At 39.5% G+C, this 144,179-nt stretch overlaps 1 protein-coding gene across 3 annotated transcripts; it reads right to left on the reverse strand.

Moving 5' to 3' along the window:
* Window positions 1-23,561: 23,561 nt before the first annotated feature.
* On the reverse strand, window positions 23,562-50,558 carry LHX8 (LIM homeobox 8). 3 transcript variants are annotated; one of them, XM_041749600.1, is made up of 10 exons: window positions 49,721-49,844; window positions 49,449-49,523; window positions 47,947-48,033; window positions 46,809-46,970; window positions 42,928-43,049; window positions 40,697-40,917; window positions 40,087-40,190; window positions 35,459-35,554; window positions 28,519-28,702; window positions 23,562-24,220 (listed from the first exon to the last, which is right to left on the reverse strand). In XM_041749600.1, the coding sequence occupies exons 3-10, from the start codon at window positions 48,019-48,021 to the stop codon at window positions 24,144-24,146; spliced, it is 1,041 nt and encodes a 346-aa protein (XP_041605534.1). In that variant the 5' UTR covers window positions 48,022-48,033; window positions 49,449-49,523; window positions 49,721-49,844; the 3' UTR covers window positions 23,562-24,143. The 3 variants fall into 3 exon arrangements, with proteins under 3 accessions (XP_041605534.1, XP_041605533.1, XP_041605535.1); XM_041749599.1 differs by lacking the exon at window positions 49,449-49,523 and having other exon boundaries at window positions 49,721-50,558; XM_041749601.1 differs by lacking the exon at window positions 49,721-49,844 and having other exon boundaries at window positions 49,449-49,547.
* Window positions 50,559-144,179: the final 93,621 nt, after the last annotated feature.

The following is a 144,179-nucleotide window of genomic DNA, read 5'->3' on the forward strand; positions in this document are numbered from 1 at the left end:
GACCTGGGATCGAGTCCCATGTCAGGCTCCCTGCATGAAGCCTGCTTGTCCCTCTGCCTGTGTCTCTGCCTCTGTGTGTGTGTGTGTGTGTCTCATGAATAAATAAATAAATCTTTAAAAGAAGAAAAAGAAATGATCTCAGCATTGATGTTGTCAGCATCAGTGGATAAATGAGGGCCTTCAAACAGGCCATTCAGTGGAGAAAGTAGGCCATTCAGGGAGTGTGGGAGTTAGTAAAGTAGGTAGGAGGAAAAAAACAAAACAAAACAGGATTTAGCCACCAGAGAGCGTTTGCTTTGTATTTTTGTTATGTACTGGAATTTGGCACTAAATTAAACTTATGCAAGTGCAATTGAAAAAATAAAACTACCTCAACCTAATACCATTTACTCTACACATTCTGGTAAAACCTGAAAATCCCTGGAAGATTTAGATACGACAGGCTTAATGTTGAAAACTTGCCTTTGAGACACATTACATTTTACCCACAGCTGCATGTGCTGCATGTAGTAACACCAATAGAATGGGATGCTAATGCCTTTCTCTTCATAAGGTTTGAGTTATATTTATAATGATATTTTTATAAACTAATGCTTGTCTGATCTAGTAACTTGCATTCAAGTCAGCCAGATGCTGATGGCAAACTCTCCTTTTAGAAAATGGTTTGATGAAATACAAGAAAGCAAGGGGAAAGAAAGCATCTTTTCTGTTTACTCACTGGTGTTTTGTTTTTCTCTATCCCAAGAAAGAGGCAGCCTGCTTATGTTTTGATAATGCCATTTACCTGTCAGATGGTGCAGGCAAGGGGCAGCTATTTACCATAAAGACATCTGGGGAAATGACAATGGTACTGTCTATAATGGCAGATGCTAGGTGATACCATTTCTAGGGAGTAGTCCTTACTGAAGTGTAGTAGGAGGGTTTTCTAAAGGACAGACCAAGACATCAGGAATATATGTGCTGATGCCAAAGTCAATGAAAATAAGTAGTGAGGAACATAAAAAACCTCTTTGAAGGATGGAGGAAAGGTTCAGAAGATGGGCTAAAAGCAGGCAATGCCCACAATGTCTGTTGAGAGGAGGCCTGGTAAAATTATCTGAAAGTGGAAAAGCTGTGGCCACAGTCACTGGTGCTACATTGTAGCAGATGTTTTCATAATAGAGGTTAGGTAACTGAGTTTGATGATGGAGGGAAGAGAAAGCAAAGCTCAGAAGTCTTTACATGATTGGAACCAGGTTATTTTACCTGGGTTGAGCTTCCACTGAAGATCATTAAGAATTCTCCTCACAGTCACCAAAGAAGAATCAAGCTTCCACATATGCAGTACTGGACCCAGGCCTGGGCTCCACTTGGATGACAGGCAAGACAAATGGCAGCAGTTCCAGAAAAGGAAGCCCCAGGAAAAGGGAACTATGAAACTAAGGTCCATGAGAAATGGAACAGGGAGATAAGGGGTTGAGGAGAAACAGGACAAGCTTCCATCAAATGTTTTAAGAGCTGTCATATAATGTCTTGGTCTGTGAGTTCCTGGAAGCTAGGCTAGAAGCCATACAAAGAAGTCACAAAGTGTATAATTCATCAGAACATAAGTTAAGCCAGTATGTTAGATAAGCAAAGTGTGGAGGTATAAGCACAAATGAAAGTTGACTTTAACCTCATATTATCTCTTTAAATCTCTTTGACGGTAGCCACTCCCTACTCTGGATGAAAACTTGAGCAATCCAATGACTTTTCTGTCTCTTTTTAGGTAAATGGAAGTTCTATAGGTACTTAAAGAAAAAAAAAAAAAACATAGCCTCAAACCAGTAATTAGAAATGATGGGGTCCAGGTAAGATGATGGAGTGGGAGGACCCTAAGCTCACCTTGTCCCATGTATACAACTAGATAACACCCACATCAGTATAAATAACCCAGAAAACTACCTAAAGTTTGGCAGAACAAACTCTCCACAGATAAACATAGAGAAGAGGCCACATCAAAATGGGTAGGAAGGACAGAGATTGGTGTTCTGAGCTAAGCGGACCCATGGGACTGTCCACAGGAAAGAGGGATGCTGAGGGCATGGAATTGTGGAAAGAAGAAGACTCTGACACCAGGGTACCCACTCAAGAAAGACAAATGCCCATAACATTTGGCTTTGAAAACCAGAGAGGCCAAGTTTCATGAGTTTCTATAATCAGTGGGGCTGATTAAAAATTAGTAGGCTCATGGGAGAGCCAGGAGGGTGAAAGGAAACAAAGAACTATTAAAAAGATAGTACAACAAACAGTCTTATGGAGATACAGCATAGAAGAAGTAGTTTGAAAAACACCTGAAATATATGGAAGGGAGCTTTGTTTACTAATCTCATAGCCTGTGCTGGAGGGGCAGGATCTTTGGAGACTTCTCCAGGAACAAAGGAGTTGATGGGCACCATTTCCCTCCTCTGCCCCCTAGCATAAACATACAGACACCTGTGTGGCACCAACACTTACTACCTAACTTGCTAATAGTGCACCATGCCCTTGCATTCTCCTGCAGACAAGCTCCCTTCAGCCAGGCCTCAGCTCCAGGCCCCCTCCCACAGCAGATCTGTGCAAACTGCTAACACCATGCATCCTGTCCCTGCACACTTCTTCAGACCCACCACCTCCAAACAGGCCTACCTTGTCCTGACAGCTTCAGGGGCCCCCAGCTACTACAGACTTTGCAAGCAATATGCTTGATAGAGAATTTAAAACAATAGTCATAAAGATACTCACTGGACTTGAGAAAGAGTTTGAGGACCCCAATAAGACCTTTAACAAAAAGATTTAAAAAAAAACATAGAAAAGAACCAATCAGAGATGAAGAACTCAATAACTGAAATTAAAAATATAATAGATGGATTAAATAGTAAATTAGAGGAGCAGAGGAATGAATCAGTGATCTAGAGGATAGAGTAATGGAAAGCAATCAAGCTGAACAGGAGAGAGGAAAAAAATAATAAATGAAAATAAGCTTAGGGACCTCAGTGACACTATCAAGCATAATAACATTTATACCATAGGGATCCCAGGAGGAAAATAGAGAAAAAAGAGCAGAAAATTTGAGGAAATAATAGCTGAAAACTTCCCAAAATTGGGGAGGGAAAGAGAAACCCAGATCTAGAAAGCACAGAGAAAACCCCCCCCCCAATAAAATCAACCCAAGGAAGTCTACACCAATACACATGGTAATTAAAATGACAAAAAATAGTGATAAAGAAGGAATTTTAAAGGTTGCAAGAGAAAAGAAGACATTTATAGACAAGGGGAACCCCAGAAGACTATCAGCTGATTTTTCAGCAAAAGCTTTGCAGGCCAGAAGGGTGTACCATGATATATTCAAAGGGTTGAAAGAAAGAAAAAAACAAACCCTGCAATCAAGAATACAGTATGCAGCAAGGCTATCACTCAGAACAGAAGGAGAGAGAAAGAGAATCCCAGACAAAGTTTAACAAATTCATGATCACTAAATACAAGAAATGTCAAATGGGACTCCTTGAGTGGAAAGGAAAGACCATGAGGAGAAATAAGAAAATTAGGAAGCATAAAAGCAGTAAAATTAGGTATATTTATAAAAATCAGTCAAGGGACTCACAAAACGAAAGGGTGTCAAGTATGACACTATATACCTAAAACATGGGGGGAGGGGAGCAGGGGAGAAATATGAAGAATGAATTCAAACTTAAATGACCACCAACTTAGTATAAACTGCTATGCATATAAGATATTATATACAAACCTAATGGTAACCAGAACTCAAAATCCAGTAATAGATATGCAAAAAATAAAGAGAAAAGAATCCAAGTATATCACTAAAGAAAGCTAGCAAACCATTAAAGAAGAGAGCAAGAAGAGAAAGGAACAGAGAAGAACCACAAAAACAATCATAGAACAAGTAACAAAATGGCAACATACTTATCAATAATTATGTTGAATATAAATGGACTAAGAACTCCAATCAAAAGACATAGTGTAATGGAAAGGAAATAAAGTAAGACACATCTATACTCTGCCTTTAAAAGACTCGTTTCAGACCTAAAAACATATGCAGATGGAAAGGGAAGGAATGGAAAAGCAGTTATCTTGCAAATGGAAGTGAAGAAAAAGCTAGGGTAGCAATACTTTATCAGAAAAAATAAATAAATAAATAAATAAATATTTTTTTAAAAACCAAACACAAAGTATGTAATTGATAGTAATACAATAGTAGTAGGGGGCTTTAACACCCCACTTACATCAATAGATAGATAATCCAAACAGAAAATCAACACGGAAACAGTGGCTTTGAGTGACACAACAGACCAGATGGATCTAACATATATTCAGAACACTGCATCCTAAACAGCATAATACACATTCTTCTCAAGTGCATGTGGAACATTCTCCAGAAGAGATCACATATTAGGCCACAAAACAAGTCTCAACAAATTCAAAATGATAGAAGTGATGCTATCCATCTTTTCTGACTACAATACATGAAACTAGAAATCAACCACAAGAAAATATATGAAAGGAACATAAACACAAGAAAGTTAAATAAAATGCTACTAAATAATGAATGTATCAACCAAACAATAAAAGAGGAAATCAAAAAATATATGAAGACAGGGCAGCCTGGGCGGCTCGCAGTTTAGTGACGCCTTCAGCCCAGGGAGTGATCCTGGAGACCCGGGATCGAGTCCCAGGTCGGGCTCCCTGCATGGAGCCTGCTTCTCCCTCTGCCTGTGTCTCTGCCTCTCTCTTTCTCTCTCTGTGTCTCTCATGAATAAATAATAAAAATCTTTTAAAAATAAATAAAAGTTTAGAGGGAATACACCTCAACATAATAAAGGCCATATATGAAAAACCCACAGCTAACATCATACTCAGTTTTGAAAAACTGAGAGCTTTTCCCCAAAGTCAGGAAAAAGACAAAGCTGTCCACTCTCACAACTTTTATTCAACATTGTACTGGAAATCTTAGCCAAAGTAGGCAATAGAAAGAAATAAAAAGCATCCGAATTGGTAAGGAAAAGTCACTACTTGCAGATGACATGAAACTATACATAGAAAACCCTAAAAACTCCACCAAATATTAGACTATTAGAACTGATACTAAATTTGCAGAATACAAAAATCAATATACAGGAATCCATTGCATTTATATATACAAATAATTAAGTAGCAGGAAGAGAAATTAAGAAAACAATCCCATTTGCAATTGCACCAAAAAAAAAAAAAATACTGAGGGACAAACTTAACCAAGGAGGTGAGAGACCTGTACTATAAATACTATAAAACACTGATGAAAGAAGTTGAAAATGACACAAACAAGTGGAAATATCTTCCATGCTTATGGATTGGAACAACAAATACTGTCAAAATGCCCATATGTCCCAAAGCAACTTACAGATTTAATACAATCCCTATACAAAGTACCAACAGCATTTTTCACAGAACTAGAATATTTCTAAAATTTGCATGGAACCACAAAATACAAAGCAATCTTCAAAAAGAAGAACAAAACTGGAAGAACCACAATCCCAGATTTCAAGATATACTACAAAGTGGTAGTAACCAAAACAGCATGGTGGTGCCACAAAATAGACCAACAGATCAATAAAATAGAATAGTGTGCCCGGAGGGACACCTGGGTGGCTCGGTGGTTGAGTGTCTGCCTTTGGCTTGGGTCGTGATCCTGGAGACCTGGGATCGAGTCACATGTTGGGCTCCCTGCATGGAGCCTGCATCTCCCTCTGCCTGTGTCTCTGCCTCTCTCTGCATCTCTCATGAATAAATAAATAAAATCTTAAAAAAAAGATAATATCATGCCCAGAAATAAACCCATGATTACATGGTCCATTAATCTTCAACAAAGAGGCAAAAATATGCAATGGGCACAAGTTTCTTCAACAAATGGTGTTGGGAAAACTGGACAGCTACACGCAAAAGAATGAAACTGGACCACTGGCTTACATCATATATAAAATAAGCTCAAAATGGTTAAGTTCCTAAAGGTGATACCTGAAACCATAAAAATCCTAGATGAGAGCACAGGCAGTAATATTTTTAACACTGGTCATGGCAACATTTTTCTAGACGTGTCTTCAAAAGCAAGGAAAACGAGCAAAAATAATCTATTGGGCCTACATCAAAACAAAAAGCTTTTGCACAGTAAAGGAAACAACCAACAAAATTAAAGAACAACCTACTGTATGAGAAAAGATATTTCCAAACAACATGTCTGATGAAGGATTAGTCTCCAAATTATGTAAAGAACTTATGCAACTCGTTACCAATAAAAAAAATAGTCCAGATAAAAAATGGGCTGAATCCATGAATAGACATTTTTCCAAAGAGGACGTTCAATGGCTAACAAACACATGAAAAGAGCCTCAACGTCACTGATCATCAGGGAGTTACAAATCAAAACCACAATGAGGTATCACCTCTCAGCTGTCAGAAGAGCTAAAATTGAAAACACAGGAAAAAACATGTGTTGTCAAGGATGTGGAAAAACAGGAACCCTTGTGTCCTATTGGTGGGAGTGCAAACTGCAGTAGCCACCGTGGAAAACAGTATGGAGGTTCCTCAAAAAATTAAAAAGAGAATTATCATATTACCCAGTAATTCCAGTACTGGGTATTTACCCAACGACTACAAAAACACTGATTTGAAAAGCTATATGCACCCCTATGTTTACGGCAGCATTGCCTACAGCAGTCAAGATATAGAAACAGCCTAAGTCCATCAACACATGAATGAATAAAGAAGTAGTGGTGTGTGTGTGTTATACACATACCATTACACACACACACATGCACACACACACTAGAATATTACTCAGCCATAAAAAAAAAAACAAAATCTTGCCATTTGCAACAACATGGATAATGGCAACAATAGATGTCTGCTCCGTGAAATATGTCCATCAGAGAAAGACAAATACCATATGATTTCATTCATATGCAGAATTTAAGAAACGAAACGAAGGAGAAAAGAGACCAAAAAAACCAGACTAAGTATAGAGAACACACTGCTGGTTACCAGAGAGGAGGTGGGGGGGTTGGGGGCGGTGAGATAAGTGAAGGGGATTAAGAGCTCGCTGGTTCTGAGGAGCACTGAGGAATGTATAGAACCACTGAGCCGCCGTATTGTCCGCCTGAAACGTATGTAACACTGCATGTTTATTATATTAAAATTAAAACAATGAAAATAAAAAAATAAAAAAAATAAAATGAAAATAAAACAATGAAAATAAAACAGAAGAGCTAAGTTCTGTTAACAACAACCACAACAAAATGACTGGGATGCTGAGGTGAGTGGCCCTTCTCTGTGTGCCTGCCTCTTGCTGTCTGTCCTCCCTCGGCCTGCTCACTGTGCTTTCTGACCCTTCCATTCCAGGTAGAAGCAAAGGAAGGAAGGAGAGATGAAGGGGGCAAGAGATCCGATACCTCTGCTACGTGGCCTCATGTCTGCAGTGCCCGTAACCTGGGTGCATCCAATCTAGTCTGACAGTTGCTCGTCTGCCCTCTGCCCTTATAACAATCTTCCTTCAGCTTCCCTTCTGCTGAGGTTGTAGTGCCCCTTGGGTGGCCATTAAACAAAGCCCCCACCGTGGCTTGTTTTATACACACACACACAGTGTGCAGGCTCTTCCCAATGCACCAGCATTTCTCCTCTGTTCCAGCCGGTCAGGTCTTTCTCTCTTCCTCCTCCCTTGGTCCCTGCTCCTGTCAGGTGGAAGAGGTAAGTGGACCTTGAACGGAGATGATGGTAAAGAGGAGACTCTCTAAACTTTCTCCCACAAGATCCTTTCCAATTTCTAAGAATTTAACTCTTTTACACCCTGAATGTTGCACACAAGTCCTCCAGCAATTTCTCTGCCTTCATACCCAAGAGAGGACTTTTTTAGGTAGGTAGTACACTGTTGTGATGAGTTGAGGGCTAGAGTCAGTTGGCCTTGTTTTGTAATTTTAGGGCTGTGCTTCAAGGGCTGTAGGTGAAGAAAAGAGGAATGTCTCAAATGGTGCTCTGGCATCAACTGGACCATCGCCACTATTAAATTTTCTGATATATTGAGGTTTTATGTAAGATTTCATTGGAAAAGGGTTATGCTGCCAAATAAAAAGTGGCTTACCCACTGAAAACATCTTGACTGATGACTCATTCATTATTTGCCTACTCTAAGGAAGATAGTGGTCTAGACAAGTTTACTGTGATCGTAAGCTAGCACAGCTAATCAGCTGTTCTCAATTCTAGTTATGATGAAAAAAGAGCTCTTTTTAGGTAGGCCATTTACTCGCTGGGGGAACTTGGGTGAGTTACTGGAATTCTGTGAATCTCAACTTTCTCATCTGTTACATACCTACTGGGTAGTATGTTTTGATTCCTGTATGTTGAACGCCTAACATGATGTCATAATCATTGCTGGCACTCAGGAAATCACAGCCATCTGGCCTTTCAAAGCTGCCTAGGAAGTCAATGAGCAATGTTCCCAGACATCATCCTCTACTATGTTATCAGTTTGAAGGACTTTGCCCTGGTGATGCCTGTGCCAAGGGGACACCAGGTCCTCTCAAACCATTTCTTTCTCCTATTCCCTAAATGAGAGTTTAACACTTCTCAGAGAGTTTCTTTGGAAACTTTTGTCATGGGTACAGGCACCAAGAGCCCACTTGGACAGCTCTTCCTAAAGAGAAACCAGAGTAAGCCTCATTACTTGTAGCCCAGAAATGTCCTACCCTACTTGAATGCAGGCCAGTTCCAAGGCATTGATTGGAAGAAACCCTTTCTGATGATAAAAGCATTAACAACTGTTACGGATTCCACTTGGAAATTGCAGTCACCTCAAGTCTGCTCATTGCCAACATCTCTTAGTGCACCCAAAGAGTAATTCCCAATATTATAATTTCCAGATGAAGAATGGATCCTGTGATGGTTAATTTTACATGTCAACCTGGCTAAAGGTTCTAGTGGCCAGTTGTTTAGCTTAGAGGTTGCTGTGAAAGTATTTTTGCATGTGGGAAATATTTAATCGGGAGACCTTGAGTAAACGAGGATGGGCCCCGTCCAATCATTTGAAAAGCTTTAAGAGCAAAAACTGAAGTTTCCTGGAGAGGAAGAAATTTGGTTTCAAAACCTCAACATAGAAATCCTGGCCTGAGTTTCCAGCCTGCCTGACCCATCCTGCAGATTTCAGACTCAAAGACTACAACATCATCTCTTACGTTCATTTCCAGCCTTCCGGCCTCCTGTACATATTTCAGACTTGTCTGCCCCAACCATCGCATGTGCCAATTCCTTAAAGTAAAGTTCTCTTTCTGTACCTTATGTATCTGACTGGCCTTTCCTCTGGAGGACCCTGACTGACAGAGAGCCCATCCTGTGCTTCTTGCAGTACCTAGCACAGTGCTGAACTGACTTTTCTTGGGAGGAGTTCACTATTCCTTGAACATGAACTCTAATGGCCACATAAGTGGCCATAAGTCTATAATCTATCTGGAAAAGTGCTGCTCTGGGGTTGACTCTGCCCTGCCACTCACTACCTGGATCAGACTCACCTTTACGCTCAACTCTGCACCGTTTTGGCAACTCAGCCACACACAGCCTAGGCCATTCCCTAATGTGGTCTCTGCCCACGTTAAGCCCTTTATAGCAGAAGTCACAATGACCCAAGCACCAAGGCCCAACTGAAATGACTCATGGAGACTCTGTCTCCCCAGGGAGGTTGCCAAGAGGGAACAGGTGACACAAACTGCAAGTGCAGGAAAATTAACATCACCTGAGATAGATATTGATTAAAAAGACCGGAGACAGGAAGGAGCAAACAGAGAACTGTTACTTTCCCTCTCCGAGATGTGTTGTTCTGAGATACAACGGCTCCACATGGATGTTTAGGCTCCTTAGAAAAGCCCATGTGGGGGGATCCCTGGGTGGCACAGCGGTTTGGCACCTGCCTTTGGCCCAGGGCGCGATCCTGGAGACCCGGGATCGAATCCCACATCGGGCTCCTGGTGCATGGAGCCTGCTTCTCCCTCTGCCTGTCTCTCTCTCTCTCTCTCTCTCTCTCTCTCTCTCTCTCTGTGACTATCATAAATAAATAAAAATTAAAAAAAAAAAGAAAAGAAAAGCCCATGTGACCCAGCAGACAACTATAGAGAAAAGCTCACAGTAAAGCACCACTTGGAATTTGCTATCCCTTCTTCTGCCTCACTTTTCCTTTTCCTTCATTGGTGATCCTCTGGAATTGCACACGGATCCCCCAAACCAAAGTGTTGGCACTTAAGTTTTGTCTAATTTTTGTTTTCAAAAGATCTGGGACAAGACACTAGCCATATGACCTTAGCAAATCATTTGACCAATCTAAGCTCCAATTTCCTCATCTTTAACAGGCAGCCCTTAAGAGTATTTTCTTTGTAGGAATGTTTTGAGGACTGGATGGGATAATGCACAGCTCTTGGGGATGTTTTAATGAATGGCAACTATAGCTGTTGCTACTCCCTGCAGAAAGTGCATGGGGCAGCCCCACATAGAGCAGGGGCTAAAGCTTTCCAAGTCTGCCAGGGACCCAATGGCTCAATCTGTGTAATTCTGAGGCCAAGCCTGTTGCTTTTGTGCACATAAACCAAGTGTTGTAATATCAGCAGAGCAGAATGCCTGTTCCCTAAGGGCAGCTAGCCCCCAAGTGAGAGAGGAATGAGGGGCATTCCCCGCATTCCTCCTAACCTCACTCATCTAGTATCTCTGTTTCAGAAGGGAGGTGTAAAGGGTGTAAAGGGTAGGTCAATCAGCCAACAGCATTTAGAGAAACACTTGATTGTGTCCTACCTTGAATAAAAAGTTGTTGGGGGTGGGATTGAGGGGATTTTTCTAGAGGAAATATTATGGGGAAGTAGGAAACGGGATGGATTTTGAGGCTGGAGTTTAGGGCTAGAATACAGAATTAGAGGAAGGAGTTGGTCCAGGCTCTAAGCCTTGCAGATCTTGGGGAAAATGGCTACAGAATGTGTGTGTGTGTATATGTATAAAATAGAGAAGCTACAGAATCAAGCATATAAAATGAGAACTTGAGGGTGGGTAGGGAGATTCTATAAGTGAGTGTACCCAGGGTGGGGGATCAGAATAGAGGCATCCTTTTCTCTGTACCTGGAGAATACCCAGCTACACCAGGGACAGAACAGGCCTGCTATCTTTGCCCTTCTTCAGTGGACAGGGGTTTTACCAGGCTCCAGAATTGCCAAGCTGGTGGGTGGGGGTTCATGACCAAATCACTAGACTACCAGTGTTTCAGTGATATGACATGAAGAATCAGGGTCTTCACCAGAACAAAAAGTGTTCTCTCTTCAGGACTGTAGTAATACACAGACCTTCTTAGAAAGAGGAACTATAGTTGGGAGTCTAGAAGCTACTACAATAGGAAGGAAGAAAGACACACTTGATGATATTAGAAGGTCTTAGGGTTATTTCGTGAGACTATTTGAAAGATCAGGTCCTTTTGTTAATTCCCTGAGTTGGTAACTTAGGATGGTTTCTTGTTTACATCTTAGATTTTTGGAGACAGGATAGCATAAGGATTAAGATAAGGATATATATATATATATCCTGGGGGCACCTGGGTGGCTCAGTTCGTTAAGCAATCAACTTGTGATTTTGGCTCAGGTCATGATCTCAGGGTTGTGAGATAAAGCCACATGTTGGGCTTCTTGTTGGGCACGGAACGGAGCCTGCTTAAGATTCTCTCTCCCTCTGCCCCTCCCCACCAACTCACATTCATGCACTCTCTCTCTCTCCAAAAAAAAGGAAAAAGAAAATATTCATTCAGGAGGTAAACTGCCTGAATTTAAATCCTGGCTCAACTGTGGAAGGAGCCTCAGTGTCCATCGAAAGATGAATGGATAAAGAAGATGTGGTTTATGCATACAATGGAATATTCCTCAGCCATTAGAAATGACAAATACCCACCATTTGCTTCAATGTGGATGGAACTGGAGGGTATTATGCTGAGTGAAATAAGTCAATTGGAGAAGGACAAACATTATATGGTCTCATTCATTTGGGGAATATAAATAATAGTGAAAGGGAATAGAGGGGAAGGGAGAAGAAATGGGTGGGAAGTATCAGAAAGGGAGACAGAGCATGGAAGACTCCTAACTCTGGGAAACGAACTAGGGGTGGTGGAAGGGGAGGAGGGCGGGGGGTGGGGGTGAATGGGTGATGGGCACTGAGGGGGGCACTTGGCAGGATGAGCACTGGGTGTTATTCTGTATGTTGGCAAATTGAACACCAATATAAAAAAGAAGTTGAGAGCTTCAAAAAAATAAAATAAAATAAAATAAATCCTGGCTCTGCCAGTTACAAACTTTGTGACCTTTGCTTCGGTCTCCTCAAATGTGAAATAGGGATCTTCATAACTAACTCATGGGATATAGGAGTGATAAAAGAAAGTTAACACATGTAAGCATTTGGCACAGTGCCTGGCACATAATAAATGTTCGCTAAGTGTCAGGTAGTAATATAGTCTTGTTTTTTTTTTTTTTTCCTAGAGATTTTCCTTTCCCTCGTGGAAATGGAGGCTCCCAAAAGCTTCCCAGAGTAGGCTTAACATGCTCACAATCAACTCTTAATGATGAAGCCTTTCTTCAAAAGAAAGAGATGAGCTGAAGAATCAGAATGACCAAATTCAGATTTTGACATTAGGGTTTCTGGCTAAGTTATTTTAAGGTACACAAGCAGGTAATGCTGTGAAGACGTGGGAGCAGCTCAGTGATCCCACAGAGGCACCACTGGCAAACAAATCATTTAGCAGAGCCCAGGGTGTTCCTTGGAGATTCAGGCAGGGGGCCTGAACTGGATTATTTTTGTTTCCATTTCCAGAGAAGCTGGAAGGGAGGGGCATTTGGATTCAGAGAGTAAAATGGGGGTATTGGATGAGATGATCTCTAAAGACTGTTCCAGCATTCTGCAAGGCACTGAGTCTCTGAGCATGACTAAAAGAAAGGGGATTAAAAAATATTCAAGGCAGGAGAATTCAGGCAGATGCTCAGGAAAATATGTCCCAACCAAATTCCTGCTGAGCCTCGGAATACCCTGGTAAGGGAAATGATGTGAGTCTCATACCCAGAATTATGGAAAATCAAATGAAGCACAAAAGGTTGGGGGGAAAGTCGTACATTGGCAGAGAGGAGGGCCTATTTCCAGCCAGTCTCATTTCACCATGGCTAGGAGTTAAGTTTTGTCGAAGAAAGCTTTAAAAGGATTTGCATGGACAAGTTCAACAGTGGCTACATACAAATTATCTCTATTCTCTTTAAAAATCTCCTGCTTAAGCAGTGGTTATCAGACTCAGACTTACAAGGGTAAAATAATTTGCAAATTATATTCAAGTGTGACTGTCTGAAGATCTCAGGACTAATGTAATGGTCCCACATGTCTCTAAGAAGCAGTCCAAATAGTTGTGATATGCAGTATAGTTTGTGTGCTATACGGCCATGAAATTAGACTGTAAAACCCCATTTGATGGATAAGGATATTAAAATGGAATTAAAGTATTGTTGCACGAGAGGAATTTTTGTGCTTCAAGAGATGAAAGATGGGGGAAGCTTTGGCAAGTCCAGGGATGAGACAAGCAGCTGCTGTACAAATCTCTATGCTATTATTTTACCAGAGCATCCCTGAAGTTTCCAGTCTATGCTCCCTTGACCTACACAACCACCAATCATTCTGCCAAGATGTTGACTCCACATTCAGCGTAGGAGCTGCAGCCACTCTATTCAGTTGCTCAGCAAAGCCTCAGACTCACCATGCTCCTTCTCTCTCAGCCATCCAGTCCCTAGTATGGCCTTTGTCACCCTGCTTACCATTCTTTCTTTGGAGGAAAGAAGAAGGGAAGGGAAGCGAAATGTTATACGGCATCAACTGAAACCTGAGATGAGACAGCAGTCTTCCCCTAGTGCTATCTTCGGGCTCACTCCAAGTTTCACCGTCTTAAAAGCATAGCATAATTGTAGAAAGCAAAGCAAACCATTAATGTTATGATTCCAGCTTGGGCAAGCTTTTCTTGAGACCCAGAGGACACGCCTATTAACGCTGATTCCCTTTATCTCCAGCTGTCAGCCTCTTTGGGAAAGGGATTCTCACATGAGAATGAGCTCCAGCAACACCAAGCATATTGGGACCTTACCATCTTTGGAAGAAGTGGCTATATTCATGCTCATCGGGTACAGAAAATGTGCCAAAAAAAAAAAAATGGCCCCATTTCTTGGTCACTCAGTGACTCAGATTTCCTACCTGAAAATTAGGAAACTAGTCTCAAGCCAGTGTCTCTGTGACTAGCCAAGTTGTCTGAATGTTTGAAAATATGTGGATGTGGGGTACCAAGTGCACTCATCCAGAGGACTGACTCGCATTTTGGCAACCGTGTAATGCCAAATAGCATCTCGGTCAAAGGTTTCGTGGAATTAAAAAAAAAAAAAATCAGCAAAAGGGATATTTGTCATAAACAAAATAAGACTCATGTTTGTTATAATTTTCTGAACCCCCAGAGTTGATTTAGCTGTGAGTGTGTGTCTTGTTTGGTTTGTTCTCAGGCCACCTGTCTCATTTTTCTCGATCTTGATTGTGACATACGCAGGGCTACCCTGAACCTCAGCTGTATCATCTGTAAAGTGCGAATGAGAATAACTTACTTTGTGACATTGTTGGGACAGAAGGTACTTTAAGCTCCCAGTTTACAGCAGACTCAGGGTAAGTAAATAGCAGATTAATAGGGGCCAACTGTGAATGAGCACCTGCCCACGGCCAAATCATTAAGAAACTGTTTAAATTCTCTCCAAATAAATAAATAAATAAATAAATTCTCTCCAACTGCCTCAGGGTTTCGCAAAAGTGTCATCTTTGACCGTTTGCTGCAGGATCCCTCAGGGTGCTTGTAAAACACAAGAGATTTCTGAGCCCCATCCTAGAGATGGTAATTCAGGATCTGTGGGTATCACCGTTTCTAACATCCTCTCCATCTCCAGATGACACTTGAGTACCTTAAAATTTGAGGACAACTGAATTAGAGCCCTAGCTAAAACATATTATCCTTTATAGTCATTGGTTTGTAAAGACGTAGATAGGTCATATGTTTCAGTGATTTAAAAGTGCGGAGTCCTGAGGTTCACAGGTCCTCTGAAAGATTAGATAATATGGTCAATTTGGGGAAGTTTAAAAAGTCAGTCAGGGTTGTTTGTAGGAAAACTGTCTTTTTATTTTGCCTTGATTTGCTGGCCAACTGAGTAATTCTGTGCTATTATTTAGGCCCAATGGACAGCACTTACCCAATTCCCTGGGCTATTAAACACAATTTTATATTATTTTCTCATTTAGCTTAATAAAACTCCAACTGCTATAGAAGACACTTGGTCTCAAATCCACTTACTCTTAGACTCAACAATCCAAAAGAAACCCTTGACCCAGGAGCACTGAAGTCTTGAATTTATAGCTCAACAGAGAAAATTATTCAGCAAGCAGGAGACACTGGGCTAGGGTGGACACAAGCTGGCACAAAGGTAAGAGTCTGAATGGCCAAGGCTGGCCATGCCTTTGGCAATGGAGAAGTGTGGCCCTAGGGTGTCTGCTGAAAAAAGCAAAAATGAAGTTGGCAGAGGTATCAGATTACCAGGGTTCATGTAGCAGCAGTGAAACTAAGGAAGCACCGTAAAGCCTGAAATATGAGCCAATTGCACTGGCAAAGACTGGGAGCTCCCCCTCGGCATTAGTGAAGCCCATGTTGAATGGGACCCAGAGCTGGAGAGCGATATGGAGAGCTTGGAGAGGAGCCATGAGAGGCAATCAAGATCAATCAGGCTTCAGGAGACTACATTCTTGGAGGGACTGGCTTCCTTTAGACCAGGCAGTGAGTTGTGGGCTGGGAGGGTGGCTGCACAGAGGAGATTAACAGTGCATTTAGATGGGTAACTGATAGTTAAGAGTGTAAATGTTTCTACTAACAACATCAAAAGCAGCAGCTTGGGCTGAACTTCAGCAGAAATTGGGCTTGAAATTGAAGACCTGGTTGTGAGGGAGAGGGTTATCCTATTTTTCGGGATTTAGGGAAACCTCTAGTGCTGCTTTCCGGCTTCAGAGCACCCTCTCCCCCTCTGCCTCACCTCCCTCACTTGTCCAGGAGCCATCAGTTCCTGATTTATTTTTTTTAATTTTACTTAAATTCAATGAATTAACATATAGTATATTATTAGTTTCAGAGGTAGAGGTCAGTGACTCATCAGTTACATATGACACCCAGTGCGCATTACATCACATGCCCCCCCCTTAATGTCCGTCACCTAGTCCCCCATCCCTGATTTAGAGCTGACAAAATGCCAGATCCTGGGCTAACACTTTATCTGTCCTTTCTCGTTGACTTAATCTCCACAGCAGCCCTGCCACGTCGGTAGTGGCACGCTCATTTATGGAAAACAGGCTCCAGGAGCACAAGCAACGTTTCCAGTGTCACAGAGTCAAAAAGTAGCAGACCCGATAGGTGTTCTTCTAAATGTCGAAGCACTGTTTTATCCCACTTGTCTGAAGCCCAGAAGGCCAGTGTGGCTGGAAGCAAGAGAGCAAGGGAGTGAGTAGGTGGGGACAAGGGAAAAAGACAAGGTCAAAAAGAAATGGGCTGGAACTGGGGGCAACCACCAGGTGATAAGTGCCTTTCAAGGCCATGGAGGATGTTGGATTTTCTTCTGAATAGGAAGGGAAGGCACTGGAGAATTTTAAGCAGAAAAGTATTAACCTAGGTTTTAAATGGATCTGTGTGAATGTATTTGAAGGGAGAAGAGGTGGAAACCAGGAAAATCATTATATAGCTATTTTAATAGCCCTGATGAGGGACGGTGGCTTGCACTGTTATTGGTACAGATGTAAGGCAGTAGGTGGATTCCAGAAACATTTCAAGGGTGAAACAAACAGCATGTGACGAATTGGCAAATAATATGCCCAGAGTCACATAGGTAATAAGGTTGGACTAGGCTGGGGTCAGAACAAGGCCCCCTCTGAAACCAAACCCTACGATCTGTCCCTGACTGCAGTGAGCCATGGTCACAGGTTGCTGAGAAAGGGATTTCCCAAACCTGAAGCCAAAATATAAAAAGTCGTCAGTGTGTAACACTTATGGCTGAGGTGTTGGTGTTTGTGCATGTGCACGTGTATATATCCCGTACGTCCCTGGCTCTTCTCTCCTCATAGCAAAAAACAAAGAAAAAACGAAAAAGGAGAGTTGACAGCAGGATAAAAACAATTACCAACCAAACATATCAGCCTACTTTGAAGATTAATGGAGGTCAGGGGTGCCTGGTGGGCTCAGTCAGTTAAGCATCTGCCTTCAGCTCAGGTCTTGATCCGGGGGTCCTAGGATGGGGATCTGGCCCCGCATCAGGCTTCTTGCTGAGCAGGGAATCTGCTTCTCCCTCGGCCCCTCACCCTGCTCATGCTCTCTTTCTCAAATAAATAAATAAAATCTCAATAAATAAATAAGTAGATGGGAATTAAAAGTTTGGAAAAAAAAAAAACAACAACAGAAGAAGATTAATGGAGGTCAGCTACAGCCTAGAAGAGCTATCAGGGTTGTTGTGAAAGGTAAATTTTATGTTTTAAGCCGTATTAGGTAGGGTAGGGGAGGAGCCACTCAACAAATGAAAAGACTCTGTGGCCACATTTACACAGCAAAAGCCAAGTGGAAGATTGAGCAATTACCTAGTAACTGCAGGCTGGGGAGTCAGCCAATTTGGGTAACTCAGATAAAAACATGTGCTTTGGCTGCTTCCCTTGCCTGAATTACTCGATAATGGCCCAACTGTCTGTTTTGCTTAGCTGAAGAGTACAAGAAACAGGTCCATCCGAGTTGGAGACCTTCCATGGGCCATGGAGCAGCCCAGGCTGAGGAGTCGGCAGGGGAAAGGCTGCCCCCAGGAGCCTGCCTTCAGGCTGGCAGGAGGTAGTCAACCCTGGTAAAGCCTGCTCTGTCAGGGTCCTCTGCTCGGTTCTAGAGACTCTACGATGCACAAACCTTATTCTGAGGATTCTCAAAGTCTAGTCTTGAGACAAATTTAAGATAATTATTTTTTAAAAAATGTGTGAAATATAGAGGTATCCTTTGAAGAAATGATGGGAACAAAAGCAGCAACGGACCCACACTGGGATGGGGTAGGAAGTGGGGAGCAGCCAGGGGAGGCTTCCTGGAGGAGACGATGCCTGAGGTGGGTCCCAGAAGATGAGTAGTTATTAGCCAGGAAAAGAGAGGAGGGAAAAGGAGAGTGAAAGCTAGTATGAAGGCTGGTGGCATTTTTCCCTGCTAGTGGTGAAAGTTAGATTACCAAGAATAATTAATAGGTAATATTCAGGCTTTAGTATGCCCCTGACATCTTACTAAGCATTCTCTAGACATGATATTATTGCATCTTCACAATAACCAGTTGGAAATGGGGGCAGTTGTTATTCTGTTTTATGAAAAAAAACCAAGGCACAGTTCAGTAATTTGCCAACAATCACACCAGTGGGAAGTGGCAAAACCAGGACTCCAAACTGTAGGACTTCAGAGTCTTTTCAGTTTTGATTTTGTCTGTAATGTGACTTTTGTCGACCTTGGTACCACCATGCAGTTTCCATGCATGTAGCTGACAGATCAGAATAAGTACATGCCCCCGAGGCAGCTCACCAAGACCTCGACTCTGCCCCTCTTTTGTCCGTGGCACCCCGTTCCCAGCCCTATGTGAGCCCGGTGTGCTCCTGAGAATCCATGAATTCCCTGCAGACTCTGGCTGCCTTCATCTAGTTCCACTACAGTCTTCCTCCTTCCATCCTAACAGCAGTGCAAGCCTGCCAGAGGGTGGGATTCCTGTCTTTGTTAGAATTTTCATGATCCCTCTCCCACCTTCCATGACTGACAGCCTGCAAGTGCCAGGCTCCGCTGAGGGGCCTGTGAAACTAGCTTTGCCCACCGAGACTCTTAAGACATGTTTTTACAGTTGCCCTAAAGCGCACCAGTCCATGTTCTTAAAGACAAATGAACTAGGAGAATTGCACATGGTCTCGCTTAGAGGAGATTCAACCAGAGATGAAATTTTGTGGTTCATAACCATACTGGCAAAGTAGCAGACTCATTCCAGTGCATCTGAAAGAAATGAGCTAATAACAAGCAGTGGTTCTCCAGAGACTTCACCCTGGTTCCGGGAAGTAAATATTTTGAAATTGAATTTGTAACAATAGTTTCCATTTTCAAATACAGCATCATAACTCCTTTGGGTTTAAATATATATATTATTTGCAAACATTCAAATTACCTCTGGGAGCTAAATTGTGTAGAGATTTTCGACCCCCAAATTGCACAAAGTGACACTTCTACTAGTCTGAGATAGTCTTTAAGATCAAGGAGTGAGTTTATGTGGAAAGCGAATCGATGTTTTCCATTTGTGCTGAGGTTGGGATAAGAGAAGAATGTCATATGAGAACATGGAACTCATTACCAGCATAGATACTCCACCTCTGACTTTATTTAAAGAAATGGATAGAGCACTGTCCTCCTGGGGTTGCACGGGGTAGGGCAGTGCTTGCCAGATTTCTGGTGCTCCAGCAGCCCAGCCTGGCCTTGCCTGATCTCCCGCCACTAGCCCCACCCTCCTAAATTAATAGATCATGTTTTTACTATGTGTTTCTCATTCATCATCTCACTTTGGCCTCATAAAAATCTTCCTTCTACTGTTGAGGAAAGTGGCTGCCAGTGAGGTCAGTGGATACTTTTTATTCAGTTTACTGGTGTCAGAGAAGGTGCTAAAATCCAGGTATCCCAATCTCATACTTGTACTTGGTGGCATGTAAATATACAAAATGCCACAGGTATAGAAAACTTGCTGAAAGAAGGGAAGGCTATTTTGAGAATTTAAGAAGAGCACTTTTGGAATTTGAAGTTTTCTTAGGATGTTCAAGTGTATTATTCTGATTATTATCCTTTCAACCTCATTCAATTGAGTATTTATCTACTGTTTACCATATTACACTGTGGAATGCAATGGAAAGCAAGTCCCTCTCAGTGCTCACTATCCTTTTTTTTTTTTTTTAGATTTATTTATTTATACAGGCAGAGGGAGAAGCAGGCTCCCCACCGGGAGCCTGATGCAGACTTGATCCCAGGACCCTGGGATCACGACCTGAGCACTCAACCACTGAGCCACCCAGGTGCCTTTTATTTCTTAACATCCTTTTCTCTTGCTGTATTATTCCCCCTACACACACACACACACACACACACACACACACACACACACACACGGCCCACCCCTAACCTCTGCTCTCAGCCCCCACCAGCTATAGATTCTAGATAGATCCTTGGTAAGTATTGTAAATGTTGACACAATTTAGAAAAAGAAAAGAGCATTTCCTGCAGGGGGCTTCACATCCTCTGGGCCTATGGAAATTTATCTTAAAATGGTACTTAATATACAGAAGAATATGATATCTGGTGTCACTGAGCTGCTAGATTCAAATCCTGACCTTGTTATTTCCTACCGAGATACTAGACATATTACTTTTTAATTTCCACATTTGTAAAATAAAGCCGATAACAGGACCTGTTTTGTGAGGTGGCTATGACCATTTAACAAAATACACCTAAGGCACTTAGGGCATACTAAGAAGTGCTCGTGATGTTAGATTATGTTCATTTTAATGAACAATTAGGAACAATCTACACATCTAATAAATTGTTTTATCCTAGCAATGTAGTGCTTTATATCAATTAAAATGATGCTGTAGGTAAACATTTGGCTTAGAAAGATAATTATTATATTAAAAGGAAGAAGGCTATAAAATACTATTTACTATGTGATTGAATGCAAGTAGAGATTTATTACACATTATCTAATGTACTCAACCTTGTTTTGAATTCAAGTGCATTTGTGTCTCTAATAATTTAGTTGTATTTCACAAGGGCAAAAATCAAACTGTGCTAATTTCAGTTCCTTTACCTTGTGAGGTGAGGTTCAATAAGAATTTTTCCTGGGCTAACATACTTTTGGTACTTAGTGTTTTTGCAATCCAAATGACTTCTAATAATAAAATATAAGGATTTCTTTTACTAACAGGTAAAGCTCTCCACGCCATAACAAAGCCCCAAGATACTATCTAGTGTCATAATGCTACTAGAGTAATTATATACATAATTTACCAGGTCAAGAAATACTACAGCTATCAATGTTTAAGTTCCCGTAACAATTTTTAAGGGCATGAACTATGGCTCTAATAACGTTTATTATGGGATACTCATAACAGATATAATTTATCATAATGTGGGATTTTTAAGAACGACATTTGCATTATATAAAAAGTATTGCGGGATCCCTGGGTGACGCAGCGGTTTGGCGCCTGCCTTTGGCCCAGGGCGCGATCCTGGAGACCCGGGATCGAATCCCACATCAGGCTCCCGATGCATGGAGCCTGCTTCTCCCTCCGCCTGTGTCTCTGCCTCTCTCTCTCTCTCTGTGACTATCATAAATAAATTAAAAAAAAAATAAACATTTAAAAAGTATTGCTAAATATTAATGCTACCACCTTGCCCACCTAACAAGATTCACTTAGGGATACTGATTTCGTGCGACTTCAGTTTCAGTGTTTGGTGATTCAGTTGATTTACAAAGCAAAAAATTATCTTTACTCTCTCACAGATGAGGACTCTCTGAATTTCTAAGAGATAACCACTTGTTGTTACCCAGGTCTTTGCTGATCCAATGATGAAAAAAATATCTTCCTCCAGTCCTCACAAAAGCTGTTTGATCTGGGATCCCTGGGTGGCGCAGCGGTTTGGCGCCTGCCTTTGGCCCAGGGCGCGATCCTGGAGACCCGGGATCGAATCCCACATCAGGCTCCCGGTGCATGGAGCCTGCTTCTCCCTCTGCCTGTGTCTCTGCCTCTCTCTCTCTGTCTCTGTGACTATCATAAATAAATAAAAATTTAAAAAAAAAAAAAAAAAAAAAAAAAAAAGCTGTTTGATCACCCCCAATTTCAAGCAAATAAATACCATGCCGACACACATACTCTATTACTAATATGGAAATACTTCAATTCTTTGCTAATGTTATAAAATTAGGACCTCTGACTTCCACCCACAGAAATGAAAACATGGGCATATGTTTGTATCAGAAGGAATTTTTTTAGTACTTTCATATCTATCTCATTTCATTACTAATATTAATGACTTTATATGCAGGATGTATAAATCTCATTCATTTTATCAGCTTTGAAACTCTCCATTGGGGAAGTTTTACTTCAACTTTGGGCATTTTCTGAACTAAAAAGTATAGTGATGTGGTTTGTAAAATCTCTGAACAGTTAGAGGGTGGTGAGCACAGGAAAATGACAAGAGCGAGGAGAACTAACACTCACAATCAAGCACCTCCCAAGCTAAATGATGCCAATTATATCCAGCTGGGGCACAATATAAGCTGCTAACAGCACAGAGCTTGGCTACACTACAAGCGCTTTCCTGACATCTGGTAGAGGTAAAGCTGACCTCACCACTTCGTGCCTGAGACAGGTAGACAAAAACCCAAGGAGATTAGCATCAATCTCACAAGATCAGATAGACTGACTATTGGCTATGTCCTTTGTTTCTGCACCCTGCCACCCCCCCCCCCCACAAAAAAAAACTAACCAGAGTAGCAGGTTTAAAAAAAAAAACAAAAGCTTTTTCCCCTTTTTTTCTCCCATAGTAAAACTTAGGGTTATTGCCTCTGGTTTGAGGCAGATAGTGAGTTGCTTACACCCACGTGATTGCTTTCTGGTTGCATTTATGATTACTAGAATAGAATTACAAATACTCCACTATTACTTCCAGTCCTCAGCCAGATGTGAATCTGCTAAGTTAAACAAAGACTTAAGATTCTTAAGACTGTTTTTCCGCATTACCTTTCTCCCCCCACCCCTTTACTGGTATATGAAAAACAAAGAGTGAGTACTGATTAAGTTCTTTAAATCCAAAAATTAGTGAGGGTGGCACCACTTACTTTTGTAATTCCAAGACAAGCGTCCACTGCTACATAGGATAAAGTCCTGGGGTTTAGATTTCAGCTCTCAGAATCACAATCCCTAAAGAGTGTTCACTAGGAAGAAAAAGTAAAAAGTCTGCTCTAGAAACATTGCTCATAAACTCCAAATATTTTTAGTTCTCCTTTTTCACCCCGGAAGAATTATATTCTCATGGCCCATATCTTATTCCTGACTTGGGATACCCAAAAAGGTCGTTTTGAAAAGCACTCTGTCTTTTCTTTCACATTAATTTTGTTAGCCAGTTTAAAAGGGATAATTTACCAAATTAGATGTTTTCACGTGTTCTTTGGTTGAGGAAGTGTAATCATCTACAAATAAGTTTCCTATTAAAATGTACTCAAACACAGCTCAAAATGACTTTCTAAAATTAAGAGTTGTTATATTTGAGACTAACGTCGACTTAATACTGAAAACACACACACAAAAAGGACAAAATGGTTGAAACTTTCACAAGAATGGAAAATGTTTAATAAACTTAGAGTGGTGGGCTTATTAAACTATAGTGTTATTTACAGCCATAATTCATCAACCACAAACACAATAATGTGTTTGCATGGCATGCTACAACAGAAGCTTTATTCAATTCATTCAGAAAACATTGGCAAAATAAATTTCAGTTGCAAATTCACAGATACAGGCTTCAAAGTATAAAGTTGTATATAACAAAAAATACAGGTAATATTTAGAACAATAACTTACAGATACAAACTAATGATAAACTACAATTTCACAAAGGATTGTAAACATTTTGCACACTTGTCAGTCCTTTCTTTTAGGCAAAGTGCTCTTTTGATGACAAATAAATTAACAGATACACACTAGAGTGAACTATTTCCAGACAATACAAAAAAAAAAGTTTTGATTTGTTTTCTTCTTGTAAACATAAATTTTACAAAAAAAATGAATAATCAATAAAAGTGTCTTGCAGGCCAACTATAGATACATACCTGGGCAGCAAAGTGATGTTGAAAATGCTTTGAGTGTTAAATAAAAAATTAACATTAATATCTTTTCAATGGTATTTTATACATAAGTGACAAGATTCTATCCTTAATCATTTCTATCCCTGAAAAAAGGAATTAGGTATGACTTATTGGCAGTTGTGTCATTGAATGGGGTAACAAGGGCTGGAGTCCAAGAGTTGTTGGTGAATGAGCTATAAAATAGAAAGAAATTTGTGGATCAGTTTTGTAGCAAGGAATAAAACTGATTTAAAAACAAACAAAAACAATCCAAGGCAATGCATTTTCAATACTTATTATAGCTGAGGGCACCAAGCTATACTCATTCCACTAACCTCAGCAGAAGCATTAACTTATTCAGCATAGTGAGTACAGTATTAAATGAGAATCCAGCAATATTTTACCCCCAAAACCTTTTTTTGGGGCCACAAGCCTTTGACACTGTAATGTCCTCCATCCATACCCCATTCACTGCACTTTACCCTGCAGCTAGAAAACACAAAAGCTTTGTCTCCAGAAATGCTGCTAGTTTCCACATAAAGGTGTCTATAGGATGACCCCACCACCAGATTCTCATTTATGAATGCTTAACTGCCTCTTTCCTAAACATACATCAAAGCACACTTGACCTAGGCAACACTATAGTCATTGATGTGAACACACACAAATCTAATGCTAATAAAATAGCAACAATGGTACAGGCTCTGATTTTTTATTTAACCAAAACTTAAAATGAAGTTTCCACTCTCAGCAAGGTCTATGATGCTTCAAATCAAACCTCTCACTGACAGCAACTAGGAAAGCTGGCCAAAATTTTTAAAAAATCTGTTGGAAGGCATCTAAAAATACCAAGATAATGAGAACTTGCAAAGCAAGTCCCAGAAGAGAAGGAAAATAAAATGAGGCTACTTCCCACCCCCTACTCCCCAAATTTAGTGACAATTTTCAAAGAAAAGGAATGTCTGAGAGGTTGAGAATTTGAGTGGACTTTCAGGAGTTAGAATCTGGCTGGGAGATGCGGAACAAACATGAAAGATCAGGGACCACTGAAGAGAAGCTCTGGTTTAAAACAACAGAAACAAAACACAACAAAATGCAGGCTCTGTCTGGGATCCCACAAGGCTAAATCCAAGTAGTGACCCAGAAATGTATCAGGCTTCGTGAGGACTGATCCTGATTGGATTAAGTTGATCTTACCCTATTCTAACTTCCTGCCAGAGACAAAACCAAATCCTCTCTGGTAGAGACCATCCAGAGCTTCAAATTATTTCTAGTTTTTCATACCCAACATCTGAAGTGCAATAAAAAAATAAAAAGACAAATAAGAAGACACAATTTGACTAAAACCAAAGAGATCCAGATACTGTAGTTATGAGACATAAACTTTAGTATAACTACTATAATAATTTTATTGAGTAATAAAGTGGTAGAAATAGAAGATTTAGCATAGAAATGGAAACTATATTAAAGAATGAAATGGAATTCTAAAACTGAAGATACAATAACTAAATTAACAACTCAGTGGGTAAGTTTTATGCCATATTAGATAAAGACTTAGTGACCTGAAGATAGGTCCGAAGAAAATACCTAGACTAAAGCACGGAAGGTCAAACCTGGAAAATATGGAATTTTTTCATAAGGGGCAGAAACAACATTTCAAGAGACAAAAACTGAGACTTTTCCATAATTAAATACATCAAACTACATACTCAAGAAGCATATCATTATAATAAAATTGAAAAACAAACACAGAGAAAAGCTGGGATAAAATGACTAAAATGACATTTACTTTCAAAAGAGCAAGAATAAGACCAAAAGCTGATTTCAACAATAGGTAGCATCAGATTAACTATCCATATTCTAAACAATGGAAATAAGGGAAGCCAGAAGCCAATGTTATCTTACCTTCAAAGTCCTGGGGGGTTGGGGGGAAGCTCCCAACCTTAAATTTCCACATACACAGGAAATACCATTAACAAATGCATCAAAACAAATACTTATGAATGAACCTTAGATGTGCAAGATTACTGAACCAAAAACTCTAGAATATAAAAAAGGTAAAGATGGTCTGAATAAATAGAAAGATAAAGTTCATAGGATAGAAGGTGATACTAAGATGGCAATTTCTTACAAAGTGATTTTTTTTTTTTTTTTAATTTATGATAGTCACAGAGAGAGAGAGAGAGAGGCAGAGACACAGGCAGAGGAAGAAGCAGGCTCCATGCACCGGGAGCCCGACGTGGGATTCGATCCCGGGTCTCCAGGATCGCGCCCTGGGCCAAAGGCAGGCGCCAAACCGCTGCGCCACCCAGGGATCCCTTACAAAGTGATCTAATAGACTATATCAATTTCTATTTTTTGGTAGAAATTGACAAGCTGGTAAAATTTATGGAAATGCAAGGGTCAAGAACAGGCAACACAAACAACATAAAGTAAGACGACTTTTTTCTACTGGATATCAAGAATTGTAGGACTTGCATAATTAAAACAATTAGCAAGATGAAAAGAAATAGTCTAATAGAATACACAGAAATTGACACCTACATTATATGAACGAACAGTTGATTTATGTGAAATGTGGCAGCTGGGAAATTGGTATTTTTATCAATATAACAATAGAACTTTGCTTCCTATCTCACAGCACATACAAAATTCAATGCCAGACAGACTATAAATCTTAATGTCAAAGGTAAGATAAGTTTCTAGAAGGTAGCCTAAGAGGAATATGTTCACTATCTGAAGAGAAACAAATTCTTGAACAGGTCACAAAGAAAGCACTGCCCATGAAGGAAAAAAAAAACCTGATGAAATGAACTATATTAAGATAAGGAACTTGTACTCAACAAAACATACCCTTAAGAGAGTAGAAGAAGGCAAGTCACTGAATAGGAGGAGATATTCACCAAAACAAAAGAAAACAAGAAAAAAAACCAAACAAAAAAAAAAGAAGAAGAAAAAGAAAAAGAAAAAGAAAAAAAAAAGATACAAAAATGCCTGGTGAAAACATGCTCAATCTCTTCAGTCATGAGAGAAAAGCAAATTAAAATAATGAGCACTATCCGGCTATCAAATTAGTTAAAATTAAGAAGTCACACCATACCAAGTGTTGACAAGAGTGTGGAGCACCTTGAACTCTCACATAATGCTGGTCCAAGTGTGAACTGGTTCAACCACTAGGAGAAACTGGGAGAATCAGCTGAAGTTGGGTGTATGTGTAGCCCATGACCCTACGTTCCACTCCCAGGTACATACCAAACAGAGGTGTGAATTAATGTACACCAAAAAGCATGTACAATCAAGTCCATAGCAGCATATTCATAGAAGTCTAAACATGCTCAAATACAAATGTTTATCAACCATAAAATGGTTAAATTGTGGTATATTCCCGCAGTGGAATTCTATATAACAATAAAGCAAATCACTGATTGTTGCAACAATACAAGTGAATCTCACAAACAATGTAGTTGAAAGAAGTGAGATACACAATACAGTCCATATGGTTCAGTTTATATAAAGCTCAAAAATGGGCAAAACTACAACAGGATTTTAGAAATCAAGGCAATGTTACTCTGGAGGAAGAGGATACTAATTGGAAGGGGACATAAGAGAGGTTTCTGGGGTGTTAATTATGTTCTACTATTTCCTCTGGTCAGTATTTACATGGATAGGCTCACTTTAGTAATTCATCAAGCTGGATGCTTGTTATGTGTGCACTTTCCCATGTGTATGTTTTGCTTTAACAAAACAATGTCTTCACTAACTCCCACCTGAACTCTTGAGTGTGCCATTTGCAACGACGTGGATGGAACTAGAGGGTGTTATGCTGAGCGAAGTCAATCAAAGACAATTATCATATATGATTTCACTCATGTGGAATTTAAGAAACAAAACAGAGGATCATAGGGGAAGGGAGGGGAAAATAAAATAAGATGCAATGAGAGAGAGAGACAAACTGTAAGAGACTCCTAAGTATAGGAAACCAACTGAGGGTTGCTGGAGGGGTGGTGGGCAGGGGGGAAAGGCTAAAGGGTGACAGGCATTAAGGAGGGCACATGATGTGATGAGCACCGGGTGTTATATGCAACTGATGAATTACTGACCTCTACCTTTGAAACTAATAATATACTGTACTCTAATTGATTTAAATTAAAAAATAAATAAAACTCGGAGTGTAAATACTTTGTTCATAGGAAAATAAATTACTTAAATATCAAACAAAAAGCCCCCCCCCAGGTAAAAAAAATCAAGTGCTAACAGTCATCAATATTTGTATTTTAGCTGTGAAGTGGGTGTTAAACGTGTCCCTTAAGATGTAGCCACAGAAATAAGGACATTTGCACATTTCTGCTCCCTATTGCACACCCCCCATCCTAATATTTTTCAGCTATGACTGAGGTAATAATTTCAAAATATGAATCCTACCAATCAGCTAGCATTAGCAGTTATCAGTTATTGTACTTGGAAAACAGCTGCTAAAGGTCAGGATACCTACCATCCATGTAACTATGCAGCGCAGTTAGCATCGTCCCGTCTTGGGGCACGTAGGCAGAATAAGCCATTTCTTCTAGCATGGGTGGAGACAGCCTGGAGGGTGGGACTGCTGTGACTGGGGCAGAAGAGGAGTGATTAGGACTGACGTGCTTCTTATGGCGTGCTCTACAATTCTGAAACCACACCTGAGGAAGGAGAGAAGCAATGTAGTCAGACACATGTCAGCTTCTGCGTACATGATCTCCTCGGTCTAAAAAGAAATGAGTCCTCAATTTCTCTACCGTGTAAGCACAGGATAAATCTAAGAAGCTTTTTAAGCAGCTCTGTAGACAGAAGAGAAACATTTGCACAAATATCAACGCTCATTTTCTTTGCTCAAATAGTAGCTATCACGTGGTTTACTTAAAAGCCAATTCCATTCTACATCAGCATCCTCCAAAACAAAAAGGGAGGGAAGCAGCTCAAGAATTCCAGAAAAGTTTCTTTGGCTTTAACTACTGGCATTTGGGACAAAAAGAAATATAGCAATAAAGCCCTTTAAATCAGAACTTAACAACAACAACAACCACAAAAAACTCAACTAAATGTATTCTTAGACACCTGCTGGACTGATTTCAAATCCTTTTCCAAATGACTAAAATCCCTACTGAGAACTTAAAGCTTTCTACAAACCTCTTGATCCAGTTATTCCAATCACATCTTAACCTGCTGAGTTCAATTTCTCTTAGTGAATACATGGACTAGGTTCCCTAAGAAGTATGTTAAGGTCAGGCTTATAATAAGAAAAAATGAGTAATGCTTAAGCAGAATAAAATACAAACAAATCCACCGGTGAAACAGTTCGCAAAATGTAAAGAGCTAATCATCCTCTTGTCTACTCTATCAAAGAAATAAAGGAAGCAAACTCAAGGCAAACAGAGTTTTGAGCCAGGTCAGGGTGAGTGAAGCTAGGTTGCCCAGAATGCTCCCAGTAATGAATCTGCCTGTGTTTTAACTCCCTGTCATTAGATAGAAGTTGACTACAGAGTATTACTCTTATTAAAATATTAAAATAATATAGCACGGGGATCCCTGGGTGGCTCAGCGGTTTAGAGCCTCCTTTGGCCCAGGGCGAGATCCTGGAGACCCGGGATCGAGTCCCACGTTGGGCTCCCGGCATGGAGCCTGCTTCTCCCTCTGCCTGTGTCTCTGCCTTTCTATCATAAATAAATAAATAAATCTAAAAAAAAAAAAAATAACATAGCACCTATTCGTTATCACTCCATGCAAGTCTGTCATGAAGAGAAAGAGAGTGGAGGAATAAAAAGCTTTAAGGAAATTATAATAGGAGCATTTCAGTGTCAGGGAAGAAGGCCAGGGAGAGATCTGGGGCATGAGCCTCTGTCCAGGGCCGGCAGGTAGTTATTTGATGGCACAAGGGAATCAGGGCTGAATAATATAGAAGAGAAGGAATCTACAAAAAGTTTTACATGGGAACCTGACCTGATTTTAAAGCTACATCCTGCCCTTTGGGACTCAAAAATAGAGAGCTGGCAATGTATAAACTCTAGGAGTTAAAACTAAAGTAAGAAAAATGGATTATGTAATGGAGTATGCAGCCCCGAACAGGTAGCTGAAAGGTAGCACCCAAGGAATGTTTCGGAAACAAGACGAAGGCATATATTAAGGAAAAAGAGTGGGGAGTTACAGTCTTCTCCCCCATTTCTGGAGTATTTGACTCTCAGGTACTTACACAGGGACCAAACCCAAAGTCTCCAGTCATAGTTCTCTTCAAGGCTCCTTCAGTCACTACTGTCCCCCACCCAGGCAAGAAGATGGACTCCTATGTTCTCCAACTTGGAAAAGAGAACTACTGCCACCAGCCTTTTCCCCAACAGTCCCCAGAAGACCTGCACCCTGGTGGGCTACCTAAACCTGATGGACATGCACTATGGTTCCCGGAGTTTCTTTGGATGGAATCTATTCAGTTGTTTAAAAAGAAGTCCAGACTTTGGAAATAATATGAAAAAGGCATAACATACAAACAGCAGAAACACTACCTTAATGCTGACTCAAATAGCTCCTTGGAAAGATCATCAACGGGTAATCAGGCAAAGAGAGGTTTGTAAACACAAAATGTCATGTAACTTGCACAGAAAAAAATAGAGTTGACAATTCCAGACATCAGAGAATAACTTCTTGCAGGAGGGCTACCCAGCTCTAGAATTTAAACACAAATCCTTTTGACGCTACTGACTTAAAATTCTTTCTCTTTTGCAAATCTCCAAGAAGAGTTAAAACTTCTTTTGAACAACATACTTTATAATTTTTTGAGTTCTAAATTGTAAACTGTATAAACTAAGAGCAGGCTAGGTAGACATTCTGCAAAAGAGAAGACTAATCCATAAGATACATTCTTGAGAAAGCCTGAAGAGTCAAATGTCAGAATTTTTTGTATGAAAAAGATGGAATTGGGCAGCCCCGGTGGCTCAGTAGTTTAGCACCACCTTCAGCGCAGGGCATGATCCTGGAGACCCGGGATCGAGTCCCACATCAGGCTCCCTGCGTGGAGCCTGCTTCTCCCTCTGCCTGTGTCTCTGCCTCTCTCTCTCTCTGGGTCTCTCATGAATAAATAAATAAAATCTTTAAAATATATAAATAAATAAGTATAAAAAAAGAAAAAGACGGAATTTTAAATTATTGGGAAAGCATGGCATAATACTGATTTAGAGAAACCTCGCCAATCATTTGCAAGGAAAAGAAATGGTAAAATCCCTACCTCATTAGTAATCAAACTTCAATTCCAGACAAATTAAAGATTAGGTGTAAATAATTGGAACCAAAAACATTTAAGGAAGACAACAGTCAATATTGATAAACTCTCTAAGTGGAGAAGCATAGAAAGGGCCAATGTTATCAGAAAAAAATATTGAGAGATTTGAACACATAAAAATGTAAAAGTTCTGGGACGTCTGGGTGGATCAGTTGGTTAAGTGTCTGACTCTTGGTTTTGGCTCAGGTCATGATCTCGGGGTCCTGAGACTGGCCTCCAGGTGGAGTCCTGTGCTCGGGGAGAAGTCTGCTTGAGACCCTTTCCCCTCGCCCTCTCCTCTGCTCCTCCTCCCATTCGTGCTCACTCTCTTTACTCTCTAAATAAATCTATTTATTTCTAAAACAAATAAAGTCGGGCATCTCGGGTGGCTTAGTGGTTTAGCGCTGCCTTCAGCCCAGGGCGTGATCCTGGAGTCCTGGGATCGAGTCCCACGTCAGGCTCCCTGCATGGAGCCTGTGTCTGCCCCTCCCCCCGTCTCTCATCAATAAATAAATAAAATCTTAAAAAAATAAAAGTCTTTAAAAATATATATGTATTTCATATATATGTGTAAATGTTCTATGTGAAGAAAAAAAATAAAAAAGAAACTGATGAACTATGGAAGTTTGACATGATAAATAGAATAAAAGTCAGTAAGATGGAAAGAAAAGGGATCATTATCCGATAGGAAAGTGGACTAAAAACATATTTCTAAAATTACAAAATAAGCAAACATGTTAAAGTTCACTGATAAGGGAAGAAATATGAAATAAAAACAATGAGATTTTTCTAACAAAATTGGAAAGAATGTAAAAGAATAACTGTATTCAGGATTTGCATGGTTGGTGAAAGGAAACTTTCATCTATAGCTCCTGGCAGAATAAACTGGTATGAACTTTCTGGAAGGTGATTTTTGTACTATCAGTTAATCAGTCATGAAAGGCCCTAAACATGTTTTTTTCTTTCGACTCAACATCAATTCTAGAAATTTCTCCTTGGAAACTAAGGAAAAAATGAGCAAGGTGTACTGTATTGTATATACATATACATGTATATTGTATATACATATACATAACTAAGGTGTTATTTATTACAGCACTTTTATGATAATGAAAATATGGAAATAAAGTAAATAAATTGTGCCATGCTTAAGATGCACAGCAATAAAAATGATATAAATCTTAATATGGACACGTACTCCTGGGACACTGACTGGAAGAAGTACCAATGTTTTATTCTGTTTCTGTAAAATACACAACTCATAATTCACCTATTAGAAAGGGCATGTGAATGGTGATTGTATCTGGATGCAGCGTTAAAAGTAAAATCATCCACCTTTTTTTGTGATTTCCGTACTATGATGATCTGGTCTGTTACTAATTTCTCACTAAGCTGACTTTAGCTAGTAAAGGTGAGAGTGTCTCTATGTGTCAGACCATTATTTCTACCTAATCTTTGGGTAACAGAGTTTGCACATTAGAATCAAGGCCTAGTAATTAAAACTTTTTCATTTTTCTAAAGTGTGCTTAATGCTAGGAAGTGACTGGACAAAGAGGTTATGATTTTACTGAGATCACAGAAATTGATTCTTCAAAAATACCATAAAGGAGCTATATGCATATATACAAATAGTATGTATATTTACATTCTAGTACCCCTTCCTTTGCTACTTTATCAAAAATATTTAAATTCAATTCTCACATATTAAAAACCACCATCCAACAATATACTCTCCAAGGTCTAGTACTTGGAATCAAGATAACTTGCCCATAATACTGGTGACCTAAACACTTGGAGATTTCATGACATTGTTGGGGGTTCTTATTTCTTCAAATAGTAAGAAGAGCTTTCAGAAAACCCTTCTGTTCCCCTTGCTTCCAACTTCAAAATAATCTAAGACATAATAGTCATGAACTGCCTTAGCTAGAGTAGAGTAGTCCTTGTCGTTGAACATACAGGCTCCTAAGATGGAACCCTCAGCCCATGGAGTCTGTTACTACCTGGACAAAGGAAGCTCCATTTCCAGGTACAGGAAATTCACTACCAAAAATGGCAGCCCTTATCATTTTTGAAGACTTTCATGCTAAGAAAGTTCTTCATCATGAGTAAAATCTGCCTCTTCTTTAATTCCCTTGCGAAGACCTGATTCTACTCTCTGCAAGACAGCCTTCCACCTATATTTAAAGATACTTACACTGTTTATACCATCCCTTCCCTTACTATCTCATCTCCAGACAAATATTCCTATTGCCATTAATATTAGCACATAATTTATCTAATAACTAGATAATTTCTACTTCTTTCATGACCTTATTAGTCTGTCTCTAAGGGAAACCGTCTGTTCAGATTGGTTTCTTGTTAAGACTCCTTTTTAAAATTTGGCACACAGAGGGATCCCTGGGTGGCTCAGCGGTTTAGCGGCTGCCTTCGGACCATGGCGTGATCCTGGAGTCCTGGGATCGAGTCCCACATCGAGCTCCCTGCATGGAGCCTGCTTCTCCCTCCACCTGTGTCTCTGCCTCTCTCTCTCTCTCTCTCTCTCATGAATAAATAAATTTTTAAAAAAAAAATTTGGCACGTGGAAATAAACATAATACCATGGACATTTGAAAAGCACTGAGGTCATATGATGCACCTCCTTCAGAGAGCCTCATTATACTTACAGTCAGCCAAGTCTACTGGGAACGTAATGTTTAAAGAAGCTGCAATACCATCAGGTCTTTCCCAACAGCTTCTCTGCATAGATGACTTGTTAACTATGAGATCCCTCAGGCTTAATAAGAATAAATTGAACAACGAGCACCTATTTATCAGCCACCCAATTTTTAAGAAATAAAACATATGTACTACGTTGGATTTTATCTCTCCCCTCCCCAAACTAAATTTCATCTTGCTGGTTATGGTTACTGACATGAATTCCTTAAATTTTTTTGAACCTTGACTGTTATTTAAAATTATTTTCCATTTCCCTGATTTCTCTGTAAGATCTTGACACAGTCACCCAACTCCACCTTGAACGCATTCCTTTGGTTTCCATGATGTTTTTCTATCAAACTCATTCCTTCATCCTGGCTGTTACTATATCCCATTCTAATAGCACCTCTTGCTCTCCTCTCTCCCTAAAGTCCATTCCTTTTTTACTTCTATGATCTCATTCTAAAGGATCTTATCCAATTTCATAGCACTGGATATTTTTGAGTCTTGTTCATCTTTTAAAGATACCTGTTTATATACCCAACTGCCACCATCACTGCATGACTGGCAGAGCTAAAAGGAAATTCATTTCCTTCCCAGTTACCAAATCATCTTTCTTTGGACTCTAATATTCCTGTCAATAGCACTATTCCCATGGATACTCTGACTTCAAATTTAAGAATCATCCTTCACTTGTCTCTTTCCCCATTACAGTGTCCAGGTCCCTTTCGTGTCTCTTGCCACCAGCATGTAAGCAATAAAACGTTTCTCAATGAATTCTAAGTTACTATCTCATTTAATTATCTTTTCAAAAAAACCACTACTTTGCTGGGCATCTCAACTAATATGTGTATCTCTAATCTAGACTTTCTAATCCTAATTCTTCCCATGTACTGCCACCAGCTACCATGGCTGTCTCCTGCTCAGGACAGAACTCTACAAGTTTAGCTCTAACAATTTCATCTCGCACAATTTTCAAATACAAAACTAAAATTTCAATGAATTTGCTCTAATTCATCCTTCCCTAGCTTTGTTCACACCACTTCCTTTATTTGGAACTTTAACAAAGGCCATCTGCGCGCGCGTGCACACACACACACACACACACTTCTCACTCGCATATACAATCACAGAAAAGTGGGAAAAAATTACTAGCGTCGGTATCAGCTCTAGCTCGGAACCACAGTTGTCTTTTTTAGCTTGAGGGTCTTAGGGTTGCTGTGAGCACCAAATGAAGTAACTTGTAAACAACGTCATTTAACAATTGGTAGCCCAGCCCAAGCAGACTAATTATCAGATTTAAAAAAAAAAAAAGTTGATGTAGAGTATGAAGAGACCTAAAATGGAAAGCTAATGATTTGACATTTCTTCTCACACACAGACACACACAACACACATTCATAAAGACCTGGAACAGAACCTCTGGGATCTCTTGATTAACCTTTAAAATAATCACCTGTATCACACGTCTGCTCAAGCCTGTCCTTTCTGCCAGTTTCTGGAGGGTCTGTGCATCTGGGTTGTTGTCCTGAGCAAACTGTGCTTGCATAACCTGTTTAAAAAGAAATAATGATAGTAAACAGCTAGATTTAAGAAGCTCAATCTTTTGCATTTTGATGACTAGAGCGATAAGGCATGCACAAGAAAATAAGACGCTTGTATTTTACTACTTGAAAATCAATATGGGGGAATAGATATAAATGACAAGAAAGCATATGCTAGAAATTTACATCTTGATACATTAAGATCTTTTAAAAAATAATCCATTTCAACATAAAACTTGTTTTTCTCAGCTATGCTGTTAAAAATGAGCTCACCTTTGCTCTTCCATTCTTCTACACACAAATGAAATGAATAAATGGTAGAAGTCTATTGGCTATTCTTTTCATTTTGCTAAAAATTTCTTACATTATATAACTTTTAAAAATACAAATATTCTATCAAACGTATCTTCAGCCTCTCCTGAGCTAAATGGGCCCATACTACAATTTTTACCAATCAGCAAATAGTATATAGTGCAAAAGTTGGATTCCATTTAATTGTAATAACTCCAATATTAATTGTTTTTGAGCACTTGATCTATGCAAAACAGTATCAGGGATCTTAAAAAAAAGATATCAATCATTTCACCGAGTAAGAATTTTCTGGGATTTAAATATCTGCATATTGAAAAAGTTCCCAGGTGTTTGATATGAACCTTTGGGTTAAAAAATGTGCTAAGTGCCATGAGACAGTGATATGTGAAAAAACTGTCCTTGGTCTCAACTGTTTGAGACAACGATATGCACATGCTGATAACTACCAACACTACGAGGTAAAGGGGAAAGCATGGAGCAGGAGGGAGTACCGGAATAAAGCGTAAGCCAAGGGCTTTGGACTCCTTTGAAGAGGAATTCATGGGAATCAAGCAGGGATATTTGAATTTTACTATTTAAAAGTCAATCAACTGAGGGAAATAGTATAAAATATAAAGAAAGTATTATGAAAGATGGGAGAAGGGCGACTGTCATCCAACATGACTGTGCATGTCTATGGGTGTGGGATGGGGGTAACCAACCTACCTAAAGACCTTATGCCACCCCTGGCCTCAACACCATTTCCCATGGGCAAAATTAATCACATTCTCCACTATGCTAATACAGTCCTTCAGCCACTACATGCATCACATGGAAGCAGAGGGATTCATTATTGAGTCTCGCTCTCCAAAGCTGAAAGTAAGCGTCTTGAGGGCCAAGGGAATGCCTTATTCTTTATATCCCCAGGAGCTATACCCTTTCCCATCACATAGTAGGTTCTTAAGGGTTTGTAATAGAATGAACCCTGACAAAGTGAGGAAAATCTGAAGATTGTGGGGAGAAAGAGACTAATATTATTCCAGGAAACCTTAGGAGGTTTACAAATTGTGTAATTCTTTCAGTTAAGTTCTCTCTGGTTCATGACTTCTAGAATAAGTTATTCCTGGCTTCATGTCCAACCATATCTGTTCACACACTCACTGAAGACAGCACACGTATTTTTACTTTAAAAAATGGGCAGAATTGGCCTAAAAGTTTATAATTTCACTCAGTCCACCTCATTCTTCTCTTACTCCAAACGTGTTACTTCAGGATCATCATGTACAAATAGTTGTGTTCATATGTAGTTGAGCACGTAACATCCCAAAGAGAAAAAAGAATGAGCAAATTGTCTTTGCTTTTTTTAATTTTTCAAGAACAGAAGTTAACCAGATATTTAAGTATTTGCTTATTAGGCCATTATTGATAACTAATAAAAAAAAACAGCATGCTTTCCACAAATGCATTTCAAATTCACAAGTTTAATAATGGAACCGAGTTACATTTAATAAGGCAATTTCTCATCAAGGAATAAAGCAAAATTCAAATGAACACTGATGGTTTAGAATTGGTGTAGCCTAAAGGGAAAGTAAGACATGCTCATCAATGTTTAATCTCACACACAAAAAGCACCTTTTAATTTCTACTTAATTTCATTGTTCTCCAGTCCCTAATGATGTTGTAACCCACCCCACTTCTTTTCTGTGCTCTTTTTAACATGGCCAAGGAGTGAGCCTTTGTAGACACTCATCATTTTAAGGCCAGGAAATCCCAGAAATGAGAGGTATCTGCATAGTAGCAGCTGACCAAGTCAATCTGAGAGTAGATTAAATTAGGTGCTAACCTTGGCATGTTTAATATTAATAATCATTGAGCAAGAGTTTCTAACTACAATAAGCAAACCACAGTATTGGCAGGAACTTCTTAAATATCATTTCTACAAATGGGGCAATATTTGAAATACTCTTGCCAACACAAAATGTTATTCTCTTTTGTGAGCCTTAAATTATTTTTTCTTCCTGTAAATTTCTAAATAATTTTGGGAAATGATCTCGGTTATTCTTCCCATGTTAACTCTCCTCTGTCCAAAGCAGTAACTTCATGAATAGTCTTGACTTCTTGATCACCTATAATATTTTATCATTTTGCTGAATTGAAGCACTACTTGAATATATTCAGTTTTCTGAAAGGACATTTGACAATGAAGGTACATTGCCTGATTTATTAGAGGTTCTAGCAAAATATAATGATTTGAGTTCTTAAAAAATTTACAGCTATGTTTTTCCAGATTCCTGAGGTATAAAGAACCACTTAAGGACAAAGATTGTAAGCTCAATAGTTTCAGCCCTCACAGGCATAAGAAAAATACTAATAAATATTGAAAAAGTGATTATATGTATTGAAAGCATATCACTCGTTTTCATTTTTTTTCTACTTTCATTTTTTAAAACCTATTATTCCAATATACATCTTTTAAAACTTACAATTCAGATCACATTTTCATATAATAATGCATATGATGATGAGAATAGCTTATGCATGTTTGCAATTTAAAACTATAAAGCTATCTACAAGATTTGGAATCTCACTCTTGTTTTAGCCGCTGCTGCCATAAAGTGGAGCTTTTATTCCACTCATGGGATGGTGGCCAAGCAAAATGAAAAACAAAAACAAAAACAAAAAAGACCAGAGGACTGGGGAAGTTTCCAAATCTCTTCTCTGCCATTCCCTTGATAGTCTGCCTTGAGGGGAGTTCCTGCACCTCTTGGATGAGGCTACCTACATCAAGGAATTACTGTTAGGAATTAAAGGAGAGAATGTAGATAAATGCCTAGCATAGGACTTGACACAAAAACCTTCACAAATATTATTCCCTCTTTATTTAATTAGTACCTGTAAGTATTTTCCTATATGAAACCTAAAGTTGTTTCAAATTTTTGCTATTATAATTGAAATAATTTTAATTTCACATAAACTTTTACAGTCAGCCTTATAATCATTAAAATTATAGCCAGCCCTTCATGGAAAACATATTTACGTTAGAAATTCTATTTTAACTCAGACAGCTTTTAGCTGCTGCATATTTTGCTGCCAGGTCTCCCACATGTACTCATATCTCCTAATTTAGGGCTTTGTATGATCTAAATTCCCTTGAAATACTGGCATCACATCAAGATTTTTTTCTCCATTCCTCAAATTAAAAGTCTCTCTTGAAACCCTTTTACTGTATTCATCTTAAACACTGGCAAGTCTTAGAATACGGTATGTGACTTTTCAGATTACTTTTACCCATTCATTAATGTCGTGTAAGTGTCCTTTAAAGTTTGAGCTAACATAGATCCTATGTATAAAGCACCCAGTAGTACATGGTAGGTGCTCAATGAATGTTACTTTACCTTAACATAAAACAAATACATCATCCACATTAATCTTTTAGAAAACGTGATTTCTTTATCTGAAAAAATGCCAGAAAGAATCATCATATGTGTAGACTTAAAGATAAAGCAAGGAGTAATTATTATTTTCTTGACAATTGACATGAACTGAACTTATAACAATTATATTTAGGTCAACTAAACTGAAAATAATCCCTCCTTTTTCAGGAGACAAAAATCAACCTTTAGCATCAAACTATAGAATCACCCCTTTTAAAAACAAGAAAAGGTTTACTGGATTGAGGAGTCAATAACTAGATTCCTGTTGTTTATGGTAAGGCATATTCAATTCTTCCCTATTTGTAAAATTGTACAAACTTAGCCATTGTAATTTGTTAAAAAGGTGAACCCATTAGTGTTCCCTAGGCCCACATCCTGTATGTCTCTTTCTGTTAATAGTCTTAAAATATTTTGTCTTCTATCACTATTATATGTAGTAACGCAAATAAATTCCTGGGTCAAACTGATTTTATCAGGAAGTCAGGACAGATCAATATTTTGTTTGCATTTTGAGGTTAATACCAATAAAACCAATGGAAATAAAGCTTGAAAGATTAGTTCATGCCAGATGACGACTCTGGAAATACTAACAAATATTTTAGGGTTAAAAGTATGTTTTCATACAGTCACCAAGTTAATATTCATTACAAGCACTGGCTAACCATTTTGAAAACATGGAAATGTTTTTAGATAGCATGGGGGTATTTTGGGTGTTTTGGGGAGGTAGTGGTGGGGGGATTGGGTTTTTGTTTATGTTTTTTGCTTGTTTTGGTCAGGAGGGACCTCAAAAATCATAAATTCATTGTCATGTCTACCTGGAGCTGATCTGCTGTAAAGCTGGTCCGAGCTCTTTTTGCTGGTTTTGGATGATTAACATCTTGCTCTGTGAGGAGGGCACCTTCAACACTAATCCCATTACCTGCATTTAAAAAACAACAGTATACAGGATGATAACTCAAATGGGTCCACTGATCAAGCAATAATGTTTCCTGCATCTCTTGGTTTGGTGTGAAATTGTAGATTGCCCAAATCTGTAAGTTTAAAACACACTAGAAATAGTCTGTGGAAACAATATTCCACTTACAGGCTTGTATATTTACTCAAAAGAGTAAAAAGTTAGAAGAGCACACATCGAAGGTTCATCCTTAGGAGGCCAATACAGGAAAACAACTGGTTACAAAAAGCAAAGCAGAGCCCTAAATTGAAGGCTGCTGCCTGAGAATATGGTACAAGGCTAATACACATGCCATGGCTTTCCCTGCAAATAAACACATGGAGATCATCACTAACAGTAGAATGCTAAATGAGTTTTACCACAATTACACTGCACAAAATAATGCATTAAAATGACCTTAGGAAAAATCATTTTTATTCCCTGTATTCACTGTCCCAAAAGACTCCAAAGTATTTTAAGTATATATTTACCATTTTCCACTTCTCTTTTTAAATTATCCAGCATACAGTCATAATGCACTCTGCAGAGGACTTTCTCTTCCACCAAAGCAAACTCCTCTCCCGTGGAAAGCTGCCTTTTGCAAGAAAAGCAGGCGAAGCACGCCAAGTGATAGACATTCCCCTTGGCCCTGCGGACCCAGTCAGTAGAATGGATGTGCCTCCCACAACGAGAGCAGCGAGTTCCATACCTTCTACATAAATAGAAGAGCAGGAGGTGAAGATTTTAATGTGTGGTGAGATATTCAACAGCCTGAGCAAACTAATACATCATGTTACTCTTTGGATTAACCTAAGTATTTAAAACTTTTGAAAATGAAACAGGAATCAGTTATTTTCCTCAAAGTCAATATCAAGACTTGAGATGAGGCCATAGTTCAAACCTGTTTATAAAACAAAAACTCCTCTGTCACTTTAAAGACAGACTGGATTTTTTTCTTTCAAAATAAATGCAATAGGAGTTTCAAAGTCCCTTTTGTAACAAATATCAGAACATTTATAAATTACCTAAAGATTCAAGATACAAACACACAAATACTCCAGACTGAAACCTAAAAGGGCAGAAGCATACCAGTGAAGATATAATGACTTCTTAAAACCAAATTGAGATCATTCAAAAATGTTTTAAATATCATTTAAGTTAAAATATTTAAACACTAAAAATTGATATTATCAAAGGATGGGTAGAACAGAAACTGTTCACCCTGAGAGTAAGGAATGAAAACTTAGATTTGTTTCCACTGGTGAATAAGCTACTGCATTGCTAGCCACAGGACGTGGGAAAATATTATCTAAAGCTTTCAGAGAACTACTTGGACAAAAAATGCAGGTTAACTGTAACAAAATGCCCCAGGTAAATATTTCTTTTTTCTCCTGGTCTAATTGGACATTCTTTGCTATGTCTCCTATCATAATCAGTCATGGCCTTGCATATCCTACATCAAACTATTGATGTGTCTGTTTCTACTCATTAGTCTATCTTTAGAGGAATTGCCAGTTTTTTCTTTTTTCTTTTGAAGTTAACCTGAATAACTGAAACTTAAAATTAAATTTCGGAATTTAATATGAAGCATAAAAGAAATCCTGAGAAATTAGACTTTCAATAACTCGCTGAAACTAAACCTTTCAAAAAGCTTTAAATTATCATTAAAAAATTAAGATTTGCATATCTTAAGTCAAAGAGGAGGCAAACTGCTATGATTCTTGAGGAAACAGAGAGTAAGCCTGATGAGAAATAGAGGTGTTTGGTAATTATAAAATTCTGTCACTTTATAAAATAAAGGATCCTGGATTTTATGAAGTGCTTTTAATTAGCAATTTTATTCAAATCAATCACTAAACTCTTTGAAACCAGTTTTTGAAACTGAGTGTAAACAACATAATTAGTATTACAAACTTCATTATATAGTATTAATTTCCCAATTTCACGATGAACATTTCTCTTCATTTGGAAATGCAAATAAAAATATGATAATTTTAAAAAGTCATGCTTAGGGATAATTTCAATTTCTAGGCAGCTATCTATTAAGGATTGAATTATATCCTAGAAAAAACTATGCATTTAAACAATTTATAAAGAGATCATGGAGAAAATGTTACATTTAATATCTTAGGCAAATACAATCTCACAAAGCAAAGATCAATGAACACACAAAAAGAAACAGGATTTTTAGGTAGAATAATCCGACTCGGTATATTTCTGATATTGAAATGGTCAGTTCCTCTAAGTTATATGGTTTAACTCAGACTCCAAACTGCTGACATTTTGTAGGTATAATTAGGGATCATGCTACAGTAAACTGGTAAACACTTAACAAAACCTTGATTTTTTCCCCCCATTATCATTTCATCTTAGCATCCCCTGCAAATAACGGACTTTGTCAGAATAGGTCATCTTATGTTTTATACTTCACCTATGCTCAGCAAGAACTTTCTCTGTTTTTAATAGCCTCCACTCTCATTCCCAAAGAGGAAATAATTATTTTAAATTAGCTTTTGTATTTTTAATTCCTAAAACACATAAACACGCTTATTTTGTTTTAATATAAGTTGTACCTCAAAACTGTGAAGCATTCTCAGTTTTAAATCCATTACATAAGAAAAACTGGGTTTCAATATGTAAAGCGGGACGAGAAAGCTTGTTTACAAAATTCTCTTTGCGTAACATCTTGGAGTTTTCTACGGAAAAAGTTTCCACAGTGTACCTGAAATAATCAAGTTTGCAGAAAATGTCTTTGTCTTTAATATAACAGCTGGTATGCCTTCCTAAGGAGGTCCTGCAGACACTGCAGGAGAGACACCGAACATGCCAGCACAGGTCATTCACCTGTAAAGGAAAAAGGGGCAGGATAAGAAACTATTTTAATATCACACTAACAAAGGAACATTCACTGGTTTTGTGCATTAAGCAATTTTAAAACCTGGCTCCTTAATATTTTAACATATGCTCTGAATGTTTCTATCTAAAAGATGTCATTTACACAAATGTGTGTCTTGATATATTCTCTTTCAGACCCCAACCAGAAAAGCACAATAGCATATTTTACACTGTGTGTTAAATTGTTTCTTCCTTTGAAGAATTCAGGGTGTGTACTTTTCTCTTTCTGAAATCGAACTTCTATGGACACGGAAAATTTTGCTCACTTTAAAGTCCTACATGCAGGCTTGTTGTACTTTTTTTCTTTCACCAAATTCTTTCCACCATGAAAACTGGTGGCTAAAGAAGTCAAACCACACACTTTCTCAATCTACTTTTTGGCCAAACAATCATAAATGGTGCACTAGTTAAAATGAGAGAGAGAGAGAAAGTGAAAAAGAAGCCTTGTAAGATTCTGATCCTTTTAAAGAAGTCTGGCAATCCGTTTCCCTTACCAAATAGAAATTGTTAAAAACAGATGTAAATCTTGATATGACAGAGACTTTCTGACATTAAATAATGGAATCAAGGAGTAAGTTATTGGAAACCTAACTAATGATTTGGCTACTGGAGAAAAAATTAATCTGATTAAAAGTGGTTCTAAAAAAGGCACCCAAGTATCGTTTGCCATTTATACTCCAAGCTCTAAGCCATAAAATCGTGTCTAATAAATCACATCACTTTATATTTTCTAAATAGGCATATGAAATATTGTCAATTCAGGGAACAAATCCTAATAACCCTCACCTTAAACTGTTGCCAGAATTCTAGAAGCACCACAATTTCAGCCTTCAAGAATGAAGATGTATACTGGGTTGAACTTGCCTTTAATACAGGCTCCCAGCGTTTGCTCTTGTTAAATAGACACAGGAATTGAGTTTATGTTTAACCAATTAAGCATGATTTCATTTCATGTGAAAGAACAGCAATGATGCAAAAACACCCGTTACATCCTACAAATGGATCTAATGTCTAAAGTAGTAATTACGAAACTGTGAAAGGGGGAAATTGTGAAATAGTCTTTATTATGAAACAGTGTAGCAAAAGCCCTATCTGTCCAAAAATTCTATCAGATTAGCACGACTGTTCAAAATCTTCTTTTTCCCCAAAATGTTTTGTGTGTGTGAGATGCAAAATATAAAAGGTATTTCGAAGCTGAAGGAAAAAGTTTTACTTGCTTCTAATTGTAGTTATGGCCTCTTTCCAAAGAAAGCATTAATGAGAGTATCATTTTGATGAAACTTTAAAAATTTTAAGTTTTGGGCTTGGACTGCATGCTTGCTACATAAGAAAACTTGGAAGAAGGAAAGAAACAAACGGAGGAAATTGGGATAAAAAATACTAACAATGTTTAATACTATCCTAGAAACAAATACGTATTTTCTTTCTATTTTTTCCTAAAATGGGAATATTAAAGTTTAAAAATACAGGCTTCCTTTAGTATTTCAATGCTTAGGAACTTCTACGTTTTGATCTTACCCAGGCTCTTTTTCCCCACCCCTCTCTCCAAACAAGTGCAGATTAAGACTTCAGGGCAGAGCCAGGGCCACCCTCCAACTCTCTAAAGCCAAACCTAACACTTGGTTTGCCACCTTTCCTTCAAGTTTACTTAAAAAAGAAAAAAAAATGCTCCTCACCTTCCATCTCTTTTTCAGGGAGGAAAGCAAGTTAGACAAAATTCTAGAGAATACAGACCTTCCCTGATAGCTGCTATTTATCCAATCTGTATATGTGTATAGGACCAAGCCAGAAAAAAAACATCCAAACGACAGGGCACTGAAATATTAGATGAAGCAAAATACTCTTCTAATTCCTCTCCTACTTTTTGTTTTAGCTCCATTTCAACTTGCTTCAGGAGATGATGTTTTTCTATATCAAATAGTTTCTATGTTAAACAGTTGTACCCTCAAATACTCTATTAGGTCTACCGATTATTTTTCACCAGGTACTCAGATTGAATTTAAACTTCTTTTAGAATAAGTATTCAAAAAAAATAATAACCTCAGAGTTTTTAAATAATCATATAATGTCAAATTTTAGTTGGAGCTAAACACTAATATGTACATAAAAAAGACAGAATAAGGCTTTACATAGAGGATTTCACTAGGAGGACTACAGTCATACAACAAAAAGCTTTATATAAGTTATTTAGATAACTTAGGTACCTAAGCACATCTAATACACAAATATATTTTTAACATATAAAAGTGAACACTAGAAACTAATTCAGAGGTGTGTTAAGAGACACTACATAATACTCTTTTTTTTTTCTAAATCCTCTCTGGTATGAAGTGTTAAAGCCCTTATAGATCCATTCAGTAACGTTCTTAGAAACTATGCTAATTATCGAGAGAGCTCCTTGAAATAATAAACTAGTTTTGATCCAAAAAATGATTTGGAGATATCAAAAAAGGCTCAGGTCTAGAAACAGTGAAAAGGGATACCTCAAGAATTCAGATTCAAAGAGAAAGCCGTGTCAATTTGCCGGCTTTAAGACTCAGTCACCAATTAAAATTAATTTACTTTTCAGTTTTTCACCAAAACTTCTTTTGGTGCTTTATCTGGGTTGTATGTATGCGGTGTTATCCCCACTTTACAGATTAAACAGCTTTATACACTGAGGTAGAAATTTCAAGAAGCCCAACAACTTGCGTTTTGAACGCATACTCTCCATAATCATTCCTTTTGGAAAAAAGGGGATGGGGGAGTGATTGGTGAGGAAGGAACAGAAAGTAAACTGGTTTGCTACTAATTCAGTGTAGGAGAGATCATTATTTTAAATAGTGGTTTTAAAGAGTTGTTGAGGTTGAAAACCCATGGCAGTAGGATTAAGACACATGGGACCATGACCCTGCACTCAATGACGCGGTTAACTAGTCTGCCAAAATTTCCCCTCCAAAATTCCCGCACAATATTTTGAGAGAAGTGAAACAAATTAAGACGGTCAATTCCCAAACTATCGCTTGAAGCACTTCATCCCAGGCATCCCTCTATCTTTCTTTTTGCTCCTCTTCCTACCTGCCTTCCTTCTTTCCCTTTTTCTTTTATTTTTATGTTTTATATTTTTGGTCTAACTTTACAAATCTAGCTATTTCCATTTCTTTCACAAGCACGGGGGGGGGGGGGACATTAAAAAAAAAAAAAGCCCTGGGTGGCCTCTAAATATTAATAAGAGGAAGGAGGCACTAAAAAGTTTTTTTTTTTTTTTAAATGTAAGGGCTCCTACAAACTTTTACTTTGAAAAACCCTTACTAAACTGTTACTAAACATAAAACTATGTAAAAATTCTGTCCAGAAAAGACCCCTTGGGGCACTTCACAGCGGTCCTTACCAAAGGGGACACTGCACAAGGGGCACCGGCCAACGTTTACCCACTAGGGGCTCTCAGAAGCAGGCAGGTGGAGGGGTCCAGCGGGGGCTGCAGGGACCACAACCAGGCTCGGGAGAACCCATCAGGCAAGACCCCGTTTCCAAGGGAGCCGAGGATCAAGCGGGTTTGGCTCCCCCGCGAGCTGCGGCCGCTGCAGTACAAGCCCCCCGGGGGCCAGCGCCCAGGCCACACGCGGGGCGTCCACGGCCCCCCCTTCCTCCTGCAGGACCCGCCCGCGGCGGCCACCGGCAAGGCGGGAGGGGAGAGGCTCCCCCAGTGCCGGCCCGCGGCGCCCCTACCTTGAGAAGGTACTTGTCCACGATCTCCCGGCCGCAGCTGTTGCACACACACTTGCCTGGGGGGCACACGGAGCCCGAGGCCATGGACCGGGGCGAGGACGACGGGGACAGCGGCGCCGAGGACGAGCACGAGTCCTCGTCCCCCGCTCCCTCGGGGCTCACCTGCGGGAAGCCGGGGGCGCGGTTGCAGCGGCTCCCCCCCACCCCCCGCCCGGGCTCCCGCACCCCTCCCGCACCCCCTCCCTCCTCCCCTCCCCGCCCCAGGCCGCTCTCACTTTGTCCCCTGATGCCAGGCTCCCGCACCCCTTCCCGCACCCCTTCCTGCACCCCTTCCCCCCCCCCCCCGCCCCGGGCCGCTCTCACCGCGTCCCCTGCGGCCGGGCTCCCGCACCCCTTCCCGCACCCCTTCCCCCCCCCCCCCCCCGCCCCGGGCCGCTCTCACCGCGTCCCCTGCGGCCGGGCTCCTGCACCCTTCCCGCACCCCTTCCGCACAGCTTCCCCCTTCCCCGGGCCACTCTCACCGTCTCCGCTGGGGCTGGGCTCCCGCACCCCTTCCTGCACCCCTTCCCCTCTCCCCCCCGCCCCAAGCCACTTTCACCGTGTTCCCTACTGCCGGGCTCCCCAACTCCTTCCGCACCCCTTCCCGCACCCCTTCCTGCACCCCTTCCCCTCTCCCCCCCGCCCCAGGCCTCTCTCACCGTGTCCCCTACTGCCGGGCTCCTGAACCCCTTCCGCACCCCTTCCTGCACCCCTTCCCCTCTCCCCCCCGCCCCAGGCCACTTTCACCGTGTCCCCTACTGCCGGGCTCCCCAACTCCTTCCGCACCCCTTCCCGCACCCCTTCCTGCACCCCTTCCCCCCGCCCCTGCCGCTCTCACTTTGTCCCCTGCTGCCGGGCTCCCGCACCCCTTCCCGCACCCCTTCCCTCCCCCCGCCCCAGGTCGCTCTCACTTTGTCCCCTGCTGCCGGGCTCCCCAACCCCTTCCCGCACCCCTTCCCCCCCCCGCCCCCGCCCCGGGCCGCTCTCACCGTGTCCCCTGCGGCCGGGCAGCCCCGGGGAGCCGGCCCTCCACCCCCCACCCCCACCCCCACCCCCCGCACCCCGGGTCCCGGGTCCCGGGCCGCTCCTCCCCACTCACCAGTCCCTCTTCCCCGGCGCCTTTCCGCGTCCTCCCGGCCGCCAGGGCTGCGATCCGCGCGCACTCCTCCGACATGGGCCCCCGGCGCTGCGGGCGCGAGCAGGGGGGCGCGGGGAGCCGCGGTCAGAGCCCGCCCGCGCCTGATGAAGGCGCCGAGGGCTCGGGGCCGGGCGCCGCGGGCAGGGGTGCGGAGCGCAGGCCCGCAGCTCAGCGCCGCCGCCGGGGCTCAGCCGCCCCCCGCGCCCCCGCCCGCCGCGAGTCCGCCGCCAGCATCCCCGGCACAAAGCGCTCGCCCGCTGGACGTCAATCACGGCGGAGCGGGGACCGCGGGGCGACACGGGCGCGGGGGGCGGGGGGGCGAGAAGAAAAGAGGTCGGGGGAGGGGGTGGGGGGAACTTGATTTCCTTAATAACCTCAATTAAAAGAGCAAGACACATATATATTTTTAAAAGGGAGCTCTTTGAATTGGATAGCCCGAAAGGTGAAGAGGTTTAATAGGATACTTGAAAGCTAATTACAGCGGGATTTGAGAAGCCTGGTGTTTGTTCCGATGACAATTTGAATGAAAATGCTTCAGATTAAACCGAGCCAGCGGCTCTTTCGTAAACTTAGGGCAATTAGAGCCGCGAGTGATTTACACTCGTTTCTTTAAGGTGTAAATTGCCACTTACTGCTCAGTAAGTCAACATTCGAGCTGCTAAAGGATTATTTTTAACCGGCGCGCAAAAAAAAGAAAAAAAAGAAAAAAAGAAAAAAAAAAGCGGGACGAATAATGGAAAATATCCAGCTGAATTTAATTTGTGCCATTAGAACTCCCCCAACCCCCGGTCAAAATGTTTTAAAGCCACAGCGCGCATTGCTCAAGGCTTTCCAAGCCTTCGCTGGAGTTTTGCTCTTAAATGAAATCGCAGCCGCCGCTGGGGCTTTCTCTGCCGCGGGGTGCGGGCGCCCGGGTTGGGGCGGAGGGATGCGGGGGGCGCGCACCTGCGCCCGCGCCTCCCGCGACCCCGGCCCAGCCCCGTGCGGGGCCCCCGCGCGCTCCCCGGGCCGGAGCGTGCGCCGCCGCCCCGGGCCACCTCCGCGGTGGCACCGACGGGTCCTCCCCGCGGCGCCCGAGCGCAGCCGGGTCAGCGCGCCCGCCCCGGGCCCTCGGAGGCCTTCCCAACCCCGCGGGAGGGTCCCCGACGCGTCCCGCCCCGGGCAGCGCCGAGCGCGGCTGCGCTTTCCCGGCTACTCCACGCGAGGCGGGACTCGCGCGCCCCTGCTATGCTTTTTTTTTTTTTTTTTGCTTTTTTTTGGTATTTGAAGGGAAATGGCCCTCCTGCCCCCCCCATACCCCCACCCCGGGGTTCCCCCGAGGCCTGGATGCGCGCCCTGCGCCCGCGGGGGCCGCACGCCTGGAGCCAAGCCTCGGGTCCCACCCTGACACCCACCACCCACCCACGCACCCCGCCCCGACTCGCCCCGACCACCACGGCAGAGAGAACAAAAGCACGACTCACATGGACCCGAGAACTCGCCTTAGGCTCGAGGCTTCGTCTCCCAAATTACAGTCTCCATGCCTCAGGTTAAGTGAGCTTGTGGGGAGGGGAGGCAATGATTACCGACTAACGCTACGACGTAATCGATAAATAATTTTTTTTTTTTTTTTGGCCAGGTCTGAAGAGGAGGCCGCTACAGGTAATTTCTGAACCTCGTAAGGAGCCCGCACAGCTCGCGTCTCCGGGAAGCTGCCTGCCCCGCAGCGGGTGCGGCCCGGCGCCGGCGCGCTCACCTTCTCGGGGGGCGCCGCCAGCTCCGGCACGTCCTTGCCTTCGAGGGTGCACGCAAACATCTGATCGCTCTTCCAATACATGGCACTGCTGGGGCTGCTTGTCACATCCCAGCTCCGCAGGGTCAGCGGCCGTCCGAGCCTGCCGGGGGGGCCCCCCCTCCCACCCCGCCCCGCCCCAGGGCACCGCGGACAGGAGCAAGGCCTCGGGCTGAGTCCCCGTCCAAACAGGCCTCTGTGCCCGCGTCCGGTCCGGCGCACTGTTCTCTAGATTCTCATCCCAACTTCACTGAGGTCTGTCCCTCTAGGAAAAGGAAAAAAAAAAAAAAAAGTTTTGTTTTGCAGAGGGTGGAACCTTACATAAAGGGAGGGAAGGGGGTGTGCGCGCGCGTGTGTGAGTGTGCAGGGGGAGTCTTCTGCAGCAATAGCCTCACCTCCTCGAGGAAAACCCGCCTTCTGTACATGTTAAGATCTTTATCAGATCAAGCCAACTTACTCCAGATTTAGTATTAGAGAGAGAGAGAGGAAAAAAAAAAAAAAAAACACTGGGAATGGCCTGTTAACTTTTGACTTTAAAAAAAAAAAAATGAAACAGCTCTGCTCTCTCTGCATTTGCCGTGGCTTTTTAATTCTCGCTCCCCAACCAAAACCTAAACAAAGATTCATGTTACATCTCTTTCTGCAGCAGGCAGAAGGGGAAGCGGAGGTCTGAGTGACTTAAACTTTTTAGTCCTTCTTCTGAATCGTGCAGCTCTCCTGTCTAGCCCAGGAACTCCACCGCTCGCTGGCAGCCCCGGGCTGACTGATCTAGCGGTTCCTGCTCCCTGGGCGAAAAGTTTTCTCATTAAGATAAAGAAGGAACATCTGAGCGGCACAAAAAAAAAGCTTATGATTTGCGACTAGATTTGAAATCAAGGCTGCAAGAAAAAGACAAAAGTATGTTTGCTAAGAGGATGGCTCTTTCATCTCCTCCTAGACAACATTTAAGCCCTAGAAGAGGGGCCAGCGCCTGCCTCGACTGTTGGCTGCGGGTTTGTGGAGGGAGGAGGTGTTCTCAGGATACCGTAATTTTGATTAGGGTTGGAGGATATGTTTGCTTGAATATCAGCTTCTTTATGCTGCGAATTTTACTTCATTCTCTAGTGTGTAAAGGGGAATTTAGTGAGAGACTGTTTAACAATGTTTTATTTCCAACCTTCCTTTTCTTTTTTTTTTCTTTTTTTTAAGAAACCAAGCAAAACCTAAGAATACCTGGGAGTTTGTTTCCTAAGGCCTTTAGTAAAATCATGTGATGTTGCTTCACTCAGACTGACCTATGTATCTACATACCTACCTATATATGACCTTCTATATCCTTATCTCCTTGCCTGATTTGTCTAGAAGAGTAAGTTAGGAGGGCTCCCTGCCCGACAGGTCAACAGCAGGCGGGAGGAGGGCCAGTGGGCTGAGGTAGGCAGCCCTTCCCCTAAGGAAGTGAGCCTGTATTACAGCCTGGGGCCGAGCAACGCCTGCAAATTTAGTTTTCCCTCAAGGACATTTTCTCCCATAAACACGAGGTTCCCTAGAGCATTTTCCTATTGCCATTGTTTCCTTTTCGCGCAGCTGCGCACACCGTTAATATTAGCCATTCCCCTTCTGGTCCTTTCTGGGAGATCTCGCTTAAATTTAAGAAGTGGGGGGGTCGAGGACTTTGGGGTCTGTGTCCTCCTACAGAACTGAAGGCTCCTTCTCGAAAAGCTAACCTGTGCGTGGAGAACAGAAAGTCTTGTGTTTTGCATCAAGTGCAAAAATTAGCATGGGGTGGGGGGGAGTGGGGTGGGGTAGGACGGGGTGGGGGGAGATTCACATAATGCGTTTTCCATGAAACACCTCGGTCTCGAGACGGCTCTTCCGCGCGTCGGAACATTGGCTCTATCCGGGTGTCGGAGCGCGCAGGATGGAAAGTGGAATTCAAAATAAAGATCCAGTTCAGAGATTTAGTTACGGTTTCTACTCGTTAGGGTCTGCGGAATGAACCTGGGGTCCTGCTTGGCTAAGCCTCCGGGAGAATTAATCGCGCGGGTCCTTTGGAGCTGCCGAGGGCGCCGGGGCGGCTTGGGGGAGGCCGGGGGGTGGGGGGCGCGGGGTTGGCGCGGTCGGTCCACCCGCCCTCGTCCTCCTCAGTCGGCTCCGCTCGCAGTCAGGTTCTCCAAATACTCCTCTTGGTCTGGGAGCCCCCAGCTCTGCGGCGGCGGAGGAAAGGAGCCGCCTTTAGAGGCTTCTGGGGATGGGGAAGGAGAATGGCCATCAGCCCCAGGAGGACCTCAAAGGCTGGTCTGGCCTTGGCTTTGGGGCCCCGCCTTGGGGCCGCGGCGGGATTGTGCGCGCACAGCCTGGCTCGGGAGGCCTCCCGGCGGTGAGTGTTCCCGAGGCCCAGGCCCGCCGAGCCCCGGCCGCGGGGGTGGCGGAGCGGGGAGGCGCGGGCGCGCGGCCCGGGGGGCTGGGCCCAGGGACCTCCTGCCCCTGGGTCGGGGGTGGACACCCGGGAGAGCTGCTCCCGGCCGCGGCCCGGCTCCTACCACGCTCCTCCTCCGCTAGGGCGAAGGGAGAGTGAGCCCGCTGCTCCGCAGAGGGCGGCTCTTGGGCTAAAAATCGGGGCCTTTCCGTCTCGGGAATAAGGGGTTTTAGCCTAAGCTCCGATGGAAACCAATTTTTAGTCGAAGGAGGATGTACAAAAAAAAAAAAAACAAACCATCTTGGGGTTGTTTGTGCAGGTGGGCGAGGGCTCACCCGGCTGGGTCGGTTCCTGCCCACCAACTGGACATTCCAGGTGGCCGGGTCTCCCTGAAGGACAGCCAGGGACCGCAGGGCCACCCGGGGGGATAACCAGCCCGCCCCGGACTACAGGGGCGCAAAGGCGAGGCCCGGGGAAGAAACCCGGCGACACTCCGGAGGGCGCCCCGGAGGGTTGGGAGGCGCTGGGTGTGTCTCCCTGAAGCCGGAGCGGGTCGGGGAAGGAAGGGGTCCGGGCCGTGATTGAGGTCCGGGGGTGCAGAGCCCGCACCCCAGCCCGCCCTGACCCCCCACGGTTCCCACTCCCCGCGAGGAGCTGCCTAATTGGGCAGCGGAGCAGCTGCGAAATTTGTAATCGCCTAATAAGCCTTCCACCTCGGTAACTCTTATCAAAAGGCATAAAACTGATATTTTCGCACTCGGCTTCCTCCACAGGAGCCGTTTATAAACATCCTTCATCGGTAGGATGAAATTAAGCCCGCATTGACAAAGGTCCCTGGAACTCGATATTTAAAAGCAATAGATCCGAATTAGCAAATCGCGCCTGTTAAGTAGGGCAAGTCCCCCCCCCCCCCGCCCCCCAACTTGACTGTCGAACCCTTCGCCTCCGAGCGCCTCGCGGGGAGTAGCCGGAGGCTGGATGGAGTCTGCGCGGGGCCCCAGCAGCTCCGGAGCCTCGCCGCGCGCCCCCCGGCCTTCGCGGACGCGCTCCGGGCCGACCCGCGGGGACCCGGGCGGGGGCAGCTGCGGCCTGGGCGCAAGTGCGGGACCCCCGGGCCATGGGCGCACGGCGCAGCGGGCGGTCGGGGTGCGGCTCCGCTCCCCCGGCCCGCGACCCTCGCAGGCGGCCTCCCCAGAATACACAGGGGAGGGCAGGGGAGGCCTCCGCGCGGGGTGGGTGGATGGACGGATGGACGGATGGCTGGGTGGGGAGGGGGCGCAGCGTGGGGCGGGTTCTTGGGGCGACCTCCTCACCCAGGAAGGCGCAAACTGGGCCCAGAGCGCCCCGAAACCGCGAAGGTCACACTCGGCCCCGGGCGACGAGCCGCTCCTTTGACTTTTGCCCACCCCGTCGAACCATCCTGAACGCTCATCTGGGAAGAGCCCGCAGGGGATCGCGTCCCCCTCGGGCCGCGCAGCGCAGGACGCGCTCACCTTGGGACTTACCGGTCCCAGGCTCCTGCGCAGCGACGCGGAGGGAGGGGCGTGCTTGCTCCCGCCCGCGGAGGCGCCCAGAGGCGGCGGCCGCCTGGGGCCCCCCGGTCTCTCCTCCCCGAGCCCGCGGACGCGCGCAACGGCGGGGAGCGCACTGCGGCGCGGGCACCGCCCGGGCTGAGCCCCCCGCCCCGCGTGGGCAGCGCCGGCTGCGGTGTCCTGCGGGTCTCGGGACCCCAGCCCCGCAGAGCACGCTCTGCGCCCGCGGGGGCGTGGGTTCGGGGCGCTCGTCCCCCCTCCCCGCCCGGCACCGGGGCAGCCCGCCCGGTCCTCTGCGCAGGAGGGCGCAGAAGCGCGCCTCGCAGACAGGACCGCTGCGCGCGGGGCCAGACTTGGGGGCCCCCCCGGAGCCCGCAGGCCGTCCTGCACAGTCTGCTGAACCCCGGCGACGCTTCCGAGCCCTCTCTCTGCGCCCCAAGCACCCCTGTGGTTTAGAGCTAATTTTACGTGCATTTTATCTTTTGGAGTTGAGCATCGCGGCTGGATCGGGAGAAACCGGATTCTAACCTGTTTCTCCAGACCTCTGCCCACACAATTCTGGAAAAGCCGAACTAGGAGGTGGTGGTGGTGTGTGTGGGGGGGATTAAGACGATGCAAAGCCCAGCCGCGCCCCAGCCCCCACCTCCCCCCGCCCCGCGCTTTCCTACACAGCCCTGGACTCCAGCCGGAGCTGGAGTGGAGCTCGCTCGTCTGGAAGGCCCGGAAAGCCTCGCCCCGCACGCTTCCCCTCCTCCACCCTCCTCTTCCCCAGGGGTCCCCAGAGGCGCACTAAAACCCCACCAGGAGGCAAAAAAAAAAAAGCCAAATGGATGTGAGCATAAAAACGTGGGCCCCTGAGAGTGTGTGTCGCGCTAGCGAGGGGTGGGGGTGTCGGGGAGCTGGGGAGCCCCCCGGTCGCAGGCTTCTAGACGTTTTGATAAGGGCACACGCAGCTCCGCTTAGAGCCGGGTGAGCGCGCCCCTGGCCCACCCGGGTCCTCCCGGCACCGCGGCCACGTCCCGTCGCTGCTTTAGGCTGCATCCTGTAAAATGATGCTTAAAAGAAAGGAAAAAAAAAAGTATGCGGAATAATCTTGAAATATATTTATTTTTAAAAAGTTAAATAACTTTTCCTGTGGATTTCTGTTTCAGGACCTCGATGCTTGTAACTCCGGCCGTGTTTCCCTGCTTGCCTCCCTCTCCCTCCCTCCCTGCTTGCCTGGCTGCCGGGCTGCCTGCGTGGGACCTCAAGGTTTAGGAAGCCGGGCAACGTGCTAGTAGAGCACAGGGTTTGAGATTAGTCAAACCTGAAATGGGTTTCAGGGCGGTGTAACAACCTAACACCTCAGTTTTCTCATCTAGAAGATGAAGAGAGCAGCGCTGATGGTGTGGAGATGCGTCCACCGATGCGCAGGAGATTCCCGGTCTCAGCGCTCCTCCTGCGTCCTTTGCTGCGCCAAGACAAGTCTAGGTGCAGAGGCGTCACCAAGGCCTCGTTCCCCAGGTGCAGGGCGCAGGCCAACGCTCCTCCTCCGCTCCAACCCGGCTTCCAGCTGGCCATTTCTGGAAGTTCAACAAATCCGGTCTCGGATGCCAGACAAGACTCCCAGAGCTGCAGAGACTCCGGAGAAAGTGCTCGCAGCTGGGCGCCCCTCCACCGTGGCAGCTTGTCCCCAGGAGGCACAATGAAACGCTTTTCCTCCTCTTTTGTCACTTGTTTATTTGGGGGGTAACCTGACACATTTACACGCCTGGCACCCTGACTCCTGTCGGTTTGTGCAAACTTCTGAATATTGTAAAAGTGGCAGTAATCATAGGTGTTGCTTATTACCTGTCAAACGCCCCACTGGTGCTAAGGTGTAAAGCCCTATTTCAGTAACTCGTCTGAGGGCATTTTACCCAGGTGGGTTGGATTCAAACCCAGAGGCCAGACTCCAGGCCACCTTTTAACCATTCCCCGGTGTGGCCCTCTTTGCGGGGAGTTCAAAACAGACACCTTCAATTAATGGATTCATTTACCCAACCCAGGATGGTTCTTCACGTAGCCCAGTTGACCCCGGTTGCTGCTCCGGCACAGGTGGTGCAGCTACCGGCCTCTTGGCAGCACCCGCTTGTAGCAGAGCTTCAGGCTTCCCCCAGATGCAAGGCATCTGGTGTCCCTCGGGAAAGAGCGCCCCCTTCCCACCCTCCACTCTCGCTGTACCCAGATTAAATAGCGCAGAAGCATTTGGAGCATCACACCGGTTACAAAGGGGGAAAGGGAGCAAACTGAGCCTTTAATTGGGCGGTAAAGTCTCTTTATTCTTGGGAATTACAGAATCCGATGACTAATCATCAGCGAGTGGATCAAAGCCTGGACAGAACACGTGAACGCCTCTCTCTGTCTCCTGCGTTGCAATGGTCCACACTGTCTTCTGGAACTTTTCCTTTGGCTTGGACCAAAGTTCGGGTCATTGCACGGAGCGTGGCAGCGGCGATGGTGCTGGGCTCTGGCTGTGCGCAGGTCATCTCGCCGCACCCTCCCTGGCCACTGCAGAGAAGCCTTCCGGAATAGTTTTCCCGGACACAGATGAGTGAATACAATTGACCCCACCAGATCTTCCTGCAGGCTGGAGCGCCCCGGGGGCAGGCACCTTGTGCTGCTCCGGGTCCTGGAACCTAGTCAGTGCCTGGCCCCGGCAGGGCAGTAAAGGATGGCTTTCTGAATGACAGTGTGTGCCGCTGGCAGGTACAGAGGGCTTCAGCCTTTCTGTGTATTCTGGGTTTTAGCCTGCTGTGACCTCTTCACGTTGGCACTTTCTTGTCCCGAACTCAAATACTTTATAGTTCCTTAGCAGAATGAGGCAAGGAAGGGCATGAAAATTCTGACAATTTAAGGGAATTTCTGGGCTTCACTTTTCTTTAAGGGTGAGGGACTTGCAACATCCACTGGATCTTCTGGCACAATGGTTCACGTTGACCCTTTTGAGGGTCCTTCAGACCTTGATGTTTGCAATTAAGTTGGAAACCTTCTCTGGGTACCTAAGAGTCCATCCAGGTCTGAACCTCAGTTATAGAGGAGGAGGCTATTGGGAGTCGGAGTAGGAATGTGTTGGACCTCAGAAGTCTCCATGACACCCCGGCTCCTGTCAGTTTGTGCAAACTTCTGAATATTGTGAAAATGGCCTGGTAAGCTTCCATGGCCCCATGCTGATTGCACACATGGAAATGCTGTGTGTGTTGGCCAGACATAAGTCAGCGTAAGTTTGGGCTTGCCCCGGAACAAGAAGGGGGTCTGGGTGGACAGTCAGGATGGAAGCTGAGGTCATGCAGAGCCAGAAACTAGTGCTCTCAGACTTCTCTGGCCTGGAAAGCAGATGCACACCTGCTTTCAGTCTGCAACAAGGCAGAAGAACATGGAGGGGACGCATGGGCTATAGATGGAGTCTTAAACAGGACTGCTCTGGCCTCTGTGCTAGGTCATCCTGGGTGCCTGGGTGCCTTGGCCTACTTTCTCCCTAGACCCAGCCTCTTTCGAGCAGAATCAGGACCTGAGCAGGAACAGTAGCCCCGGGCCTCAGAGACCAGCCAGGAGTCCTGGCAAAGGGCTAGAAGAGGTCTCTAGACCTGGGATGGTTGCACCAGGACTCTTGGCTTTGAATTTACCCTGACTCTAAGGAGGACATGCTAGGGCTTTATCTTGTAGACTTGAGTCTCCTGCCAGACACACCAAGATGGTTTGCAAACTAAGTCACAGCCGCTACAAGCATACCAATATGCCAAAAGTCATTTTAAAAGAGTGTAATCCCAGCAATTTCCCTTGAGTAGCCACTTCTTCCCCTGGATGGGCTCAGAGGGTTATTTTTAAAAAGGGGTTCCCTCATGTTGCACCATCTTTCTGGAATAATGCCTTGACCTGCCTCCATGCTTTATAGTTGGCCTTTCTTATTGGGGTTCAAAGTCACTGACCAGAAACAATGGGCAGCAATTGCTTCTCCTCCTCCCCCTTTCAGAATACTTCTGCTTTGCCTCAATAATTAATTTTAGGGATATTGTGGGGAAAACCTCCAGTATTCAAATCTATCCACATCAGCCCATCCCAATGTGTCTTTTGAAGGTCAGGCTAGGGGGGGGGGAGGGGAAGCAGTAAATGAAGTCATAATATCTGATTATGTACAGTGTCCCCCATCACAGCTGAGATCTCTTTTTCCCTACAAAGAATTTGAGGTTTTAGAGATGAACACTTACCCTTTTTAAATAGTACCATTTATTGTTTCACATGGCCCAGATTTCACACATGTTGTAACGTGTATGCCTCACAGTTATCTATGAGGCATGTACTCCTATGCCCAATTCACAGATGGGGAACCCCAAGCTGGGGCAGGCAAATTAGAGACCCAGGTAGGAACGCAAACCTATTCCAAGGCCTTAACCATTGTGCTTTATACATAGGCTGTTACTGAGTCTCGGTGGGGCTGAAAGTGACGTACCCACCCCTGGCTGGTGGGATGCTGGGCTCCTGGGGTCTCCCCCCCCCCCCCCCCCCCCCCGCAGCGCCCCAGCGGCTGCAGCTCCCTGCAGGGGGGAGGGGGGACACGGCCGGCTGGGAGCCCCTGACCTCTGCTGCTTGGGGGTAGCCCCTGGCCTCTGCTGCTGGGTGGGGGGAGCCCCTGACCTCTCTTGCGGGGGGGGGGGGAGCCCCTGGCCTCTGCTGCCCTCGGGGAGCCCCTGGCCTCTGCTGCTGGGGGGGGGAGCCCCTGACCTCTGCTGCCCTGGGGAGCCCCTGGCCTCTGCTGCTGGGGGGGGGGAGCCCCTGGCCTCTGCTGCCCTCAGGGAGCCCCTGGCCTCTGCTGGCTGGGGGAGCCCCTGCCCGCGGGGACGCTGCCGGAGGGGAGCTGGGGGCAGATCGCGTGCCGGGAAAGCACTTTCTCACCGCGCGGCTCCTAAATATTGTTGCATTTCCTTGGTAACCCCCAGCCCGGGGCGGAGGCCCTGCCCCGCCCGCCCGCCGCGGCCTCCGCTCGCCGAGGGTCAGCCCCGGGTCCGCGCCCCGCAATCCGCGAGGCCCCAAAGCGCAGGGGGAGGCCGGCGGCGGGGCCGCCCCGCTGCCCCCCCCAGGCCCGCCCCTCCCCGCGGGCGACCCCAGGGCGCGGGGTGCAGACGCGCTCCGTTGGCTCCCGGCTGGGCTCCGGCTCCCAGAGGACGGTAAGGCTCCCCCGACGGTCGGGCCTGCGGGAGGCCCGAGGCCCTCAGCCGCCCCGGGAAGGGCAGGTAGGCACTCGCCCAGGGCTCCCAAAGCCCCAGTGTGCACCCCGTACCCCACGGAGAGCCCCGAGCTGGAAAGGCGGCGCCAAACACCCCAGGCAGCAGCCAAGGAGAGCGGGGGCGAGGCCTGGCGGGCCCCGAGGACGTGCGTGGGGCCGCCGGGCCAGGTGGGCAGGTGTAGGGCGCCCAGGGGATGGGGATGGGGATGGGGATGGGGATGGGGATGGAGCGGGGGCGGGGGCCGGGCTGCCCAGGCCCAGGAGAGCGGGATGCCCGGGTCCTAGGGCCTTAGGCCCGGCCTGAGCACCGGGCAGGACTAGACCTGGGCCTCGCAGGCCCCGGGGGATGCCAGTCTCTTCCGCTGGGCTTTAGTTCCTGTGCCAGGGCTAGAGCTTGGCCCTTAGTTCCTTTAATACTGTTGAGTCGTGGTGAGTGCCTTTAACTGACCAGACACTTGTACACACTCTTCCAATAGGGGTGTGTGTGTGTGAAACACAGAGGGGATTGAGTGAGATTTTTCTGGACTGATGAGAAGATTTTCAGTTTCAAATGATGGCTCGGAGCCCACAGATGTGCTAAATTTCTCTTATTTTCTTTTAATACAATTAGTTTTTTGTTTTGTAATGTGTCTAACAAAATGATGTTCTTAATTCTGGCCGCCCTGACAGAGGTAAAACATCAATGCCTAAGAGGAAGCCAAAGTGAGAAGTATGTGTGTGCCAACCTTGGTGTGGAAAAATATCAGTAGCATTTCTTATTTGACAAGGAAATGCATTGGTTCGGTGTGTTTCTTTTTCTTTTCTTTCTTTTTTTTTCCCCCCTCTCAGTTGGCAAGGGCATCGTTTTTAATATATATCCATGTTTATTGTTTCTGTTTGGTACTTTGGTCATTTGCGGCACATCTGTTTCTGATATTGTTCCTGTGTTAAGCACACACTATTGTGTTAGCAGGGTTTTACACCATCTGTTTGAGAAAATTCTTGCCAGTGCTATTTGATGCCCAGTTGAACTTTAGCCAAACTTCTTCATTTTATAATGTTCTCTCGGTCCTGAGCATATATAATACACTTTAATGAAATTATGCTTTTATACTTGCTGACAGACATCAGAAACACATTTGTGCAGGTCAACAGCAGTTTAGCTAAACGTTGGATAGGAAGAACAATATTAAAATAGTAAAGATGTTAAAAATAAAAATATTTGGAGACAAAACTATTAAATTAAAGTCAAATAATCACCCAAATAAACGAGTGCTACGCTCACACACACACACACACACACACACACACACACACAAATTTGGACAAAGTGGCTATTGAGAGTTAATGTATAGTTCTGACAATTTATGTATTTCTGAAATGTATATGTATATATATTTCCTTATATAAATTAAATTTAGGACTTTGTATTCTTGATGTTATTCCCAAGGGTGTAAACTGGTTTCAATAATAAAGTAGACTACCATTGCACTGTGACTGTATCAAGTACATATTAAGTGTAACACATAAAGAAAAGCCTAACTAAAGTATTTTTTTCTTTTTATCCTGTGACCACTCATAAAAGTATTACACTGTATTATCAAAAACTAACAGGTGACGTTACCCACTTCTGAACTCCTTAAAAGTAGAGCTATTTGTGACAATTCAAAAAATACTCAAGTATCTATATTTGGTGGCTAAGCATATATAGCTGATGATGGCATAACTAGGAGACTGGAATTGACTTGAAAAAGTGTATCCTGGCTGTATGTTTTGAAAAATCTTTATAAAATGTAATACTTCTGTTGATACGTTACCTATTTATTTGCACCAATGTGTATATCTAGGTGTAAAGCCTTAAAAATAATCTCTGATGATACTTTAGTTATAAGCCCAGAAATATATACCTTGACATAATAAACTTCTGACATTCATTATGGGAAATCAGTATTCTCCAACTGACAAAGAAGTTTCCTTTGACTGAAATCTGCCCAAAATAGATTGTCACATTCTTTTAGTTGTTACCTGGACAGACTACTTTTATTGTAGATGCTGTGATTAAAGGTATGCCCATTAGATAACTGCTTAGAGGTACACAGTGTCCTTCTAGTTGTTTCTTTAGGAAAACAAATCTTTGTTTTGGTGTACTTCATTTGTATATAGACTATATCTGTGGTGATCTAGGTAATTGGCATTATTTATGTAAGACTGTTGGAATTCAGTACTTTATTACTATGAGATAAATCTGCAGAAAAGGGAACCAGTGTCATAACATTTCTGCCTACATACACCTGAAGAAAGTTATTTATAAAGATCTCTATTATCCTTAAATTATTAAGTCAGATGTATTGAAATGTAACTTATAAATTTTATTTTTAATAACTAACGTTACAAAAAAAAGTAAACCTTATGAATCTTCACATGCCTGGTTCCAATTAATCTGCTTACACTATTTAATGGATAAAATAACAGACTTGATTTAGTCATTCTGGAGTTTTGTACCACCGATTTTCTGTGTGCTTCTTTAAGGTCTGTTGCCTTTTCCTACACATATTTAGTTCATAGTTATATAAAACCTGGGATTAGAAGAAAAATTAAGTGCATTTTCTTGAATATTTTTTGTAGTTACATACATCAGTATAAAAGGGAGATGGTCTCCAAATGAATGTCAGTAGTTATTAAAATAACACTATACACATCTTTGTGAGTTCAACTTTTTGAACATCTACAATGTACCAGTACTGGAGATATAAAGAATAAGACATGGGTGGTCCTTGCTCTCAGAAAATTTCCAATCCATTAAGGAGACTGATAAATACAACTGGCTCATCCCTGCAATTCTATAATAATCTCTATCTACTCCTTGGGCTCTGAATTGGAAAAGTATCAGATGATCTCATCACAATACTATATATATATTTTATAATTTTTAAACACTTTCATTTATGTGGAACAAAATGAACACAAGTGAAGTGTCTCCAGAAGGCAGTATGGCTTCTGAGATAACTTACATTTTCTGTACTTTTTCAGGTGTAGGAAGGGGACAGTATTTACTTCCTGTTCCTGAAACATCTGCTTATTTTGAGTCTTTATCATAGTTATTTCTTAGGTCTGTTGTAGAATCTGCTGAAAGAGTAGTGGTGGGGCACTATGTTGAGCTAGGAAAATCTTTTAATTTGTTTAGTTCTAAAATTTAAACTGGTTCTTTTTCTCTTACCACTTCACTCTCTCCTATAAAATAATTTTGTATTTTTATCACTGTAAACTTTTATAGGTGATTGGGAAAATGGAGGAGGATTCTCCAAAGACTATCATTTAAGTCAACTTGCTATTTTTTCCAACATATATTTGCTAGCTTTGAGAATTAATTCTCTTAAAACTACAAGACTGGGTTTATTTTTCCACACAAACTGGGGATTAACTGTTTAGCAGGCTTTTTAAAAAGGATTTGTTATAAAAAGGTTCAGTGGGAATTCAGAGTAAAAAAAACATGGAGATTTAAAGTTTCTTTACACTTACAAGAATTAAAGCCAGGTTAAATTTAATTACTCTCTAATACTTTTAGAGATTAATTTTTAGAGTACAATTTGAGAGTATAATTTTCTTCTTTTATATACATGATGAACAATATCAGGAGAGAAAGGAGCAATCATTTGATTGAATTAATTTTCCGTTTACCCTTGAGGAGACATTGTATTTTAATTGTCTTCTGTTTAATCATGGTTTTTGGAGTAAGTCTGTATTATGCTTTCCTTTTGGAGGATATTGCATCTCATTTTGCTTCACCATAATCACAGATCTGTTTATGTGATCAGTTGATTCCTACTGGGTATTGTCACACAATTCATTTCTGATTCTCACCATTTTCCTCAACTCCTTGCTTCCACTTCAGCTGAAGTGAAAGCTCTTGCAGTTGTAGTCTGCTGACCTCTAGTTCACTTGTAGCCCCTTTGATTTTTAGCTGTGTGATGACCTTGGGCAAATTACTTAACTTTCTGAGCCCCCGTTTCTCCAGTTTTTTGGGGGGATGGAGAGCAGGGAATAGGGTCATCAGTAACTTATCATTGAAAATCCTTTTAGTTTTCAATGGTAAATCACTGTTCACAGATTTTCAAGAGCTTTTCTCAAGATGGCTTTGAGATCTTATATAACTGTCCTCCAGGGGGAAATTTTTCTTGAGACTATACCTCTGTTTAAGAATACTATCATACCATAGTTTATTTACTGAATCTAAGCTGAGCCTAAACTCTAATCTCTAACCAGCAGCATTTCCTTCTCCAAAACTAGGCAGACTTAAGAAAAGTTAGCTGACTTCAGCCAAGAGTATGAAATCCAGGTCTAACAAAATGAAATGTTCCCAAACAGGCTTCATTCTTCCACTGGTCCTCTCTCAATTTTTTTTTTAAGATTTTATTTATTCATGAGAGACAGAGAGAGAGAGAGAGAGAGAGAGAGAGGAGAGAGGCAGAGACACAGGCAGAGGGAGAAGCAGGCTCCATGCAGGGAGCCTGACATGTGACTTGATTCCGGGACTCCAGGATCACGCTCTGGGCCAAAGGCAGATGCTCGACCGCTGAGCCACCCAGGTGTCCCATCTCTCTCAATCTTTAAATCCTACCTTAGATGATGCTTTCTCCTTGAGCATTTCCATCCAAACTCAAGGTGGTTTTTCTTTGAGCAGCCATATTCATCAAGTTGGGCAGTTGCTTGGTGGTTTAATTAGGGTCCACTACAGGCACAGCTGAGTGTGATTCTGCTAATGCTGTAGCTTTGGCATCTTATTTTTGGTGATTCAGCCTCAGAGTTTGGTATAAATAAGCCCTGCTAATGACGCCGATGATGCAACGCTAAAAATTGGCAACACGATCTGATAGGTCATTTGTTAATAAGCTCAACATATTTTTCTTTGTGTCCTTTATTTCAAGAAGACATCTCACCCATCATGAATATGACATGCATCTTTTGTTTGTTTTCTGGTAATGATAATGAATTTGGCCATCCTCTCTTCAGGCCCCCTTCCTGGATATATAGGGTGTTGGACTATAGTCAAAGATGAAGAAGCTGGAAGGGGAAGTAGAACACTGTAGGCTTGGTCTGGAACATGGTGCTATTTTACTTTCTAAAAATATACATTTAAAAAAAAAAGTTTTGCAGTATAGTTCCTGACATTAATTATGGTGGCAAAAACACTGGCATGACTAATGGTTTTTTTCTTTAAGGTGGCCGACATCTTGGTATTACTTGGGTAAAACGAGTCTCATCATCCTGGGAATGGGATTTGCAACCCATTTCACGACTGCAGGAGATTACTTCCATTCTCCTCAAGGTATAGGTTATTTCCATATTAAGTAGTTCTTTATAGGTATTTTTCAACTCCTACAGAATTGTGTATTACTTGATATCAGTAACTACTCAATATCATTGCCAAAATATTTCCAGGTCGAGAGATAAACATTGCAACTGCCTTACCAACACCGGTTCCTTACAGCATGTGTAGTAGCCATGTGATTTGGTTAGGATTGATCCTAACCTTAGTCCACAAGTGCCAAACTAAGAGAGGTAAACCAGTCCTCACTGTGATTGATTCAGGGATGGTTATAGGAACTTAAACTGTACGAAAAAAAGAGGTAATATGTTTTGCTCATTGCTATATACCCAGTATCAAGAACAGTCCCAGACATACAGTAGGTGATCAATAAATATTTGTTGAAAGAGTGAATGAAACAAGATTGTCTGATCAAAATGATCCTTGGGAATTTTGTGTGATCCTGAGAATTTTGGAGTGTCCCTGTAGGTTTTCTGTAAGTATAAACAAGGAAGCATGTAGCAAATGTATTAATTTTTTGAACATGAAGGAAATGCCTAAGGATGAAACTGACACAGGGAGGAGAGATGGGGCAAAATTCAGAAAATGAGTGAGAAACAGACCCTCTGTGTTAATCTATACCTCTGCATCACTCCCATGGTTTATCTTGAGTTAGATATTTTTGGTTCAACCAAGAGCATCCAAAATGGTATATTGAGAATGGTTCAAGGTATATATAGCAAAGAACAGTTACAGTCTTTAGCTCTTTTTCTATACATACTGATTCTTGAGGCTAAGAATTTAAAGACTCAAATACAAAACTATCACATGACGATCTTTGACTGAATTAGGGTTTTTGGTAAAAATTTCAAGACATGAAATCTAAACAGTTTCCATGTTGTGGTTGAGCCAGAGCTCTTTTAACAAATCAACACATAGTTTTAAAAACATAATTCAGTTTTTCTACATCCAGGAGCTTAGTGAGTATTAGGTAATAATACACAGAAAACTGAATATGTTCTTTTTAGGTAAATTTTGGTTATGTGGCTTTTTCCTTCCCTAAATTTGGTATAAGATCATGTGTACTCAGAACACAGTGGTATACATAGTGCTAAATAAAACATTTGAAATAGCTTTAATCTAGCAACAATATTGAATATAATTTCCTTTATTGATCAGAAATAAGGCATGTCTCTTATCTACCTATTACCAAAATTTGGTAATGATTTGAAATTAACCAGAAGCTATGTCTATAGTTTTCATTCTATATGACAGAATGTTAATAAAGACTCAGAGGGATGCCGGGGTTGCTCAGCGGTTGAGTGTCTCCCTTCGGCCCAGGGCGTGATCCTGGAGTCCCCGAGGTGGAGTCCCGTATCAGGCTCCCTGCATGGAGCCTGCTTCTCCCTCTGCCTGTGTCTCTGCCTCTCTCTGTGTGTGTCTCTCATGAATAAATAAATAAAACCTTTAAAAAAAAAAAACCTCAGGATTTACATTTTGAAAGTTGCACTCAAGTATGCCATTTGAAAACATAAGTGAGAAAGATAATGGAGACTTAAACTAGCCATACCTTGGATTACCTTCCAAGATCTGATCCCACATTCTGATTTAAATACCTGATCTTTGTGCTTGGCCAGCACTTTGTCCATTCCTCCATCTGCTACCCAGTTGTCCAGGAAGGCTTATCTGAGTCCCTCACTACTTTGAGGGCAGTGACCATATCTTATGAAACTTGAGATTCCTAGTGTTTCAAATAGTGGCTGTACTGTGAACAAATGGATGGATCAGGATCATTGAATTAATGAAGGGTTATTCTTTTTGATGGGATCTCAATGCAAATAACTTCAATGACCAGGTAGTAACATGAATGTGGGAAGGGACATAATAAAATACAATAGGGAATGGTAGGCCTGGGACATACCTTACTTATGCAAATTTGAATTACTTTTGGTTTTAAAAGCTGAGTGGAAAAATTCGAGAGGGAGACAAACCATGAGAGACTCCTACCTCTGGGAAAGAAACAAAGGCTTGCAGAAGGGGAGGTGGTTGGGATGCCTAGGTGGCTCAGTGGTTAAGCATCTGCCTTTGGCTCAGGGCATGGAGTGGGATTGAGTCCCAAATCAGGCTCCCTGCATGGAGCCTGCTTCTCCCTCTGCCTGTGTCTCTGCCTCTGTGTGTGTGTGTGTTTCTCATGAATAAATAATTAAAAATCTTTACAAAAAAAAAAAAAGAGGGAGGTGGGTGGGGAGATTGGGTAACTGGGTGACGGGCACTGAGGAGGGCACTTGATGGGATGAGCACTGGGTGTTATACTATATGTTGGTAAATTGAATTTAAATTAAAAAATAAATTAAAAACAGAAAAAAAAAATTACTAAACATAAAAAAAAAAAAAAACCTGAGTGTCAAGATACTTATGAAGATTGCTAGTTTGGGATACCGCATTAGGTCTTCCTTTAAAAAAAATCTAAACTTGGAGTTAAAAGACTCAGTTCTGCTACTTACTAGCCTTGTGACCTTTCTATGCCTGTTCTTTATTTGGAAAATGAAGATAATAACTTCTTTGACTAACTTATAGGGTCATCCTGATGATCAAATGAGATAATGTATCAGATTTCTAAAAAAAAAAATGTATAGCAATAAACAATTCTTAGGTAACCATATGAATTTCTAGAAGCATAAATTATGGAGGACATTCTGAGTGCAAACAAACAAAAAGAGCCACAGTGATAAGGGCTCATTTGCACTTAAGGAATATAACAAAGAAGTCTGGTAGTGGTTTCTATTGTAATTCATAATCTAAATTTAATTGACTTGATTGTGGTACGTAGTGTGCAACCTAGGGATTTGGAACTGCTTGGGACTTTCTAAAGAATTTATAAGGTGAAAAAAAAAAAGAATTTATAAGATGAGGTCCAAAAAGTCTTCTATTTAGAGAAAACTCATTGGAAGGTCCTGGTGGGATAGCAAATGGATTCAGACTCTGCTTGAATTAGATTACTACATTTCCTCTCCCCAAATCTGTGCTGATGGTTGGTCTTCCCTCACAGCCAGGCTCTTAGGAAGGTAAAGCCTAAAACACGTCTATGGGGAAGGAAAAAGCTATGGCACTAAGTTTCTTCCTCCCCCAAAGGGGAGAACAGATAGATAGAATTTGTTTCTTGTTTTGTATTTAAAGATTTTATTTATTTGGCAGAGAGAGACAGAGAGAGAGAGTGAGCACAGGCAGGATGAGCTGCAAGCAGAGAGAGAGAGGGAGAAGCAGGGCGTCTGATACAGGACTAGATCCCAGGACCCTGGGATCATGACCTGAGCTGAAGGCAGGTGCTTACCTGTCTGAGCCACTCCAGGCACCCCTAGAACTTATTTTTAAAAACATAGAGTATAGATAACCCAAGTGATGAGCAAGAGCAGCAGTAGACCTTGTCTTCTGGCAGCAAGAGAATGGAAAAAATGGCCTGCAGGTATTTTATCAAAATATTTACTGAGTACCTGCTGTGTGCCAAGCACTGTGGCAGACACTGTGGACACACTGATGAATAGTAGGAGGGACATAGTCCTTCCTGATCCCTTGATGCTTACAGTCAGGTTGCTGATGAAGACATTAAACAATTTACAAATAATTTTTCCCATACCTGGAAATAGATAACACCAAAATATTTATGAACCTGTTTTCCAATGTAGAGTAATACAGTCTTTCCAATCTTTTGTCTCCAAACGAATTTTGTTACATCCTTCGAAATGAATTTTATTTTATTTTTATTTTTTTAATAATAAATTTATTCTTTATTGGTGTTCAATTTGCCTCAAAATGAATTTTAAAGTACTTCTTTGTTTTTCTTCTTCAAGCTCGCTACTAAGTCTGAGTGTTTAAGGATTTAAAATTTAATTCAACCCTGGAAGTAGACATAGTCAAATTCTCCAATATCTCAAAGTAAATAAAGCAAATAATTAAAAAGCAAAAGAATAAAGAACAAAGCCAAGTTTTTTTTTTAACTTAAAAACAAAACAAAACAAAACCAGGAGAGTTTAAGTATAAACACTCTCGCAAGATTTTTAATTTAAATCTTAGTGGATTTTTTAAAGGTAAAAAGTCCATTAAATCATATTTCTTGTTAATCATTTCTTATTCTTGTTTATATCATTTGTAGTAGGTATTCAATAAATATTTATCGCATAAATGAATAAATTCATGGTCAGAGCCTGAAGGATGTGGAAATACAGTGGGAAAAAATGCAATTTTTACTTCCCTCCTACAGGCCATGACCCTTATGGAACTAATGAGTGTAGTTTAAAAAACAAACAGCAATATCAAAACCTCATAGTCTAGAGGGCAGGAAGAATTAAAAAAAAAATACAACCAAAAAAACCTCAAAGGCAAATAAACACTATTGAGAAGTTGCTGGCTTGAGAGTCAGTTGTAAATCTCAGAATGCTTCATCTTAAGTATTTGCTACTTATCTCACTTTCAGCACAAACATGCTATTTACGAAGTTGTTTTGCAAAGAAGTTTTCCACATCTCTCAATTATTTCTAGCTACTAGCTCATCTAGTAGTTCAGATCAGAGAACAATAAATAGTTTAACTGGCTTGTTTATCATGATGCATCTGAAGCTTCTATTTTTTAGGAAAGTACTTTCTAAAGTACTTTCATCCGGTCCACAATTTCACCATTTTTTACTTTACAAAATACTTTTAAGCTGTTGGGTATGCAACTCAGTCATTAATTCAATGTCTGATAAAGAATGTAGACTTTCTTTTTTGCTAGACTGTAAACTGTCTCCGAAATGCTTTTTGAGAGTTTGCTTTGGGGTATCGCCTCTTCTCTGTTGAGTTACTGTTCACTTTTTTGCTTACATTTTTCCAGATTGTGGATTTACATGGGGCAAATATTCCTCATTGGTTACTTTCTCCTAGTTTTTAAGAAATAAAAGATGTGTTAAAATAAATGTGATGTGCTCATAAATTTTGGTGTTATAAAGAGAAAAGGCATGGGCTTTTGTGTTTTAAAGTAAAGCATAGTAGTCTCTTATTTTTGTGAATGTGTCTTAACATGTACATCTGCCCTAAATAAAATCAAAAGGAAATTAAAAACTCCACTTGAGTGCTTTTGAAAATGATGAAATCCAGGGGGTAGATATATTTTATTGATATTTGCCAGCCAAAAATTTAGAATGAGTTATGTTTCAGCTCTGATGGTTGAAGCTTTCTTTTTTTTTTTTAAGATTTTATTTATTTATTCATGAGACACACACACACACAGAGGCAGAGACACAGGCAGAGGGAGAAGCAGGCTCGACGCAGGGAGCCTGACCTGGGACTCGATCCCAGGTCTCCAGGATCACGCCCTGGGCTGAAGGCGGCGCTAAACCGCTGAGCCACCAGGGCTACCCTGGTTGAAGCTTTCTAACAATTTTATATGCCATTCATTTAGACCTTTCTCACTATTTTAATTTGTGGGGGAGATGTATTTAAAAACTTTACAACAAATGTCTCTATCTTAAGGTGTTTGCCTTTTTTTTTGGCTTGAACTCTGGTTTTTAAAAATCTTTAATAGTGGGGTTAACTGGAAAAGTCTGTAGTTCTCTAGCATGAAAACTGAGTTCTAGAGCGCACAGTTAAGTTAGAGGACTATCCTGGTCTTATATGGCACTTTCCCCCCACTTCAGGTTCTTTTTTGCTACTTGCTCATCTAAGGGTTACCAATTGACAACCTTTTCATCTCTCTGATGGTCAGTGGTCATGGTGGCAATAGATAATTGACTAAAGGCCTATGTATTAGTAATTAGTAATAGACACTTTCCAGAATATGGTGGTTTTAAAGTAAGCTGTTAATGTATAGTACATGCAATTTTAAACATGTTAACTTGCTGATATTTTTAGGTTAGGGCTCTAGTATCCTTTCAGTTTTCTTCCTTGTAAATCTTTAAGTGTAAAAACATGCATCATTACAAATCTAGCATTTTATAAGTAAATATTATTTCTGATGCATTTAAAATGTTCACAAGAACTTAGTTTATATCTTTTGTGTTCAATAAAAATGTAATGAGTGAAGTGCCATTATATATCTTTTAGCCAATGCTACTGTTAGATCTACCTAGGATATTATAGTTTAATCAACATTTTGTCTTTAGAAAGGATTTCTAGGTGTCTGGGGGAGAGGTGAAATTAAGAAAAAAAACCCACTTAATACTCAAGTATAACTTATTTTGGCTGCCCTGCTATTGTATCTATTGGTAAATGTGGCTTTTTTTTTTTTTTTATGTTTTGTTTTGAAGAGAACACTAAGCCCAAAGTTTCAGCAAAATTTAAATTTCAAATAAAGCATCTCTAATTTTAGGGCTTTTTTTCTTTTTCTCTTCGCCTTGGAAAATAAGAAAATGTTTAAAATAATACTATTCAGAAAACAAATTATCAAAGAGAAATGCCAAGTAGAGATTTATGAATGACTAAAATGATAGCCAGAATAACCAAAATTTTATTTAAATTATCCAAATAAAGAGTTGATACTCTATTTGGAAAACGTTTCGAAACAGCCACATTGTAGAAAATATGATATTATAGTATTTTAAAAAGATTGGTTAGTAATATCTTGAATGTATTATCTATGAATGTATAAAATAATCAGAATTACAGTGTAAATAAGGTCGATTTTAATAGACACTTTGTTCTAAGTACATTCTTATTCTTTATTTTTGATAAAGAATTTGGCAAGTGAGCCTTAATCAAGGCTCAGTATTGAAATAGCCAGGGGCTTCAGTACTTTTTGTTGTTTTCCTAATATCTTTATTCTCTGTTAAACTGGTATTATAGTGAAGGGAAATACAATATTAAGGCCTTGAGGATTAATTTATTACTTAGCAAAGTAAAATATTTTCTGGAAAAAGTGATATTAAAACAACCATTTAAAAATAGTTATATTTTCTTTGAATATTTTGTGTAGACTATTGAAGACATTACTAAAATGAAATTGAAAAAAAACAAAAGAAAAAGAAATAAAGACCTTGTGGAAATCGTAACAGTTTATTTCCCTCCTGATAAGAAACATATTAAACAGTTAAGGAACTGATGCTCTTAAATTTAAACTTTTCTAAGTAATAATAAAAATTACATTATTACTTTATATTTAAAAAACTATTAGAATTGCAGTTTCATTCTTCATAATCAATATAGTTAAATAATTATAATTAAGTTGTATAAAATTATATAATATTTAATGTAGGTGGAATTATAAAGATAGTTAACATTTATAATCTTTTGTTAATTATATTCATATCTGGCTAACAGAATAATATAATGCATATTCATTAATGAAGATTATAGGTCATTATCAACATCTGGGCTTTAAAATTTTGGGTCACAATTTAGGCATTACTTTTACATGAATTCCTCTGTGTGACCACAAATAAGAAATGAATCTGCTCCAAAATGTTCAAAGCCAGTGTCAAAGAAAAAAACACAAACCCCAAAACCTTGACAAAGGCATTTTGAAATAATTGATGTGTTCAATCAAACTACAAAGACACTGCAATGAAGAGCCTAGGTTATTTTGTTTTCTTTTGCATTTCATAAGGTATGCCAGCAGTAGATATATTTTTACATTTTATAATTTGAAATAATGAGTTAGTTTAGACAAAGTAACAGTGTATTCAGAGTTGGAAACTAGTTTTTATTTTCTTAGCTGCATTCCATCTGTTTTGTCCAAGGCATGGCTCCAGCAGTTTCATGATATCCAAATCATTAGACACAAAGCTCTTGTATGTATGTGAATCAGGGTAGATTTGTCTTCTGTTTGACTTACTTTGGAGGAAAGAACAGCAATGATCGTGAAGTACTTAGATAATTCAAATATGCTTGAAGAGAAAGCCATACATGGATCCCTAGTTATAGTAATTGTTTAAAAAAAGTATAATTTTGAGCCAGATTGTCATTTGTGAACTATTTGATTTGATTAATTATAACAGTAGATATGATGACATCATGGCTTCATTTTTAGGACTACTAACATTTTCTCCCCTAATAGATATAAACATGTAGTGGTGTACTAAGTCTCTGAAGAGGGGACCCCTGGGTGGCTCAGCGGTTTAGTGCCTGTCTTTGGCCCAGGGTATGACCACCGGGTCCTGGGATCAAGTCCCATGTCGGGCTCCCTGCATGGAGTCTGATTCTCCCTCTGCCTGTGTCTCTGCATATCTGTGTCTCTCATGAATAGATAGATTAAAAAAAAAATCTCTGAAGAGATTTTCAGATAGATATAAACATGCAGTGCTGTACTAAGAAAACTTTGTTTTGTTTTGTTTTCATGAAGGTAAATCAGAAAAAATGTTTTGGGTTTAATTAAAAATCATTATTATTTTTCTAAATACAAATATTACACTCATTGTAAAATTAAAATATTAAACATACAAATAAAAAAAAAACCCACACAGTATCTCACATGCAGACTGGGTTGCATTTTAAATGATTAAAGATGGTTTGTTTCCTTTGTTGTATCCTATGGGTAAAGTATAGATTCTTAAAATGCATATTGTTGATTTCATTGGCAATGAGAAAAATGGCTGTGCTTTCAGTCAACAAAATGTTAATATATAAACATATTTGTGGAGAAAAAACATGGAAGTTATCCAATCCTTTGTGAAGAAATTAGACGCATATCTTGAAATTAGATTATGTACGTGGTAACCTTTTACCATTTCCCTTCCTCCAACTTATTACTGATAGAGAATATCTGAATTACCTTTAATTTTCATCATATATATTTTTTTCAGCCAGGAAAAGGATGTAAATCAATTTGGAATTGCTTTATTTCTGAATATTATCTGGATTATTTTGGGAAGGTTTTGCTTAACGTGTTCTAATATGTATGCTTGGTTAAACTTATTCTTTGTCCAACTTAGTTCCTAATAACATGAAATAAGTGTATTTTACTTACAAAATGAATGATTCACACTCCTTTCTCAAGTAGATTTTAAAATATAAGTTTTTACTCAAAATTTGCTTATACCCACCTGAAGCCTCAAAATAAGCATGAATAATAATCTAATTTGATAAGCTCTCTAGAATTTACTAAATAATTTTCATAATGTATAATATAATTAAGTAAAAGTATTCAAAAAGATTTTGTGAAGCTCGAAAAACAATCTGTTACTTGAGAATTTTGTTGAATCATGATAAATGCCTATATTGACCTAATATCTATGGTTTTGATTAAAATAACTTTCTTTGTAATCTTGAGTAAGTTAAATAGTATTTTTGTGAAATTTATTTACTACTATTAATGTTATGAAAGGAAGAGTTTTGCCAAATTTGTTTAGGTTTTTCTCCACTTAAAAAATCATTATATGAAAACTTGTTTTCTTATTTTACTCTTCCATAATTAAGGATGCTGTGGAGGACCTGAAGTTGATGCTATATGTACATTGCTTCTTGCCTTATGAAAATACTTTTATGCTCCTTCCTAGCTTCTCCTACAGACCTCAATGCCAAGAACCACAAATTGCTAATTAAATAGGTCATTTTATATCAAAAGGCCAATTATGAAGCACCTAGAATTTTTCAATTAAAAGAATATAATCTCTGGGTTCTCTTATAAACCAGAAAGTGTTAACTTCTTTTTTTCCCTATTGTGGATTTTTATTTCTTTCCCCTCAGAAATTGGTTTTATTTGATGTACACAAGTCTAAAGTTTCTCAAATTAAAAAAAGAGAGAGAGAGAGAGAGGGTAAAGGAATACCTGTAAAAGAAATCCCTGTATGGGTATTCAGATTTGGTAGTAGCTCTGTACACTCACAGACTTTCCTATGTGGAAAAACAAACATGTAAATTATCATTATTTTATAGTCATCCCTGGTTTTTAAAGTGACAAAAGATAGGTAGTTCACTTAACCTACTTTCAGAAAAGCCTTATTAATTTAAATACTGCTAATTTAGAGTTGATAATCCTGTAAATGGAAGTTAGCCTTTCTTAAGAGAGAATACTCATGAATAATTTGCACAATATTATTTTAGTAATATTTAAAATATTCCAGGGAATTTTTAGGTACTATTTATATATAAACTATGAGATGTTAAATAAAATTTGTCTTGTAGATTATTTCAACAATAAATTTTGTAGCAGGGTGAAATAAATTTTGAATAAATGTGACAAAGAATTGATGACTTTGTCCTATAAAGAGCTCCTACAACTCAGTAAGATAAATATGAAATCTCCTAAATAAATGGACAAAAAGCATGACTGTTTTAGGGGAATTACAAATGGTTAAGAAACATGAAAAGATTTTTCAACCACAATTTTTCAGTTTCTGAAAAAATACAAATAATAGAGTAATGAGATTATTCATTACTCAGATTAGTAAACTGTAAAATATACTAATCCTGGTGAGGGTGAGGGTCATCTATACTCTTGTTGGGAGTAAAAACTGGTTCGGTTTTTAACAATATGTAGCAAAAATGCTTTATAAAATGTTTATAAGGCAGCATTTCTTTTTAAATAATCTATACAAGGAAATAATGAAAAATTTTCATTAAGGTTTATACTCAAAGGTGTTTGGCACGACCTTTTTTATGACAAAGAAAAATTGTAAATAGCCTCCATTCTCAGGGACGTGATTAGGTAAATCATGCTTCACTCAAATGATGGTGCATAATGCAATCATTAATAATAATGTAAATGATCTTAATGCCATATGAAAATACTTCTGATATATTAGATGAGAAGAGCTGAATACGAAAGCATATATACAAAATAACTTTAAATATGTTAAAATGAGAGAAAAAAGACTGGAAGGAAATTTGACAGAATGTGGTTGAACAAGGAGAAAAGTTATGGCTATTTTTTCCCCTTCTGCTCTTTTATTTACAACTACGGACCAAAGAGCATTATCTTATTTTTAAATTAGGGAGGAAGGAGGTTAAAAAAAAAATGTCTGTGCCCTTTGCCTCAGCTGTCTGTCTAGAAATATATCCTGAGGAAATAATCCTTAATACTCAGATTTGTGCAAAAGGAGTGCAACATTTTTTGTTGTTTTTAAGAATATGCTATTTGGAGCAAGCAAGATATTCAAAATAGGTGAATCATTAAGATGTAGTAGATTTCTAGAATAGACTACCATTATTAAAGTTATTTTTTCTGAAGAGATTTTCAAATGAAAAATTTTGTGATATAATTAAGTTTAAAAATGTCATATATAACGCATGATCTAACCATATGCAAAATAACTTATGTAGAGAAAATAACAGTAGAACAAAATGTGTCAACTGTTGGTGATTTTTACTTTCTTCTTCAAATGTTTTTCGAAATGTATCCCCAATTACTTTTACCATCAGGAAAACAGGAATTTTTAAAGAGCAAGTTTTTAAAAGATTTCTCCTGGGTAAAATTTGTTGACCTTAAAGTAATTACTTAATAACATATATTACTTTATAGCCTAAGAAATAAAAAAAAGTAGTAACCTAAAAAATAATAACAGCTTTGAAGTTTACAGTCAGACTTTTACCAGCGGTTATAACTGTTCTTTTAACCTGAATTAGAGAGGTTAAGCATGTAATTTCATTAGTGACTAATAACTGATGGTCTGTTAGAATGTTGATACTTGGGTCACTCTGTTCTGAAACACTCAATGAAGAGCGGAAAACCAAATCAAAAAGGCTAGCGAGCAAGTGTGCCTGACAGTGTGGTTTCATGCTTCTCACTACATCACAGTTCCAGAGTATCATGGATAACTTTCAAAAATAGTTGTGACTATCAGATATATCTGAGTCTTACTGTGCAGAAAAGTGCCGTCTCCTGGGAGAAGGTGCAGAGGTGGCTCTTTCCCTGTCCTAGGATAACACATGGATGGTACCTACTGCAGTGTCAAACTGAGTGAGAAGGATTGTACACCAAAGCCTGTTTCCAAACAATGCAGGATAACGTGGGGCCCACCCTGGGGAACAGTTAGGAAGATAGACCCTCCCCACCCCCTTGACTAGCTACCTTAGGTTGTAGCTAGCTACAGAGTCTGAAAAATGTAAATGTTCTTAACAAAAAATAGTTATTTCCACCCATATAACCAGTCAGGGATGACTGGCAAGATCAACATTTCTTTCTCTCTTTTTAAATATTTTATTTATTTATTTGACACAGAGAGAGAACAAGCAGGAGGAGCCGCAGGCAGAGGGAGAAGCAGGCTTCCTGCTTGGCAGAAAGCTCCATCCCAGGGCCCTGGGATCCTGACCTGAGCCAAAGGCCGAGGCTTAACTGACTGAGCCACCCAGGCGCCCCAAGATCAACCTATCATAGTCCATTCACACTCTTATAACTATAGAATCACTACAGGTATTTTCTTGGAATGTCAAGAATATTCCGTCAATAGACACATGCATTTCGACATACATCAGTGGTCATAATAAAGAGCTAAAACACTTTTTCTTTGAAAACGGTGACTTAAAAGGGAAATGTGGATGAAAGAAGAATATAAAATGGCTTAGAACATAAGATCTTTGCCTTCTTTTAAAAATCAATTTCAAATAAAAGTATGCAGTACCATAAGACATTTACTCACATAAGACATCTTAATTTGAAAATACTAGAATTAAATACTCCTACTTATTTCTTTAGTCACTGTTTATGGATTTATACATGTTTACTATAAACATGTGTTCATATTAAATATATATTAACATAAAATAAGTTCAATCACAGTCATATCTTCCTGTTTCATCTCAGAAACACATAGTTAAGATTTAAATTACTCACTTTACCAAAATCAACTTCATTTCTTTTAAAAGTGATAACAGTCTTAGAAAGGGCACATGGTCTCTGATTGTGGGGAACCAGAGATTTAAGAGTTCATAAATATCTAATGGGGGAGCTTGTAAAAGGTAAAAGACATATTTGTTGTTACATATCACAATGATTTTTTTTTTCCTTAAATTTAATTCCATTTTCTTTCTGTCTACACAAAAGCCCTGGGTCAATTAAAAAAAAAAAAAATCTCATCCATGACTCTTTTCTGCTTCCCCACATCCCCCAAAAGCAAAAAACAAAAAAACAATTTTGTTCATATGATATTTCCCTTGAGGTCTTAATCGGTTTAGTCTGTAGGATTTCCTTTTTGGGTGACATTATCAGAAGAAATTACCCTGTACCATTACCTATGGTCAATGAGGTTTGACAGGCTTTCCCTCTCTCTCATCTGCATCTGAGTGGAGGTTGCAGGCAATTCCCTGAGACAGGAAGGTGTCGTCTAGCGTGACCCTTTGAAGTTTCTCCTACTTCCATCTTCAGCTCACTGAAATTTCATTTTGGAGGGTCATCAACCTTAAACACTCAGAGCCTGTGGACAATGCTGCTCTAGTTATTATAACCATTTCCCCTAGTACTCTATACTGGAGGAAAAGTCAGGCTGGCCTGTGAAATTTGCCTGGAATTCATTCCGTGTCAGCCTTGGGTGGCCCTTACCCAGGCAATGGCTTCAGGCCACAGAAAAGGACAGGGAGAAGCTAGGAAGAGAGCTTTGCAAATTGGGAAGGTCCAAGGGAGTTTATCTCAGTCACGCAATAGTAATTTTTTGTTTTGTTTTTCTGAGGAACAGAGCATTCATTGCAAATTTGCAGTTTAAAACTGGTAATAATCAATAATGACAGAAAAGAAGGGTGCTTAGCCAGTTTCTTAACTAACTTAAAGAGCGTGCATTGTTTTGGTTTTATTCTTTTTACATTGCCCGCATAAAGCAATATAGTTAAAGTCCCCTGATATTAGTACATCGGGCAAAGTTTCAAAACAAATTCTCACTTTAGGAAAAATGCTCATCCCCCATAAAGTACCCCCACTCCTTCCAATGGATACAGTAGATCGTGGATAAGGGGATGATATTTAGAGAAATATCTTAAGAATAATCTTTGAATATATCTAAGAAATATCTTAAGAATAATCTTTGCCTTATTTGTTGTGAGTACAACATTAAAGAAATGATGACCTTAACAAACCCAGAAACTCCTTTAGACTTTCACCTAGAAAAAAATGACAACTTTCAAGAGTTAGTCTCACCACCATACTATTTTTTGAGAGGGGTGGGCGAGCTGGGGGTAGAGTTGGAGTGGCGTTGTAATTCTAGATTTTTTCTTTTACTGATAATAGGATAAACTTCAGTGTCTCACTTTACGTGCCCATTTTGTGGCTTTAATATCAGTAACTCCCCTGCATTTGTTTCTCTGGCTGTAGGAAAAAGGTCTCTTCACTTTAAATTCACATCCGCTTTATCTGAGTTATAGTTGGAAGTGGAAATATGGAAGTGGTCAGTTTGCAGAAGTCTTTTATAAGTAGGGCTTTACACTTCTTCTGCCAAGACCTTAATTCCAATGGGGAAACTTTCTAATAAGTTAGCCAACATGGTGGGAACAGGGGCTTTAGAAAGCCCCAAGAAATGCACTTATATTTTTCAGATAGTGCTCTAGGTCTCTTAAGATCACATAACTGATTTCAGTCCCAAGATTTAGGAGGGGGGTATTTTGGATTGACTCCTATCAAAAGGGAGAGAAAATGGAAGAGAGGGTGTAGCATAAATACTGTAAGGCCAGAGAGGACAGTGCAAGTAATAATACTCCTTATCATACAAAGTATTGCATAGTTTATTTACCTTTTTAAAATATTTTATTTATTTATTCATGAGAGACACACAGAGAGAGGCAGAGACACAGGCAGAGGGAGAAGCAGGCTCCCTGCAGGGTGCCCGATGTGGGACCCAATCCCAGGACTCCAGGATCACGCCGTGGGCTGAAGGCAGGTGCCAAACCGCTGAGCCACCCAGGGATCCCCCTATTGCATAGTTTAAACAGCATTTTGGCTATCTATCATCTCGCTTCAATTTTGATCCTAAAAATAATCCTTCTTAAATAGGCTATCGTAAGTAGCCATTACCAAATTTCCATTTTCTAGGATATAGAAGCTGAGGCCCCTGCTTAATAATATTCTTAAATGTGCATAATTAATAAAAGGCAAAGAATTAGAACCTAGGCCTTCTGATTGCAGGATCTTGCCAGTAGACCAAAATTTGATTAGGATACCTCAGTACCTCAATGAAAAGGGAATTGCAGAGAAATCTGGTTTCTTGAGATTTGCCAAAGGCTAAGCCTGTTGTAAGCATCATTAGGCCTGAGAATAAATCTGTGAGGCACAAGGCAAATATGCATTGTTCTAAATACCCACAAATTGATTTCTAACTTCTTTTTTACATTCTTTTACAAAGTATTTTAGGTGTTCAGTTTTGATAGATCTTGCCTTTTTACTTGTATACATGACCGTCAATATGTTTTAAACATTCTCCCCAAATTATACCAGGTAAATTTAGGAGGTGGTTTCTAGCTATTTTTCAGAACAAGTTTTGTGGCATGTGGGATAAAGTAAGATTTTTAAGTCTAAAATTTATGGTTCGAGATGGAGAAAGGTAGATTCTTAAGATTCCTAAGAAGTGACACATTATATATGTTATAAATATCCAGAAGTTACTTTGTGACTCAAATGGGGAGGTTTTATTGTGGATTCAGTTATAGACTAAATTTTCTATTTTAGTTTATTCTTAATTCATGACATCCTAGAAAAATTATCCTTAAATACTCATCCATAAACTAAATAATAAAGTCTTAAAAAGTAAAACTTTAAAAAGTAGTATCATGAAAAAACAGATTAAAAATAAAAATCATATACTAATGCTACATTATCACAAATATTTAAAATGTATACATGTAATGTATATAGTCAAACATTTTAATGGTCAGACTGTGTGGTTTTTTTATTTTTAAGAAGTTATTTTCTACTGTTGCAGTAAAAAATTATCATGCATAATTTTTTACAGTAATTTTTTAAAACAAAAAAAACTACTTAGAAAAATATTAAAAGTAAGAATTTGTCATGATATAATTTATTTAGTGACTTTCTAGTCATCATTACAATTTTTCTTGGTCTGTTATAACTTATCTTCTATATTATGATTTTGAAAATTAATGGTAGTCTTCATTAGTGCTTTACTATCTAGCAGAACTAGAGAATTAAAAAAATAATGGATCTCACTGTGATTCTGAATCATCCAGTAATTTTATTGGGCCTCAAAGTGTTCTGAGCCTGGAGGAAACACTCTATGTAAAACTTGCAGATTCATCTGGTAGTGATTTGTCATTTACCATGTTTTGGGCTTATAGCCAGGTCAGCTGTTGCCAAGAGAAGGCAGGCAGGGGAATAAAATTATTATCAAGGAAAGACTTGGAAATATACTGAATGAAGCAAGCTGAGACAAACTCAAACAAAATCTAGGATGTAATGAACTCCCAGAAATAACTTAAAGGGGGCTACAAAAAGAAGAGGACTCAATCCCTCTAGGCTAGTTTTTTTTTTCCCTCTGCCTGCCCTTGACATATCAGGTACTAGTCTTTAAATTTATCTTATTAATTGGACAACTAGGAATAGATTTCCTCTAACATTTTGGTCAAATCAATTCTATGACCTGGAAATTTACTCTTGAATCGACTCTTTCACCACTTTTTTAGTAGTTAAAGGTAATTTCTAGCAAATTTATCTCTTGAACTCACTATTCTTCAGATTCAGTCAATAAAATATGTAAATCTATAATGTAAAGAAGTTTAAGAAAAAGAATTTAAATCTACTAAGAAAATATGGACTAAGAATTTCAAGTGGACTTGAGGGACAAATACATGTATTTAGGACTCCTATAGCTTTCGTAAAAGAGATTCTGAATAGAAAGAAAGAAAACATATAGATAAATTTCAACAATAAGCAACTCAAAAATATTTGTAACAGGCTTGAAATTAAGGTTCAAAAACCTTTAGACTTGAAAAAGCTCCCCAAGCCTCATTAGTTCTTTTGGCATTTTTAAATTAATCATAATAATCATTAATATTGGTGGAATGCTCTAAGTTGGTACTATTTATTAAAAAGCTGAAGATAGAATTTATGCATTCAGTCAATAAATTTCAGTTGATACCTTTTGTCTTACGGGAATAGTTGTAAAACAAACTATATTGACGATGGTCAAGAAATAGTAGATACAAGATACTTAGCTGACTTGTTTATTTCATAGTCTATCTGAAATGTAGAGAACTTCTCAGGATGATGAAGACAATTTACATATGCCCGAGAAACCAATAGAATAATTTAGAATGTCAGGTTGATTTATATGTCTAAAATAGTAGTTTGTATCAAATAGGCTGCTTTCTGAGTGACTTGTTTATTTAAATTAAGAAGGTATTATATAGCATAAGTGGGAAGAGCCCTGATTAAGCTGGAATCCAAGCTGTACCACAAACAACCTGGATGACTTTGAGCAAGTCATTTAAACAGTTTCCTTCATGCAAAGGGGACAAGGGTTATAGTAATATCTTCCTCATAGAATTCATAGATATGTAGTTACAGTGCCTAGACTGATAAATGATACATGCAGAAGTTCAAAAAATGGTGGCCACTGTTATATTTCTATATTGTTATATTTCTAATGATTATTCTAAGCTTTTAAATTCATAACGTTGCATAATTTTTTTAAAAAAGTATAAGCTTTATTTCTTTATCTTTACTTTTTTTTTTTTTTTTTTTTTTGAGAGGGAGAGAGAGATTGGGATGCCATGGGAAGGGGCAGAGGAAAAGGGGAGAGAGAGAATCCCAAGCAGGCTCCATGCCCAGCACAGGGCCTGATGAGGGGCTTGATTTCACAATCCCGAGATTGTGACCTGAGCCGAAGTTGAGTCAGAGACTTAACTGACTAAGCCACACAGGTACCTCTTTATGCTTCATTCTCTCTTTTTTTTTGTTTTGTTTTGTTTTGTTTTTGTTTTATTGTAGTTCAATTTGCCAACATATAGTATAACACCCAGTGCTTATCCCATCAAGTGTCCTCCTCAGTGTCCGTCACCCAGTTACCCCAACCCCCCACCCACCTCCCCTTCTGCAACCCTTTGTTCATTTCCCAGAGTTAGGGTCTCTCATGGTTTGTCCCTCTCTAATTTTTCCCCTTCATTCTGATGTGAAATTCTTCTGTGATTGTTTCTTGACCATATCTTGACTTTAGTTATTTTGAGCTAAGGCGGGACATGATTTGGGGCAAATGAAGAGACTCAATGCTGAAAGTTGGTGTGCTTAAGTTTATCAGGCTGGAATTCTGGGCCATTATTCTATTGAAGCCAAATCTATAGCTCAGGATTGCTGAAGAAGAAAGGGCAGCTAGAGAATTCCTCTGCTCAGGGACACCTGGGTGGCTCAGTCGGTTAAGCATCTGCCTAAGGCTCAGGTCATGATCCTGGGGTCCTGGGATCCACCTGTGCATTGGGCCTCCTGCTCAGTGGGGAGCCTGCTTCTCCCTCTCCCTCACCCCCCCGCTCTTGCTCTCACTCCCTCTTAAACACGCACACACACAAAAGGAATCCCTCTGCTGTTCCAAGAGTTGGTACCATTATTACAGCCACCACAACCTATGGGGCCATCATACTTTTTGTTGCAAAGGCCATCTGTCATAAGTCCATTATTCCTATTATTTAAGAAAGATAAGTTGGAAATTTTGATTGTTATATTTATTATTTTTCAATCAACAAAATACTTTGTAAAGTTATTAAGTGGCAATCTTTTAGGACTCATCAGATTTCTCTGATTATTGTTTTTTTAATGTTAATTTAAGCAAGAATTTGCCTTTTATTGCTTTGCATTCCCCATGGTGCCTAAGCGAGGGTCTTGAATGTGTAAGTTTTACCATAAAAGTTAATTGATTTAAAAATCTCTGTTTACCCTGAAGACTCTACCTTTTAATGAGAGCATTTTTTTTCTTTGAGAATTATAACAATATGGATTACTCCATATGCTGCCCTGAGACACCATATAAAGAAGCCTGAATTAGTTTATTTGAGGATGAGAGGTCTTATGGAAAGAGAGGTCCTATTGCAGAAAGATAAGAGAGATTCAGTGAGACCCTGCCCTTCCAGCCATATTAACCTAGGACCTTGACATGTGGATAAAACCATCTTGGATCTTTCAGCTCCTGTCAAACTGCAAGGTGACTGCAGGTGCATGAGTGAGCCCAGTTAATACCACATGGAACAGATATCAGCTGCCTAATGGACCCAGTCCATATTGCAGAATTGTTAGCAAATAAATGGCTGTTTTAAGTCCTGAATTGGGTGGATATTTTGTAGTGCAGCAATAATTAACTGTTATATATAAGAAAAGTATGTGTACTCCTGCCACTTTGCATAAGCAAACATTTTGGAGTAATTCATAGTGTGTAGTGTTTGTAATTTGCTTTTTTTCATTTAACATTGTATTATGAATTATTTCCTCATGCAATTAATCCGTTGAATATTTGGATTTTATAAGAACTCAAAAATAACAACAACAACAAAAAACTTAAAAAAGCACCACAAAATAGACTTTAAAAAGTGAGCAATCTATGTTCCTCTCTATCAATGTGGGCACAAATATATGTGGGATATGGACTATGCTGTGTTTTAGCTATCTATTGCCATGAAATGAATCACCCCAAAACTCAGTGGCTTAAAATAACAATAAACACTTATTATACTCATGATTTCTCTCAGACAAGAATTCAAGAGCAGCTTAGTTTGGTGGTTCTGGCTTGGGCTCTGATGAGGTTGTAGTCAGGATGTCTAAAGCTTTTACTAGGGCATATTCACTTCCCAGGTGACTTACTCAAAAAAGGCTGACAAGTTAGTCCTAGTTATTGGTGGGAGGCCTCAGTTTCTCCCCTCCTGTCCTTTTTACAAGGCTGGTCGACTGTTCTCAGGGCATGATGACTGGCTTTCCCCACAACTAGTGAGCCAAAACCTAACATGGAAGCTGTAATGCCTTTTATGACATCACATCAGAAGTTACGTACTATTACTTCTTCAATTTCATATATTAGTCACCCAGGTCAACTCTAGTTAGTGATATAAATCACCTTTGCTGAAATTCTAATAGAATAATAGAAATGATCATAAGCAATATGTTGACAATAATTGAATCTGACAGATATTGAACCAAAACTGGCTATAGAATGAAAATAGTTTTATTGAAATATGGCCTTAGGACTTGAGACCTAAGAATAAGGTAGCTTGGAAAACAAGGTTTATATTCTTTTTGGAAGTAAACTTTCTATTTAAAAAAAAAAATCATGAATGATGAAGAATAGCTTAATGATATGTGAAGGAATTAAGTTGGATTATAGTATTTTAGTGAAATAGTATGTTAAGAAAAATTCACCTTTGGGTTAAAAAAATTCTCCATTGAAGATTAACTCAGGCAGAAAACTGAGCATGAATAGGAATTCGAAGTCATTTTAAAAAGCCTTAGCAAGGGAGTTAATGCACATGGTATGAATTTGCACAAAAGTGAGGTAGAATTAAGATATTTTCTGATAGATGAAATGGGTTTATAATGTAGTCAATCTGGAATATACACATATTACAAAAAGTTATTATTTTTGAGTAACTATTTTCCTTTGTTGATTTATCCACAAAACCAAAGCGGATCCGTGGAACCCCAGCACATTAAAACTTGAAGATACTTTGGCAGTTAAGAAGTCTTCTATCTTATATAATAATTCTGTAGTTTTTTGGTAACTGTGTACCTTTTACTTGAATATTTCTGTTGTTGGGGAATCCTAGTTTTTTAATTTTCTTTTTTTTTTTATGTTGAGTCAAAATGTAGCATTTTGTGATCCACCTATTTCCTCCTTAAGGGTACCAAATAATCTATGTACTTTTGCTTCTACATGGCAGTCCTTAAATATCTACCTTCATCTCACCTTCTCTATGTCATATTTGCTGAAATCCATGCTACTCACAGGTAGTATCATTGCCACTTTCTATTTCTTTAGGACTTCATTTTGCCTTACTGTGCTATTATCATAAAAGCAGCCCCAAAATATGACCTGGAAATAGAGATATACCTCAAGCTAATAGAATTTGTTTTTGTTTTGTTTTGTTTTGTTTTATTTTGTTTTAGCTAATAGAATTTGAATTTAATACTTTACTAGACTGTAAACTTCATGAAGGCAGGGGCTATATATTTTTTCACACATTATATCCCTAACACTTGGCAAATTGCATAACACATAATAAATAATTGTTGAATGAAGAATGAATGAATGAATAAATAAATATGGCTCAATTCAGCATATATGACTTTTTTTTTTTTTGCTAGATCCTGGATTTGTTCCTTTATTAAAATTGCAAGTTTACGTTACCAGTGGAAAATAGTATATTTTATTTTATTTATTTTTAAAGATTTTATTTATTTATTTTTAGAGAGAGAGGGCTCAAGAGGAGCAGAGGGAAGAGGGGGCAGGGGGAGGGAAGACTCTCAAGCAGATTCTGCACTGAGTACAGAGCCAGACATGGGGCTTGATCCCACGACCCTGAGACCATGACCTGAACTGAAACAAAGAGTAAGTGCTTAACCGACTGAGCCACAGAGGTTACCCAATACTTTTTATTTTTTAAAGTTTATCTCATCACTTCAAAATATTTTGTGAAAGCAGATGAACATAGTAGAAGGGAAAAGAGAGAGAAGCCAACCATCAGAGACTCTTAACTATAGAGGACCAACTGAGGGTTGTTGGAGGGGAGGTGGGTGGGAAGATGGGCTAAATAGGTGATGGGGATTAAGGAGGATACTTGTTGTGTTGAGCACTGGATGTTCTACGTAACTGATGAATTACTAAATTCTACCCCTGAAACTAATATTACACTGTATGTTAACTAACTAGAATTCAAATAGAAATTTGAAAAAAAAAAATCTCATGAACAAATTAGTGAACCATCTCCATACTGTTTCACAATGTCTGTCATTCATTGAACTAACGCTACCCTAGTGCCCTTAGGCATCTTTTTAAGTAATGAAGAGGAAAAGTATGTTATGTCCAGTGGGAAGGAGAGTGGAGCAAGAACAATTCTATAAACTAAAAAAAGACCACATGACAAGGATAGTCTCTTTATTCTTATTCTTATAAAAGTCAACCATAGAATTTTATAATTCCTTTTGAAAACAAAATGAAACAATACCTCTTTCTTCCATATGGGAATCATTAGATTTAGGTCTGGTTCAGAATGAGGACTCCATACTACATCACCTGCATACTTTCTGGAATTTACTAAAACTGTTTATTGTACATGTAGATTTAGTCTCATTTTATTAAGCTTATAGTGACTGATAGAATCAATGTTAAAGATAAAAGATTAACTTTACATTGAAACTATTGATTAGGTGAGGTGATTAGTTGAGATGATTTTAGCCTTCATGTTAACCTTCAGTGGAATCTACCTACTTGTTCTGGTCATTGAAGAAGTATTGTTAAAGCCAAACACTTGCATAAGAAAGCCTCAGCTCCATTATTTGATTGCAATGCACCTAATTCAGATATAGTCAGGATTTGGAGCAAAATGAGGATTCCTCTATAACTTGAAAATAAGACTTTCTAAATGTAAGGCAAGTAAGAATTATCAAGAGATAGCGATCTGTAGAAACTGTTACTATGCATTTGAAGTCGATAGTTTGGATAAAATATCCTTCCAAATTCAATTTGCTCAGATTCGTTGCTTACAAAGCTACTTTCTGACTAGTAAGTCAGTCTTCCAGGTATTTTGATCAGCAAGATCTATTTCCCTGAATAAGAGACACACCTGTGTCCATGGTCACTGGAAAAAAACATATTCCTTATTGTAAATGAATGGGTTGCTTCATGAATTGGCCTCTGGGGTGTTTAGCTAGCCCATTGATTGATTGATTGATTGATTTAGAGCGATCATGAGTAAGGGATGGGGGGAAGGCAGAGGGAGAGAGAATCTCAAGCATACTCCCTGCTGAATGCAGAGCCCACATGGGGCTCGATTCCAGGGTCCTGAGATGATGACCTGAGCTGAAACCAAGGGTCAGATGCTTAAGTGCCTGAGCCACCTGGGTGCTCCATGATTAGCCCATTTAAAATATATGTGGACAGCTAACACCTGTCCTTTCATCCCTAATCTCTCATTAACTTTATTCTAAACATTTGAAAGCATTATACTATAGTTGTCAATATAGTGAGTAGATATTAGCATCACCATTATTATTTTCTTCCCTGACTTAAAAGTCATACTACTACTTTCAGTATTGGGTTGCAGGTGGAAAGTATACAGTTGTGCCTTTGATGACATGCCTTGTAGTCTCGTTATATGATATTTCGTTACATTAAAATGTTCTAAATTTTTTAAATACTGAAGAGTCGTATATGCTCTTGGCATTAAAAAAAAAACATTTGGCTAGATTAGCAAATGTGTCAGGATGATAAACATTAGGTTTTAATTTACCTCAATACAATTTATGTTTGTCATGATTCTTGGGATCTATGAATAAGGCACAATGGTGACGTATGATGCTCGTTTTTCTTTTCTCTTTGACTTCCCGGGTCTAGCACTGCACCTTTTAGAGACAAAGAAAGGAGCACTTATTTCGGATTCTTTGCTTGAGTTTTGCACTTACTGGCACTTCACATAGACGATTCTTTCTTTTCCCTCCCTCATTCCTTAGATGTTTATTAAGTTGCTTTTATCTGGTATGCATTATTCGAAACGCTGAAGATATGGAGTAGATGATGCAGATACAGTCTTTTCTCTAGAGTAGCGACTAGCCCATTAGTACCTTTGCAGAAATTGGTAAAAAGTGCCTCCTTTCAGCTGGTGCAGTCTAAGGGCACAGGGCTTGTCCAGCTGAATACAGATGGATTTTAGTCCCACTTCTCCTTTAGCTGGGCACTTTTATGCACAAAGTGCACAGCTACAGGCAGAAGCCCTGCTTTGTCTCAAGATTATTTTGTAGCCATAATAATGATTTTGTCAGTCCCTCTAGCACATCTCTCTACTTTGAAAAAGGGACAAAACCTTTTTCTGGATTATTGAATAGAGCAGACTCCATCTCCAAATTACATTGCATATGCCAGAGAATGGAGAAGCTGAGAAGGTGAATATTGATACTTCCTCCTAATAAGAGCCTTTCCTCATAAAGCTGGTGGATTTATCTCGACAGGTTTTCATAAACTTAATTCCATCCCACAGGTCAGAGAAATTGTTCTATTTTCTGTTTCCCAGAAGGCGAAATGCTGATGAGTAAGCCTTGTGTACACTGGGTTAAAAAAAAAAAAAAAAAGATAAAAAGAAAAAAAAAAAAAAGAAAACCCAATTACTGATATGGTTAGGAATATTTTGTGGGCTGTAGGCTGCTAAGATTTGTGGAGAGATGCTAATAGGTTATGAGAAACTATTTGGGAGGATGATATGTTGAATGAAAAAAAATATTGCAAGAACACATGTAGCCAGAGCTAGTACACAGATGTGTATGGAGAAAAAAGCCACTCTTTCCAGACTACTCAGAATTATTACGTGACAAAAACGGAGAAAGTTCTTGAATTCTCAATATACGTTGTCTTCTTTTCCGCAGCAACAAAGATACATGTGGATACATTATCCATATCTCTTCCTAAAGTGAAGATATATTTGTTTTGTTTCAAGAAATAAATTTTTATTCACCTGAAACTTGAGCAGATTGTGGGATATAGGGTGTGTGTGTGTGTGTGTGTGTGTGTGTGTGTGTGTACGTGTGCGCACATTCACATGCTCTAAAAAGATAATAGGAGAATAACGTTTCCTTTCACAGCATAGGGATCTAGGGACATAAAAATAACATCTGATAAGTGTTTTTTTTTTTTAAAGTCAGGAAAAAAACAAAACAAAACAAACCCAACCCTGAATCAGTAAGCTAGCTTGCCAAATGGAGACTGTTGTATAAGAAATATTTGTATTTTAGGAGTTGGAGTTGAGTGGGAGTGGAGGAAAGGATGTGAGGGGGGGAAAGTAACCAACAACAGGCTGCAGATAGTTAGGAGGGAGCCAAGAAGGAAAGACGGAGCCAAGATCTGGAAGATTCATTCCATTCTAAAATAAGTATCTCCACTGTTTAGTTGAGAGAAGGTTTATGTTAAAATTGCCTGTATGTGGGATAGCTCACTATAAACTTTCTCTTGAGATAGCTGAACCACTCATTCAGTTATAATTAGGTTGATCAAAGCAGATGGTTTTTTTTCCTTTGAGTTTTAACCGTACAGATCGATTGTGATTACACTGTGTTACTACAATTGTGTGAACTTTTGAGCGTGATACAGAATTACACTTACCCAGAAGGTGAGATATCTTAAAAATGGTCTTATTTTTTCACTTCCTTTTTTTCTTTTGCCTACAGGGAACAGACACATCCCTATAAAGAGTCCTTTCTCTTTTCTTCAGTTTCTGTGTTGAATCTGCAAGGCAGTGTATCTTCTCATCCTGTATCCTCACAGCGGAGATAAGAAAGGCCATAAGATTAGAGATCTCCAGTTTATACAACTATGCTGGCTCTGGTTTGGGGCTTGGAACAAAGCTGTAGAACTCAAGTGGGCACCATTCCAAGCAAAACTGGCTTTCTATAGGTTCAGACCTAGGATGATGAGTTTGCAAAGCAGACCCAGTCTGCTGCCTAGAACGGACAGGAGAGCGATCTGAAACGTTACAGGCCGAACCAAATACAGATATAGTTGACCAATGGGTTTTCACCCCGGAGACTAGCTGTTTGTGGCCGTGGTGGCCCCAGTAGTATAAATTATAAACCGTATCTTCAGTACCACAAGAAGCTGTGGCATCCCTCCTCCTCTGCTTCTCAGGAAGGCCTAGTTCCTGCGGAGTCCTTTGTTGGTCAGCCTGCATTCCCGATTCCTGAATGCTGAGTCAGTCTCCTTGCTCCCAGCCCACTCAACACCACCCTTATTAGTAGAAAGTTGCATCAGTTCACAAAAGAGGAAGTGGTAAGGCCCAGGAAAAGTGCTTTGCTGCTCTTTCTCTTCTCTTTGGAAAATTGCTAAAGCGTAGGAGACATGGGAAACTACAGGCGACAATTCCCAGATCCCAGCCTGGGAAGAGTTCAGCATCTACTGCGAGGCAGCGTAACATGGCGATTAAATGTGCTGAAATTCAATTTTCTGGATTTGTGTTCCAACTCCTGCAGGACTATAGGGCTTTGGGCAAGGTAGCCAACTGCTCTCTGTGTCTCAGTTTCTTCATGATGAAGATGGTGATAATAACAGTACCCATCTCATAGGGTTGTTGCTAGCATTAGATGAGTTAATAGATGTATAATGCTTAGAATAGCGAGCATTTTGCAGATAATAGGATAATAGGATAATATTGGATATTAGGATATTGGATAATAGGATAATAATAATATCTTTTAAGATACCATGAGTATCCCCTGCAAGAAACCGCTTAAAGAGTTGAAGAGTGATACCTCAAATTATTTCCCCTGTAGAGTTGACTAATAACGCCTTACATGACTTATTAGAAATCATTCCAGGATTCAGAGCAGAATGAAATGAAGGCAGGGGATCTGTCCGAGGTCCCAGAGCCATATGCTGGAGAAAGGGCAGTGTTAGGGTTAACAGGCTGCCATAAAGGGGAAGGGCCGTGGCCTTCCCTACCCCTCTCCTCTTTAGCTAGTTTTGTCTCTGGATAGGGTCCCTCTGCAGGGACACCAAACGGGCTCCTTAGCAGAAATGACATCGTGATGGCAATTTTGAAAGATCCAAAGAGTTGTCCGCTGGAACAAATACAGAACTCATTTATTTCTGTAAGAAAGTACCAAGATGAATGACTGGAGGTTTGACGACGGCAAACTTTTCAACCACAAAGGTGTTTAAATAGAAAGGGGTGTCTTATAGGCTAATCAACATCCTAACACTAAAAATACCCCAGCAGAAGCTAGCCCATCGCTTCTCAGAAATGTCCCTGTATACTCACATGTGAAGTGAAGATAATAATCCTTCGGCTGGATTGTTATAAGGATTAAATGAGATAATGTGGGTGTGGCAGTCAGCCTAGGGCCTGGATGATGAGTGGTAGTTGTGGATACTACCACAGCCACCCTCTCCTCCATCACTACTACTGTCATTATGGTTATTAATGGGAATTTTAAACTTAGCTAAGAAGCTGGACTTCAGGATCTCTCTAGTTTCTATGAAAATAGACTGTTGGCTTAGGCTTTTTAAGGTCTCTTTCCACTCCGGAAGTCTGAAATACATAGAAATGGGAGACATCTTACATTGTAGGATGTGGTGTTACTCCTCATGTGTTTATTATGCTAGCTCCTTTGACTATTCTATTATTTATTATTCTCGACTTTATTTAGAATGGTTTAACCTGTGTACAGTTCAGCTGTATTCTTTGTTAGTATAGTAATTATAGACTTTCTTCTGTTTATAAAAATGAAAAGGAGATGGGATAAAGGGATGAAGAAAGTTCCAAATTTAAATACCACGTCTTTTATTTCTCAGCTGGTAAACAGGTTAGATGAAGATTATTTTTTAAAAAGTGGCACCTTGTTTATTTTCTTCTGAAAGATTCATTATGTTTTAAACTTAGACTTTGAAAGTTTTAATGCTTTTTGTGTGTGTGTGACTAAGCCTTTTCCTACAAAAGAAATTGAGTTAGGAATAAAATTTAAAAATCAGCATATTTTCCTACACAGCAAATGAACAGAACTTGCAGGAACAAATTGGGAATAAAAAAAAAATCTAAACAAAGGACATGTCTAAATGAAGGGGAAAAAGTGAATGCTATGATTTCTCCCATTGCTATAAGTATATGCTCTTGGTATAAAGTATTTTATATCCCTAAAGGATATCTCTAATTGTTCTCACTGTATGCATTTATTGATGGCGAGGTAGGGCTCTACAGGACAAATGAAAGATTCCGGATTTATCAACATCTATGAGAAAATAGGGGAAAACAAAAAGGAACACAGATAGTGAGGTTGTAAAGAATTCAGAGCCCTAAATGGTTTTTGCTCTATAATCCCTGCTTGCCTAGCAGATGATAAATGGAAGCCCTGTTGGATTTTGGCTTCATTTTTATTTTTCCTCTATGTGTGCCATTTACTTAGACTGCCTCTTCCTTCGAGGATTTCCCCCCCTCGCCTGGAGGCCTGCAGAGGCAATCAAGGCTAAACGATAGGTGCCTTCTTAATTCAAGTGGGCAATTTGCATTTCTGAAGATCTCCTGACTGCATTAAACACATTTCTCAGAGGCTTCTGCAGCTCCTGGGAGTGTTCCTTCTAGAAACTTATGTTGTCTGTAGCAGGGTGGGATATTGCTCGGCTTTCACACTCCTGAGAAACAGAAGGCACCTCAGTCTGCACAAAATAATTGTGTTCATTTCCTCCGTGATCCTGTCATTCAGAACGATTGAGTCTATACTCTTTCCAAATTTTCAAACTGCTCATTTGTGTGTTTTACTTAAAAGGGAGCAGACAAGGGACACCTGAGTGGCTCAGGCAGTTAAATAACTGACTCTTGATTTTGGCTCAGGTCATGATCTCAGGGTCCTGGGATGGAACTGGCATCAGTCAGTCTGCATGGGGTTCTCAGCAGGGAATCTGCTTGGGGTTCTCTCTCTCCCTCTGCCCCTCTCCCTCAAATCAATCAATCTTTAAAAAATTAAGGAGATAAGTCCCTAAAGAGATGGAAACTAGATTTTTGAAATTCTGTCTTTGATGAGCTCTGCAATTTTAGGTCAAATACTTTGCCATCCTGAATCACAGTTTCCTCATTTGTAACATGAGGGGTTACTCCCCTTTAGAGGTCTAAGAGATGAAAATTCTATGCAAAAGGTATCACTGACTAACCCTCCTTTCCTTCCTGCAACAAGGAAAGATTGTAGACTTATCAAGTGTCAGGTACTATCAATACAAACTGGATAATGTACAGCTTTTGCCCTCAAAAGCCTTAATGTTTACTGGGAGGGACTGACATACAACATATGCAAAAATGTTGTGATAAATGTAGACAAAGAACTTTAGGAGCAGACTTTATAGATGAGGTGGCATTTCGATCTTAAAGAATGGGAAGAAATTCAATGAAGAACGGTCTGTATTGAGAGACAGGAGAGGTTGGAGCCCTGGGGGTTGTCAACATCTGGCCTGTGTAGAGGAAGCAGAGCTCATGATGGAGTCTTAATGAGATCTGAGAGGTAAGGGGGAAAACGAGAGTCCAGAGTCCTGGAAGCCAAGAAAGATAGTTTCAGTGGAGTGCTCATAAGCCATGTCAGACGTCACTAAGGACTCCAAGAGTTTTGAAGAGACCACAGAGTTAATCGAAGACTTCTCATGAAGTCAGGTGCACAAGAGATATACTGTAGTAGGTTTTAGCAGTAAATGTGCAATGGAGACCAAAAGTATAGATTCTTATTTTCACAAGCGTGGCTACTTGGTTTGGAAGAGAGGGAAAGATAAGAGGATAAGATACAGAAATGTAGGATCAAGAGCGTTTTTCTTCTTTAAGGAGGAAAGATATTGATATATATTGAGAGAACAGAGATGGTAGAGAAGGAATAGCAGATAAATGCCAAGAAAGAGATGCAAGCCGCTGCCCTGCCCAAAATTCTCCAGTCTCTTTGGGTTGACATACAGAATCTTTGGAGTTCTGACCTTTACCTCTCTAGCTTTATCTATAATCGTCCTCTACGTGCACTTGAACTATGCTGTGCAACTGAACTAATGACATTTACTTGCATGTCATCGTATATGTTGCCCAAAATGCCTTTCCATTACCATCACCACCTCCTCCCCCACTTCTTCTTCCTTCTTCCTTCTTTTTGGGCCTGGTCGATTTTTACTTACCCTTAAAGATTTGTTCAGGTCATCCCTTTCTCTGGGAAACATTTCCTGACATCCCTCCCTTTGCACACACCTCAGCCAGGGTTAGCCACTTCGAGTTGAACTCCTTTAATGTTATTTGTAGATTTCTATGTTATTAATCATATGGTATTAACATTTCCTATTTATTTGTGTGCCACCTACAAGTGGCCCTTAATTCCTTGAGTCTAGAGAACATTACTCAACAGATAAATGCCTGAAAAGTGTTTATTAAACAAGACAAGGAGGGCAACACTTGGGTATAGTGGTACCTAAATGAACATTTGCTTTGCTTCAAAGATCCTTGTTTGAATGTCTTTCTGTTCCCCAGTTGTCCCTAAAAATAACTACAGCCTTCTGGGTCATTAAGAAGAGGTGCTGGTATGAAAGACAGTACTTATATTGTCACTTGTTCCAAGACCAAGGCAGACACAATTAATCAATGATTACACTTTCTAACACAACCTGGATGCTACCTCTTTACACGGCAGCTATTATTAATGGATCAGAGTTGACACTTGGGACAAAAACTATTTGCTGTTCTTACACATTGCACAGAAGCCTCTTATTTTTCTTAAATCTTTTCTTTTAGAGCTGAAACTTTCTTCAGCTCTAAGACTGTGTTCCCTGGGTTCCCCAGGAATCTCCCTGGGTCATATGCCACCCTTAGGTGTATATGATCTTTAAGCGATGAGGTTCAGAGGGAATTTCATTTTCTTTAGTAATTTATGATATGAATTATGCCTCTGCGTATAAGCAGGGGGTAGGAATTTCATTGCTCAGATGAGGGAGCTCAAAATCATTAACATCTTTAGAAGCATTGCAGAAGGGGAATGTTGTGGAGAAGAATGATGATATTATACCTACACAGGAAAAAATGGGAAGAAGTGAGGAATCATCATGATGATTCTCTTTTTCTTAATTCCTTGTTCTCCCTTTCTCACTACAATGTAATTCAGGGTAACAAAAATTTATGGAGTTCTTACGTGTGTTAAGTACTGTATTAGGAACAGGAGATATAAAAATGCATGAGAAAAACAGCCCTCAAGGAATTAACAATCTTATTAGGGAAGGTGTTAAGAACTAAGGCAGAGGGATACATAGGATGATAGTGAAGAACATGCTAATGTAGCTTGGTCTGAATGGACCTAGATGTTGCTAGGAGAGTGCTAATAACCTTTTAACAGTCAGTGTCGCTTAGAATTTTTTTCTTTTTTTTTTTAAAAGATGTATTTACTTATTATTTTAGAGAAAGAGGGGGGGGTTGTAGGAGTGAGGGGTAAAAGGCGAGGGAGAGAGAATCTCAAGCAGACACCTTGCTGAGCACATAGCCCAATGTGGGCTCGATCTCACAACCCTGAGATCATGATCTGAGCTGAAATCAAGAGTCAGATGCTGAATTGACTGAGCCATCCAGGCGCCCCTAGAATTTTTGTTCTTAATCCTGAATCATCTTTGTATAGGCGATAATTTCCTTGACTCATGGAAGCTGGGTGTGGATACGAGCTTAGAGTTACGTAGTTTGCTTTTATGGATAAAAATATTTAAAAATATTACATTATAAACAAGATATATACGTATTTTCTGTGTCAGAGAGTCAGAAGTTAGAATTCAGTGAGACTTAAGAATTAATTTAGAAAATATTACTCATTTCTTTTAAAGACCATCCAGACTTTGTGAAGTCTGTAAAACTGGCTTGTTATAGGAGGCAAAAGACAAACTTTATTTAGAAAAACACACAAAAAAAGACATCTCCCAACTCTGTTTATCCTTGACTCAAATTGCAGCACAAGCATTAAAGAAAGCCTCGCTAGAGTCCTTGTGTTCCCCCAATGAACATTACAATTAGCACCCATGTGAATATTATAAAAATAAGGAACAACATGTTCACAACAAACCTTAGGAAGATTCTGATGCAGATAAGGGACAAATGTTTCATTTTCATTTTTTAATGTAACGCTGTTACAACTTAGCTGCAACATTATTCCCTGCATGGCGGCCCCCTAATTATTTCATCATGCAGCAGGAAATCCTGGTAGGTCATATATAAACAGCCTGAGGCAGGAACCTCTTCATCTGATAGAGTATGACATCTGACATCTGTGCAGCCTGCTGCTCGCCTGCCACAATTAACCAGGAAGCTCAGACATTAACTAATGCAAAGGCAACTGGGAGCTTGGGATAATGTGGAGTAGCAAAGGTCTTTCCTAATCCAATAAATTCCTATGAAGATGAAAAAGCAACAGCAAATAGGTGACAATTTTCTCGGGAACTGAACCTTTGTGGGCTTTTTCCTGACTGTTTTCCAAGAAGCAGCAAGCCATCTTTCTTACCTCCCCTCCCCTTCCACTTCTCATGTATGCATAATTTCCCTTGACTTTGAATGAGACTTAAGTGCACTTAGAGGCTGCTGGATTTAGCTCTTGGTATTGTTTATGCTTACCGCTGCCGTGGGGGTGGCGGCCCATTTCTGGGCTTCCCAAACTAAATGCAACCCAGAATGAAACCTCTGTAGAGAACATGTGGAGGGGTTGAGCTGGCACCTGCCTTATAGGCTAATTGTTTCTACCAGACATTTCTTGTTTATTATTCTGATTAGAGGGAAAGGCTAAGGGCAGTGGGGGCTTTGCATTGCCAGAAATTTCATTGTGCTACCTGCTAAGAAAATATAATTTTCATGTTTTATTTCAGTGTTTTTATTAAACAGATATTTACTGAGTACTTACCACGTGTGGACACTATGCGTGACCCAGGGCTGAATAAGTTCGTCTCTACTCAGGGCTCAAAAAGAGGATGGATCTCCGCCCATGAACTCGGTCTACTGAAGGAGACTCCACAGGAAGCAAATAACATGCAAATGTACTTCATGGCTTGGAACATGATACCTCCTTGATAAGGAGGAAGCGACTATCATAGGAAGAGGAGAGTCAGGAAAGATAACACAGAGGTAGTGACATCTCTTCTGCATCTTAAGGGCTATGTTTTCCACGTTTGCAAAGTTAGGAAGAGTGTCATAAAGTAATAGAGACAGAGGCGCTGGATATTGAGGAGCCCAGGATGTCTGAGGGAACTTGGGAGGATTAAGATTGTGGGCACATAGGATGTGTGGAGGACCGTGGAAGGAGATCGGGCTGGATGAGTCTGAGGGTCATGCCAAGGAGTTACTGTACAGGCAGTGATTAGCTTGATTTTCTTCAAAAATTAAAGGAAGGTTATTGCTAGAACTATACTTTTGGAAGATTATTCTGGCAGAAGCGTGTGGGATAGATTGAAGAGGGGGGAAAAAAGGTTTTGGTCAGGAAACCCGCTAGAAAGCTATTTCATTAGGGACTCTCCACATCCATTTGTTGATTCCTTCAACAGATACATGCCTAAGGTCAAAACAGATACCTTTGAATTTTGATCTCTTGGTATTTGGTATGGCTTCATGATTAATTTCTCTAAACCTCTCCTTCTCCTGACTCCCCTACCCCATTCTCCATTTTCTTTTCTCTCTTTCTGAGCCATCTGAAACCAGAAATCACTGAAATCACACCCCTTTGAGGTTAAAGCTCTTGGCCAACATTCCAATCATTTCAACACTATCCAACTTGAACTCTTTGAAGTCCATGCCTTGCTAGTAATGATATAGCAGATATTCGTCCAAAATAATCACTAGTGGGTTTATAAGAGAGAAAGAAGCCTAACAGGCAAGGATTGGGAAATACATATGGTCAATTATGAATTGACTTTTAAAAAGTAGGCTGCAAGAATCCGATAAGAAAAAGTCTGTGGGATTCAGGATAAACATACTGTATTAATTATTATTATTCATTCTATATTGCCACAAGTGTACACAATGCTATATACATGGTTGACAGTGCTGGAGAAAGAATAATATCCCAGCCCTGGAGTGCTTATAATTTATGTAAACATGTCCTTTTATTTTGTTTTTCCAAGCCATATCTCTGAATTGTGATTCTGCTTATTTTGCGCATATTCATATTTCAACTCTGGTTCTCATATAAACTAAAAAATGAGTTGTTTTAGGAATCACACATGTTTTCCAAAATGATGGTTCTCCTCCATAATACTAGCACTGTTGCGTTGGGAATTGTGAGTACAGAGCCACTCTTTGGTTGAGGTCCCCATATACATATGAAACGAGAGAAGGGAAGTATATTTACACCCCTCTGGAGATGAATGGGGCTAGAAGAGAGTAGAATTATTAGGAGTTTTTCTTAGTAGAGTATTAAAAAAATCCTTTGCCTTTAAAAGTGTTTTTGCTGCTATGAAAATACAGAGGAAGCCATGTAGAGAAGATTAGTATTGAAATTTACTATTACCCTAAATTCCTTGCTAGTTCCACCTTCTGAGTGCACTGTTAATTCATCAGGTTCATTGGTCTCCCCCAGTACACATTCATGCTATATTATTGCTTTATTTTACCTTTCCCACAAAAATCTGTAAGCTAGTTGAGTTTAGAAGCAGACTGAATAATTTATACAGCCTCTCAGGTGTTTGTTAAATGGCAATAAGTATCCCACAGGCAGGCAAATTTGATATTAATATGAATGTGATAGTGGAGAAACTTAGGTTCTATTGCAACTACACATAGTACTTGTTTTACTACCTTATATTTTCCTATTTCAAAACATTCGAAAGACACAATTTAAACCTTGACACAGCCTATATTAGTCTCTGAAAAGATTTTCCTTGAAGTCAGAAGGAAAATTTGTGAGTAAATTTAGAACCTCTAATTTGAAGGTCCTAGAAAATGTGATTGATAATAGTAACATCTATTTTTCTGATATTACACAACCACCATTTATAAGAACTAAATAGGAGGTCAAGAAAAATGAGTCTATTTTACCCTGGTATTAATTGGGCTTTTCATCATGTGAGGTATTCTACTGGGCACTATTGATACCGTGGTGAATAAAATAGACATATATCCTGAACTTACAGGTATGCATAATATAAACCGATAATCATAGTAGTTTGTAGAAGTGTTTCCATAAGAGAAGTACAGAATAAGCTGTGGGAGCTCCCTAAGGCTCTCAACTCCTACTGAATGTAGGGAGGACTTCCCAGAGAATGACATCTACGTAGTGATCTAGAAAATGAGTGAAAGTTAGATGAAAGTGAGAGTTGTGAGTTTGGAGATGATTCCAGATAGAGAGCAAGTGCAATCCTAGTAAGAGTCTAGAACTAAAACTAATCCAGTATGGCTTGAAGGAAGAGGGGAATTAAACAAAAGTCAAAATTTTCAGCATCATATAAGCCAAGATATTGTATTTGAACTGTACACTGAAACGGGGTCTATAAACTTGGGTTCCATGGCCTTGTAGGGAGTCAGGATGAGGGAATTCAGGGAATTGCTTGTGAAAATTTTGTGTATAAGCAGATTCCTGGAGGGTTCTGACAAGCCACTCTCCTTGTTAAGAATAAAAATCTCTTCTGTGATGTCCACCCCCCCACCAACAGACGTGACTATTTGTGAAATGTTCACCAGTTGGGCCATGGCAACTTCATTTTATTCATTCACACATTTATATATTCAATAAATATTTATTGAATTTTTCATAAGCAAGGGATACGGTGAAGATACATTTCTGAAAGAGGAGGACAGAAAATCAGGGACAAATGAATGAGATTTCCTAGTAATAAGCACTATGAAGAAGCTAAAATAAGGGACTCTGGTAGAAAGGCTTACACGAGGTGACATTTGACCTAAAACTTGAATTGGCAAGAAATTGAAACAGCCGGTGCAAAGACAGAATTGATTTAATGTATTTGCCGAGTAGAAGGAAGGCCAGCATGACTACAGTATAAATAGCTGGTGGGAGTAATACAAAGTAGGGTGTAATATGGGAGAAATGGGCCAGGAGTCAAGTCACGTAAGTCATGGCCATGAATTTGAATTTTATTTTCAGTGCCATGGGAAATCAATGAAGGAATTTATCAATAACACTATAGAATCCAATTTATGGTAAAAGAAAAAACCATGAAGGGGAGAGTAAAACAGAGAGACTAGTTGGAAATCTGTTGCAGTAGTTCAGGTGAGATGATTTTATCTTGAACTAGGGTAATTTGAGAAGTATTTTGGAGCAATACGTAGCTGCCTGTGTGTAGGCATGGAAAGATGTCAAACTACAATGGGCTAGAGTCTCTAAATATAAATACCTCTAAAAGGAGAATACTAAAGATATTAAGATATGTCAGCAAAATTACTTTCGAGAACTGACAGACAAAACGAAGTCAGGATATGTGAATTCACACCTTACCCTTAGTATTTGTGACTTTGGACCAACCAACCATTGATCTACCTTCTCTGGGTCAGTTTTCCCGTCTGAAACATAAAGTGAGTAAAATGTGAAAGCATCTGATACTCCTGGTACCAGCTTAATTTTGTTTAGCTTTAAAAAGAACAACAACTAGGGGCAGCCCAGGGGGGGTTCAGTGGTTTAGTGCTGCCTTCAGCCCAGGACCTGATCCTGGAGACCCGGGATTGGGATCGAGTCCCATGTCGGGCTCCCTCCATGGAGCCTGCTTCTTCCTCTGCCTGTGTCTCTGCCTCTGTGTGTGTGTGTCTGTGTGTGTGTATCTCATGAATAAATAAATTAAATATTAAAAAAACCCCAGATCTCTTAAATAAATATAAATAAATAAATAAATAAATAAATAAATAAATAAATAAAAACAATAACTTAAAAAAACCAAATGATCTTTGCGAATGAGTAGCTAAAAGGGGAGAAAAAGAGAATCCAGAAGAGAAAAATATTACTTTTGCCAAAAGCAAAATTGCTACTTTTTTAAAAAAAATCATGGCTACTTCACATTAAAAATTTGCTTTTTGGACCCTATTACATATGATCTTAACTGTTCCCTTTGTTTCTGAATTCAGAACTGCGTGCACACAAGCTAGGCAGTGAGGAGATTTCTAGTGCTGTGTAAACAATGTAGTCTGGCTCCTGAAAATTCATTCTGCATACATTATATGCATTGATATTCAAATATTCACATGAACTTCCCAACAAGCTCTTAGTGATTATGACCTCCACAATCACCTTAATTAGGCCCAGCCCCTCTCCAGGAGTGTGTCCAGGAGTCGTTGAGGATGAGCTCAGAGTTCTGTGGCTATTTACAAATTCTCTCTTCTTTTCTCTTTTCTGTTCGCTGTGAAAGCTCTGTGGTTAAAAGTAACTAGAAAGCAGGTTTGGGGTGGGAATGTAGAACAGAGTCTCAGAAAGCTTTAATTAGATACTTGCTTTGTGAAAACTAGGTACTAGCATTGTTTATATATATTCTTTAAGAATTATGATGAGGTATCTTTTGCTCTCTTAAGCAGCTAGGTGAGTGTTGAGTAAAATTGTGGCTTAGTTAGTGATGTTTATGGAAATGGGTTTCTTTGTCACGCTGCCATAGTAGTATGAATCCAAAGAAACACCACGTGGCTTTGTTATTCCCCTTGGTATAGAAACAAGATTCTTGAATTTAGCGGTGGTGGTGGGGGTGGTGGCTTGGGTGGGAAGTGTAGGCCGAGGTGGTGGCATACATAAAATTTCCCTGTTGGAGAGTCGGCTATTCACAACCTGCCCCCCAAATCCTGTGAATGGATGTTAAGCTGTGCAGCCAAAGCTGATCTGGAAGGAACTTCCTAGAAATGAGCCAAGGTTTCAAAAATGTTAAAAGAAAACAAATGCTGTTAAGACTTCAGAATTCAGAAAGAAAACATGCTTTTAGGTCGTGCCTGTGAATATTATATAACTAGTATTTGGATCAACTAGGCAATGCCCCTGTGGCCAAGAGAAAAGGTTTTGAATTTTAATTGTGATTATTCTCCAGATTTCTGCTCAGATATCTCCCCTTCATTCATGTTGTTATATTTTAAAAAAAAATGAAACAAAAAAAGGAGCCCTTGGACTTGACACCTGAGCTTTCTACACTGTTAGAATATTCCTTGGAATAGGAGGGCAAGAAATCTTCCTATAAAGTAAAATATTACAGTACGTGAAGTTTGCCCTACAGGAATGATCTCTGCTGCTCTTTTGACATACCCCTGTCAACCTTTTACTCTACAATGTCCTGAAAGATAATTAACAAAAATAAAATTATGGTTCCTATAGATATAAAAATGAACATGTATTAAAAATCTAACTCATTTAGTGAGGGAACCAGGCAGAAAGTTCTCCTCCTCTAGCACTTTCTTTTTCTCTCTTGCCCCAAAGGAAACCACTGTACTATTCTGAGGTTGGGATTTATCATTTCTATGCATACTTTTTTTTTTACTATGTATGTATATATCCAGGATATATATGCCTACGTTGCAGATATCATGCATATATATGCTAACGATACGTACCCAGAATTGCATAGTATTCTGTTCTCTATATACTTTTGAAACCTTATTCATATTATTTAAAAGATGATCTATAGTGATACACTAGATACAGTTAGCTTATTTTGATTGCTCTATAGCGTAAAAAGATAAACTGAGGCACATTAAAATTGTTATGAGTTTATTGAGGCAAAAATTGATTTTACTCAGGCGGCCCCAAGCCAGAGGCGGTCAGGAGCTCTCCACCAGCAGGTGCGAGGGGAAAGACTTACAGAGAAGAGGCAGTGGCTAAGCAAGGAAATTACTTGATTGGCTATAGCTTGAGTGGTTGCCTTACTTGGGAGGGTTGACTTGACTGTGATTGGTTGACCTTTTTAAATTTCTTAACCTTGAAGCATTTTAGGCTCAGGTTTTGATTTGCTTTTAGTAGGTTGCTAAAGCCACTTCAGCCTAATGGTCTCCTTGCTTCATTAATTTAACAATAGTATCTCGTTGTATGAATAAATACAATTTATTTTCTGTCCCTCACTGAGAGACTAATTAGATTGATCTCACTTTTTTGTTGTATAAAATATCCCAAGAAACATCCCTTTTCATGTCTTGTTGCGTTTGTGTGCAAGCTTCTTTTTTAGAAAAATGGACGTGAAATTGCTCCACTCTGTGGCCTATGTACCTTCCCACATACTACATATTATTAAATTGCAACCTCTTCAAACTGCTTCTCCTAGTATATATACTTTAACAGCAGCCTATAAGAACTATACTTTCCCTGAGTCATCACTAATACATGGTGTTTTCGGATTTACCGCATTTTGCACACGGGAGAGTATTGTTATTTAATTTTTATTTTCTGGTATATTAGTGAGGTTGGTCATCTTTACATTGTCCATCATAGATTTTCCTTTTCTGAATTGTCTATCTATTGGGTGGCTTGAGTTTTTCTTACTGATTTGAAGGAACTTTTAAAATATTCCGGATATGAATATTTTTGTCATTGAAAAGATTTAAGGTTCCTTTTACCAGGATGAGGATTGTCTTTTCATTTTGTTGATTATACCTATTGACATATGGAGCTTATGATTTTCATGCTGATCTGTCTTTTCTCACGTGATTTATGCCCTTCTTTGGTGGCCATAGGAAATTCTTTCCCAATTGTGGCTTTCCAATGCCTCAGTTCTGCTAGGCTGAACTACACTTAACAGAATTTCCTTCTGCAGGTTCCTGGCTAGGTAGGCCAAGAGAGAGATTCCCACGTGAGATTTACAGGCTGAAGTTAAGCAACAGGCATTTTGTAGCTCATACATTTTTATCATTTATCTGATAGATCACTTCATTGGCCAGAAGCAGCTGTCAGGCTACAATTGCTTTACTTTTCCCTGGATCCTTCTTTCGCTTCTCTAACACCTTGGCCGGAGGTGTGTGTGTTTTAGCTCTATGAAGAAGAGCCCTGGTTTCTTTCCAACAAGGTCAGGGGCAGCAAGAACCGAAAAAGATTTTAGCCCATCCATGTTGGTTCCAGCTCATGCTTTTGAGTTCCGGGTTGGTCTTGGTGTTCCCCATCACATTTATGTTGCCTTCCAGCTTGAAGCTCCAAGGTCACGTGGGAAGATAGCAGGCTCACCCAAACTGGCTAACCCATCTTCCACGATTACCTAAGGTCAAATTTTTGTAACAAAGATTGCTGTGTGTGTGTGTGTGTGTGTGTGTGTGTGTGTCTATCTTCTAATGCTTCTCTGATGAGACCCTGACTAATACAGTATCTTTCTGCCATGAAGAATGTCTTCTGCAGGCTTTTATAATAGTTCTATTTTTAATATATAGATATTTGTCCATCCAAAATTTACCTTATTTTGGGGCAAATTGCATACACAAAGATTTATCTTTTTTTTTTTTCACATGGATAGCTATTTGTCCATCCCTTTCTCGCTGACTCATAATGTCACCTCTATCATAAATTAATTATCCATATGTATAAAAATTGTTTTTAATTCCAATATAGTTGACATAGAGTGTTATATTTGTCTCAGGTGTATGATAGAGTGACTCAGCAATTCTGTACATTACTCAGTGCTCATCATGATAACTGTACTCTTCATCCCCTTCATCTATTTCACCCGTCCCTCTACCCTATCCACCTCCCCTCTGGCAACCATCAGTGTGTTCTCTAGAGTTAACAGTCTGGTGGTCTGGTTTTTTTTTTTTTTTTGGTATGCCTTTTTTTTTTTCCTTTGTTCATTTGTTTTGTTTCTTAAGTGCCACATATGAATGAAATCATATGGTATTTGTCTTTCTCTGATTTATTTTACTTAGCATTCAAAGTGATGATTAATATATTTGGATTGTGTTAGTATCTATCATATTCATTACTGTTCTCTATTTGTTGCTCTTGTTTTTTCCTATTTTTGTCTTCTACTCATTTTCTGCTTTTTGTGGTTTTAATTGAACATTTCATATGATTCCATTTTCTCTCCTTTCTTAGCACACTGGTTATACTTCTTTTTAAAATTCTTTTTGGAGGTTACCCTATAGTTTTTGGTACACATTTACAACAAATCTAAGTCCATTTTGTAATAACATTATACCACTTAATTGGTAGGGTATTTTATCTACAAAATAATCTTAATTCCTTCCTTCCATCATTTGTATCACTGCTGTCATTCATTTCACTTATATAGAAGCATACAAAAGCATATACACATAAACACATACCTATATAAGATATATATGTACATATATATAAACATATCTAACCAAATACATTATTACTATTATTATTTTGAACAAACTGTTATCTGTTAGACCAATTATATAAAGATAAATAAAAGTTTTTACTTTTATAAAAGTGTTTACCTTTACTTATTCCATCTTTGATGCTCTTTATGTAGATCTGAGTTTCTGATCTATATTATTTTCTTTTTCTCTGAAGAACTTTTAATATTTCTTGAAAGGCAGGGCTACTAGCAACAGAATCCTTCAATTTTTTTTAAAATTTGTTTTAAGATTTTATTAGATAGATAGATAGATAGATAGAGAGAGAGAGAGAGAGAGAAGCAGAGGGAGAAGCAGGCTCCATGCAGGAAACCCGACGTGGGACTCGATCCCGGGTCTCCAGGATCATGCCCTGGGCTGAAGGCAGGCGTTAAACCACTGACCACCCGGGGACCTTTCCTTCAATTTTTGTGTAAGAAAACCTTTATCTTTCCTTCTCTCCTTTTGAAGGATATTTTCACAGGAGACATAATTCTAGGTTGGTGGGTTTTTCTCTTTCAACACATTAAGTATTTCATGCTGTTCTTTACTTGCTTGCATGGTTTCTGAGGAGAAGTTGTATGTAATTTTTATCTTTGTTCCTCTATAGGTAAGGTATTATTTTTCCTCTGGCTCCTTTCAGGATTTTTTTATCTTCGAATTTCTGTAATTTGCAAATGACATGTCTAGGTTAGGTTTTTGTTGGCATTTATCCTGCTTGGTTTTCTCTGAGCTTTCTGGATCTATAGGCTGGTGTCAGAGATTAATTAAGGGGAAATTCTCAGTCATTATTATTTCAAATATTTCTTCTGTTAATTTCTCTCTTTCTTCTCCTGGTATTTTCCATTATGTGTATGTTACACCTTTTTTGTAGTTGTCCTTATAGTCCCTGGATATTCTATATTCTGTTTTTTTTTTTTTTTTTTTTTAGTCTTTGTTCTCTTTGAGTTTTGGTTTTGGAGGTTTCTGTGATACATCCCTCAAGGTCAGAGATTCTTTCCTCAGCTGTGTCCAGTTTACTAATAAGTCTATCAGAGGCATTCTTCATTTCTGTCATAGTATTTTTTATCTCTAGCATTTCTTTTTGGTTCTTAGGATTTCCATCTCTCTACTTATACTACCCATCTGTTTTTGCATGCTGTCTACTTTATACACGACAACTTTTAGCATATTAATCATAATTGATCAAATCCTCAACCTGATAGAGGGCCCTGAAGGAAGCTATTCACAGGGATGTGTCATATAGTTCTAGTGTCTGGTGCAGTTATGAGCCACAGTGGCTGCTCATACAGCACACTGCAGAGCCTTCCAAAAGAAGGAACTAGATACAGAAACTACGTTAATGTCTCCTGCTGACAGTTTCACACTGTGCCGGCCAGCAAAAGAGAAATATTTACAGGTTGCAGAGTAGACAGTGAAGGGTGGATTTGGAGCTGAGAGATAATAAATAAATTGGTAACTGGAACACCAACCATAACATATTTATTTCTGTTATTTCTACATTGAGGAAGTAACCTGAATGAGAAATTTTGGGGATGTCTTGCTTCACACCCATCTACTGATTACAATAAGTATTTTCATTTTAATATTATTTTTATCAATGATTTGGGGGCATATAAATCAAATTTATGTATGACTCAAAGCTGGAAGAGCTGGCTAACAGTGACACAGTGAGTATTGGCACCCAGTAGGTATTCTTGTAAATATTTGTTGGGTGAATAGTTAAGTAAATGGATAACTATACTTATCATTGAAGAAGATCTCAAAAGATTCAAGCCAACCTTGACATTTTAATAAGTCTTTAAAAAGTTAATTCCAAGTAATAGGATGAAGGATGAGTATAGGGGGGCTATAAGGCATGGCAATTCCTTATAAAGTCACAAGGGTTTTAGATGGCTGTAAGTTCAAAATGAGTCAAATGAAAGAAAAGAGGGGGAAAGTCTAGGTGGATTCCAGATCCAGATGTCAGATTAATTTCACCTTTGGAGATTCTTCTGGTAAAATGATAGTATCTGCCTAGAGCTATTATTTTGAGAATTGTGAATCTGCTTTGGAGCTAGTGGAAAATGATTTAGTAATTGATTAGCATTATATATATGAATGTGGGAAGGAGAAGTACAAAGAGATAATGACATCAACCTTGCCCACTGATAGGACACCTTCTGCAATATTGTGTTTCATGCTGGACATCACCATTTAAGGGTTACATTGTACCAACTGTTTTTAGTATTTTGAGAATTTGATGAAAGTTATGAACTTTCTCCTGAAAGAATGCACGTTGCGTATGTATGTAAAATTTTGTATGGAATTGCAAAAGATCTATGGTTCATGGAATCTAGATGAAGACTTTTTGACTTGGAGGATACGCGAAAATATGCCTTAAATAATAATAGAAAGAACCACTTTTAGTGAACTGTTCTATGGGCCCGTGCTCTACTAGACAATTTTGTATGTAGTATCTCCTTTAAGATGCAACAACACTCTTGCAAAATGGGTAGTGTTCCTTCCACTTTTCAGTAGAAGTAACGGTTAAAGACATTCTGTTATTTGTTCCAAGTCACACAGTGGCACATCTGGATTTCCAACTCACTGGGGGTGCTTCTCCCTCAAAGCTCATTGTCTCCATTTTCTATAAAGGAACATATCTTACATGTCTTAATAAATGTCTGAACAGTAAGTAAATAAAAAGCTACCACGTGGAGAATATCATATTTTGTATTGGCCTGGAAGGAATGCGTGGGTAGAACTTATACAGAGTGATGTTTATTTGCTATTTCATTCATTCATTCATTCACTCATTCATTCACTTATGGACCCACAATACTAGTCCATTGCATTTGTGTAATGATTTATCTCTTCTAGAGAACTTGTTTTAGTGTAAAATCTCACATAGATTTTTACCCTTACTTTGTGAGGCAGATAAGGCAGAGAGAATTATAACTGTTTTATAAGTAATGCCGCTCAAAGGGCTGATTGATTCACCCAAGGTTGGAGAGCAAATTATGAGCAGAGTTCCATGTCTCGTCTCAACATCTAGTCCAGGTTCTTTCAACCATGATCTTCTGCTTCTCAGAACATCTCACTGTAAAATGAGACACGACACGGTCACAGGTACAGATACATGCAGGAGTCTAAAGGACGATGCAGTCCATTTTGGCTGGCCAGATAGTCTATGAAAACATAGACTTAGAAACTCTAAATCAATCATTAATATTTTAGATTCATAGGCTCCCTACTAATATAAAGGAATTCAAAGATGTACAATTAAACATCCAGACTCTTGGAAGGGAAGAGTATGACTTTTGAATCTTGGGGGGAAACTTTTACGCCAGAGGTCAGTGGTAACAAAGAATTCCATGAGGAGCTTCCCTGCTGCCTTCTCTCTCTCTTCTATTTCTCTTTCTTTCAGAATTAGCAAACGTTCCTTCTTCTTCTTCTTCCCTTTGTTTACTAAAGCAAAGTACGGAGTTTCACAAGATACCTTAGCTACAGTCTAATTTCACGATGCATATTAATTACTTTATGTGGAATTGTACAATTTACCGAGTTCTTGCTTATACATTGGCTTTTGATTTTAAACCACCTGCTTTCATAGGCAGACCAGACCTGTGTATCTTTTTTTTTTTTTTTGGAATGAAGAAATTGAGGTCCAGAGAGGTTGAAAGACTTCCCTCAGTCACACAGCTCTGTGTGGTAGATTCAGGGTTGCAAGCCCAACAGCTTTTCTATCTTTTTCCACCAACAGAGCTGAGACAAGAGAATTTGGTAAGTACAAATTGGAAAGTGGATGCTAAGTGTACTTGTAGTTAGCGGCAGCACTTAAACCTTTCAGGACAACTTGGATCTGTTCTTAGAGTTACCTTCAATCTTGTTTTTTTTAGGACAGTCTGTTTACCTATTCTGGTATGGAACAATCTGGTTTTCTTGTGTTCAAAATGAAAAGGTAAAGGGTATAAATTGTTCTCGTGACAGTTCCAGGTTTTTGGATGGATCCAGAGATTGTTTTCTGAATCTGTTGAGTGCTCCCAATGATTGAGATTTTGGCTAGAGATGCTTTTGGCAGTTCACTCAAGTGCAACCTTCCGACTTTCCTTCCCTCGCTTGTTTTTGTCAAGTTGGGACCTGACTTACATAGGTCTGACTACTTGTCAGAGAGCGCCAAGAATGAAAACAAACAGTGGCATCTATTCACACTTCCACCAGTAAACCACACTCTATTCACTTTTTTTTTCTTTTTTTTTTTAATTTTTATTTATTTATGATAGGAACACAGTGAGAGAGAGAGGCAGAGACACAGGCAGAGGGAGAAGCGGCTCCATGCACCGGGAGCCCGACGTGGGATTCGATCCTGGGTCTCCAGGATCGCGCCCTGGGCCAAAGGCAGGCGCCAAACCGCTGCGCCACCCAGGGATCCCTATTCACTTTTTTTTTTAAAACTGGGGTATAATGGATATATAGTATTATAGTAATTTCAAGTGCACAACATAATAGTTCCATATTTGTGTCCATGCTAAGATTATCACCACAGTAATTCTAGTTAACATATCACAAATTTTTTTTCTTGTTTTTGAGACTTTTAAGACAATTTTTTGAGAACTTTTAAGATCTTAGCAACTTCCATATATACAGCACATTATTAACTATAGTCGCCATGCTATACATTATATGCCCATGACTTACTTATTTTATAACAAGAAGTTTGTATCTTTTGACCCTCTTCACCCATTTTTTCCACCCCCACCTCCCATCTCCGGCAACCACCAATCCGTTCGCTGTATCTATGAGCTTGATGTATTTTTAGATACTGCATGTAAGTAAGGTCATACAGTATCTGTCTTTCTCTGACTGACTTATTTCACTTAGCACGATGACCTTCAGGTCCATTCATGTTGGTGCAAATGGCAAAATTTCATTCTTTTTTATGGTTGGATAATATCCCATTGTATATATGATATAGGCTGCATTATTTTTTCTAGTATTGTCCTTTGAAGAAAAGTGATGACTAATTCATCTATTTTTTTCTTCTAAAAAAACAATTGCACAACATACACATACACACACACACTTTTTAGTAGATAGATATAGAGATCTATGTATACCAAATTTTCTTTCTTTGTTCATCCATCACTGGACACAGGTTGTTTTCATGTCTTGGCTATTATAAATAATGCTGCCGTGAACATCGGGGTGCAGGTATCCTTTTGAGTTAGTTTTTTTTACTTCAGATAAAAACTGAGAAGTGGAATTGCTAGATTATATGATGGTTCTATTTTTAATTTGTTGAGAAGCTTCCAATTATTTTCAGTAGTGGTTGCACCAATTTATCATTCCCACTGATAGTGCACAAAGATTTCCTTTTCTCCACATCCTTGCCAACAGTTGTTATTTCTTATCTTTTTGATAACAACCATTCTAATAGGTGTGAGGTGATATCTTATTGTGCCTATTTGCTTTTTAAAGCAATTATTATGACAGCTGCATTTCTTTTTTGTATTATTTTTATTTTTTTAATTATTTTTATTTATTTTTAAAGATTTTATTTATTTATTCATGAGACACACACACACACACACACACACACACACACACACACACACACAGAGGCAGAGACACAGGCAGAAGGAGCAGCAGGCTCCACGCAGGGAGCCTGATGTTGGACTCGATCCTGGGACTCCAGGATCACTCCGTGGGCCAAAGGCAGGTGTTAACCATTGAGCCACCGGGGCTGCCCCTTTTTTGTTTTATTTTTTATAATAGTTTTATTAAGCCTTAAATAATGTATATCCTATAAAATTCACACTCTTAAATTGTATAATCTATTGTTTTTAGTATATTCCCAAAGTTGTACAACCATTGCCACCATCAAACTTTAGAATATTTTTGTCAGTCTGAAAAGAAACCAGCATCCATTAGCAGTCACTTCTCATATCCTCCCTCCAGCCCCAGGCAACCAGTGGTCTACTTCTGTCTTTATGGATTTATCTATTCTGGATATTTCATATACATAGATTATACGATATATGGTCTTTTATGATTGACTTTTTTCACTTGGCATAATGTTTTCAAAGTTCATCCATGTTGCAGCATGCATATTTCATATTGTAGCATGTAAGTGGTAGCATGCATCATAACATGTGCTCATTTGTTTTTATTGCTGAATATTATTACCTTGTATGGATATATCAAATTTTGTTTATCCTTTTATCAACTGATGGCCATTTGGCTGATCTGTTTTTTGGTTATTATGAATTTTGTTACTATGAACATTTGTGTGCAAGTTTTTGTGTGGACACATATTTTTACTTCTCTTGGATATATACCTAGGACTGGAATTGTTGGGTCTTATGGTAACTCCATGTTTAACATTTTGAGCTACTATCAAACTGTTCTCCAGAGAGGCTGGATTGTTTTATAATCCCACCAGCAATGCACAAGGGTTTCAATTTTTCTATAGTCATTTTAAGCACCTGTATGTCTTTTTCAGTTTTTATTTTAGCCATTCTAGTTGATGTGTAGAACTTTCTCATCATGGTTTCGGCATTCATTTCCCAAATGATGAATGATGTTGAGTATCTTGTCATGTGCTTTTTTGGCCATTTACATGTCTTCTTGAGAGAAGTGTTTAAATCTTTTGTCTATTTTTTTTAACTTGGGTTGTTTATATTGATTTGTATGAGTTCTTTATATATTCTTGATATAAATTCCTCATCAAATATATAATTTTGTTATATATCTAATACATGTAATTTTGTTTTCTTGGTAGTGTCTTCAGAGAAAAGTGTTTATTTTTTCTTTTTAAGAAACCATTGCCTAACATGAAGTCATGAAGATACACTTCTAAATTTTCTTCTAAGGATTTTATAGGTTTATCTCATGCATTTGGGTCTATAATCCATCTTCAGTTAATTTTTACATATGGTATGTGGTAGGAGTTCAACTTTATTCTTTTGTATCTGGATAGCAGTTGCCCCAGCATCATTTGTTGAAAAGACTGTTCTTTCCCCTCATTGAATACGTTGGCACCCTTGTCGAATATCCGTTGACCATAAAGTCTGGGTTTATTTCTTAACTCTCAATTCCATTTTGTTAGTCTAATATCTGTGCCTTTGTCAGTACCATGATGTCTCAGTTTCTGTAGCTTTGTAGTAAGTTTTGAAATTGAGAAGTATAAATTCTCTAACTTGGTTCCTATTTAAGATTGTTTTGGCTATTTGGGGTCCCTTGAATTTCCATATAAATTTTAGGATTTGCTTGCTAATTTGTGCAAAAAAAATTAGCTGAGATTTTGACAGATCAATTTATAGATCAATTCACTGAATATTGCCATTATAATATTAAATCCTCAGATCTGGGATGCTTGGGTGGCTCAGCGGTTGAGCATCTGCCTTGGGCTCAGGGCATGATCCCAGGACCCTGGGATCAAGTTCCGCATTGGGCTTCTTGCAGGAAGCCTGCTTCTCCCTCTGCCTATGTCTCTGCCTCTCTCTGTCATGAATAAATAAATAAAATATTAAAAAATAAATCCTCAGATCCATGAACATAGCTGACTATTTCAATTTCTTTAGATTTTCTTTAATTTCTTTCAATGGTTTTCAGTATACAAATCTTGCACTTCATTATTAAATCTGTTCTTAAGTACTTAATTCCTTTTGTTGCTATTGTAAATGGAATTGTTTTCTGAATTTCATCTTTGGACTTTTTATTGCTAGTGTTTTGAAATTTAGGATTTTTATTTATTGATTGTATATCTAGTACCTTACTAAAATCACTTATTCTAATAAGTTTTTTTTAATGCATCTATGTGGATATATATATATGTTTTTGTTAAAAATCTGCAAGTAGAGATAGTTTAAATTCAATTTTTATCTAAAACTCTGTTTTGTCTGATCTTGGCTTAGTCACTCTAGCTCTCTTGTGGTTACTGTTGAGTGTTATATGATTTTCAATCATTTTAGAAGCAATTTATTTGTGTCTATAAATTTAAAGAATGTCTCTTCTGAGCAGGATGTATTTGGATTTTTAAAAACCATATGCCGATCTCTGCCTTTTGATTATAGTGTTTAATCCAATTACATATGCTTAACGTAATTTATGCTAAAGTAGTATTTATGCCTGACATTTTGCTATTTGTATTCTGTGTTTTTGTCCTCTTTAATTTTTCTATTTTTCTATTTGTGCCTTCTTTTGTGTTAAATAGATTTTTTTTTAGTATTCCAGTTTAATTTACCCATTTCTTTTATTTATGTATTTTTAAGTTATTACTATAGTTGTTGCCCTGGAGATTATAATTCTCATTTTAACTTAAGACAATCTAGTTTAGACAAATACAAACTTAATTTTCATAAAATACAAAAACTTCTAATAGTGCTCCATTCTCTCATGCTCCTTTGTGCTATTTATCATAAAAATTACATTTTTATATGTAAGCTAGTCGGTACATAACTATTGCTTAATACAGTTGTCTTTTGAGTAAGAGGAGAGAGTTATAACTGTACATTTTTATGGTCTTTTATATTTACCTACGTAGTTAACCTTTACTGATGTACTTTATTTCTTTGTGTGCATCTGAGTTACTGTCTAGCATCCATTTATTTTAGCCCCAAACACTCTTTTTACTATTTCTTGTAGGGCTGGTGACAAAAATTATTTTTTCTCTTAATCTGGAGTATCTTAATTTCTTCTGCATTTTGAATGATAGCTTTGGTGTTTATAGAATTTTGGATTGGCATTCCTTTTCATTCAACACTTTGAATATGTCCTTCTTGGCCTACTGAGCTACATAGTTGAGAAGTCAGCTGTTAATTTTGTTGGGAATCCCTTGAATATGATGAATTGTTTTTCTCTTGTTGCTTTGAATAGTCTCTCTCTCCTTTTTTTTCTTTCAGTTTTCAGTATTTTGACTGTGATGAATTTAGGCACAAATCTCTTCGAGTTTATTTATTTTATTGGACTTCCTTGAGCTTCTTGGTTGTGTAGATAATTTTTTTAAAATCAAAATTGGGAAGTTTGGGCACTTTTCTTTCAAATATTCTTTCTATTGTTGTCTGTCTCTCCTCCCATTATACATATTTTGGTATGTCTCTGAGGTTCTGTTCATTTTCATCATTCTTTTTCGTTTTGTTCTTCAGACTGGATAATCTCAACTGATATGTCTTCAAGTTTGCTGATTCTTTCTGTTACTAGTATGCTTGGTCTTTTATTGAGACTCTCTAATAGATTTTAAAATTTCAGTTATACTTTTAAACTCCAGAATTTCTATTTTCTTCTTGTAAACAATTTATATCTCTTTGCTGATATTCCCTATTTGTAAGGAGTTGTTCTTTAATTCTTTAAGCACCATTCTTTTAGATCCTTGAATATATTTATGGCTGTTTTTTAAAAGTCTTTTTTCAGTAAGTCCAACATCTGTACTTCCTCAGACATAGTCCTATTGATAGATTTTTTATGGTCCAAACTTTCCTGTTTCTTTGCATATTCCATTCTTTTCCTCAGAACTAGATATTTATTTTTTTATTATTTTTAAAAGATTTTATTATTTATTCATAAGAATACACAGAGAGGAGACAGAGAGAGAGGCAGAGGCACAGGCACAGGCAGAGGGAGAAGTAGGCTCCATGCAGGGAGCCCGATGTGGGACTTGATCTGGGGTCTCCAGGGTCACGCCCTGGGATGAAGGCAGCACTAAACCGCTGAGCCACCAGGCTGCCCCAGAACTAGATATTTAAAACAATATAATGTGACAATTCTATAGATCAAAGTCTCTCCTCTCCAGGACTGTTGTTGTTGCTGTTGGTTATTATTATCTCTATTTGCAAAGTGACTTTCTGGAATTAATTCTCTAAAATCTGTTTTATTTATTATATGTGGCCACTGGCATCTCTGTTTAGTTGGGTTAACACTCAAGGAAATCCAGTTTTGTCTCTTTAAAAAATTAACTCTCCTTGAATTGTTACAAGACTTTGGTTAACATCCAGAGTTCTGAAAAAGTTGATTTTGGCAATTGTTGCCAGTGTTTGCATTGCTTTTACAGGGCAGTGGATTTTCTGAGGTCCTTTCCTCACCATTCCAAAGTGCTTCTTTTGTATTATTTCCTACTAAGTTTTACCAAGACTAATGGAAAAATACACTCCCCTGAGGATTCCTAGCCCCATTTGCCTCACATCACTTTTTTTCCAGAAATGCTGTTAAAATCTGTGGATCTGAACATCAGATTGTCTTCTTGTGAGCAGAGAATTTTATTTTGAATTCATGTTTATATGACATTATTCAAGAGTACTTACTCTCTGTAATTAGAAACAACATTGAAACTTGTGACTAAATCCTAGCCCTCCCATCTGCTTTACTTCTTACTAATGTAAATATGCCTTCCTCAACCCACCTGCGTTATCTTACAGATATAATAAAATCTAAATGTAGTCACTATTTACTACTTGTCAGCAATTTTATTAGTGCTTTACGTGCATTATTTTATTTGATGTTCACAAAAACTTTATGTTGTTCATACTTTTGTTAGCCCCATTTTACGGCAGAGGAAACTGAAATTGGAAAGGTCAAGCAATTTGTCTAAGGTCACCTAGCTAGTAAGTAGTAAACCTGGTGTCCAGAAAGTCTCCTTGTGGAGACATGTGTGGTGACTACATTCTGCTGATCTCTATTTCACAGAGATATGAGGATTTAGGAGAGTTTAGAATGTGGAGGCAGACTGATTAATCTTGAGGGACTCTCTTGATGGAGACATTTTTGGTACTATGAGTGTATATCCTTCTTCACCTTTGCTGATCTTTTATTCAGTACTGCTGTAAGAAATCTTGGAAGCTGCTTTGTTAAGCTGACCAGTTAGAGAGAAATCAGACATTTTGGAGACACAGACTGTTGTATTAGATTATTTTTTATTTTATTTATTTATTTTTAAATTTTTATTTATTTATGATAGTCACAGAGAGACAGAGAGAGAGGCAGAGACATAGGCAGAGGGAGAAGCAGGCTCCATGCACCGGGAGCCTGATGTGGGATTCGATCCCGGGTCTCCAGGATCGCGCCCTGGGCCAAAGGCAGGCGCCAAACCGCTGCGCCACCCAGGGATCCCTTATTTTTTAGTTTAAACGTAAAGATGAAAGTGAGAGGAATTTGTGGACTGAGAGTATTTCTGTTGGATAGAATAATTATAGTGACTTTTGGATAAAGAGAATTAAAATGCCAAGTATACGCCTTTTACATAATAGTATCTGGGTGAAAGAAAAATATTTTATAGGGAATTTATAAGGATTATTTTAAACAATTTTTAAAAATTGAGGTAAATGTGTTTTTTTAATTTTTGTTGTAATTATTATAACACAGTAGTTTATTTTCCCTAAGAAAATTATGATTTTCTTAGTGATATTTATAATTATTAATTTTTCAATTCGGAATTATAGTGTCAAATGCAATCATAATTTTGGAGGTAAAAATGCTATACTGTGGGAGTCATATAAAAATATTTATGTCATGATATTCTTTTTATTTAAAGACATAAAGTTAAAAAAATAAAGATATAAAGTTATATAGTTTGGAGAGAACATGAATTGAAACATAGTTGCCAAGCTTAAGAAAGTAAAAAAAAATTGCAAACTTTATTTCTTATTATATAATATGTATACACTGACATTATTGAAACATACAAACTTAAATTTTCCTCATTAGTGAGAGTATTGATGTCTTGTAGCTGTATTTAACATTTGAAAGAGTGGTATTCTGAATTGAATCTTTTTATTCTATTGATGTCCTTATTTTTCCTTCCAGTGGAAGTAAAGCTTACATTCATTTTATAGAGATTTTAAGGTCATGTTCAGCTTGCTATGGCTGAAGATATTCATAACATTTTCTTTAAGGCACCGATGAAAATTTAGCCAAGAAGCTTCTAAATAACAAGCCAAGAAGCTTCTAAATGGAAAAGAACCAAACAGTGAGAAAAATGTTCTCAAGTATTTCTTGAGATTAGTCACTGGACACTCACCTATGGGAGCTGGTGTGTTGTTGGCAATCATGCTTTTCTGACTGGCCACCACCACGCAGAACAGAGGGAAACAATCCTTGTATGACGGTCGCGTGCTGGCACATCTGTTTCGGAAGTCTGGTGGACGTGCATTCTTTTAAGCAACACACTCTAGCTCTTACACCTGTGTTCGAGTTGCTTGGTTTGCACTCTTACTCATGTGTCCCCAGCCAGTTGGCCTGGAAGTGGCTGGATAGGCCTTTGAGAACTGCTGCTGACCTTAGGGCATGGGGCAGTTTACTGCCTCCCTCCATAAAAGGGAGATAATAGAAATCTGGCTACGCAGAAGCGACCTTAATACAGCTGCTTCACATCAGAGCAGTCTACTCCTGCTGGAAGATGAGCTGCTACAGACAGTTAGGCAGGTTACTGGATCAACATTTTTCTGGATTGCAGCCCTGTCAGGTGCTTCAGGCTTTGCCTCATTTAGCCAGATTTCACCAGAGATTTTTCCTCTGGGTGTTGCACCAGCCTTTGAATTCTGGGGACACGGACTTTGGAACAGTAAAGCTGACTCCCTCAGCATTCCGTCAACTGCAGGTGTTTTTCTGCTGTGCATTTCAAGACATTGAAATAGTAATTGGTATTTGGAGACATTGGTTCATAAAGGCAGGAGGTTATAGTGTAATAGTTAGAAATTTTCAGCTGTGGAGTTAGACCAGTCTGGGATGTGAATCCTTCTTTAAACACCTATCAGCGCTATGACTAGTTTTCTCATACGTAAACAGGGATAGTAGTATCTCCTTCACAGGTTGTAAAAAGGTTTGAGCTAGTTAATGAATACAAAGGGCTTAACATAGTATCTGGCAAATAAAAATCCAGTTTGTTCTGGGAAGTTCTAACATATTCTAAAGATTTAACAAATGGTATTCATTGTATGGGACGCCCCTGACTTTTTATCCAAGCTGTTGATTAATCAGAATATTCCATTCCAGATGACATTAATTCTCGTATATATAAATTCTAGTTTCTGAAATCTTGCTATGGTATCCTTTGTTGGAACAATAGTTATCTTAGTCTATTTGGGCTGCTGTAATGAATGTCACAGCCTAGATAGCTTATTAAAAAAAAAAACCAAATTGATCCTGTGTTCTGGAGGCTAGAAGTTTGAGATGCGGGTGTGAAGTGGGGGGCTCCAGTCTCGGTTGCAGGCTTCTCATATAGCTTCACATGGTGGCAGGGATTGAAGAGCTCTCTGGGGTCTTTTTTATAAGAACACTAATCCCATTTATAAGGACGATACCTGGGATCCCTGAGTGGCGCAGCGGTTTGGCGCCTGCCTTTGGCCCAGGGCGCGATCCTGGAGACCCGGGATCGAATCCCACATCAGGCTCCCGGTGCATGGAGCCTGCTTCTCCCTCTGCCTATGTCTCTGCATCTCTCTCTCTCTCTCTCTCTCTCTCTGTGTGACTATCGTAAATAAATAAAAATTAAAAAAAAAAATAAGGATGATACCTTAGTTACCTTATCACCTCCCAAAGGCCCCACCTCCTAACATCACATTGGGCATTAGGATTCTACTGTGAATTTTGGGGGACACAAACATTCAGATCATAGCAATAGCCTTTTGATATATTTGTAATATATCTCCAGGTTAGGTATAAAGAGACAGGCGGAAGCAAGCAGCATGCCGTTGCTGTTCTACAAGAGTTTGTAACCATTTTTTTTTTTAAGGCTTGAGTGAGAAGCCAATTAGCTTACTTCTAACATTCTTTTCCTCTTAGATTTTGAAGAAGTGCTTTGATATTATACTGGGCCTGAGGCATCATACTTCTCTTGGGGTTTTCATCATATATAGAGCTTCCACTGATGACCTACCAGTAATTTTATATACATACCTAGTAATATGGGGCTATCATTGTGGTTTATTTTATAGTGAAGAAGTACCTCTTGGGATATCAAAATGTTTTCTGTTTCTAATAAGATATTTTGGCTGGTTACAATCTCTTAATTTTCCTTTGTATTGTATTTCTAAAACCATAGCAGATGTTTTCTCTGCTGGGTAGGTTGGATGATGGAATATGAGCAGACGTTGAATTTTTGAAATAATTGGCTAGTGAGTGACATTAGGAATAGGAAGAAGAGGGGACAGCATCTTTAGATGAGTCTCTTGTTCTAAGTTACTTAATTTTTATAAATTTTGACCTTCGGTTTTTTTCTTTGGGTTATGACTACGGTTTATTTGGAAGGTGCTGTGGCCTAAATGTTTGTGTCTCCCCCCCCAAAAAAAAAATCATATATTGAAATACTTATGCCCACTGTGATGGTTTAGGAGGTGGGGACTTTGGGAAGTGATTATATCTTGAGGGTGGAGCCCTCATGAATGGGATTTGTGTTCAGATAGGAGAAACTCCATAGAGCCCTCTAGCCTCTTCTACCACATGAGGATACAGAGAGAAGTCAGTGATCTGCAGCCCAGAAGAGTTCTTTTGCCATGACCTGACCACACTGGCACCCCGATCTTGGACTTCCAGTCTCCAGAACTACGAGAAATAAGCTTTAACTGTTCATAAATCACTTAGTCTGTGGCATTTAGTTATAGAAACCTGAATGGACTGAGACAATAGCAAGTTTTTCATTAATAATTGAATCAGGGGGATCCTTGGGTGGCTCAGCAGTTTGGCGCCTGCCTTTGGCCCAGGGCGCGATCCTGGAGTCCCGATCGAGTCCCGCGTCGGGCTCCCTTCATGGAGCCTGCTTCTCCCTCCTCCTGTGTATTTGCCTCTTTCTCTCTCTCTCTGTGTCTATCATAAAAATAAATAAATAAATAAATCTTTAAAAAAATTTAAAAAATAAAAAATAAATGAATCAGGATGAGAATTACCAGAACAATTATGTCCAGGTTTCTTAAACTAATGAAATATTTAAAGCGATGATCCAGAAAGTTAAGATTTCAGAGACATTATTAATTGACAGTGAGATTTTCTAGGTTGGCTTGAGTTCGACCATGTACATATTCCACCTATAAATGCTCCATCCTGTTTTGTGTTGCACAGACTGGTCTTAGAAGAGTCAAGGTCTGCTATTAATCCAGATGATTCAAACTCAAAAAACCCCTAATGAGCAAATTATTGAATTGTCTAAAAATACATATGCAGCTAATAGCTACAGCACAAGCCAAGAAACCTTTTTCTTGAAATGTCTGGATAATAACAATACCAATTATCTGTGTATATATGGTGCTTCAAAATTTTCCAAATGCTCTCCACCTACCTTATTTGTAAGTTAGTTTCATTCGATAATAAAAAAGAAGAGATGAGAAATTAGGATACAGAGAGGTTCAGAGTTAAGTCTTACTTTAGGCCACACAGCACATCGATGGAAAGGGACCAAACTTAATTACTTAGGCTGCAGTTCCAGCTCTCTTTGCATTATGTAATCCAGCCCAATAGAGTCTAATAGCCATGTCATTCTCTTTAAGTTAAGCTCCATTTAGGATATGACTGATAAACGTATGCATTTGTAGTAGACTTTTAAACCTTGAAGTATTCCCTCAATTAGTCTCTTGCATGGCTGATGCAAAATTCACCATGGAGTCAGCTTGCCTGTCATGTGGAATGTAACGGTGACAAATCACATTCCACACTGCTAGACTTTTCACAGTATATTTAAACTTCATTGGCTGTAGATCTCTTTTTGAGGAAAGGGAATGTGAACAGTACAATAGCAGAACATAAAACATCTGTTAGATTTTCTTGTTGCTAAACAAGTAATTTTAGCACGAATTTTGAGATAAGAAATAGCATGTCAGTAACAAGTTATGGAAGCTAGAGAAGTCATAATTACATGAGTAAGCTTCTGAGGGTTGGTTGTATTTGCGTACTTAATCTTCTAGATGACCCTTGCATAAAATATATCCCAACGATCTAACTTGACTGTGGCTTTTAATACCACGTACAAAGAAAAGTTTAGGCTAAAAATGAGTGATTGTAACTTACAAATGGTATAATGGGGAAACACACAGAGCCAACATACTGAAGTGTTTTCTATTATTTATACTAAACAGTTATCGAAATTACATAGATGTAGGATATAATGACTCTAAATTATATACCTTCTATAATAGTCTTATTCAGTAACCTTTATCCTCACCATGAATAGATTCTTTTCCAGGAGTGGGATGAGAGTAAGAAAAAGGACCAAAAAAGTTCAGATAGCCCTGAATTAGACAGTACTGGGTGTAGCTGACTGCCCCTCTTATTGAGGAAATATGCATTCCTTTTCCTTTGTACTAATAGAGGACATTTGAATGTCTTACTTTCTCCTAACCATCTTTCATCATTCTTGATAATGTAGCTTGTGTTTTGAGTAACCGAGTACCAGATTTTTTCTTCTCCATTAATTCTTTTTAGTGAATTACTGGATGGCAAACTGGTGGAATGTTTGGAAACATGGGTTATGGTAAACAGCTATCATCCCCTATAAGATAGACAAAGAAGCACTTTATTATAATGCTTCTACTACTGTTTGACATGTGCAATTATGAAAGAGTATTTATAAACATGCAAGAGGATAGCAAAACCATTTTATGATCCTTTCCATCCCTTTTGGAAATATATGAATTTGTTTATTCTTTGTACTAGGGAATTTGTAAATAGTTATTCTAAAATAACTTTTGAGGTAAGTAAAAGGTGGATATTCAAGTTTTCAGGCCTTTCTTATAGAAAGATGGAGAGCTGTTAACCAATGTGAGCACAAGTCATTTCTTCTTTTTTCTTTTTTTTTTAAGATTTCATTTATTTATTCATGAGAGACACAGAGAGAGACAGAGATACAGGCAGAGGGAGAAGCAGGCTCCCCATGGGGACTCGATCCCAGGACCCCGGGATCACAACCTGAGCCAAAGACAGACACTCAACCACTGAGCCACCTAGGGCATCTCTCTTCTTTTTTTCCTTTTTTTTTTTTTTTAAATCTTTATTTATTTATGATAGTCACAGAGAGAGAGAGAGAGAGAGGCAGAGACACAGGCAGAGGGAGAAGCAGGCTCCATGCACCGGGAGCCCGACGTGGGATTCGATCCCGGGTCTCCAGGATCGCGCCCTGGGCCAAAGGCAGGCGCCAAACCGCTGCGCCACCCAGGGATCCCTCTCTTCTTTTTTTCCAATCATGAATCTACACTGTTCAAAAATACATTTATCATGCAAATATCAGAAGACTTATATGTGTGTTTTTAGCTAAATATTTATTACATCAAGTGAATTGTGGAGTTAGCAAATATCTAGAAAAACTGGGCTTGGCAGACAATCAAAACCAGTGTTGGCCAAGTTAAAAAACAAAACCAAAAACCTTAGCCATTCAAACAAGCCAAAAAACACACACTTGATTTAACTCTAATTCAAATTCTAGAGTTCTTTTACCTGATTTCCTCAGGTCTCTTTGCAGAATCAGAATAAGCCTTTTTCTATTTTCATTAAAGACTGTGCTTAAAGAAGATGACAAGTAAGAAGATTTTTAAGAAAGATATTTTGCATATCCAAAAAGAGAAGTTTAAAGACAAAATATAAAACATTCTTGGCACTTAATAATTCCCTCAGAGTACCATGAGTGTGTTTTCACTCAGTCAGTAGGAACATCAAAGAAGCCTGGATTTTAATGAGATAGGTATGTAAGATATCAAACGATTGACAGAATCATTTCCTCATGTGTCAGCCTTCAAAATCCAAGTGGCTGGGGATCTCTGGGTGGCTCAGTGGTTTGGTGCCTGCCCTTGGCCCGGGGCCTGGAGACCCGGGATCGAGTCCCGCATTGGGCTCCTGGCATGGAGCCTGCTTCTCCCTCCTCCTGTGTCTCTGCCTCTCTCTCTCTCTTTCTCTATGTCTATCATGAATAATAATAATAATAAAAATCCAAGTGGTTTCAACACTTTCCTGTGTTCTAACAATGTATGAATGTTGCATGGAAAATGCTTTCATTGCTCCTTATGTCTGTCGGTTATAGGTCAAAGTACTATTTGTGCCATTTGCTGAACTGCCTAGAACATGTTTAGAATTTATATTAAAAAAAAAAGGTAATCTGAAGACAGTAGTTATCATCAGTATTAACAAAGATTGATAATGTGTCATTTCCTATTGGTATTAACTTAATTTCTCAGGAAATTGATGGATAAGTGACAAAGGAAAGGAGTTCAGAGTAGATGAGATGTCACTGGGAGTGGACAATAACAAGATTTTAGTAAAAGAAAGGCCTGGCTAACCCTTAGGAGAGGGAGGAGCAGGACTATCGCTACTCCAACCAAAGATCATTGTCATTCAGTGTCAAAATATTTCTAAAGGAATTTTTTTGGCACTTGATTCTGGGTTTATGAAATGGAAACAAGAAAGATCTTAGTTTGGGCTCAGCTCCACCGGCTGCGTGATTATGGACAGATATGTCACTGGAGCTCTCTGGGCTTTGATTTCCTTGCCTATGAAATTAGAGACTTGGATTGAGATCTCTATGGATCTTTCCACCTTTAAAATTCTAGGAGTCTAGAGGAGATTAAAGAGGAGAAAAACACATGGAGATTGTGATCAGTTTTTAAGCAACTGAAAATAATCTTTTGGAAGTAGTGGTCTTTAGAGTTTTCAAGGTGTATCTATAAATACATATATAAGGCGGAGGGAACATTTATCTGTGGAGCACTTGGAAATATTAGCTGTCACTTTCTCCGGGAAGTTTTTCCTAAACACCTGTCCTCCTGCAAACCTTTGGAAGTAGATATTCATTCCCACCTCTATATTTCATCTGCATCTTTTGCATGCTTTTATTGTTTTGCGTTGTGTTTATTTAAATGCCTGTTATCTCCTCTAAACTGCTGGTTACTTGTATATAGAACTGTTCTTTGTTGTCTTATTCATCTTTTTTAATCCAGTATCTCAAGCCAACCTGGCATATTAAAAGCACTTAATCAGTATCATTAGAATAAATATTTGGTATACATATCATATCTCAGTGAGTGCACATAATAATCCTATCTCTATGTGAATGAACTCACAGTGGAAACGTGACTTCCTCGTACTACTAGTAAAATGATGATGCAAAGATTCTCCTTATGGGTCTCTGACTCCAAACTTGAGTTCTTTCTTCTTCTTTCTTTCTTTTTTTTTTTTTTTAAGATTTTATTTATTTACTTGAGTGAGAGCAAGAGTGAAAGAGTGAGACAGCAAGAGCACGAAGGGAGAGGGAGAAGCACACTCCCTGCAGAGCAGAGAGCCCAGTGCAGGGCTCCATCCCAGGACCTCTAAATCATGACCTGAGCCCAAGGCAAGATGCTTAACTGACTGAGCCACCCAGGCATCCCAATCTTGAGTTCTTCCTACCTGACCACACCACCTTCCACACAGAAAAATGTGAAGGCCTCTAGGCCTTATAGAAAGTCAGAATTTGGTTTATAGCTTGGTAATCATAGGGGGAAATTTAGTCAAATCCAACATTGTTAAACAATGTACCTATTTTATTTCCTTTCCTTTATTTATTTTTTAAAAGATTTTTTATTCATTTATTCATGAGAGAGAGAGAGAGAGAGGCAGAGACACAGGCAGACAGAGAAGCAGGCTACACACAAGGAACCCAACACAGGACTCGATCCCGGGACTCCAGGATTATGCCCTGGGCCGAAGGCAGGCATCGAACCGCTGAGCCACCTAGGGATCCCCTTTTATTTCCTTTACTATGACTGATGTAGCTGTGTTCCCAAAGGAAACAAAGTTGGTTTAGATGATCATTTTGAATATTTAAAGTTTGAGTGTCATTGATCCTTGCATTTAAAAGAATCATCTCAACCACAATAGGGAATGTTAGAGACAAAGGGAAAAAATATTGGTTTGTCTCTCTTCTCACTCTGGGCTCCATGATGAGTTCTACAACCATCTATTCTCTTTTCTTTTTGACTTCTGGTTATTTTACAACTTGTTTTTGTTCGTAGGTTATCAGTATTCCTAGACAAAGTCCCAGCATCCCTTTTTCTGACTCCACCACAAATCCTTACTTTAACATTAGCTAGACTTTATTGCCGCTTTTACATTATGTTCATTCCTGTCAGATTGACTCCCTGTTGCATTTGCCACACCTTTTCCAAATATTCTGCGTTCTTCTTAAGGTCCTTACTCCACTCTCCTCTTCTTTCATCCCCTTCATCTTCATCTCCAATTTTTGTGGATAGATTTATGATTATAATATAGTAAGAGTTTGAGCTTTGCTTTCTCCATCTTAATATTTCTTTCACTTTTCCATTTTTCTCTGCTTCACTCACATGCCTTCTTCCTCTTGCCCCCTATAGAGTGGTGTTTCCCCAGGTTCTGTCTTACATCATCTCTGTATTTTTCTTTTTGCTATCTCATGCTTTCCATGACTTAAATTATCATCTTTGTAGGAATGATTTTCAAATCTATCTAGATCCGACCTCTCAAATCAATTCCATCCTTATGTTTAAAATTACTATTTGGAAATCTCCACTTACCTGTCTTTTCCTCACTTCAAAGTCAGCTTGGCACTATCTTGATCCTAAATCACCTTTTCCTCACTTCCTGGTTTCTGATAATAAGTAGGTGTTCTTCCTAAATGGTTGCAAGACTCATCATCTGAAGCATAGTTCTGTTCATGTCATTCCCATTGCTGATTCTGTGTTTAAACCTCCTAAGCCTCAGTTTCTCCTCCTTAGTGTGTTGTGTTTGGATTGTGGAGACTAAAGTTTAAACTCATAGGCCAGACATGGTGCCTGGTACATGGTAGGCATTAGCTGTTAGACTTCCACTTATTTAAATGTCTGTGCTGGCTCTATATTGTTTACAAAAAATCAGCCTGATATGCCAACTCTCATCAAATTGTCCCCTGAAATGGCTTAATGGCTTTCCTTTTTTTTTTTTTAAAGAAATTGGGAAGAGGGTAGAGAGAGAGGGAGAGAGAGAATATTAAGAAGGCTCCACCATCCTGAGATCATAACCTAAGCTGAAATCAAGAGATGGACACTTAACCAACTGAGTCATCCAGGTGCCCCTGGCTTTGCATTTTCTTATTTCTGCTTACATTTTTCTTCCTTTACCTGAAAGTTGACCCTTTATCATCTATACCAGTTGAAATCCCAGTTTGAGTACTTTGTCTTCCATGAAGAGCTCCCTAATGTTCATAGTAGATGTGAATTCCTCTTTCCCCTTCTCAATCCTTTCTCCACCATTTACAAATTCCACTTTTGAAATATAGGTATAAGTAAGGATGACACCTTTCTGTTAGTTTACATTTGTTTCATAAGTTAGCCTTATCTTAACTATTTTTATGACTTTTGCAGTACTCAAGGAGCACCTTCTCCAAAACAGATCCTCAAAAAATATCTATTGAATAGCTTTTAATAGACAATCAGTGTGCTTTGCTTATACTTTCAGATTACCACAGGATTCAGTGGGAAGAACTGATTGTGAAATATGATAGAGTTACGGGTCATGACATTATACAAATATGCTAAAACTATATTTGATTAGATCATGTAATCGTCTGCTAGAGAAAGCATGTATGATTTGCTCACTTTATGTACCATTAGGAGAATGGGACCAGCCTAGACTAAACATTTTTATAATCTTTCATTGACCTTCCTGGAGATAGACTTCTCAGTCTTTGCCATCTCTAATTATTGTAATTTTGTACTTAGAACACATGTGTTATATGGAAATCTCCCTTGCCTGCAATACTTCCCCATGTGCTGCTGGCAAGCACTGTAGGTAGTTGTTGAGGTTCCATTTTGCAAAGGCTACAGTTAAACTCAAAGCCATTTTGAAGAGAATTCATGGGTCTACCCAGTCTAAGTGAAGGGGGGAATTAAAGCAATTAAAATATCTTATTCACGAAAACATTTTAAAAACCAATAAAACTCATAATATAACACCATAATTTTTTTTAAATTTATTTATAATAGTCACACAGAGAGAGAGGCAGAGACACAGGCAGAGGGAGAAGCAGGCTCCATGCACTGGGAGCCTGATGTGGGATTCAATCCCGGGTCTCCAGGATCACGCCCTGGGCCAAAGGCAGGCGCCAAACCGCTGTGCCACCCAGGGATCCCATATAACACCATAATTATTGAGGACAATCAGAGGAGGGTGTGGGGGTTGGGATGTGAAACATGAAGAGATGAAGAAGAACGCCACCTGGTTTATAATTTCTCAGCTCTTAGTCTGCCTTTCCCTGTGAGATACGGCCTTATGATTGCGAGAGCCTTTTATACGAAATTGGAATGGTCTTGGTTAGGAGGAAACACAATTCAGTTCATAACATAGCATAAATCCTATTTTCTATTCCTTTTATAGTACTTATTTGAAATTATTTTGTTTACTCTTTATGTCTGACTTTTTCACTTGAACATACACTTTGTGGAAGCAGAGACTAGATACTATTACTTTTGTGTGCTCTGCCTCTAGTAAAGTGCCTTGCACATGGTAAGTACCTGGTTTTATCACTTACTAGCCATTGTAACTTTGGGCAAATTATTTAACTCCTCTGTGCTTCAGTTTACTTAGTAAGGTGGAGATCTTATGATTATCAACTTCCTATTATGATTATCATTTTTTAGTGCCTAGAAAAGTATCGGACATAGAAAGTGTCAATAAATGTTAGCCATCGTTCTTACTTTTCCATACATTTGTTGAAAAAGTGAATTAATGAACCGTATGTCTTTTAACAACTTTTTAGAAGTTAAATATTTCCTTTTTTAGAACTTAAATATTTCTGAATTGATTTTCATGTGCTAATGTATTCACACACACATATTTTTAAATTCAGAGTGTCACATCCTTCAGTGAACATAGAAACAACCATAAAACCCCCTTGGTGCTAGAAGATTTGACATTCTAATTGCATTTTTAGTGACGTCCTTCTCATTTCTTTGACCGCATGTAATGCGTATCTTTGGTGGGAGTGTCTTTGTGTATTTGTATTGAATGATGTATACTTTTTGTGTGTTTGCAATTGTTTATTCAGAGTTAACTGGAAATAGGAAAACAAGCATGTATATAAGACAAAATGACTCTAGATTCCAGGAGAACTAGAAATCAAAAGCCTAGCTCCAGCAGGAGATGTCAGTTCATGAAATTTGGGGTCCAGAGAGCTGTTGAACAAGGAGCCAAAAGACCTGGTTTAGGAGATCAGTTTAGCTGAGTCCAGGAGCCCAGAAGGCCAGATGAGAGCTACTTCTTTGGATATCTAGCTTGTTCCAGGAGACGTGGCTGAAAGCTCAGAGAGCTTGTGATTCTCAGTAGGACTTGGACCAGGAATGTATGTATACCTCTACGGGAGGATGGATATATCTAGATGGAGATTTTTTAATGATCTAATCAATTTAGGAGTACTATGTAATTTAGTATTTTTTTAGGGCTGTATAATTCTCTACTTATATATAGAGAGGGTCCCATGTCAGCCTTTATGAATGAACTTATTTTACAAAGATTTTTCTGAAAGTATGCTAAAATATGTTATTTATACAAGCATTCAAGAAATAATGAATTAATAATAATCAGTTATGTTCAGAGAATTTGGAATATATCAGGCACTGTGGTGAGCACTTTAGATGTATTATCACATTTCATCATCCCACATCCATGAGATAGGTAGTAGATCATTCTGATTCATTCTGATTCATTCAGAAAAATTACATTGGCCAGTTTATGGTTAAGGTTACACAGTTTATAAGTAGTAAAGCAGAGTAGAAATTAGATGTTTGCTGACAAACCTCTGCACTCTACTTCTCTTCCAATAGCATTTATTGTTTATGTCTTCTGTGCTGTATCTGCTGAATGGCATATGAAGGTTATAATTTTCAATCTTGGCAACTTTTTTTGTGTGTGTGGTAGGTATTATAATTCCTAATTTTCTAATGTGGATGCTGAGGCTTAGAGAGGTTTGGTTAGGAGTTTCACTTTGGGAGATAGAATCACAAGCAAGAGTTTCAGGGCTTTGAGTGAAAGCAGTAACAGGAAAAATTTTGTCTTATTGTCACAACTCTACTCATAGATGATACATTTTTTATATTTGCAGTCCAGATGTAGTTAAAAAAAAACAATAACAACACAGTGCAGTTACTATAAGTAGAAGGAGGGAGGGGGGGTCTCTGGATTAAACAGTGGTAAATATCAGTTTTATTCAGTGTGAAGCAGAGAAGCTTCCACACAGAAATACTTCCAACACTAATACAACATCTGTGTCTCTGAAGCCAGTTATTTCTCACATTGAACAGCTTCTTATTTGGACGGTGCTGGCACTAAACACCATGACAGGAATGATTCTTGGCAACACCTTTCGACAGGAATGAGATGGCAAAAAAAAAAAAAAAAAAAAAAAAAGTGCATATGTAAAACAGACATTTGGCAGATGGACTATCCAATTTTTAACATCCCTGCAAATTCACCCTCATTAAAAGTAAGAGTTGAGACATATAACTTTCCCCTTCATTTCTCCTAGGATAATCTCTAAATTCCCACGTTGAATAGAAAATGCTAAAATATCAACATCTCTATGAATCACTCCCATACCCCAATAAACCCTGAAATTCAACCTCAGAATTCTGTAGTTACAGGCCCACTACAAGTGTGTTTCTTTTAACACATGACAGTATCCATGCACACTAATGATTCATGTTCATTCTCTCTAGAGGTTGTAAATAATCCTGCACAATATATGTGGCTTTTAAAAAAATATATATATAACTGCAGGAGTAGACAGAAAGTTTTAGGAAAAACACGTATCTGCTTCACAACCCTCTCCCTGCAAGGAATTCTTTATCTTGAATCTGATTAGTGGACCCAAGATAAGTAAAACCCAAGTGTGTTTGCTCTTAATTAAAGCTCTTTTTATGGTGTACCCAGAGGCACCACTAATGTGTGCTAACCAGATGAAATGAATGGAAAACACTTAGGTTAACTTCCCCCCAAATTTATCTGTGCATTTTTGTTTCAAGAAATTGGTATTAGGAATGTAAACAGGAATCCTTAACACTTAGGAGAAAGTAGGTATGTATGTCAGTCATTCTCATGAATTGTGTTTCCATAGCAGGGAGTTTACAAAGAAAGTACCCTATGGATTGGGAGTGAGGGAAGGAATAAGACAATGACCTCACCTACAAAGAAATGAGGGGTATGCCTCTTACCCCTGAATTTTTTTAGCACTCTCTCAGTTCTCCTAACTTGTCATCAAAACATGTGGCTTATGTTCTCAAGTAGATTATAAATTCTGATTCATGTTTGTTGTGTGAATAAATAAAAAAAAAAGAAAAATGTTAGTACTTATCACAGAAAATAGGACACCTCAGCAGGATCTCATAAAACTTGAAAACAAAGGCTTCACTTTGCTCTTTAGATTTAGGAACAAATGGAGGGGGAAGAGCTGTTTGTCTAGATTTAGTTTCAAGAACAGTAAAACAAACACAAATAAGCAAATTTTCCAGCATTGGCGCTCTAGATTCCGTATCCAACCCTCTTCTTCTATTTTTATAACCTATCTGTGGATTTTATAACCTATGTAGATTTTAACCTCTCAGATTCTTACTTTTCTTATCTATATTAATATTAGATAACTTTTAGACATTGTGCAAAGCTCATCACATATTATTCCTTTAAATCTTCACAATATACCTTGAAATAGATATTATTTTCTATTATGCAAATGAGGAAACAGGTTTAGGGAGGCAAAGTAATTTGTCCAAATTGATACAACTAGTTGAACATCAGACTTGTGACATTCTGATATAACACCCATGCATTTAGCCCCACATGATTGGTTGTAAGGATTGTCTAAGATAAGATTCAACAAATATTTAGGAATGCTTCTGCAATGTTCTGTGTACTGTTCTATTCATTTAAGGTATAACAATGAGTAATAAAGACAAAGTCCATGGACTTATGAAAACCATATTACAATGAGGAAAACACATTTTAAGAATTTAGTGTTCTAAGTAGTTATGACTGCTAAGAAGAAAAATGAAGCAAGGTAAGGACTAGATAGTGATAGAGATGTGATGACTATTTCAAAGTTTCTCTGATAAAGTGACATTTGAACAGACACGGGTAAATGAAGAAGCAAGATACATAGAAATAAGTGGGAAGAATGTTTCAAGCAGAGAGAAAAGTTAGTGCAAAGCCTTGGGATATTCAGGAACATGAAGGCATTCTGTTTGGCTAGAGAAGAGTGAGCCAGAAGGAAAATACTGCAGGATAAAATCAGAGGAATAGGAGTAACATCATGAAAGGCCTTGTAGACCATAGTAAGAACTTCAGATTTTATCCTGGATGAGATGGGAAGCCATTATAGGATGTTTAAGCAAAGGAGTAACAGTACCTGGTATAAATTTTAAAATAAGGTACACTCTGGTTGTTTATTAGATTTTAGGGTAAATTATTAGACTGAAGTCAGATTGAAGGTTAGAAGTAATCAAACTTGCCTTGATTGGATGTGGCTGGGAGTGGTGGGGAGGTTGTCAAAAAAGCTTTTGACCTGAGTAACTGGAAAAAAATGGAGTTGCCATTTATAGAGTTAAGGAAAGATGGAGGTAGTAGGTAGAAATAGGAAAATAGGAATTCAGATTGGGAAATGTTATATATGAGATACCTACTAAGCATCCAAATGGAAATGTCCAGTGGGCAATTGGAATATGAATCTGGAAATCAAAGAGGAGGCTGCTGTTAGAGAAATACATTTAAGAGCTGTTAGCCTATATTGGTATTTAAAGCATAGAACTGGGTAAGATTACTGGAAAGTGAGGTTAGCTAAAGGATGGAGAAATCTGAGGCCAAGGGTATTCTAGTAAAAGAGGTTCTGGAAGATACCAGAAGAGAAGACTGAAGAGAAGAACTGAGAGAATAGAAGGAACACAGTGTTGATATGGTTGCCAAGTGAAGAAAATGATTCAAAAAGGAAGAAGTGATAATCTGTGTCACACACCGCTTATAGGACAAATAAGATGAGGATTGGATTTGGCAATGAGGAGGTCATTGGTGATCTTGACAAAAGCAGTTTCAAAGAGGTGTTGGAAAGAAAACCTTTATGAGTGTGATTTTGAAGGAGGATAGAAGAAAAGGAAGTGCAGAAAATGAGTATCAACATGATTTTGAAAATTTTTGTTTACATGAGAGTATAAAAGTTGGGTGATAGCTAGAGGAAAATGTGATATACAGGAAAGTTGTTTTTTAAGATGGCATATTACAGCCGATTTGTTGTTGATGGGAACATTCCTTAGAGGGAAAATAGACCATCAGGGAGGAGAGGCAGCAGTTATTATTGCTATTTTACTGATTCATTATCATTGCTGCTAATTATTTTTGCTACTACATGAGAACTGATATGCAAAATTCATATCCAAAAGCTTTATAAACCCCTCAGTTGTACCAATAGCCAGTATTTACTGTTTACTCTATGCATGGGATGATTTCAAACTCTTTCCATCATCATTATCCTGCTTAATCCTCTCTGTGCTTCTAGTATCACCCTTATTTAATGTAAGAGAACACATAAGCTTAGTAGAGTGAAGAATTGCCCACAGTCACATGGTCAGTTGAAGTCAGAATTCAAAACCAAACCCAAGTTTGGCTGCCTTCAGAGAAGCATTAATCTCTGCTAAACTACCTCTACTCATCTGCTTACTGGGCTTCACTCAGGAAGCATATTAGACTTTTTGTGGAGATTTCAACAAATAACTTCTTAGTTATTCCTAAATCAACCAGAAATTTTATATCTTAGTGAAGGCATGGTCTTAACACAGATTTCCCATTGCACATAGATTACTTTTCACTTAAACATAACTCTAGGTCTGAAATCTCTGTGAATGCCTTGGATGTTGTATAAATGAAAGGGTCATTTAAGGGCAGCAAGGAAGGAGGACCCCTTTTCTTATGAATGTCTTTGAGACCCGTGTATGAAGAAAATACTAAGAGATCTATGAAGTTTTGTGGCCTTGGGCATATTAATATTTATTTGTCCCAATTTTCTTATCAGTAAAATGGAAATATTGTGTACTTTGTAGGATTATGGCAAAGGTTGCATACACACGAGGAATAATGTGTGTAAATTGTTTAGCATGGTGCCCGACGCAGAGTGAGCAAGCACTTAATAATGCTCACTATTGCTTTTCTTCTCTTGGTAGCTTGGTAAAGGCAGTTCTTCATTTCCAAATGGGTTCCAAGGAGTTTTCTGAAATTATAGAGCGAAGGGAATTGCTTAATTGGAAGAAAATATTTGGGGGAATTGAACAGGAAAGTATATTTAGAATGCTGAGTTGTAAAGAGAGAGTCTCATGCTCCGGTTCTACTCAACCCAGTTTCAGCTGGGTACCACGTGAAGCACATCCTCTGGCTACGAGTGTAACTCACCTAGACAGCTGGTTCGGTTTATCTTATAAAATCAACATCTTCATGAAGCAAACATTTTGGAATTGTGCTATATTGTCAATGACCTAATCCCACTGTTTTCTTTTTTAACTTCCTGTATCAGTAGACATCTTATAAATAAAATTTTACACAGAATCTCAAAATATGAAATAGACAAAGGCAAACTGCTTGGATTGGAGTAGGCTCAGCTTCTTCCGCAGCAGTTTCTCCTTCCCCCCTTAAGTGATTCCTAAAGCACAGGAATGAAACTTTAGAATTTTACTTAGTTTGAAAATCATTGGCATAAAGGATCTGGGCACTAAATATATCAATAAATATATTTGGCATCAATAAGTATATTTTTCAATAGTATTTATCAATCCTATACTATATTCTAGGCACTGTGTTGAGTGGTGATAGGGAGAATCTGGTGAGTACGTCAGGCCCAGCCTCAAATTATATAGGTTTTAACTATAGGGAAATGTATTGTATCAAATGACTACAAGTCCAGAACTGGAATAGCTTTTCCAGTTTTAGCTCTGTAAAGGTGTTCATGTCCTAATTCCTGAAACTGGTGAATATATTACATGGCAAAGGGAAATTTAATTCGCTAATCAGCTTAACTTAAAATAGGGTGATTATCTTGGGTTGTTGGGGTGGGCCTGATATAATTGCAAGACTAGAAGAGGGAGGCGAAAGAGGAGTCAGAGACAGAAACATGATAATGAAGCAAAAGTCAGGGTGATTCAATGTGAGAAGGACTCAACCGTCCACTGCTGTCTTTGAAGATGGAAGAAGGCCGTGGGCTAAGGAATGTGGATGGCTTCTAGAATCTGGAAAAGGAAATGGATTCTTCCCTAGAGTTGCCAGAAAAAAATGCAGCTCTGCTGGAATGCATTGTAAAACTCTGTCCTCTAGAACTATAAGATAATAATAATTTTTTGTTTTTTGCTAAAGCTACCAAATTTGTAGTAATTTGTTATAGCAGCAATAGAAAATGATGTAACCTTCAGTATATTAATTAAGCAACTCAAAAAGTCATGAAAGGTGTAAAGAAAGACATATACAACAATAGAATGGAACTGAAATTAATAAGCAAACTCATATATTTATGGCCAGTTGATTTTTGATTTGAGTACCAAGTTCATTCAATGGAGAAAGAATTTTCTCTTCAATAGAAGTGCTAGAGCAACTGGATTTCCACATCTGAGGAATGAGTTGGATCTCTACCTCACATCATATACAAAAATAACTCAAACTGGGTCAACAAGCTAAATATCAGAGCTAAAGCTATAAAACTTTTAGGAGAAAACATAGGGACCTGTGGATTTGGCAATAGTTTCTTAGATATGACACCAAAAGCAAGAATAACAAGAGGAAAAGTGGATAAACTGGACCACAACAAAATTAAAAACTTTTGTGCATCAAAGGACATTGTTAGGAAAGTGAAAAGACAACCTAAAAAATATTTGTAAATCATATCTGTGATAAAAGTCTAGAATATATATCCAGAATATATAAAGAGCTACTAGAAAGCAACAACATAAAGACAAACAACTTAATTAAAACACGAGCAAGGATTTGAATGGACATTTTTTCAAAGAAGAGGTACAAATGGCCAAAAAGTACATGAAAAAATGCTCAGCATAGGGAAATACCAACATCATTAGGAATTAGGGACATGTATACCAAAACTATAATGAAATATCACCTTATGCCTACCAGGAGGACCATAATATACTTCTTAAAGAAAATAGCTAACATTGGCAAGGATGTAGAGAAATTGGAATCTTCTTACATTGCTGGCGGATGTAAAATGCAGCCCCTGTGGAAAAGTTTGGCAGTTCCTCCAAAAGCTTGATAGAATTACCATAAGTCAGCAACTCTACTCCTAAGTATATAATCAGAAGAATAGAGAGCAGGGACTCAGATACTTTGTATGTCAATATTCATCTCAGCATTATTCACAGGAGCCAAAAGGTGCAAATAACCCAAGTTTTTGTCAACAGATGAATGGATAAACGAATGTTGTGTATATGTGTGTATATGTACAATGGAATACTATTCAATAATGAAAAAGAAATGGAATTCTGAAGTTTTTTATATAAGTATTTATTGAGCTGATATTTTAATTCTTTTCTGAAATTCATCTACAAATAGCTCTACATAACACGGATGCCAGTGATTTAATAAATAAGAGGAATGTATCACTTTGCAAAAAAAAAAAAGCCTATACATTTATGTCTCTATATAAAATTTGTAGAATCAGTTTCCTAAGGTTCATGAAACTAAAGTGTGCACACACCACACACATACCACATACATTACAGATGTACCTTGGTGATAATGCAGGTTCAGTACCAGATCACCGCAATAAAGTGAGTATTGCAATAGAGTAAATCAAATGAATTTTTGGTTTCCAAGCACATACAAAAATTATGTTTTCACAATATATATTATAGTTCAGTAAGTATGCAATAGCATTATGTCTAAAAAAACTATGTATGTACCTGAATTAGAAAATACTTTATTGCTAAAAATTGCTGACTATCATCTGAATTTTCAGTGAGTTGTAACCTTTTTGTTGGTGGGGGGTCTTGCTTCAGTGTTGATGGCTGCTGACTGTCCAGGGTGTGGTTGCTGAAGGTTGGGAGTGGCTGCAGCAATTTCATGAAATAACAATGAAGTTTGCCACATTGATTGACTCTATCTTTTCACAGATTATTTCTCTGTGTCATGTGATGCTATTTGATAGCACAGTAGACCATATTTCAAAAATGGAGTCAATCTTCCCAAACCTCACCACTGTTCTATCAACTAATATTCTAATCCTTTGCCATTTCAACAATCTTTACAGCATCTTCACCAGTAGATTTCATAGCTAGAAACCACTTTCTTTGCTCATCCATGAGAAGCATCCCCACTTATTAAAGTTTTATCATGAGGTTGCAGCAATTTAAGCATCATAATGACAACATTTGAAATATTGTGAGAATTATCAAAATGTGACACACAGAGATGAAGTGAGCAAATGCTGTTAGAAAAATAGTGCCACATGAGAAAATGCTCTGCATCACTTGCCATCAGGGAAATACAAATCAAAACCACAATGAGATACCACCTCACACCAGTGAGAATGAGAATGGGGAAAATTAACAAGGCAGGAAACCACAAATGTTGGAGAGGATGTGGAGAAAGGGGAACCCTCCTGCACTGTTGGTGGGAATGTGAACTGGTGCAGCCACTCTGGAAAACTGTGGAGGTTCCTCAAAGAGTTAAAAATAGACCTGCCCTACGACCCAGCAATTACACTGCTGGGGATTTACCCCAGAGATACAGATGCAGTGAAATGCCGGGACACCTGCACCCCAATGTTCATAGCAGCAATGTCCACAATAGCCAAACTGTGGAAGGAGCCTTGGTGTCCATCGAAAGATGATGGATAAAGAAGATGTGGTCTATGTATACAATGGAATATTCCTCAGCCATTAGAAACGACAAATACCCACCATTTGCTTCAACGTGGATGGACTGGAGGGTATTATGCTGAGTGAAGTAAGTCAGTCGGAGAAGGACAAACAGTGTATGTTCTCATTCATTTGGGGAATATAAATAATAGTGAAAGGGAATATAAGGGAAGGGAGAAGAAATGTTGGGAAATATCAGGAAGGGAGACAGAACATAAAGACTCCTAACTCTGGGAAACGAACTGGGGATGGTGGAAGGGGAGGGGGACGGGGGGTGGGGGACAATGGGTGACGGGCACTGAGGGGGTCACTTTACGGGATGAGCACTGGGTGTTATTCTGTATGTTGGTAAATTGAACACCAATAAAAAATAAATTTATTAAAAAAAAAAGAAAAATGGTGCCCAAAGACTTGCTTGACACAAGGTTGCCACCAACTTTCAATTTGTAAAAAATGTAATATCTGTGAAGTGCAATAAAGACAAGTGCAATAAAATGAGATGTGTGTGTATAGTCAAATCAAGTGTATTTATATTAAGCATCAAGATAAATGCTGTGTAAAACTTATACACACAGAATATGAATTGAATCATGAATATACTGTTGATAATGGGTACTGTACTTCACAAACCTTCAACCTTGAAAGCGTTATGCCAAGCAAAATAAACCAGACACAAGAGGACAAATATTATGTGATTCCACTTATTTGAAATTTCTGGAATAGACAAATTTATTAAGGCAGTAAGTAGATTAGAGGTCACAGGGGCAGGAGAGACTGCGGAACAGGAACTGTTGCTGAAGGGTTGCAAAGCCTGTGTGGGGTGATGAGAAATAGGTTTTGGAAATAGCAGTGATGGTGGCACAACATCGTGAATATAATTAATGCCACTGAATTGGACACTTAAGAATGGTTAAAATGGCCAATTTTGTGTTATGTGTATTTTACCACAATAAAAGAAAGTCGTCAAAGACCCAGGTTTTTTCCTTCTTTTCACTTTGTTGTCCACAGCATCAACTCTGTTCTAAAGCTATTTCTACCTTCCTCATCCTCCTCCCTCAGACAACAAAAACTCACTGAGGTAGGAGACCAATAGAAACATAGAGGGCGAGATGAATGATATGAACGTGCAGATCACAGCCAAAAATAGCGATGTCAAGAAAAGTAAGTCAGGTCAGCATGAATTTTGGTTTCCAGAGACACATCAGCCAATGTTAGCCTAGGTTTGGAAGGACAGCAGGGCTATAGTGCAGGAAACTCAGGTCTTCCTGGGCGTCACCAGAGTAGTGCGAGCCGTACTTGTAATAAGAATTCAGGGAGTGTCAGTCATCATCTCTAGGAAATTTTCAGTTTGTTAGGGGGACCCCAAAAAGCTTGTAGAAATTTTAGATTCTGATCCTAAATAAAGGAAGAGAGTCATAGTGAGAGTCATAGTGAAAAAGGGTGAGTTTAAAGGTAGGCACGGAAACCAAATATATGGCATTTAGAGGAGAATATGGAGACATTTGGGTGAGGGAAGACTGCAGACAGTCAGAAGGAGATTTGGTTGATTTTAGGTGGGATCTACTATGAGAGGAAGGGATTTAAGCAACAGAGCCAGCCTCCAGAAAACGGGGGGCTAAGGAAAGAATTGGTCTGGTATCCTGCTCTCAGCAGGTACCAGGAGGCCTATGCCTGCTTTCTCAATCTTGCTGTCCTCCTGCAGTTCCTCTGGCATCTTGGTTATTGACAGAACTTTCCACCAATGAGAGCTATTCTGTGACACATTATGGGCAACATTCAAGAATATGGTCTGGATTTCATAAACTTATTCTCTAGAACTTAGCTCTGTGGTCTTCTCCAGAGTGGATATTTGCTATTGTTTTTATTGTTGATAAAGATAAGGATAAGATTAACCTTTTGGGTCTCACTGGATGAGATTCTTATGATGAGCATGAAGGAAGACGATGAAATAATACGTGGAAAACTCCCACTTTTGTGAATTTTGGTATTTTTGGAGCCCATGGAATATACTATATTGTTAACCTCATCATGGGCCATATCATTATCTATTTTGGGCTGAATCCTGGGCCTGGGATCACATGTATCACTAGTGTAAAGGGTGGTCAGACTCAGAGGAGAGTAGGATTAGAAAAGCTGAGGCAGGAGCCTACACCCTATCTAGGAAGTCAGTCGGAAGACTGATGTCTAAGGGGCTGAGTCTCAGGAAAGACGGGGTTTCCAGAAAGTTGATATATGGTACTACTAGCCAAAGACGCAAGTGTGCTCAAAGAACTTGGAATCAAGCAGGTCTGAAATATAAACAGAAGGCTGGATTTTGCTTACTCCCTAGCCTCAAGCTGACTTTTATAGCCTTTGCTGTTTGTTCTGCATGGTTTAAAGGCCTGGCAGTTTCTACTATAAGCAAAGGTCTGATGGGCAGAAGTTGAGTGGATTCATTTAATGGTTCAGGCTCAAAGTCGTCATGATTAGAGGACAGAACGGTATAGCCTGGGATTGATGAAGGCCTTTGGGATCTCTGGAACATATAATTCAAAAGTTTGATCTTCTAGGATTACTTGAGAGCCGTGACAATGCTGAGTCTTAACCCTTTCAAGCAGGATCCCTACTACCCATATAGTGCTTTTGTGTGGATTAGGAAAACGTATCCTGTCCTCTTGGTGATGCAAGTCCCGAGTGAGGGCACAAAGCGCGTTGAGCAGCGTTCAAGCTTTATTTCAGAACCCATTCGTTGTTTTAGGTGGTCATTTTTACCTGGTGAGCAACCTCCACAGCCATACAGGATAGCTGCCCAGGCTTTACAGAAAGTACACAAAGTTGACCATGATTATTAGCAGATTTTGGCAAATCTCAGTGGGTGAGAGTATCAAGTACATCAACAGAAAGCATTCTGATTAGCTAACTAATGAAAACAGAATTAGGAAGCTTTACTTTCTGACCAATCTTAGATGCAACATTATTATACCCTGAATATCCTTTTTCACATCATCATGTAAAATTGCTGTTTCATTTCAGCTTCTTCACTATTCTGTATAAAAGAGGGTAGGTGCAAGAAAGGTTTGGTTTCATTTTAGCAAGCTAAGACCTTAATACTTGTTATCAAGGTTGGGTCTTGGTGTTTCTTGTGTCTGAGATAGCTTCAATTTGGGATAGGTGGGGTTTGTACATGGAAGTGGGAAAGCAAAGGGAATTTATGATCAGCTTGGAGCAAATATTGGTCTAGACTCAGTGTTGGAGTGACTAACCGGAGGATTTTCCTGAAAAATTCCTATTTCTTGCCACCAAAGGAAGTTAAAGGAACTCTTTTTAGATGAGGAGGTGTTCTTACCTCTGCCTGGTGGTTTGGTTTTATTTTGCTCTTTTCTTTGCTTTCAGTTGTTCACTGTAGGATCAGTGAAATACCCATGTTGCCCCTCTATCAAACTTTTTACTTATTTATTTATTTATTCATTCATTCATTCATTCATTCATTCATTCATAAGAGACACAGAGAGAGGCAGAGATACAGGCAGAGAGAGAAGACTCCCCACAGGGATCCCAGGACCCCTGGATCACAACCTGAGCCAAAGGCAGATGCTTAACTACTGAGCCACCCAGGGGCCCAACCCCTTTACCAAACTTAAAAGAAAATTAATGTGTTTACTAGATATAGTCAGTCTTCAGATTCAGAATCTGGAGGCACAGCTGCAATTCCTGGAATCTAGTAGGTCCCTTAGATGTCTGTTTAAAATTTTTAAATCCCCCCCCCCCCAATTTAACTGGAAGTTTATACCCTTTGACCAACATCCTCTCATTTTCCCCAACCCCTAACCTTTGGCAACCTTGTGCTATTTTATTTCTATGAGTTTGACTTTTAAGATTTCACAGATAAGTGATATTATGCAGTATTTATCTTTTTCGGTGTGACTTAGTTTTCTTGGCATAATGCCTTCAAAGGCCATCTGTGTTGTTGCAAATGGTAAGATTCCCTTCTTTTTTATGGATAAATCATATTCTATTGCATAAACACTGCATCTTTCTTATCTATTAATATGACAATGGACACAGGTTGTTTTCACGTCTTGGCTATAGTGACTATGCTGCAGTGAACATGGGAGAGCAGGTAGCTTCAAGATGGTGATTTAATTTCCTTGGGAGATTATATATATATAATTACTGGATCATATGGTAGTTCTATTTTTAATTTTTTGTCTAATTCTTTTTTATAATATCATTTAGATTCATGATCAGGTATGTCAGGAGTGTAGCTCCCAAGCTACAGAATCCAATCCACTAATTAAAGATTCACTGATTGCACACTGTGCTTTAGGCAATGCACTAAGAGCTGGGAGTACAAAGTTGATCAAAAAAACAAAAGCAAGAAATGAGACACTGCAATATGGTATTCATAGCCCTTACTACAGGGTTCTTTTTTTTTTTTTTAAGATTTTATCTATTTATTTATGAGAGAGACAGAGAGAGAGGCAGAGACATAGGCAGAGGGAGAAGCAGGTCCCTGTGGGGAGCCTGATGCAGGACTTGATCCCAGGGCCCCGGGAACAGAACCTGAGCCAAAGGTGGATGCTCAACCACTGAGCCACCCAGGTGTCCCTACAGGGTAGCATGGGGATGGGGCACTGAACCCAGGGGGAATTGGGAGCCCTCTTCGACAAAGTGAAAGTAAGACTTAGCCAAATGAAGATGTACAAAGCCTAGAAATAAGAGAGAGCTTGATACATGTAAAGAGCTACAAATAATTGGGGAGGGCCAGAGCATGACTGTAAAGGATGTAGTAGTAGGAAATAGGGATTGGCAGGAAGCAAGAATAGTTAGGGGGCTACTATAATAATCTAGATGAAAGATGATGGTATCCTGAACTAAGGTATGACAGTGGGGATAGAGAAGTGACAAATACAAAAGACCTTAAGGATGTGGAACAACGGATTGGTATTTGATTTGGATATGAAGGGGTGGGAGAGGGAGCTATAATATGTGGTGCCTAGGTTTCTGACTTGGGCATTTGAGTGAGATATTAGGGCTAGTGCCAAGAGGAAGAAATATGGGAAAGAGAGGTGTCTGGGAGCCTTCATTTCCCACTTGGTGACCTGTGTGGTGATCCTTCCTAGTATTCTAGTCAGGCTTCCTCGAGATCTAGCATCCCTCCTGAACTCTGACTATTGCTGGGTTCTGACAATCTCATTTGTCCTCTTGAGGGCTAGAACTGTGCCCCTAGAAACAAGCCCACAATCCCCACCTCCAATGGCTGGAGACTTCTCCAATATGGACAGAACTCCTTGGATCATAGTTACAATACACCAGGACATCACTGTAAATTCCTGCTGAGATCCCTTTCTGCAATAGTAAGTCTGACAAATGTACCCCTGGTACTGACGGTCTTATGCCTGATGTTGCATGACCTTGACCTAGGTCTTCACTCAGTCACCTTCTATTACCAGGCCAGCAGCTCTAATAATGATTTTTTTTCCTTCCTTGGTAATCTAATGTTGCCAACAACCCTGCAGCCTTGTCCCAAACTGGCCTGAGTTATGATAACACTGTGGATAAAAGGGCATGGAAACTAAGCAGCACCCCAAATTCTACTTTGCCAGCTCTGTTCCTGCCTTTGACAGATGAACTAAAATGGAATATCACTGGAGCTGCAAGAAGGAAGTCCTCTGTATCTCCAAGTGATATATTCCAAGATCCCCAGTGGATGCTTGAAACTATGGATAGCACTGAACTCTATACATACTAAGTTTTTTTCCTATGCACACGTAACTATGACAAAGTTTAATTTATAAATTCAGCACAGTAAGAGATTAATGACAATGCCTAATAATCAAATAGAGAAATTGCAGTTATAATATATTGTAATAAAATTTATATGAATGTGGTTTGTCTCCAAAATATCTTATTGTTCTGTACTCACCTTTCTTCTTATGATAATGATGATGTGAGGTGGTGAAATGCCTATGGGATGAGATGAAATGGGGTGCATGATGTAGGCATTGTGATGAGCATTGGGATACTATTAACCTTCCGATTTGTCAGAAGGAGAGTCATCTGCTTCTGGACTGCAGTTGGCCGTGAGTAACTGAAACTGTGGAAAGCAAAACTGCAGATAGGGAAAGGCTACTGTAGTTTCTCATTATTTCCCTTTCTTCCTCTCCCAGAAAGCACTTAGGGAACGATGAACCTTCTATTAAGTACTGGTCACTTTCACTTTCTTAGCTATGGTCTGAAGCTGGTTCTTGGTCCTATAAATTTGAAACAAAGAGCAACCCAACCAAGGAGAGACCTAATGAGAATTAGAAGACTCTTAAGCCATTAGATTGCCTCTTAAAATTCTTACCTGTGGTGAGGACACAACATTCAACACCTTTGCTCCATGTGCAGCCTCTCACAAGGCATTTAAAACCGATTACTTTATGTACAGATTTGTCAGAGTGCTTGACTTAATGCAGCTCATTAAAACCTCATGGAGATAAGTGACTCAAAGATCCCTGCTGGCCAGAACACCTCTTCTGGTCAGGTTTTTGCTGCTGACAGACAATGGGAAGTTGACTAACCAGCAAATCTGACAAGGTTTGATATAACTCAGAAGTTTAAAATCTGCACAGGGACCTTTTAAAAACCTCATAGGCTGCCATACTGGGGAATCAGACCATTTTCCAAGGCCAAAAAAAAAAAAGTATGCAACAAGGTGTCAGAGGAGGGGGGAGCAGTCAAATAAAAATGCCTTATGATCATTTTTCTATGTGGAACAGTGGTATGGTTCTGGGAACTTTTCCTAGCCACTCCATTTCCATTCCTCTGAGCAAAAGTTGAAGTCATCGGGAGGCAAAGGCATGACCCCCGGATAAGAAAGCAGGAGGGGTGGATAGGGAGGAGGCTGTCGAAAGATAGTGTATCTGAGCACTGCTGCTGCACTGAGTATGTCTGCATACTGGACTGTGCTAGCTCCTCCAGCAGTGGCAGAGAGGTTGACCAGAGGGCTGGAGCTGACGTATACAAAAGGAAGAGCCATGATTTCTTGGAACCCAGTAAACTCCCTGAACTAATGGTAGAGGAGCCAGCTGGGTTTTCATGCAGAAAGCGAGGCTCCTGTAACAGTGTGATATGCCTCGGTTAGCAGGGACTGGGTCATAGCAGGCTCTGCTATGCTATTTAACATCTGGTAGGTGTGGGGATCGCCTCAATCCTCAAGCAGCCAGTATGGCATTTTACAGGGTGCATGAGGTGGAGAGTTGTAACTTGTTTGTTTTGTTTATTTGGTTTACTTTTTATTGAAGTATAGTTCACATACAATATTGTATTCATTTCAGGTGCGTAACATAGTGATTCAACAATTATGTACCTCACTAAGTGTGGCTCTGTCGCCATGCAGAGC

Source organism: Vulpes lagopus, chromosome 3 (assembly GCF_018345385.1).
Source record: "Vulpes lagopus strain Blue_001 chromosome 3, ASM1834538v1, whole genome shotgun sequence".
Classification (NCBI taxonomy): domain Eukaryota; kingdom Metazoa; phylum Chordata; class Mammalia; order Carnivora; family Canidae; genus Vulpes; species Vulpes lagopus.

Coding starts and splice junctions, on each gene's coding strand:
- LHX8 (XM_041749599.1), bottom strand. CDS start 49,801: ATGTATTGGAAGAGCGATCAGATGTTTGCGTGCACCCTCGAAGGCAAG. Junction 46,971..47,946: donor GCGCCGGGGAAGAGGGACTG/GTGAGTGGGGAG, acceptor GGCTTCCCGCAG/GTGAGCCCCGAGGGAGCGGG. Junction 28,703..35,458: donor TGAGCAGACGTGTGATACAG/GTGATTATTTTA, acceptor CTCCTTCCTCAG/GTGTGGTTTCAGAATTGTAG.